Source organism: Oncorhynchus kisutch, linkage group LG24 (assembly GCF_002021735.2).
Source record: "Oncorhynchus kisutch isolate 150728-3 linkage group LG24, Okis_V2, whole genome shotgun sequence".
Taxonomy (NCBI): Eukaryota; Metazoa; Chordata; class Actinopteri; order Salmoniformes; family Salmonidae; genus Oncorhynchus; species Oncorhynchus kisutch.
The window spans coordinates 7,416,140-7,559,420 of record NC_034197.2 but is presented as its reverse complement, the minus strand read 5'-3'; the positions used below and the strand labels follow the sequence as shown (position 1 = coordinate 7,559,420).

General features: G+C 43.1%; 1 protein-coding gene across 11 annotated transcripts; it reads right to left on the bottom strand.

Moving 5' to 3' along the window:
- Positions 1-26,999: 26,999 nt before the first annotated feature.
- scn8aa (sodium channel, voltage gated, type VIII, alpha subunit a) lies at positions 27,000-121,689 on the bottom strand. Of its 11 annotated transcripts, none has more exons than XM_031803797.1 (28): positions 121,432-121,689; positions 115,617-115,949; positions 95,073-95,191; positions 91,981-92,070; positions 91,476-91,604; positions 90,806-90,897; positions 79,594-79,815; positions 79,346-79,409; positions 77,453-77,594; positions 69,966-70,172; positions 69,822-69,833; positions 68,837-69,124; positions 66,027-66,350; positions 63,806-63,941; positions 59,028-59,266; positions 56,664-56,837; positions 55,883-56,239; positions 55,149-55,622; positions 54,932-54,934; positions 53,504-53,624; positions 53,161-53,315; positions 51,646-51,819; positions 41,415-41,537; positions 35,679-35,963; positions 35,111-35,302; positions 34,673-34,777; positions 33,736-34,006; positions 27,000-33,366 (listed from the first exon to the last, which is right to left on the bottom strand). In XM_031803797.1, exons 2-28 carry the CDS (start codon positions 115,890-115,892, stop codon positions 32,216-32,218), a joined length of 5,925 nt encoding a protein of 1,974 aa, XP_031659657.1. In that variant the 5' UTR covers positions 115,893-115,949; positions 121,432-121,689; the 3' UTR covers positions 27,000-32,215. The 11 variants fall into 11 exon arrangements, with proteins under 11 accessions (XP_031659657.1, XP_031659656.1, XP_031659662.1 ...); XM_031803796.1 differs by lacking the exon at positions 90,806-90,897 and adding an exon at positions 90,477-90,568 and having other exon boundaries at positions 121,432-121,688; XM_031803802.1 differs by lacking the exon at positions 90,806-90,897 and adding an exon at positions 90,477-90,568 and having other exon boundaries at positions 66,060-66,350; positions 121,432-121,688.
- Between the last annotated feature and the right edge of the window lie 21,592 nt (positions 121,690-143,281).

The following is a 143,281-nucleotide window of genomic DNA, read 5'->3' as shown; positions in this document are numbered from 1 at the left end:
AGTGTGTGTCGGGATGGGGGGGGGTGGGGAGAGTGTTAACTGTGTGATTAATAATAGTCTAATAATGACATATAGCTGTTTTGTTCCCACATCGTTGTGGTTAGTGGCTGTCCTTCAGCCCGTCATCAAGGATAATTGTTTCCCCAGCTGTTAGAAAATGTATCATTCTTTTTTTAAATTATCATCATGAACACACTTACAAACAACAGACCGAAACATAACCTTGGAAAGGCAGTGAGAGGTTGGGAGTGGGAGAAAGAGTGCTGAAGGTAAAACACAGAACATGTGGGTTTTAATAATAATAATTTGTAATACCATTTTTTATTATACTTCCCATTTTCCTCCAAGAGTAGATGAATATTCTCTTCTCATGAGTTCCCTTCTATATAATGTCACCTTGGTTGGGAGAGCGAGGCAGCAATAACACTTTGATTAGAGAGTGTGGCAGCAATACCACTTTGGTTAGCGAGCGAGGCAGCAATAGCAACTTGGTTGGAGAGCGAGGCAGCAATGGCACCTTGGTTGGAGAGTGAAGCAACAATAGCACCTTGGTTAGAGAGCGAGGCAGCAATGGCACCTGGGTTGGAGAGTGAAGCAACAATGGCACCTTGGTTGGAGAGCGAGGCAGTAATGGCACCTTGGTTAGCGAGCAAGGCAGCAATAGCACCTTGGGTGGAGAGCGAGGCAGCGACCGACAGTGTTCCTTTTCCTGTAGAAGACTGGAGTGAATACATCAGAAAGGAGTACTAACAAACACCAAAGAATACCAAGAATGCATAAGCCAGCTCAAGCTAATCTACCCCTTTATCTAATTGTACCATAGAGCCTATAGGCCTAGTTGATCCTTGCTTTAACATGTGGTTTTCTTCATCCGATCAAGGAATACCAAAGCATACCAAGAATGCATAAGACATCACTTACTAATCTACCCTTTATCCACTTATTACTATTAGTCCATGGAGGCAACAGGCCTATGTCTGGTGATGTATAATAGGATGTGTTCGAGGATCAGAGGAGATCTGTTGTGTTGGTGGAGGTCTGATGGGCACAACAGACAACGCCCAGAAACACTGTCTGTTGTCCCTGCAATCTGGCCACGGTGACGGTGTTAATATACAGTTGAAGTCTGAGGTTTACATACACCTTAGCCAAGTAGATTTAAACTCAGTTTTTCAGAATTCCTGACATTTAATCCAAGTAAAAATTCCCTGTCTTAGGGCATTTAGGATCACCACTTTATTTTAAGAATGTGAAATGTCAGAATTAATAATTATTTCTTTCAGCTTTTATTTCTTTCATCACATTCCCAGTTGGTCAGAAGTTTACATACACTCAATTAGTATTTGGTAGCATTGAAGTCAATGGTTTAACTTGGGTCAAATGTTTCGAGTAGCCTTCCACAAGCATCCCACAATAAATTGGGGGATTTTTGGCCCATTCCTCCTGACAGAGCTGGTGTAACTGAGTCAGGTTCGAAGGCATCCTTGCTTGCACACGCTTTTTCAGTTTTGCCCACAAATGTTCCATAGGTTTGAGGTCAGGGCTTTGTGATGGCCACTCCAACACCTTGACTTTACTTAAGCCATTTTTTCACAACTTTGAAAGTATGCTTGGGGTCATTGTCCATTTGTAAGACCCATTTGCGACCAAGCTTTAACTTCCTGACTGATGTCTTAAGATGTTGCTTCATTTATTTCCACATAATTTTCCTCCCTCATGATTCCATCTATTTTGTGAAGTGCACCAGTCCCTCCTGCAGCAAAGCACCCTCACAACATGATGCTGCCACCCCCGTGGGATGGTGTTCTTTGGCTTGCAAGCCTCCCCCTTTTTCCTCCAAACATAATGACCAAACATTATTTTCCTCCAAACATAATGACCAAACATTATTTTCCTCCAAACATTATGACCAAACAGTTCAATTTTTGTTAAATCAGACCAGAGGACATTTCTCCATTTCTCTTTCTTTGTCCCCATGTGCAGTTGCAAACCGTAGTCTGGCTTTTTTTTGGAGCAGTGGCTTCTTCCTTGCTGAGCGGCCTTTCAGTTTATGTCGATATAGGACTCGTTTTACTGTGGATATAGACACTTTTGTACCTGTTTCCTCCAGCATCTTCACAAGGTCCTTTGCTGTTGTTCTGGGATTGATTTGCACTTTTCGCAACAAAGTACATTCATCTCTAGGAGACAGAACGAACGCGTCTCCTTCCTGAGTGGTATGACGGCTGCGTGGTCCCATGGTGTTTATACTTGGGTACTATTGTTTGTACAGATGAAGGTGGTACCTTCAGGCATTTGGAAATTGCTCCCAAGGATGAACCAGACTTGTGGAGGTCTACAAAAAATAATTTTGAAGTATTGGCTGATTTCTTTTCATGTTCCCATTATGTCAAGAAAGAGGCACTGAGTTTGAAGGTGGGCCTTGAAATACATCCACAGGTACACCTCCAATTGACTCAAATTATGTCAATTAGCCTATCAGAAGCTTCTAAAGCCATGACATGATTTCTGGAATTTTCCAAGCTGTGTAAAGGCACAGTCAACTTGTGATACAGTGAATTATAATTGAAATAATCTGTCTGTAAAACAATTGTTGGAAAAATTACTTGTGTCACGTACAAAGTAGATGCCCTAACCGACTTGCCAAAACTATAATTTGTTAACAAAAAATTGTGGTGTGGTATGTAAAACTTCCGACTTCAACTGTACAGTTGCTAAACTAATTCTAAACTTTTATTAAATAATTTCAAATACTCTATACCTTGGTGCAAAGCGTTATAGTGATAACTACTAGCTAATTTGCCAAGATACTCTTAAATAGCGGCAGGGTAGCCTAGTGGTTAGAGCGTTGGACTAGTAACGTAAAGGTTGCAAGTTCGAATCCCTGAGCTGACAAGGTGCTGACAATCTGTCGTTCTGCCCCTGAACAGGCAGTTAACCCACTGTTCCTAGGCCGTCATTGAAAATAAGAATTTGTTCTTAACTGACTTGCCTAGTTAAATAAAAGGTAAAAAAAGAAGCAGGAAGTCAATCATCTTCCTGTCAGTGTTGTTAATTGGAAGTAATTAGGCGAGTAGAGTTTGTAATGAGATAATAAAAGATGCTAATGATCCACCATCATATTTACTCATAATACTGACAGAGGAGAGGAGATGAGTGGAGGAGGGGGGAGAAGGAGAAGGAGAAGAAGGGAGGACAAGAGAGGGGAGAGGAGAGTCACAATAAGGCCTCACAACAAGCTTACAAAAACTTAAATCACATTGCACATGGACACAATGTGAAGTCTGCCCCCCTCCCCCTTCTCTCTCTCCAACTTTTCCCTATCGCTCTCCTTCTCTCTTTCTCTCTCTCTCCACCTTGCCTCCTGCCTCTCCATTGTCCAGCCCCCCCCCCCACCCCTCTTTCTCCCTCAGTACGTTTCTCCAGCTCAGCGCTTCTTCTTGCCACTCCATTGTCCAGGCCATGCAGCACAACAGCCTTGATACTGACAAGGTTGACATCAGAGGAGAGACCTGACACGGGGTGAGTTAGAGCTGCCAGCTGCTAGCAATCAAGTCTATTTTGAAGTCAGGGATGCAGGGACCCCCAGGGCCAAAGCAGCAACCAGCCCAACCCCTACAGCCCCCACACTACCCCTTTCCCTACAAGTCCCACCGTAGCCTCCACAATCCTTGCCCCCACCATCCTACCCCCCCCCCCCCCCCTTGAGCCCACACTATAGCCTCCACCACTATCATGGCCCCCACCACCCCTATGGCCCGCATTGTAGCTTCCACACTGACAGCCCCCACTCTCTGGCCCTCACTCTGGCTGGTCCACAAGCCCAGAGCCCCCCACCCCATGAGATACTCTACCCTACTCCTACTACCCTGCACAGCTGTATTGGTTCCAGATGTGCAGCCCAGACCAGTCCAGCAATAACAGCAGTGGAGGGCATTTACCTAGGAGCACCCCGAAAATGATTACAGACTAACTGCTAGCGGGGAGGAGAAAGAAATCCCTGCAAGCATCTACCCTAGCCAATACTCTACCCTACCCCTACTACCATGCACATCAAATCTCTGAGAGAAAGAATGGGGCTGAACCATAGGAGAGGCTATTTCAAAATACTATTGAATTCAAAATTGAATGAATAGGATTGCCTCAAACAAATGTCATATTCTCATATTTTATAGCCATCTTGTCCTTGATAGATCAGCAGCGATATTTTCATCCTATTTCACCCAGTAAATTAAAGAAAATATAACCAGAATTTGTAATGCCCTTGTAACATTTATTTAACTAGGCAAATTAGTGACTTGTTCAGAACGACAGATTCATATATTTTTTTACCTTGTTAGCTCAGGGATTCGATCCAACCTTTCGGTTACTGTTCCAACGCTCTAACCACTAGGCTACCTGCTGCCTCAACGTAAGTTATCCTATTTGTATTGGCATGTTGGTTGGCACAGTTTGTCGTCAGACTGAAACCTTGGTAGAGCGTTGGTAGAAACCTCTTGGATGGAATCTTTTGACAGGAAGTAAAAGTCAGTTGATATCATATTTTGGAACAGTACTACTGTTGTTTTGTTTATTTACAGACAAATTGTAGTAATATTTATGAAAATAAGGCCTTTCACTATTTAAGAGATCAGCTACTAACCCAACTTTTACCTCGACCAGAGAAGGCCAACAGTGCCTTCAGAAAGTATTCATACCTCTTGACTTATTCCACATTTTGTTGTGTTACAGCCTGAATTCAAAATGGATGAACCTTCACAGGCAGCTCAACCGGGTGGTTGAACTGCCTGTTTAATTTCATTTTAAATGAAATCAAACATGAATTTGGTTTGGCATATTTTATCATCTCAACCATTGCCATTTAGTAAAATTATTTATCATATCATTCATTATCGGACTCCTGCATTTTTGTTTAACACACATTCAAATATGGTTGAAAACCAGGAAGTGAAGCAAAACCGAACCTCATTAATCACACATTTTCAGACCTAATTGTGTATAAAATGGGAAATTTACAAGCCTGTAAAATGTTGTTCATCTCTAAAACATCCTTTTGGAATTATGAAATTATTCAAATGTTGTTTTATAATTTTAAGAACTCTTGAAAAATATTCTCTACTAGGCAGTTGAGTTGCCCATTAAAGGAATGCAATTTAGTCAAAGCTAGCTATTATGGACAATGGGAGAATATGTTATGGGATTTTATTGTCTGTGCAAATAGACAAATATTTTCATTTTCATATCAGTATTTACCGTCTGCCTGTTATCTTCAATATGTTTCACGATATTATTCATGTCATTTTAGAGTTATTATGAGCATATTAACAGTTAACACATTCATTTACATATATTTCAATATTCTTTTTTATTCACCCCAATTACGATCTCATCACTGCCACTCCCCAACTGGCTCGAGAGGCAAAGGTCAGACCATGCGTCCTCCGGTTTGACCTGCCAAACGGCACACATGCCCGCTTAACCCGGAAGCCAGCCGCACCAATGTGTCGGAGGAAACACCATTCAACTGACGACTGAGGTCAGCCTGCAAGCACCCGGCCGCCCACCACAAGGAGTCGCTAGAGTGTGATGAGTCAAGTAAAGCTCCCCCGGCCAAACCCTCCCCTAACCTGGGCGACGCTTGGCCAATTGTGCACCGCCCTATGGGACTCCCGATCATGGCCAATTGTGGTACGGCCAGGGATGAACCCCGGGTCTGTAGTGACATCTCTAGCACTGCGATGCAGAGCCTTAGACGGCTGCGCCACTCGGGAGGCTGAATATACATACTTTGACACAAATGTATCATATTTTATTCCTATTTGATATCAGTCCTCATTTAACTAGGCCTGTCTTCTATTAAGTAACTGAAGCAGACAATGTTAATTAATATATCTTTTTTTATGATTCATAAAGTCTATGCAAATTCCAATACAAAATTAGTTTACCCTAATTGGGCAACTTAACCAGCTGGTTGAGTTGTTTGCAATGAGTTAGCTATCAAATATTAAGTCATTCAAATAAAAAATATTAATGTATGGCCTATATTAAGGCTAAATACATCTTTCTGGGATTTTTGTTCTGATATTTATTTCTTGCTGTGCCAGTTAAAGGGTTAAATATGTTTGTTTTCACCCATCTACACAATACCACATAATTACAAAGTGAAAACATGTTTTTAGACATTTTGGCAAATTTATTGAAAATAAAATACAGAAATATCAAATTTACATATGGTAAGCATTCACACCCGAGTCAATATATGTTAGAATCAACTTCGGCAGCGATTACAGCTGTGAAGTCTTTCTGGGTAAGTCTTTAAGAGCTTTGCACACCTGGATTGTACAATATTTGGGCATTATTCTTAAAAAAATAAATAAAAATCAAGCAATACTTTTGCGCTAATAACAGGAGCTCTAGCAGTAGAAATTTTGATTTGCCAGTTTCTCAGCTCTAGTGAGCTCCTGCCTAAGTCAAGCACTGGCTGAAAGGGGAATATGTCTCCCAGTGTCTGTTGGAAAGCAGACTGAACCAGGTTTCCTCTTGGATTTTGCCTGTGCTTAGCTCTATGCCATGTCTTTTTATCTAAAAGAAAACTCCCTAGTCCTTGCTGATGACAAGCATACCCATAATATGATGCAGCCACCACCATGCTTGAAAGTACGAAGAGTGGTACTCAGTGATGTGTTGTGTTGGATTTGCCCCAAACATAACGTATTCAGGACATAAAGTGACTTTCTTTGCCACATTTTTGCAGTTTTACGTTAGTGCCTTATCGCAAACAGGATGCATATTTCCTTCTTTTCACTCTGGTGTTTAGGTTAGTATTGTGGAGTAACTACAATGTTGTTGATCCATCCTTATTTCTCTCTTATCACAGCCATTAAACTCTATAACTGTTTTAAAGTCACCGTTGGCCTCATGGTAAAATCCCTGAGCCTTCTTCTCCGGAACTGAGTTTCGAAGGGCGCCTGTATCTTTGTAGCGACAGGGTGCATTGATACACCATCCAGTGTAATTAATAACTTTACCATGCTCAATGTGATATTCAATGTCTGCTTTTTACATTTTTACCCATCTACCAATAGGTGCCCTTCTTTCCGATGCATTGGAAACCTCCCTGGTCTCTGTGATTGAATCTGTGTTTGAAATTCACTGTTCGACTGAGGGACCTTACATATAATTATAAGTATGGGTTACAAAGATGAGGTAGTCATTCAAAAAACATGGTAAACACTTTTATTGCACACCGAGTGAGTCCATGCAACTTATTATGTGACTTGTTAAGCACATTATTACTACAATGGAGTTGAAAACTTATTGACTCCAGACATTTCAGCTTTATATTTAGATTAATTTGTAAAAATGTCTAAAAATATAATTCCACTTTTACATTATGGAGTATTGTGTGTAGGCTAGTGACACAAAATCTCAATTTAATCCATTTTAAATCCAGGCTGTGAATAGTTTCTGAAGGCACTGCAAGTACATTCAGACCATAGCATTGGAGCCTGTAGAGGTACAGTATAAGCCTCGGAGAGTAATACTGCCATCTGTTGGTGAATACTTATAACTACATGCACTGGGAGTAGAGCAGAGGAAAGCAAGCATGGTTGCACTATAATGATGTTCAACACACTCACAAACTCACAAACAAAATCAGTATAGTCTCAGCTGCTGGTGCTGGAGTGGATGAGACCCAGGGGCAAGGGGCTCCAAACAGTGGGAGAGGAAGGGAGGAGGAAGAAGGGGAGGATGAGGTCGTGTTCATTACGGCATGTAACAGAAATCTTATTGATTAAGTCCAAGTAGTCTCTCCTGTTTTCTTCCATTTGGTGCCTAATAAATAGGAACCTGGAGTCTTTGTCTGTTTGTAGTATTTCTCATGCTGTAGGCTATACAGCACACACACCGTGAGAGAGGTGGGTAAACCACAGCCATCTGGCTTGACTCATATCCCAATTACAGCTGAGGAGTGTGTGGCCTTCTGCAGTCCTGCGGTATGTGACAGGGACCAGGCCTGACCTCATACAACCCCTAACCCTTGACCTCTGACATCATCACAGGTCCAATCCTGGGGTCACAGAGAGGAGTCTAATGAATGACAGACATAAAAGATTGTCCCAAAGCAGCTGACAGACCACAGGGTGGCCACACATCTCTGGCTTCTCTATTAGTATGCTATGGATTATTTCAAAGGAATTCTAACTACTGATCCAACTACTGATCAGTTGGACATCAACTGTCAAACATCACCTGTGCCAAATAATGTTGGAAGAATACTGCCACATGTAATGCCCCTAGCAAAGATAAATGTACATGTAAACTGTAATTGGAGTTTTTAGCAATTTATTCAAGTGAGTTGTAGGCTAGTACATAGTCTAAGGCGTACATGCTGGAGGTGAATGCTGGCCATCTATTCAATTGGACTTTTATTAAATGTTAATGTCTGCCAAGAGAAACTGAAATTACATTTAAATGTTTAAACTAGAAGCATTCTAAACCACAGTGTTGGGTGCTCTCCGGGGGGCCTTATTTATCAAGGCCCATTTGACTCATTTCTGGCATAATTTGAGATTCTAGGATTTGCGTGAGCAACAAACCATTAGGATTTACCCTATGTTTTCATTGATAAATCAGAGCCATACTACAATTTAAAAGTAAATGTTGCCTACAAGCCCACACTTCTATACAAAAGACAAATTATTGTGCTGCAGTTTGTTTATCAATACATGATTGTGTTTCTATTTACTGCCTTGGTATAGGCTCGGAGATTGAATAGGCTATGACGTCACATTCCTATCGCACAGAAATAAGTCTACTGTAGCCTACCCGTACTGTCAAATATTTAAAATAGGCTACCGGTGTGCCAATCAACTCTAGGGGGGTTATCAGTAGTTAGTAGACACACTGAATACAACTATCTACTGTCCAGGAGTGTGTATAATCTGGACAGGTATAATAGCCAAGGTTGGTGATTTACTGCCACCTACAGTAATGGAATGTTTGGTCAGGAGTATAATTAGTTGGCTGACACCTCCTGCTGACCTGGATGGGATGATTTGATCCTTCCTTAACCCATAGCAAGTCCCACACAGTTGACGTTGAACAAAGTCCTCATGCCCTTTTTAAAACAGGCTTTGTGGCAAGTGTGTCCTCTATCCTTCTCTATGTATGTCAGCCATCAGACACTTCCTGCCCTGTTCACACCTGCTGTATGAGAGACAGTCATAAGTCGTGATTGACGGAAGACTCTGAACCCTGGACCTGTATGACGAGGTCACCTCAAACAGGTTCTAATAACTTAATCACTTCCACCATAATGAGAGGGGGGGATAGGAAGAGACAGACATAGAGAGACAGAGAGAGAGGGAGAGTCTTTGCACCATGTGGGCCATCATAATGAGAGAGAATGGGAGAGAAAGAGAGAGAGAGTGTTCAGAGAGTGTTAAGACCCCCTTGTGGACCCAACAGTGTGGGAGGAGGTGACCTAGCTGTCACAGAAAGGTATCCTTATAAAGTGACAGGGATGATGACAGCTCTCCAGTGGTTTGTGAGAAGAATCCCTCTTACTCAAAGTGTCTTCGATCTACAGCAGTGTGTGTAGTGTACCCCTCTCTCTCAGATATTGTTTTAGGTAGATTGTTGGCTACAATAGACTTCAGCTCACAGCGGTTCCTCTTGCATGCCACAAGCAACGTAAGGCTGGAGGAAGACTTCCAAGGACCAGCGTCAAAACTCTGCTGCTGCACATTCTAAAGGTCCGTTTTAAAACTCTTCCATTGACCGCATGTTTGTTTGACCAACTGGGTTTGAATTTGGGTCGTCTGCGAGCCACAAGACCACTGTGTTAGCCCGCTGAGATAAATCCTACACGCATTAGCTTGGGGAGCCAACACAAGTCTTCAGGACTCAGGCAAAAGGTACATGAGCTTTACTCATGCTTGTCTCCCTGTTTCTCCAGTGTGGGGACCTGACCTGACCTGACCAGACCCAGACTCAGCGATGTGTGGTGCAGTATGGTGTCTCCTGCTCTTGTTGTTCTGTCCTGGTACTGATGAAATGGTGCTGGAGGACAAAGCCTTAGCCAGCCAATCAAGGTAACACTTTAGGCTACTCTCAATGCGTATCTACCGGTAGTTAGTTTGTTGAGCCATGAAGTTGAAATGATTGAATAATACATTATTCAAGGTTTATCCAGTGTGTAAATTGAAATTCCAATATTGAAATATCCTCATTGTAAAAGTATTCTGTTTAAAAATCTACAAAATTAACTCTATTCAAGTAGTTATTAACATGGAAATCATAAGGAGAATAAATTGTGGCCCCTCATCATTCCTTGTCTCTCCAAGGTGCCATACATATGAGCTGGAGAGAGGACAGAATGGCATCAACAGCTTCAAAAGGCATTCCGACGGAACGTTCACCAATGACTACACCCACTCCCTGGATAAGATCAAGGCTAAAGAATTTGTACAGTGGCTGGCCAGCACCAAACGAGAGAGGTAATGGCACAGACATTTTGTCTAGTAGCACGCCACAGATAGACATTCCAGTCAGGATCAGGGTATTGTAAAGCAGGCAGGCCATTGATGATGTGACTGACCTTATACACTTTGACACCCCTGAGACAAGCAGAACCCGAGCCAAGTCGCTTCATTTTAAGGGGTCCTTATTACATATGTAATTACACTGTAACGAGTCGTGTAACTAATTGTAATAATTCATAGTTACACTGTAATAACATGTTGTCATTGCAGTCTGTAAATACAGGGGTGTAACAACGAATCCTTGTTACCATGCCTGTAACAATTGTTAAAGCTTCCATTAGCATCCCATTGCACCATGTCTCAGCCTGCACAAACCATGTGATAAGTGTTAGCCAATTGAAAACCCACCACCTCAATGGCACAACTCTGCAATAAACAGCCCTGGAGTCTGATGCCCAGGCCCAATGGCAAAAATGGGTTCACAAATTGTTTGCATTAAAAATACTTTAAATTGTTAAATCATTTAATGGTGTATTTGACAATGGGTCAATTACTTTAACCTTCAATTACATTTTTTTTAGACACATTAATAAAAAATGATGATGAAAATAATTTGTGCTTCCCAAATGTTAAGCCTATTAACTAAGCTTGATTGAATAATGGTTTATAAATTCACTTAAAATGGTCATAAGACAAACCCATCATAAGACATGTAACCTTGCAAGGGTGTCATTGTTGAGGAATATTCTCACGTTGGACAGATGAGTTGCAGGCTCATGTCTATCAGAGCCGAGAGGGATAGAGAACATAGAAAGTGAATCTCATTGAAGTTATGTGAGCGATACAGACACGCTTCTCACACAGCCACCCTTGGTCTCACATACAGTCAGTTACAATGTTGCGCAAACCATAAACCCGGGCCGGCCCAACCCCAATCAACACTTAGAATATAGGCCCGGGCTGAAAATCGACTTTTTCACATGATGTTTTTTGTGGGAAGAGGAGAATTAAGCAAGAGGCAACTCGAATGAACTTTGATCGTTTTTATAAAAAAAATTACTTTGCAAAAGAAATGTTCATGCCATGAAAGTTACCGGATCCAGCCATATAGGTTCCGGAACAAAGTAGTCCAAAACGGAGAGGTGCCGGATCTTGTTCCGGCAGGATCCGGCTCAAATTAAGCACTGCGTTATGGGTTTATCCTCTCACTTGGATGGTAAGGAGGTTTAGGTTGTCATAATGGGTAATGTACACATTAATTAAATGTTATTTTATTATTAGAATCTGGTGTGACCCCCATGCACTCTAAAAAAAACTAGGGGTTCAACAAGAGTTCTTCTAAGTCCCTCAAAGTTCTTAGAAGAACCTTAGGGTTATTGGCACTGAAAATGGCCCCCAAAGGGTTCTTCCAAGAACCCCATAGGAGGTGGGGTTCATCGAGGAACCTGCTTAGTTGGTGGGGGTTCCTGCAGGAACCTAACTGCCCAACTGAAACATTTGGATTTGAAAGGACAGCAGGTGCAGGCACTGAAAAATGTAAAGATGTAAAAACAAAAATGTAAAGATCTCCTCAATTTAAGGTAAGGTTTGTCTATGATCTAAATAGATATTGTTTTATGATGATACCATCTATCTTTTCATATTTGTGCAAATCTTTCTAAAACAGAAAATGGATACAATTCAATGGATATCAATCAACAAAGAGGTAAGAATTTGTAGGCTATAAGAATATGTTGAAGGCTAGCTGTATTGTGTGCAGATGACTGAACTGCTCACTTTTGTGTCTGCAGGTATACAGACAAGGAGGCATACAAAGGTATGTCAATTGCTATTGGGGATACCTAGTCAGTTGTACAAGGTGTGGGGGGCTGCCATAATCAACATCAACATCTTCGGCACTGGGGAAAAGTGGGTTAACTTTTATTTTTCATCTTGTCAGCTCCTGGATTCAATCCAGATTCTTTGCGGTTACCGGCCCAACGCTCTAACCACTAGACTACCTGTATGTTATGCAGATCCCATTTACCATCCTCCTCCCTTACCTCTTCAATGGTTTACCATAGGCCTCTACATTATGGACAAGGTATGTGTATGAAAACCATTATCAAAACCATGGTATGAATTCTGTTGTGTGAATGTTTTGTTAATCATCTGTAATTACTGTTTTTGGGATTCACAGACTTCTCCCTTCCTACACCTGGTGATCAGGAAACCTGTTCGATTCACCATGCACTGCAAAATCATTTTGGCATGGATACGGAGAACATCAACATCACTGGATAAGGTATATCCTCTGTTCTCCGTATCCATGCCAAAATGATTTTGCAGGCCAGAGGATATACCCATTGGACTTGGGGCTGCTTTACACTAAAATCGTAATAAACACTGAGAACTAAAATAGTGTGTTATTGTTGTTATTGTTGTTATTGTTATGCGAAAACTAATAGGGGAGGGGGGGTAGTTCAAATATTTACCCCAAAAGTTTCTTCGAGGATCCATTAAAAGGGGTTCTTTAAAGAACCCTTTTAAAGGGTTATTTGATTAACTTATTGGGGTTCCCTCACAGTTTCAATATGAAGAACCCCTAAAGGATACTCCAGGAACCTTTTCTTTTTAGAGTGTATGGTAGACCCAAGTCAGTGAGGTTGACCTATTTCTGCTCTGTTTCTGTACACTCAACTTCACCCAGGTGGTACACTTTTGGTACTAGCAACAATACTGAATGGAGATTTTGAAGAGTCCACATTCTCGGGTAGGTAATTAGAGCCTATTGAGCCTCCAACATTTGTAATCTTGGACACCCAGCGCATCTGTCCACAACAGATTACCACCTTGTGACAGTTATTCGTTGAGAAGAAAATAAACACTAAATTTGTGATTTTTTTTGTAACACACATGGTAACAAGAATTTGTTGTTACACCTCTGTAATTACAGACTGCAATTACCACCAGGCACATGTTGTTATTACAGTGAAACTATGAAATTATGGAACTACAATTAACTATTATACTTGTTAGTGTAATTACACATGTAATTACACTGTAATAATGATCCTTTAAAATGAAGTGTCACCGGGAAGGGTAAGACAAAGGTGAGGCTTCTACAGCCATAGGAAAACTGTTAAATGTGTGTTGTATCGGTATCTACCGGTGTACAGAGGCGACAGATTCAACTTGAACAACCTGAGTTTTCCCAACACAGGAGAGGAGGTACCAAAGTAATCGAATCATATTAAACCATGTCATGGTCAACACCAATGTTTTCATATTTTTAGAATAAAAGTCTTGCTCCGATTTGAAAATACCCGTGTGAACAGAACAATGTTCATTCCAGGGTTAAAATGATTTTTGTTACAATATATATGAACATTTGTGACCTTAGAATTACAAGGATCTCTATGCAAAAATATGATTCTGAGATAATTGATAATACAGTTAAATGTTACATTTCAAATTACAGCTATCAAACAGATCTTTACAATAATGAATATGGTCTGTTTAGTTACATTGCCAAATATGAGCAACAACTTACAAAACAAACCCATCCCTTCCTTGTGAGACAATAGTGGCTACATCTGAAATTTTTATTGGTAGAGAACATTGTACAGAACAAGGCTGTGTTAATAACTCAATTTGTACATAAATGCAGATATAACCTTTCAAGCTCTTGATTTGTGTGAGTATTAAATGTTTTATTTAACCTTTGTTTAACCAGGGAAACCCATTGAGAGGAGGGTCTCATTTCCGATGGTGTTAATCATATCAATACAATACTACAAAATAAATTACGGTTAACTTCAAAAGGGAGCAATAGATATAAATTATATTCGTCAAAATCAGTCCTCCATATCAGTCCTCATTTAGTCAGGTTCCTCAAATTGAGCTTTTGAGACCAGACAATTAAGTTTAAAGTGACCAGGAGGTCATTCCAGGAGCTACTGTAGGGGCAAAGTAACTAAATGCATTCTTCCCCAACTCAGAGACCCACAAAACCTCTAAACCCGCCAGTCTTGAGTTCAAATAAACTTTTATGAGAACAGTCAGCCCTCAAATGCTAGCCACCAAATCAGAGTTGAACAAGCTAGCTAGCTAATATGAGTTAGCAGTCATTTTAGCTGGCCATGTCGTGTTGAAAGCTAGCTATCTAGCTAGCTACCTCATATCAAACCTGTCACCTGGTTTGCTTGGTTAGCTAGCTAATAGCTAATTCCATGGCAAGCAAGGCAGGATTTAAGCTAGCTATCCTGTTATGCTAACAATGACGCGAACCGTTTAGCTACCTAGCTAATGTCATGAGAACAGTTAGCCCTCAAATGCTAGCCACCTGACGTTAGCTAGCAAATCAGAGTTGAACAAGCTAGCTAGCTAATGTGAGTTAGCAGTACTTTTAGCTGGCCAGGTCGTGTTTAAATCTAGCTAACTACATCACATCAAACCTATCATCTGGTTTGCTTGGTTAGCTAGCCAATGCCATGGCAAGCAAGGTAGGAATTAAGGTAAGAATTAAGCTAGCTAGCCTGTAATGCTACCAATAACGCTAACCGTTTAGCTAGCTAATGTCAGCAAGCTAAATACTGTACATAGCTATGAGTCTGGCTGGCACTGGCAGGAGTATGGGGTAACGTTGGTTACATTACATTATTCAACATCTTGCTAGCTAGCTAGCTAGCTTACAACATTAGCGAAGCCAGCTGCAGTCACATTTTGGCTACCTAGCAACATGACATCGTTTATAATTTATGGATGCAGTGGAAATGCAATTTGAGCTAGCCCACCAAGGCCAGCGCAACCTGGGTTGACTTCAAAATGAAAACGTTGCTTAAGAGTTCCAAACCTCTTTGCCAATAACAGCTAGTTTTCATTTTCCACTTCCCACTCAGACCATTCCAAGAGAGTCCTAGCAACATTCTTGCTTGAGAAATTGCTCTTTGCTAAGAAGCTATTTTGTTTCTTTTTGACCATTTTAACTGAAAACAATCACAGTATTTAATTGTTACCCAGAAATGATTTGATATTGAGATAAAAACGACTGCATTGAACCTTTAAAGGACAGCTTTATCATCAATCCAAATGCTGAAATACTTCTGTTTGTCAAAATTGTTAGAAAATATCAACTTTTTTGTTGTTGTTAGAATTGTTGGTTATTACATTGTTATTGAAACAATTAACCTAGAGGGGGTGTGAGATGACCCAGACATCACCAGAAGTACCACAAGGACATTTCCTAGCTCCTTATTACCATATACAGCAACATAAAACAGAACTCTACCACCAAAAAAGAAAAGGCAGTGTCCTGCCATTGGTTTATGCTGTGGTAAATTACATAGAAACCTGGACGTTATTTCTCAACTGTATTACAGGCTATGTGTCACACCTTCCTCCGAAGTCGGTCACTCTCCTCGTTCTGGCGATGTTCGATGGTCGACGTCACCGGTCTTCTAGCCATCGCCGATCCACCTTTCATTTTCCATTGGTTTTGTCTGGTCTTCCCACACACCTGGTGTCAATTCCATGTTGTGTATTTAACCCTCTGTTCCCCCCATGTCCTTGTCCGGTATTGTAAGTGCTTGTGCACGTGATGTCTGGTGTGCGTCGGGTTGTGGACCCATTTATTGATTGTTCTGTTTTCCGGTGGTTTTTATTATTAAACTGCACCGTTGGAAACACAGTTTTTTCTCTCCTGCGTCTGACTTCTCTGCCGCCAGTGCGCACCCCTTACAGAATACCGGACCAAACTTATGGAGTCAGCAGGAGGTATACCCCAGGTATAGGGGTGGAGGAGTGCGTCCGGGAGCACGCAGCAATGCTCCACCATCTTGGCACCGCCATGGACCGCGTTGTCCAGACAATGGACCACTGGGAGAGACAGGGAGTTCTCCCAGCTCCTCTACCAGCACAGCCGGGGTCTCCACTACGCGCCCCATCTTCTCCTGGTCCCAGTGGGATTCGTCTCTCCCTTCCCCAGGAATACAATGGGACGGCTGCGAACTGCCAGGGGCTTGCAGCTGGACTTATACCTGGCAACCGTCCACCCGGCTCATTCGGGCCATGAGAGGGTGTCCGCCTTCGTCTCGTGCCTCACCGGGAAAGCCCTGGAGTGGGCCAACGCCATGTGTAGAGGGGGAGATGCGGCGTTGGACCAGTTTGAGGAGTTCACCTGCAGCTTTCCGGGCAGTTTTCGACCACCCGCCCGAGGTTAGAGCGGCGGGTGAACGCCTATTCCATCTGAGGTAGGGGACGAGGAGCGCCCAGGAGTTCGCCCTGGAGTTTCGGATGCTGGCTGCCAGCGCAGGATGGAACGACAGGGCCCTGATTGACCATTATCGCAGCAGTCTGCGCGAGGACGTCTGTTGGGAGATGGCCTGCAGAGACACTACCCTCACGTTCAACCAGCTGGTGGACCTGTCAGATCGGGGTCTGTTGGTTCCATCCCCCCGCACCCCCTCTCTGATACCCATAGAGCTGGGAGGGGCGGTGCGCAGGGAGACCGGAGGGGGTTCCAGCTCGTGCACCATCTGTGGCCGCAGAGGTCACACTGCCGGTTGGTGCCGGGTTGGTTCCTCTGGGTATCGAGGCAGCAGGCGGGGCGCTCTGGCGTCACCCCAGGTGAGCCGGCACCATTCTCACCCAGAGCCCTCTGTCACACATATGTATGTGTATGTCACTTTTTCTGAGTTTTCCCCGCATTCCCAGCACAAGGCGCTCCTCGATTCAGGTGCGGCTGGGAATTTCATAGATAGATCGTTCGCCCATAGTTTAGGGATCCCCATTGTTCCCGTGGCTGTGCCTTTCCCCGTTCACGCCTTAGTTAGTCAACCATTAGGATCAGGGTTGATCAGGGGGGCCACCGCTCCTCTGGGCATGGTGACGCAGGGGGGTCACAAGGAGAGAATTAGTCTCTTCCTTAACTCTCCTGCGTTTCCCGTGGTGCTAGGCCTACCCTGGTTAGTTTGTCATGACCCCACTGTTTCTTGGCCACAGAAGTCTCTCACGGGGTGGTTGCGAGAGTGCTCGGGGAGGTGTTTAGGGGTTTCTGTTGGTGCTACTTCTCCACCGTGCGCATTCCCCCTGAATATGCCGATTTGGCTCTCGCCTTCTCTAAAAAGAAGGTGACTCAATTACCACCCCATCGACGGGGTGATTGCGCAATAAATCTCCTGGTAGATGCTGCACTTCCCAGGAGTCAAGTGTATCCCCTCTCACAGGCGGAGATGGAGGCTATGGAAACATATGTCTCAGAATCCCTGCGTCAGGGGTACATTCGGTCATCCACTTCACCCGCCTCCTCGAGTTTCTTTTTTTGTGAAGAAGAAGAAGGAGGGAGGTCTGCGCCCGTGTATTGGCTCTCAGGTCTGAACCAGATCACCGTGAGGTATAGTTACCCGCTACCAATCATAGCCACAGCGATTGAGTCAATGCACGGGGGTGCGCTTCTTCACCAAACTAGATCTCAGGAGCGCTTACAACCTGGTGCGTATCCGGGAGGGAGACGAGTGGAAGGTGGCTTTCAGTACCACCTCAGGGCACTATGAGTAACTTGTCATTCCGTACGGGTTGATGAATGCGGCATCCGTCTTCCAGGCCTTTGTAGATTATATTTTCAGGGACCTGCACGGGCAGGGTGTAGTGGTGTATATTGATGACATTCTGATATACTCCACTACACGCACCGAGCATGTGTCCATGGTGCGCAGGGTGCTTGGTCGCCTGTTGGAGCATGACCTGTACGTCAAGGCTGAGAAGTGCCTGTTTTCCAGCCGTCAGTCTCCTTCCTAGGGTACCGCATTTCCACCTCGGGTGAAGATGGAGAGTAACCGCATTTCAGCCATGCGTAATTGGCCGACTCCCACCATGGTAAAGGAGGTGCAGCGGTTCTTAGGGTTTGCCAACTACTACCTGAGGTTTATCTGGGGTTTTGGTCAGGTAGCGGCTCCCATTACCTCACTGCTGAACGGGGGGCCCGGTGCGTTTGCAGTGGTCGGCTGAGGCGGACAGGGCTTTTGGTCACCTGAGGGCTCTGTTTACCTCGACTCCCGTGCTGGCCCATCTGGATCCCTCTTTGGCGTTCATAGTGGAGGTGGACGTATCCAAGGCTGGGATAGGAGCTGTGCTCGCTCAGCGCTCGGGTACGCCACTGAAGCTCCGCCCCTGTGCCTTCTTCTCGAAGAAGCTCAGCCCGGCGGAGCGAAACTATGATGTGGGGGACTGGGAGCTGTTGGCTATCATCAAGGCTTTGAAGGCGTGGAGACATTGGCTTGAGGGGGCTAAATACCCTTTCCTCATCTGGACTGACCACCGCAATCTGGAGTACATCCGGGCAGCGAGGAGATTGAACCCTCGCCAGGCAAGGTGGGCCATGTTTTTCACCCATTTTGTGTTTACCCTTTCCTACAGACCAGGCTCCCAGAACGTGAAGGCAGACGCATTGTCCCAGCTGTATGACACAGAGGAGCGGCCCATGGATCCCACTCCCCGCCTCCTGCCTGGTGGAGCCGGTAGTGTGGGAGCTGGACGCGGACATTGAGCAGGCGTTGCGTGCAGAGCCCGCTCCCGTCCAGTGTCCTGCTGGGCGTCTGTACGTCCTTTCTGCTGTTCGTGACCGGTTGATCTATTGGGCTCACACATCACCCTCCTCTGGTCATCCTGGGATCGGTCGTACAGTGCGCTGTTTGAGCGGGAGGTACTGGTGGCCTACCTTGGCTAAGGACGTGAGGGTTTATGTTCCCTCCTGCTCGGTGTGCGCCCAGTGTAAGGCTCCTAGGCACTTGCCCAGAGGGAAGCTACACCTCTTACCCGTTACACAACTGCCTTGGTCGCACCTGTCGGTGGATTTTCTAACTGATCTCCCCCTCACAGGGTAACACCGCGGTCCTGGTCATTGTGGATATGTTCTCGCAGTCCTGCCCGGTCTCCCTACGGCCCTACAGACTGCAGAGGCCTTGTTTACGCACGTCTTCCGGCACTACGGGGTGCCTGAGGATATAGTGTCTGATCGAGGTCCCCAATTCACGTCTAGGGTCTGGAAGGCGTTCATGGAACGTCTGGGGGTCTCGATCAGCCTTACTTCAGGGTTTCACCCCGAGAGTAATGGGCAGGTTTAGAGAGTAAACCAGTATGTGGGCAGATTTCTGAGGTCCTATTGCCAGGACCGGCCGGAGGAGTGGGCAGCGTTTGTGCCCTGGGCCGAGATGGCACAGAACTCGCTTCGTCACTCCTCCACTAACCTTGGCACCTTGGCATCAGAGTCAGACCGAGGCTCCTGTGGTGGACGACTTGGTTCAGGCATACGGATGAGACATGGGAAGCTGTCCGTGTTCACCTTCAGCGGGTCATGCTGCGCCAAAAGGAGAACGCAGAACGCCACCGCAGTGAGGCACCGGGTGACCTGCCCCTCCGCCTGCCCTGCCGGAAGCTGGGTCCGTGGTTTGTGGGGCCATTTAAAGTCCTGAGGAGAGTGAACGAGGTTTGTTATAGGTTACAGCTTCCACCCGATTACCGTATTAACCCCTCGTCCCATGTGTCTCTCCTCAAGCCGGTGGAGGCTGGTCCGCTCCAGGAGTCTGATGTGCGGGAGGTCCCTCCGCCCCCTCTGGACATCGAGGGGGCCCTGGCGTACTCCGTTCGCTCCATACTGGATTTGAGGCGTCGGCCGAGGTTCCTTCAGTATCTCGTGGAGTGGGAGGGGTACGGTCCGGAGGAAAGGTGCTGGGTTCCAATCGAGGACGTGTTGGACCCTTTAATGCTGCAGGAGTTTCACCGTCTTTGGCCGGATCGCCCTGCGCCTCGCCCTCCAGGTCGTCCCCGAGGCCGGTGTCGACCGCGCGTCAAGGGGGGGGGGTACTGTCACGACTTCCTCCGAAGTCGGTCACTCTCTTTGTTCTGGTGACGTTCGGTGGTCGACGTCACTGGTCTTCTAGCCATCGCCGATCCACCTTTCATTTTCCATTTGTTTTGTCTTGTCTTCCCACACACCTGGTTTCAATTACATGTTGTGTATTTAACCCTCTGTTCCTCCCATGTCCTTGTCCGGTATTGTTTATTGTTAGTGCTTGTGCACGTGATGTCTGGTGTGCGTCGGGTTTTGGACCCATTTATTGATTGTTCTGTTTTCCGGTTTTTATTATTAAACTGCGCCGTTTGAAACAGTTTTTTCGCTCCTGCGTCTGACTTCTCTGCCGCAAGTACGCACCCCTTACACTATGTCATGTATGGTTACCGGCTGTTTTGATTTTCTACAACAAAAGTCCAGGTGATAACATACAAATTCAGTTTGGTATGCAACAGAATGTCAACCTTCTGATCAAAACAGCTTACAATGTATTTTTAGTAAAAGTTGCCATTTTGGTTTTCAAATAGGACCGTAAAAATCCACATCAACCAAAATCAAAGGACAGTTCGGTCAGAGATAGCACACTATACAATGTCAGTCGGTAGAGGATGGCGCTTGCAGTGCCAAGGGTTGTGGGTTTGATTCCCGCTGGGGCCACCCATATGTAAAAAAATAAATTGCATAACTGTAAGTTGCTTTGGATAAATGGCATGTACTATTATTATTTTAAGGGTTTTTATTGGATGATAATAAGGGATGACAAAAAACATGTGCTGCATAATGACATTTACCTTTACTGTGAAGTATTTCATTTTGAGCATGAAATTGTGAACTGAAAATCTGCATTTATGGAAAAAAGCTGATTAATTTCAACAGACTGATACACTCTATATTAGAGGTTGTACAATATGTTTGATATTTTAATGGTGCTTATATTTGTCCCAGCCATTATCAACATTGACCCTGGAAAAATTTGGATTAAGTGCCTTGCTCAAGGGCACATCAACAGATTTTCACCTTGGGGATTCGAACTAGCAACTATTTGGTTACCGGGAAGGCGCCACGCGCTGCCCTTGTTAGTGCATAGTCACGCTCGAGACACAGGGCTGTGACAGAGATGGGGATTTCGCAATTAATCTTTCCTCAATTACTCCTATCGTCTCTCTTCGGCTTTTACTCAGCGGCCGACAGCCTAGTGGATGGGCCGACAGCCCAGCCTAACAGATAGGTCAGTAGTTCAAATCCCTGAACTGACATGGTGAATGATCTGTCATTGTCCCCTTGAGCATGCCATTTAACCCTAAATACTCCAGGGTCGCCATTAACAATGTCAGGGAAAGTTGTGATACTAACTTGTAAAAACAAGCTGGACTTAATCCATATCGCCAAAGACCTGTGTTAAAATTTCAAGTTAATTTCTGGCATATGCAGCATTTACTGTGAATGCAGTCTCTGCGACCACAGGAACACGCCTGCAACTGTTCAGTGCTACAGATTGGACAGCCCCCAATTTATTTTATTTTATTAAACTGTGTTGGAGGAGAGAAGGGGAGGAACATTAGACTTTCTCCTCCAATACGGTTGAGAAGGAGATGAGGGGCAAGGAGATCATGAACGCAAGGAATCATGGAAAGAATAATTGAGATAATACATCATCTGAAATGAGACCCACTGAGAGGGACTGTTGGTAGACTAGCCAATGATGCCAGCCTACTAGTTTCAGTACACTTACATTGCCTAACCAGTAGTGGGCACCCTTGCTCTTCAGATGGCACACCAGTCACCAACAACAGAACCACAGCTTCCCACCACAGACATGTATGTTGACTTGGGAATGTAGCCTAGAAACGCTATGCGTGGGAGTGAGTAACAGCATATGTTTAGCAATCACAGTAAATACACTGCAAACATCAACAGTGTCTTCCCACCACAGTAATTATTGCAGGCTATCATCCATGTTACTCATATGTGCTGGCTGTATCATGTGATAGATATCTATGAGGAATGACTACCGGTAATATAATTGCACTGATGGAAGGAGGGCGAGATGGAAGGAGGGAGCAGGTGGGAGGGAGGGGATGTAGATGCATGAGGGGGGAGGGAGGGGTACAGCGCAGTCTGTGTCTGCCTCTCATTGGAGGGAGAGGCTGCTGGCCACTACTGAAATGGAGAGAGCCCGCTCCCTACTGACATGGAGAGAGCCCCCTCCCGGCTACCCCCCTCCTCTACCCGGGTTCCCCTACACAGCTCCCTGGAGAGAGACAGAGGATGCAGGGAGGACCGGGAGAGAGAGAGGGGGGGTGGGGAGAGAAAGAGAAGGAGAGAGAGAGGAGGCAGTAGGACTAGGGGAGGATAGCGGAGGCAGGGAGAGACAGAAAAGAGAGAGGGGTAGATGAGAAGGCAGGGAGAGAGGGGTAGATGAGAAGGCAGGGAGAGGGGTAGATGAGAAGGCAGGGAGAGACAGAAAAGAGATACGGGTAGATGAGAAGGCAGGGAGAGAGAGGGGTAGATGAGAAGGCAGGGAGAGAGGGGTAGATGAGAAGGCAGGGAGAGACAGAAAAGAGAGGGGTAGATGAGAAGGCGGGGAGAGAGATGGGTAGATGAGAAGGCAGGGATAGAGGGGTAGATGAGAAGGCAGGGAGAGACAGAAAAGGGAGAGGGGTAGATGAGAAGGCGGGGAGAGAGAGGGGTAGATGAGAAGGCATGGAGAGACAGAAGAGAGAGAGGGGTAGATGAGAAGGCAGGGAGAGACAGAAGAGAGAGAGGGGTAGATGAGAAGGCAGAGAGAGACAGAAGTGAGAGAAGGGTAGATGAGAAGGCAGAGAGGAACAGGAGTTGCTAGAAAATGCTGAGAGAAGTCACACATGCTGTTCTCACTGCTGATTTTGGCTTTCACCACCTGGGTGTATTGAAAAAGGCTAATTCCATATTGAATCAATTCTGTGTTAAACGTCTCAAATGGTTAATAGCTAGCACAATACACCTGTCATATAGTATACACATGCTATTCCTGTGTGATACAGGAATTGAAAGATCATAACAAAGCTATACCAATAAACAATAATGGTTGATTATTATAGACGGAAATTGTTAACCAGAATAATGGCCCCCAATTCGTGTCATAAAGAGAGGAATCACATGCTAAGTACTGCAGCTACATGACCATATACACCCCAGTGAGAGGGGAGGAGTGTGGAGAGAGAGCGAGAGGGAGAGAGAAAGAGAGAGAATGAGAGAGAGCGTGAGTGGGAAAGTGAGAAACAGAGAAAGAGACAGGAGAGAGAGCGGTAGGTGTGGCTGTCTATGAAGTAGGTCGGACTGTAAGCCTGCCTGCTCACACTAAACACATGACCATTCCGGGGCTCAGCCTATGCATACAAGCCAACTTCCCCTCCCACCAACACATGGGACAAGAGGACTTTGTTCTGTAGCTCTGGTCCTTCAGGAAGGCTCAGCGTTAGCAAGCTGCACTAACGCCCTGGACCAGCGCTAACTGTACTGTAGCTAGCTAGCAGAGCACTCGCTGAACACCTACCTACCAGCTCACATCCCATCACACCGCCTCCACAAAATAAAAACATTAAATAACATCCCTGACTACACCCTCAGTACATGTCTGTCCTGAGACGAAGAGAGGTAAAAGGGCTGGCCGTTATAATGGTTATTAAGCTCTATGAATGTGATATGTGTTTTTGGCGTGTGTAGCGTGAGCAAGGTGGAGGCAGGGAGGCTAGTAGCTAGCACAGCATATCCCAGTGCCATGGTGATGTCCCAGTGCTCTGGTTGTTGTCTCCCAGTGACTGGGCCATGTGTGTGTGTGTGGGGGGGGGGGCATACTGGGAGTGGGCTGCTGAGTCAGCCTGCTCTGCTGCATTAATTTATCTGCACTGCAGTGCTCCACTCCACTCCACCACTCCCTCCCCCTCCCTCTCTCTCTCTGCCGCTCTCTCTCTCCACCTCACTGCACTCACACAGCCATCCCCGGCAGAGCGAGGGAGAGGCAAAGGAAGAGAAGAGACGGTCAATAGAAAAAAGGACTGGGTCCGACGCGCATAATTGTCTAGATGAATGGATAAGATAGAGAAAAACATTTAATGTAGAAAAAAACTGTGAGACCAAACGAGAGAGAGAGGAGGAGGAGCGGGGGAAGAAGAAGAGAGAAACGCTGGGAGAGAGCTGAGCAGAGCAGGGGAGACCATGTGACTAGAAGAGAGAACCAGGCAGGGTTGAACATTTTGTGACAGTGAAAAAAAGGGAGCGGGAGGGAGGGGACAAGAAGACGGAGCGATGAGAAGGAGAGAAAGAGGGAGGGATGGGACAGGGAGAAGGAGAGAGAAAGGCGAGGAAGGAAATGTGAATGTGTACAGTGCAATATACACATAAAGAGAGTCAGTACCATACACTGTGTGGACGTCAGCAATACAACTCTACCACATCAGATACATACAACTCCATCTCCTCCTAAATGTATTTCCCCTCTTCCTGCTCTTATTTCAGGCGATGACAGAAATTCACACATATGCTGCATCCCAAATGGGAGCCATTTGGTCAATATTGCTGCACTACAAAGGGAATAGGGTGTCATTTGGGACGCCTGATCAAAAGTAGTGCACTATAAAGGGAATAGGGTGCCATTTGGGACGCATACCGGGTCTTAAGGTTAGGGGGGGGTGATAGTGATACTGGACCATTGGGCTATCTACTCTCTGGTTCTTTACAATGAACCACAAAGAGGAGCAGCCGTGTTGCTATACAGATGGACTCACCAACATAATGGTCTTTGGTCTGTCTTATGGCTGTGGGGTGGATGTCGTTAACATGGGGCTTTAAACAAATTCAATACAGCCCTTACATTTCAAAGGATGGCTTTCAACGGCCAGGAACAGCCAGGAAGGACTGTTAGCTGCCATACCACACTTGACTCTATTTCCTGGAGTGTGTTGTGATGCACTAATGACATCCACAGTACTGTAGGAACCAAACAAAACGAGCTAATACACACAGAATGGTGAAAGAGTGCAGGGCAAGGGATTCTAAGTGCTAGGCTAGTAACAACACATGGTAAATGATGACTAAGAGTCAGTAAAAAAAGAACTATAAAAGACTTCCATATTCGAATTTGCATCAAAAGTGTTGCCTACTGTCACTAAAATGAGTGAAGAATCACAATATTGTATAAGTCTATACTGTAGTTACAGTGCCTTTGGAAAGTATTCAGACCCCTTGACTTTTTCCAAATGTTATTCTAAAATGGATTAAATAAGTTTAAAAAATGTACAGAAGTATTCATACACTTTGGTATGAGCCTCGAAATTGAGCTCAGGTACTTCCTGTTTCCATTGATCATCCTGTCAGAGAAAAAGCAAAGCCATATGAGGTCGAAGGAATTGTCCGTAGAGCTCAGAGACAGGATTGTGTCGAGGCACAGATCTGGAGAAGGGTACCAACAAATTTCTGCAGCATTGAGGGTCCCCAAAAACACAGTGCCCTCCGTCATTCTTAAATGGAAGAACTTTGGAACCACCATGACTCTTCCTAGAGCTGGCAGCCTGGCCAAACTGAGCAATTGGGGGAGAAGGGCCTTGGGCAGGCAGGTGACAAAGAACCCAATGGTCACTCTGACAGAGCTCTCAAATTCCTCTGTGGAGATGGGAGAACCTTGCAGTAGGACAACCATCTCTACAGCACTCTACCAATCAGGCCTTTATGATAGAGTGGCCAGACAGAAGCAACTCCCCAGTAAAAGGCACATGACAGCCCACTTGGAGTTTGCCAAAAGGCATCTAAAGACTCTCAGACCATGAAAAACAAGATTCTCTGGTCTGATGAAACCAAAATTGAACTATTTTGCCTGAATACCAAACGTCACATCTGGAGGAAACCTGGCACCAACCCTACGGTGAAGCATTGTGGTGTCAGCATCATGCTGTGGGGATGTTTTTCAGAGGCAGGGAGACTAGTCAGGATCGAGGCAAAGATGAATGGAGCAAACTACAGAGATATCCTGCTCCAGAGTGCTCAGCACCTCAGACTGGGTAAAAGGTTCACCTTCCAACAGGACAACGACCCTAAGCACATAGCCAAGACAACGTAGGAGAGGCTTCGGGACAAGTCTCTGAATATCCTGGAGTGGCCCAGCCAGAGCCCAGACTTGAACCCAATCAAACATCTCTGGAGAGACCTGAAAATAGCTGTGCAGCAATGCTCCCCATCCAACCTGACAGAGTTTGAGAGGATCTGCAGAGAAGAATGGGAGAAACTCCCCAAATACAGCTGTGCCAAGTTTGTAGCGTCATACCCAAGAAGACGTGAAGCTGTAGTCACTGCCAAGGGTCTGAATACTTATGTAAATGTTATATTTCAGTTTTGTTTTTTTATATATACAAATTAGCAAATAAATTCTAAAACGCTGTTTTTGCTGTCTCATTATGGGGTATTGTGTGTATATTGATGAGGGAATTAAAAAAATATATATATTTTGGTATAAGGCTGTAACATAACAAAATGTGGAAAAAGTCAAGGGGTCTGAATACTTTCCGAAGGCACTGCAAGTGGAAATATTTTGAAATCTCAACCAATTGCTTTAATAAATCACAATATTGTAGAAGTCTTCTGTACTGTAGAATACTGATATTCCGAATCTTGATCTATAGTTAAAAATAACCCACAGACAATACAGTTTGTAACTGGAAGGCTGCTTTATTGGTAATAAAAAGGTTCGTGCTCAAATGAAGACAATCTTTCATAAGTTCTTACTAAGAGTCCAAGTGGTTGTGCATCACTACCATCATACTGTATATATCCTGTTTTATATCACGGTGTTCAAATGATAAACAACAGTTTGAAAAGCACTTTTTAATTATTTTTCAGCAAAAAAAGAAAAAAGCCTGTAATAAATCCATGCCAAAAAAAAAGAAAAAAAGAAAACAGAGTCCCGTAATTTAATTAATTCAATATTGATACAAAAATAAATTTCAGATGGAAAGAACAGAAATATAGAAGGCAAGCTGCTTTTTCACAAGCGATAGAAGTGGGTGACACACATAAGCACAAGAAACATAACATTTTGAGTTTGAGCTGTTTTGTTAGGTAACATCACATTGTTGAAGCCTATCTAGAAGGGAAGAAGTGGGGTGTTAGTTTGTTTTCTCGCCTGTAATAGTTGTTAGGATGATCTGATCCTCGGCAGTATAATTTCTGACTCCTTGCGCCGTATGGTACGGACAGACGGTGTCGTGCTGTAGTCTCGAGTCCCCGATATATGTTGTGCTCCATACGTTTCAACTCAACGACCACCCCACCCTCACCTGTTCCCTCCTTACACAGTTTTGAAAATTTAAGTGTGGTATTATCATCTTCCCAAAAATCACAGAAAAAAGCAGAAAAAGGCACATGCCAATGAGTGGAGTTAAACACTAGATTAGAAACAAACCATTCAAAGTAAAAGTGAGAGACGATTGAAGCACAAATGATCAGACATTGAATTGTTGAACTGTAACAGTACTGATGTTGTGTGGCTGTATTTATGTGTGGGTAGTTACTCCTAGTAGGCTTTGTGGCTGTAGGTGTGGATAGATACATTTACATTGACATGTAACGATAGATTGGCCTGCTAGATCTTATGTGTAGATAGATAGATACTAGAGCGTTGGATCTATCTATGGATCTATCCATAGATAGATCTACTACGCCTCGGCTGGGATAGACATACTCCATCTTCACTGGAAGAGGCAGTCACATCCAACCTACTTCATCTTGTTGGGACAAATGACTGATTAGTTAGGTTGGTGAGTGAAAAGTTTGTGTGTTTATTTGGATGTGTGTGTGTGTGTCTATTCTGTGTTTGTGTTCTGTTAAGTGAAGGTGAAAAAGTATGAAACGTTTGCAGGAGAATGTGAGAAATGTGCTGGTAGCATAAACCTCTAATCATATCAGGCTACAATCCATGGCAGCAGCTCCAGTGACATTGTATGAGCTATTCCCCAACACATACAGTAGGGTGCTGGAAACCAACCAGTTTTAGACAGCCACTGAACATGTTGCACATAAATCAAATGTGACAAACAAACAGTGTTCTTTTGTAATATGTATATACATATAGACATATATATGTATACATGTATATATATTTTTGTATTATATAATATCTATATTTCATTCAATTTCCGTCAACAAAGTGAAAAGTGTCTCAAAAAATCCAAAAGGTAACAAATGTGACAAAGGGCATAGCTGGAAGCCATTCTATACTGTTATTGTTTCATTTTACATTATTAGTGGTAACTTTTTAAAACTCCGTATTTACAAAAAACACAACAAAGCATGCCGATAAAATAAAAGAATATAGTACATTATTTATAGTTTCTCTCAAAAAGTTCCTTCCTTTTCAGTGATTGTGCCACCATAGCCTGCACTGTACATATATTTCTTGTTTTTGTTCATTTTTTTTTCTCTCCAAGTAAGTTCAATGATCAATGCATCACTCATCTAAAACATCACATCCAAAATGAACACGGGTTAAAATTGGATGGCATTGTTTGCTCTTATGGTTGTATCGTCAGTGAACGATCAATCGGGAATGTATTTGGTTTTAAGTGTGCAGCAGCCAAACAGACGGACGTTATCTGGAGACATGTCTTCATATTGTAAACAGTCCTCTAGATAGTATTATAATAGACAGGACATGGGGATATCAGGTACGGGTACAGGCAGTGTTCAATCAACACACCACAATGGCTTTAGTGGTGTGTCTGTAGATACCAGGTCGTTGTTCGACCAGGCATCCGTTTGTTTGTTTGTTCGTATAGAGGACCGACCATCACGCCTGTGTAAAAAAAAACAGCAGACACCTTAAAGAGGAAGTGTTAATATTATGTCTCATCTTGTCTAACCTGCCTGTCACTCACAGAGATCTGACTCGTATCGTTGGTCCGGCCTACGCTGGCCTGGCCTGGCCTAGCGCTCGCGCTCTCATCTTGTTTCATCTGAGTCGTAGTAGCTTCAAACTGCCTTTGAAAACGCCTCACGTGTTCTTAAAGGCACGATTCTACTGTGAACCATGAATCAACTTACCATGAGTTGATACGAGTTGATCATACAAGGCCTATCTGATAGTCTGTGAGACTTCTATCTGTGAGAAACTACGGTTGGACGGTTCACGCCACTTTGAGCTTACCCCCAGGCAGATTTTTCATTTATCAAACATACAGCAGGTGACCAATAAAAGAATAGCCTGCTAGCATATGACATGGTGATGCAAGCCTGGGTCCAACATCCATACACTACAAACAGTGTTGAAGCGGTCCCACAAAGCGCAATGATACACTGACAAACATGGGACTTTCAGCACTCACTCCTAAGAAGACAAAATCACTATTCTCCCTGCTGCTCTGGCTCGCCGTCTTGACTTTCTCTGATCATTTTCATTCATGGCAGTCAGTCTAGAAACTGTGGAGGGTCCGGGAGAGGATCTGTCGAGTCTCTCCATTGGTCCATTGTTATACCATCCTCCACCTCCCTAATTAAGCCTATCAAATCAGATCCGTTTTTATTCTCTTACAAACCTTCCATGGCTGACCGTCTTTTAGTCCTACAGCACATCATGCCAGGAGTGACTGAGCACGTCTTGCTGCATCTGCTCTATGTAACCTCTATCTGTCCTCTATGTTACTTCTATAGTATGCATCTTGTGCTGCTTTATAGAAGGCTACGCCACATACATTCTCACTGCTCGAAAATTCGAGCTTTCTTCTGAGAATGATTGCACTGCAAGAAGGACATCAGATTCAGAGAAGGTACATCTATTTACTTCAGAGCTGGCAACTCAAAGTGTCTGGAAAAGGCCATCGATGTACCACTGGGTCACAGTGAACAATATTCTAATAGGGAACTAAACTCAGTGACAAGAGGACAGAAGTGGACGGAACAGATAGGAAAAGAAGAACGAATCTATGGAAGCATCGCTATATCTTTAGTACATTTCAAACAGCTGTTTCAAAATCGGTTACTTCTCCCCCTACAGATGACACTCTCTCTTCTCTGTCCACAGATAGACAAAGCATTGGAGGAGAATTAAACATGTCAACTGACACTTGAGCTCGCTACACACAAATCTGTAAAGGATATGGCTATACAGGATATGGCATCAAACATTGCCTGTTCGTACTGCCACAGCAACAACAACAAGACGGAGTTGGTTGGAGACCACAGGTAAGGGGAGTAGCCGTAGTAAACACAGCTAAGACTGGTAACCATAGTAACACAGGCAAGGGTGGTAACCGTTGGATGTCAAAAGGTAAATCAAGGTATGTTGCTAAGCCCCAGATTTGGTTTCCTTAGAATGGTCTGAAAAGTTGTTTTTTCTAAATCTGTGCATCCTCATCCTGAAGATATACTCTTGGTACAACTCAGCAGCAACTTTCCCTATCCCTCTCAGCACAAACAGAGCAGCAGAAAACCCTTCTAGTTTCTATTTTTCATAAATGTGCCTGAATAAAGCTTTGCCTCTGAGTGCCTCACTACATCCCCTGTTAAAATCCCAACGGGCTTCATAAAAAGATTGGTCTGGCAGTTGAAAAGCAACATTATAGTAAAGGGTAGGTCATACCACTTTATTCCTTCAATATTGTATATATAGATGTATATATATATATATATATATATATATATATATATAAATCATTTTCCAGTTATATTTCTCGTATACATTTTCCAGTGGACGGCCTCAAACGTATGGTCAAGCCATTGTAGTGGTCAGAGAATTCGTGTCTTGTGGACTATGATTACGTCATGCATGATTCCTGATCAAAACATGCCTTCATGCAAGTCATTTCTATGCATTGAACGAGCACAATAATTATTAGTTATCTGAGACTCGGTCGGTCAGAGCGAGTCCCCGCCCTTCTTCAGCCCAAGTCAAAACGCTGACTAATGCCCCCTACCCAGTGTGACAGTGTGAAAGCCCATGTAGAAAATGTATTTTCCATTATGTCAGTATAACAAAGAGAGAGAAGATGAGAAGAGGCAAGTGTGACATGGGGCTAAAACGTTATTTGTTCTGTCTTTCTTTTGCTGCTCAAATAATGTAAAGACGCAAGTATATTCAGCACAAACAAACGAAAAGTAAAAACCCTTTGTCTACTGTTCTGGGGGGTTTTCCCTTCTTTCTCTAATCTCTCATTCTTTGTATTTAAAACTTGCTTAGACGTTGATTATTGTATGCGTTTCCTTGATAACAAGGACAGTACAGGAACTGGATGTTCCAGAGTCCCAGTCAGACTGCGTAGTAGAACAGTTCTAGAGGGTTCTGTAAGTGTTCCGTTCCGTTCCACTCCTGGGGTGCTCCCATAGTGGTGGACCTTTCGCTGCAGGGGCTCGTCCACACAGGGTGGTGGCAGTCAGAGACTATTTGCTCCAATAAATCTCCCTCCATTTTGTTTGCAAGGGTTTCTGTCCCTTTTTTTCCCGACAATACCCAACATATATGTAATATGTAGTATGTCAATGAGAACACACTTTTATTATTATTGAGTTATTATTGATAATTATTTATATTATCATGGTTCTTCCTCACATTATTTCCAAGATATAAAGAAGAAATTCATCATTAGGCAGTAAAATCCTTTTGTGATAATGATGGTGTCCTAACTAAATCCTTATCGTGGGCAACATGTACATCGCCATCGGTGGTTTTCTTCAACCGACCCTAAGTATCCAACGACGAATCTCGATCCTTCATTTTGTATTGTATTTAAGTCCGTAAACAATTGTTTTTTTATATAGTTTTCGTACATTTTTTTTTTTTACTTGCAAATGATCTTTTTATACAGTTGTCTGTTTGTTGGGCTCAGAGTCTGTTCTCGTTGTGTGTCTTAATTTGCTAATGACAGTCACTGAACCCTAACTAACACTTCGATTCACGCTCATCTTTTTGGTTTCTGTCCTTCTCTTTCCTCTCTCCCTCGTTCTCCTCCTGTTTCTCCTTGTCAGGTTTGGTCACGCTGTCGTACGAGGGAAGAGAGGCGGTGGAGGGTGTGCTCTCTTTCTTCTCCTCGTTGTTGGTCCCACCATTCTCCAGCTTGGTCTTGGGCCTGCGCTTGCAGATGAAGCCCCGTTTAAGCAGGTGAGCGCGGTAGGCTTTCTGGATGCACCGTGCGGATACGTCCTCCTGGCGCCGGCGCAGTGTAGAAGTGATGGGCTCGTATGAGACCTTGGACGGGTTAGCCGCCACGAAGCGCTCCTCCATCTGTGTGCGTAGCATGTCCAGCTCCCCACTGTCGCCCAGCACACGCTTGGTGAAGGCAAACAGGATGTCCAGGCAGTGGATGCGGTCGCCGCTGACCATGGGCATGTCCATTGCGATCAGCTCGATGGTGTTGGGTTTGGGAACGCGGAAAGGGTGCTCCAGGGTGTCGGCAAAGTCACCCAGTTTTTGGAAGGTGATGAACTGGGAAGCGGAGGGGTCGAATTTCTCCCAGATTTCATAGAAGGTCTCGAAGTCGTCTTCACTGAGCGGGTCGGCGCTCTCTTCTGTCGCTACACTGAAATTCTCTAAGATGATGGCGATGTACATATTGACTACGACAAGGAAGGAAATAATGATATACATGACAAAGAAAAATATGCCGACTGAGGGGTTGCCGCAGTTGCCTGTAGACGGTGCACCTGGGTTCTCCATGGTTGGGTCACAGTCAGGAGGGTAGTTGAGGATTGGGAGCAAGAGACCATCCCAGCCTGCAGAAGTAGTGATCATGAATAAGCAGATCATGCTGTTCCCGAAGGTCTCAAAGTTATACATATCGTCTATCCCGGCCCCGTGTTTGACGTAGCCAAAGTTGGACATTCCGAAGATGCTGAAGATGAACATGACCAGGAAGAGCAGGAGGCCAATGTTGAACAGGGCTGGAAGTGACATCATCAAGGCGAAGAGTAAAGTCCGTATGCCCTTGGCTCCTTTGATCAGACGCAGGATGCGGCCGATTCGAGCCAATCGGATAACCCTGAAAAGGGTTGGCGAAACGAAGTACTTCTCAATGATGTCAGCCAGGAACATGCCTGTGGAGGGAGAAGGTAGAGACAAGACAGAGCACACAGTCAGCAGAAATGACTCAACCCAGTGTCTACCTTCAAAATGTCTCTTTCCTTCTACGATTTTTGGAATTATAGTTACGTTTCCATCCAATTGGCTCCAGAATTTCATTCGAATATTCTGCAATCCGCATAAAGAAAATATGCCATTTCCCCACCAGCGGATTGTTTCCACAAAAAGGACTTGTTGCGGATAAAAATCAGTGCGTTTTTATGTAGTGCTAACAGAATGTACTTTTTCACTGCGTCCTGGCCAGTAAGTAGTGCACTACATAAGGAAGTGAGTGCCATTCTAGACAGAGCCTCACACTTCTTACACAGCCTCACTCTACTTACCCGCGATGGACAGGATGACCACGACTGTGTCGAACACGTTCCAGCCATTGGTGAAGTAGTAGTGGCGCAGGGCGAAGAGTTTCAGGACGAACTCGATGGTGAAAGCCACGATGAAAATGAAGTTGACCCAATAGAGGATGTTCTCTGTCTCGTCCGACTGGTCGTCTGTCTCCACCATCATGGTGACCATGTTGAGGCAGATCAACATCATAATGGAGATGTCGAAGACTTGCTGGGTCACAAAGTCAAACACCAACCCTTGGATATAGTTCTGTAGAGACAAGGAGACAACAGCAAGACACACACACACACACACACACACACAGAAACGTGCGCATGCAGAGAAAACACACACACAGACAACAACAACAACAACAACAACAACAACGACACACACACACACATTTTGTTAATCGCAGGGAAACACTGTCACAATCGATTGAAATCAATATTTCAGTGTTAGCATCAAATCAGAGTTTATTTGTCACATGCACAGGATACAGCAGGTGTAAAAAGTACAGTGAAATGCTTCCTTGCAAGCTCTTCCTCAACAATGCAGTTATGCATACTAAGTCATATAAAATATAATACATACAAGAATAAAAAAGGACACATGAGAAGAGTTCAAATAATGCAACAAAAAGAAACCCCCACTAAAAACAGCCGAAAACTGCAAAGTTGAGTAGGCGCTAGCAACAAGGCGACAGTCTCTGTCATCTTTCCATATCACTATTCAGTGTTCCGTCAACAATGAAATACTGACAATACTGATTTCATTATTTTGTGGCAGTGTTGTACACCACAAAGGCCTAGCCTTGTCCCATACTGTGTGTTGAGCTGGCTAAACAAATATGGAGTGAAATTACTGCCAACAAACTGTTGGTACCAATATCACTCCATAAAGCCTGGCTAATAAAGGCAGAGAGCAACAGCCAACCTGTGGTCTGGGAATGGGTTTCTGGGGCTTCTTTGAACCCAGTTTCTTCATGGCATTGTAGTACTTCTTCTGTTCCTCTGTCATGAAGATGTCCTGACCTCCAAAGTATAGGGGCACACAAACATTTGGTTACAACCCAAACCTAACCCTAACCAATAATACAGCACTAAGCCATTAGCCAAACGTTGATAACAATACCATTAGCCGCATTACACATTCAGAGCCGTATGCAAACAGTGTAAATAACTACATTAAACTGTGATACTTTCATATGACCAGGTATAATGCTTTATAACATGTTATAAGCATGTTTGAGCCATTATACTTTTTTTTTTTTTTTACAACAGAGCAGTATATAATATGCTATAGGGTTTTAGCAAAAAGAGGAGGACGAGGAGGAGGAAGAGGAGGAAGAGGAAGAGAGAAAATAGGTCTTATCTTTTTTTTCTGTTGGTTGAAGTTGTCAATGATGACACCAATGAAGAGGTTGAGGGTGAAGAAGGATCCGAAGATGATGAAGATGACAAAGTAGATGTACATGTAGAGGTTGTCTTCATAGATGGGCTGGTCCTCCACTCTTCTGGAGTCTATGGCTGCGTACATGATATCCATCCAGCCTTTGAATGTTGCCTTTGGAGGCAAAGAGATCCGATTAACTTAGAATATTCAAAACACAAAAAAAAGTTAAGTCTCGTTTTCATATGAAGGAAAATAAAAATGTCAAACTCAAACCCAAATTTGACGTGTGTCCTGGAGAAGAGCTTGTACATGGTAAGAAATGAGGGCATGTGGAAAACAGTATAAAGAACCAATAAATGGAAAAACGCATAAAGGAGAGGAATAGAGGGAGAGAGAAGAGCCTCAGAGCGCTGTGAAAGAGGATGGAAGGAAGAGAGAAGAGTAGACACAACATGACAAAATAGGTTAAAAACAGTGAATAGACGTGTGTGTGTGGGGGGGGGGGGGGGGTGTAAGAGAGAAAGAGGGGATGAAATGACAATCTCACCACTTGAAGCAGAGCCAGGTATCCAGCACCAACATTGTCAAAGTTGATCTTGACATTCTTCCACCTGACCTCAGTGAAGTTCTGATTAATAAGGGCCAGGCACTGTGTCTTGTTGTTGACCTCGGTGGCAAGAAAGTTATCCTCTGAGGTCTGGTTGAAACAGTAGTAGTACTTGCCCGCAAACAAGTTGACTCCCATGATACTGAAAATCAGCCAAAAGATGAGGCAAACCAGCAACACATTCATAATGGAGGGGATGGCTCCCACCAGGGCGTTGACTACCACCTAGACCCGACCCGACGGAGGAGACAGGAGGATAGAACAGTGTGAGAGACAAAACATACTCCATGATACCTATCAACCCCCATCAGAGCAGCAGCATACTGTCATGGCATCTTATAGCAGAAAGTGGTAGCGGAATTGAATTTGACATGTTTTATTATTGGAGTCACATAACAAATTGTGTTTCAACATTATTATAATATTTGTATCAAGTATAGTATAGTTTACACTATGGTTAAGAATATAGTTAGAGTACAATTTAGAGTATGTTTGTGTATATTGTAGTATAGTAGAGTATCGTATAATGTAATACAGCAGTATAGTATAGTGTAGTACAGTATATTACAGTATAATATAGTATAGTTTAGTAAAATCATAATAATAATATAGTATAACAGCAAAAGAGCAGTATCAGCTCTGTTAGAACGAATAGTCTAGGATCTGTTCAAGCACACCGCTAAGGTTGCCTAAGGAGTCTGCGCACAAACGCCACACCTTCCTTTAGAGTGAGCATTTAACCGTCAAACAAATTGAACTACAAGTGTTTTGCCACACCAGTATGCGGCCTCATCTCTTCCCAAACATTCACCACCCTCCCTCTGTCCCTTTTCATAAAACAGACTCTACACACCCTCCACCCAGACTAACATTATCATTTCAATGCAATGGAAAGCATTCTGATCCATAGGGTGCATCCTAAATAGCACCATATTCCCTATACTGTATAGCGCATTACTATATTACAAAAGTAGTGCACTTTCTGGTTAAAAGTAGTTCACTATATAGGGAATAGGGTGCAATTTGAGGCACAACACATAGACTACGTCCCACTTCCACAACACCCCCCAGACCGGCCTTCCATACACTGATGTGCACTAAGCTCAGCATTCTACACTCTCTCGAACCTAAAAGGGTCATTTGGCTGTCCCCAAAGAAGAACTCTTTGAAGAACCCTTGTTGGTTTGAGGTAGAACCCTTTTGGTTCCAAGTAGAACCCTTCTGGAACCCTTTTTTCTAAGAGGGTAGTGCATAGTGGGGTTTACCACTAGCTCACTAACAGTGTTAGGCAGGCCGACCAGACCAGCAGCTCTCAGGCACACAGCTGAGCTAAGCATGCATGTCATCTGTTTTTAGCAGACAGACTCGTTTTGTGGAGCCATATTCCCTCCTTGCATACAGTCAGGCAGACAGAGAGCAGAACGAGAGCTTCCCGATCAGCATTCTCTCAGCAACGTGCAGGACATTGCAACGATTATTTAAAGCTACAGTCGGGGATTTTGGGAGCTGTTCAACGGTCATGTCAATGATGTATATTTATTGATTTACCCATTGGTTCTTGGAGAAATATTACTTACAAATGCTTTTAGTGCTTAGCGGAAGTGGATGTCTTTATTTTAACCAAAAATATAGGTTAACTCCTCTCTTAGAGGTTAACATGTAAATTATGACATCATAGGTACCCTCTTTCTATATGTTATTGGAAGTGTTAACTACAGGCTTTTGACTGTTCCTCTTGAATGATTATGGCATATGGAGATACTGGCTGCTAACTGGCTGCTATGGCACTGGGGTTGGATAAACACCATATGGCCAGAATGGACGCTTCAGGTAGTTGGGTGCCAACTTCTTTCTGTGTGAGCATCCCAAAAAATATTATAAAAATAGCTTACTGAAATAGCTGAATTAGCTGAAGGCTTGTTCTTGGACCTCCAAATAATACATTCGTAAGAATCTATTGTGAAAAATGAAATAGCTGTGAAGGAAAAGCTACCTTTTGAGAGGAACAATCACGATGCGTAAAGAGTTAGCAGTATGCCGCATCATCTCACTAACATCACACCTCCCACCTTTCCCATAAGAGAACACATATCACTGCACATGCTGAGAGAATGAACTACTTGCTCCTACTGAGGTAGTATAATTGAACTTGTTTTCAAAGATTCAAGGTAATATTAGCCATGCCTTATATAATCAAATTGGCCATGCCTTATATCATATATAATATATATATACCTGTATATATCATATATAATATATATATACCTGTATATATCATATATAATATATATATACCTGTATATATCATATATTATACATCTATTCTCAAAGCAGAGGGAAAATGGCTTTCAAAAGTGCATAAAGTGCATCGGCAATTAGAGTACATGCGTGTTGTTACATGGATGGCATTGTTGTGCAATCTCAAGAACCGCTCAAATCGATAACTAAACAGAGAGAGAAATGTTTTGGATAGAGAGATAAAGAGATAACCGCCCCAAAAATGTTGCTTGTCTTTATGTTACATATCTATCTGACAAGTGGATTTGACACTTGTGTACCTTCTTGACACAAATCAAGACCAGTCAGGAATAGATGGTGCAGAGTTAGAATTCAGTCCCTCTGTTCTAAGAACTCAGACATCCGTTTTTACGGTTCTCAGAACTCAATTCTAAAGGTCCCGTGGTTCTAAGGTCTCCGCGTGATTGGTCTGTAAACTCATGATGTTTCCTGCTAATGTGTCTGCTGCACATTTTTTACATGATGCAGCTGGAAGGTATTTATTTTTTATTTTTTTACATTTAAAGTTAATCATCTAAAAAATGTTTTTTAACTAAACATTGTAAATGCAACCAAAGACTAGAGAGCAAGCTCATTTGAAAATATATAGTTAGACAGGTGTAAGGGTGACTTGGCGACTGTGTCATGCTTGTACAGTACATTGCATTGCTCCAAAAGAAGAAAAAAAATGAGGCTACAAAGCAGCATAATTAAAGATATAGCATTTAACAAGTGACCATAGGCAGTCAGGTAGGTAGGAACAGCCCATTGCATCATTGCATGTTAAGCAGTGCAATATATTCAAATGTAAAGCTGTGTTATGCTGCTCTCTCAGAGCTGTTGACTTGCATTGGCCTCCTCCAATCACAACCTTCCATTGCAACGGCCAGGAAATTCAAGTCAGCAAGAGTTCTCAACATTCTAACTCTCCAGAATCTCTTTTCATTATTATGGTTGTCGGTGTCATCTCTCCATTCTCGTACTCCCCTATCAATTTATTTACTACATTGATTTGTCCATTTTAATTTCAAGTTTTCAAAACAAAATAGCAATTGATGAACATAGACATGGTCTTGAATAGGAGAGTACATAATTTTTTTATTTTTTTATCACTGCCTCAGGTATTGGCCTACTGGGTCACCCTCACCTCCTACCACACACACCCAATGAATGAGATCATTCATAGGGGCAATGCAATGTTTGACTACAACATTCCTTAAAAAATGTACCATGGTTTTTCACTCAAAAATGACATTGGAATTTTGACCAGTCTAGCTGCCATAGAAATTACAACCCTTCTAATTCAATGCTAGTCTCATACCTGAGAAAACTAAACAAACATGACTACCATGTACATTTTTGTGAGGTGGACTCATACGTATAGTAGCCTACATCCATAAAGCCTATCCAGGGCCTAAAAGTTTTGTGATGTCATCAGCTCGTATTTGCAATGTCATCCTCATATTTAGCCACTGGATATTTAATATGAATGGGCACTTCAGTGTGAACAGAAATGTCAGTCAAATTGATGATTAGCTAGCTAACCTCTCCTGTACCGTAGTAACAGTAGTGCATTGCACACGTCTAAGCCACTACACTTGGTCTGTCATTTTTGGGACATTATGAAGAGGAATGGGGGAAATGCTCTGTGACTGTCTAGGGGTTAAGAAAGACGAGTGCTGTCCTAATACGGTCCTTGTAGTTTAATATAATATCGGCCCTGCCTGCCTGCCACCCAACCCAACCCACTCCTCTTATATGAGAAAATATAACATATAAGAGAAAGCTCCAGTGTGCTAAACAATGTTGCCTCCCAGTTTTACTTCCTGTGGGAGTGGAAGGCAACAGGAAGCAGGAAGCTCTATAAGACCTGCAGTATAGTTGCTATGTAATGTATTGTGTCATGACATGGGGATAGTAATGCCTTAGGTGAGATGGCAGCCTATCAGCATATTTCCTAACCTTCTGCCTTAGGGTCAAGAAGAAGACCTAAGATACTGAATCTGGTCTGCATTTACATTAAATCGGCTCTCGGGCCACATCTGGCCAACGGCCCGTGAGTTTCAAGCCCCTGGTCTACATTGAACTAGCTGACATGACTTAACTGACCTCTGCGATTCAGCCATTTAACATCACACAAAGTGATAATCACAATGACACAGGCAGAAGCTTAGAAAATATTCTCTTCTCAGACCCACAACAATGGGAGTGTGGAGTGTATGTGTGGTTCTTTCTCAGTCCCTGATGATGCAGATAGATCCTGGACAAGCAGGAAACAGAGAGGAGCAGACAGACTGAGACCTGCTGCAGGCCCAGCAGATCTACTTGGCAAAGATGGAGTGAGCAGTGGAAGGTTAGGAGGAGAGGTAGGGGCAGAGGTAAGGGGGTGCTGCACAGTGCTGCACTTACATACGAGGCTTCAGGAGAGGGTGAGGGTGGAGAGGGTGGTAAGCTCAAACTAGACGACAACGCAACCAATCCAAGATAGGGAGATAGAAAGGGACTACATGTGATAGAGAGAAAGAGGGACTACGGGTGACAACAACCAGTTGTAACCTGTCTTTACCACCAGGTACCTGGTTCCTACTGGTTGTTCTCTGTGCCAGATAGATGTGTTAAATGATAGGGTGAGTATTGTGGTTGGGGTGAGAGTCGGGGTGGGTTAGGGGAACTGGGGACAGTTGGTGGTAGGGGTGCGGGGGGGGCTTCTCGATTAAAAGCAGAGATTGAGAATCAGGCAAAATGAACAGCCAATTGTTGATTCAAATGTTCCATGAAATGTAGTTTGGCTTTGAAATGTAGTTTGGCTTTGAAATGTAGTTTGGCTTTGTTGACATGTAGTGTTGACTAACATTACTTTTTATCTTATCCCTCGAGCCAATCATTAAAAAATAAAAAATACAAATAACAGTTCATTTTACTCGTTTTTATGTGATGAGGCAGCTTTGTGACGTCCCTCTAGTTCACTCTTTTTTGTTATTTTCTTTCTGTTCATAGCAGTAATACTGAAAATATTAATTAGTATTTATATTTTTTTATTCAATTGAAACCAGGGAAATAGTTCCTGCTGGTAACTGTATAACTTTGTAGCATTACTATTTAACATTACTTTACACTTCCAGCTGCATCATGACGTGTGCGTATATATATCTATATATACATTGTATGTGTAAAGTATGGTACAGGATTTGTGTGCATGAAAAGATGACTTCTTGTCTTGACTATTTTCTTCAAGTTACTATTAAAAAAAATCCCCCAATAAATAAATGTATCATTTTTTGTCATTTAAAAAAAATCGAGTTTGGTTACTTTTTGGAAAATATTTCAGTTCCTAGCATGCTTTAATGAACTGTTGAATGGGCATGCGTAAGGATCAGCTGCTTAGCTTCTGGATCTTACCCTCATCCCTTCAAAACGTGACAAGGCTCTGAGGGGTCTCAAGGCCCTTAGTGTCCTTAGTGATTTAATAGGACCTAGATCCGAGTAGCCCAGTGCATTAGCTACCAGACTGATTATAGACACCTACACACAAACAGAGAAGCAAAAGAGTTCCAAACTGTTAGAAGTAGTGAGAATATTCTCTAAAAGTAGAAGAGAGACTCAGACGAGAGCCCTTGGAGCAATAGGGCTGGCATTGGGTGGAGAGAGTTGCTTGACATACACACATAAATCTATATGTATGTATATACATGTATAATATTGCATTTATATATGTATATACATTGAGAGAGAAGGTCAATGTTTAGTATAGGTTTTATGTGCGTAGTGTTTTAGTAGCAGTAGTAGGTAGGCCGCAGGAGGAGGGGTTTGTTTCTGTAATTTTAGGGCAGTTGGACGAGACTTGACAAACTCCTTTGTACCTGCAAAGAAACTTGTGGTTGAGAGAGAGAGAGAGAAAAAGAGGAGAAAGAGAAATACATAAGACTCAAATGAAGGGAAAAATAGGCCAAAATGTTTTGCCACAGCACACGACTGATTCAGTACAGATACAGACAGGCGAACGAAGGGGACCGGGGAGGAGGAGGAGGAGGAGGAGGAAGAGGGAGGGAGGGAGGGAGGAAAGGAGAGAGGTTACAACCTGTAGAAGTTAATATAAAAACCCAACAGACTTGTGGAACCTTACCCTGGCCCCTCTAACATTGTCTCTCCATGTCTGTCGCGCTCGGCTGAGGCATAATATCCCATATAATTTAAGACAGACAAACTTAACGGAACCTAAGAGAAAGAATACAGGTAAATATGTACATGTACGTCATTTTGATTTGCCAAAAATCTCCTTATCATATTCACACAGCATTATAATCAAATAGGAGCCACATAACAATTCATACAGTTAACCACACACTGACAGTAGTAAAGGTTTGGGATAGAGGGTTAAGGGGAGATTGGACACATTAGTTATTTGGCACTGGATGGCACTTAAAGGACCACTGGAGAGACACTGAGTACAGTAGAGTTACACACAGGAACAGGTAACAACACACAACCTCAAAGAAACGGGTGCTTCTCCCCCACTCTCACACACAATGGCCCAACACCAAATCAACCCCTAAGCTATGCACTTGTGAAGTACTGAAAGGATTTGTCAGGGCTAAGTGAGCTTCAATGCCATACAACTCTCCTTCCGTGGCCTCCAATTGCTCTTAAATGCAAGTAAAACCAAATGCATGCTCTTCAACTGATCGCTGCCCAACACCTGCCCGCCCGCCCAGCATCACTACTCTGGACGGTTGTGACTTAGAATATGTGGACAACTACAAATACCTAGGTGTCTGTTTAGACTGTAAACTCTCCATCCAGACTCACATTAAGCATCTCCAATCCAAAATTAAATCTAGAAATGTCTTCCTATTTCACAACAAAGCATCCTTCACTCATGCTGCCAAACATGCCCCCCGTAAAACTGACCATCCTACCAATCCTCTAGTTCGATGATGTCATCTATAAAATAGCCTCCAACACTCTACTCAACAAACTGGATGCAGTCTATCACAGTGCCATCCGTTTTGTCACCAAAGCCCCATAAACTACCCACCATTGCGACCTGTACGCTCTCGTTGGTTGGCCCTCGCTTCATACTCGTCGCCAAACCCACTGGCTACAGGTTATCTACAAGTCTCTACTAGGTAAAGCCCCGCCTTATCTCAGCTCACTGGTCACCATAGCAGCACCCACTCGTAGCACGCGCACCAGCAGGTATATCTCACTGGTCACCCCCCAAAGCCAATTTGGTCGTCTTTCCTTCAAGTTCTCTGCTGCCCATGACTGGAACGAACTGCAAAAATCTCTGAAGCTGGAGACTCACATCTCCCTCACTAACTTTAAGCACCAGCTGTCAGAGCAGCTCACAGATCACTGCACCTGTACATAGCCCATCTGTAAACAGCCCATCTATCTACCTACCTCATCCCCATACTGTATTTATTTATTTTATTTATTTATCTTGCTCCTTTGCACCCCAGTATCTCTACTTGCACATTCATCTTCTGCCGATCTACCATTCCAGTGTTTAATTGCTATATTGTAATTACTTCGCCACCATGGCCTATTTATTTCCTTAACTTACCTCATTTGCACTCATTGTATATAGTCTTTTTGTTTTCTTTTGTTCTACTGTATTATTGACTGTATTTTTTGTTACTCTGTGTTGTTGTATGTGTCGAATTGCTACGCTTTATCTTGGCCAGGTCGCAGTTGCAAATGAGAACTTGTTCTCAACTAGCCTACCTGGTTAAATAAAGGTGAAATAAAAATAAATAAATAGCTCCACCTTGCTCCCCCACTCTCACACACAGCTGCCACTCAGTCATGGGGCCCGAGTTCTTTAAAAAATAAAAATGTTAATATATTTTAGAATTTTACCCCTTTTTCTCCCCAATTTCGTGGTATCAATTGTTTAGTAGCTACTATCTTGTCTCATCTCTACAACTCCCGTACAGGCTCGGGGGAGACGAAGGTTGAAAATCATGCATCCTCCAATACACAACCCAACCAAGCCGCACTGCTTCTTAACACAGCGCGCATCCAACCCGGAAGCCAGCCGCACCAATGTGTCGGAGGAAACACCGTGCACCTGGCAGGTGTTTAGCCGCACTACGACCGGCCCGCCACAGGAGACGACCGGCCCGCCACAGGAGTCGCTGGTGCGCGATGAGACAAGGATATCCCTACCGGCCAAACTCTCCCTAACCCGGAGGACGCTAGGCCAATTGTACGTCGCTCCACGGACCTCCCGGTCGCGGCCGTTTACGACAGAGCGGGGCGCAAACCCAGAGTCTCTGGTGGCACAGCTGGCGCTGCAGTACAGCGCCCTTAACCACTGCGCCACCCGGGAGGCCCAAGTTCTTTTATTTTGAAATATTAATTTTTTTAAATTCATGAGCGTTAATCAGGTTTTATTTGTACTTGCAAACATGATTTTGGGGGATAACACTAGCCAAAAATAAAGGATTACAGCAGTGACTTTTCTGTAATCAACACAAACAATTCCCCTAAGCTTGACACTTTAAATATTGATTAGTCATCATTCTTCACATTTATCATTCATAGAAAGGCAACATACCGACAGTCAACAAATTAATTGCTTCCATCTCAGAGGTTTTGTAATATAGCTAGATAATAATGCATTGGACTGCTCAGTAAGTGCTTAGCCCAGAGCTGGGCCTCAGACTCTCTAAGCTCTGTTTTAGCCTATGGAAATGGACTAGTAACCTTGGTACTAAGTTCAAGCGTCAGATTAGACACTCGGTGGAAAGGGAGCTTTTGCAGAGTCATCATTAACAGGAGAGTCTGGTGATAAATAGGCAGCAGCACATACTGTATGCACTGTATAGAAGCGAGGGAAGGGTGTTAAGGAATGATGAGGTCACCTCAAGGAGGCAATGTCTGTCATTAGAAGATGAAGGGGAGCTGCTGTGACCAGTAGGCCTGTACAGTAGCCACTTCCTGTTGTATCTCAGACACAATTGGGGTCGGAGTACCATGAGTCTGGAAAGCAGAACCAGTAGGCATATAGTGAAGAGAGGAGAGCAAGGCCAGTTGTGGCAATGGCTTTTTCTGTCAATTTAGGAAGTAAACTGAAATTCCAATGTCAATTTTCATCATTAGTCATTTCCGTTTACTTCCTGAATTGAAATAGAATTGACCCCCCACCCTGACGTGACTAAATGGTACTTCAGTATCTCATTGATTCAACATTACAGATGTCCATCTAATAGTTCATAGAACGGCAAACACAAAAAGTTTGGCCCGATCTCTCACACTGCCATTGTTCAGGTGGTGAGACTGGGAAGAGAGAGAGCACCAGTTCCTTAACAAAGGGAAAACAGTGGTGCACAGTAAAAACATGTGAAGGCACCTCCAACCAGCCAACCAGACCATACTGGTCAAACTCACTGCAAAGAACACAACATCCAAAGCTGACCAGACCAGTCACAGATAGAGGGGGGATTCTAACAAAGGCAAAATCTTTATTTCGATTTTAAGGCCATTGGCGGTACTACAGTCAATGAAAACTGATATACTACGTACAATGGCACTCTGGTCATTCCAGTTGACGGCGATGAAGCTATCGGCATGGAACTCACCACTGGACTCGTGACTCATGATGAGTCATCTCTGGGTTATGTGGTTCAAGGGCTCCTGAGTCTCCAGGACTCCGTATGACCTGTATATTACACACGATTCCATCAGATTCTAGGTGGCTCAATTCTTTTAGTTGAGGACCTCCCATTTGTTAATAATCAGTATAGCTGTATAATAACCCAGCAAGCTGTATGATCATGGCGATGATAAATTGATTGAATTTATTAATCATTTCGAGAGAGAAAAACACACTTCAAGGATAAGTCACTGACTTATTTCCATTGTGCTTCTTTTAAACAGATACACAAAAATTAAATAAAGATTTTGCCTTTATTCTACCGTCACAGTATTTGGGGTATTTGTCACCTTCAGCCTCAGCCTGACCCCTTGGAGTGCCCCTCCCCCTTAGAGATCAAGGGGCCTGCTGTGTGGGTGTGGCAGACCTCAGCGAATCAGCGTCGAGCTCTGCAAGGCAAGGCCAATCACATCTCTGGGCTGTGATCCAATGAGGAACAGTGGAACAGAAACAGAAAGAAAAACAGAAAGACAACGGAAACTAAAATCAAACAGAACAAAAACAACAATGATGAAAATGGCTAAATGTCTTATAAAATAAAAGGATGGATGGATGGATCCAGCCTCATTCCGCTATTACGTAACGACTCCATCCCCAAACTCGACTGGCTACTAGCTTTACTAGAAGGATTTGTTTTGATCTAGATTCTACCTTACAGCACTGTGGTTATATAATTGAAGAGTACTGAGTCCTGCATAAAAACGTTGGTATCCAAAGAAATACTGTACTGTATTATTAAGATAGTGTCATTAAGATAGCGGTGTACTGTAACTGACTGTTTTCTTAACAATGTAAAGCACCTGATTTGATCAAAAATCTATTCTTCAACTTTTGGACCAGATAGTCTAGAGGTAAGTAATGTATGGCTAAACAAAGCAAGGGCCCAGTAAGTTATTCTGTCTTCTCATAGTAATTCTACTGTATCACATTTGCTCTTCACATTTCTAAAATACAAATCAAGAACCAGAGAGGCCAATGAAAATATAACTCAACAGAAATATATCAAAACACAAAAGGAATGTGGAACAGATAAACACGCACACACACACACAGAGTAATTCATGCTCGTATAAACTTAAGCAATGATGGTGTCCCCCTTCTGATGGTGCCCACAGAGAGACATGGTTAACTCCAAACCAAACCACAGACATCACAGTGACAATGACAGACAGTAGAGTCACAGACAGGCCACAAACAGACGGACTACCCAGGACGACCTAGACTCGGTGAGGCACAGCAGCATTTTAAGAGGGACTGACTGCTTGTTTGCCAGTCTGGAGGACCAAACTTACCAACTGGCTGCCACCATCATTACATCATCACCTCAGCACAAGGTCAAAGGTCACTCACAACATTCCTGGGGTAAGAGGAAGCGTAAGACTTTAAGGAGGACAGGAGGGGGGTGGGGGTTGGGTCGAGGGAGGGAGTGGGGATAGGGGGTGGGGGTATGTCACACTTTGTTGTCAAACATTGACAGCTTGGGAGGGAATTGTCGGCCCCCATACCATACGACCATCCCAAGTGCATCTTGGGAAATGTAGGCCACTGTACGGCCGTAGTACAGTACGGCCATCCTCCCAAGTGTTGGTTCACACCGCAACAATGAACACACTGCAGCTCTGTGCATCACAACCCTGTTGGCTCGGGCTGAAGCCGAGGGTTGTGGGTAAAGAAGGGGTTGGGGAGGGGCGTGGTAGAGCCATCAATATACAGAGTTTGGTGAAGTGTTCTGATAGAACCCCATAGTGGCACCAAACTCACCACCTAACTCTATTGTAGTGTATATCAATGGCTCTGGGTCGTGGGTTACATTGGAGTCAGTCAGTCCATAGAGGGGTCACTAACTCTGTGGGGTACATATAGGACTTCAATTAGATTTAGGTAGAATTTGTTCTACCAGAATCAACACTGAAGGTAAGGTGTCTTGTGTTTTACATGATTGTTTTGTAAACTACGGTACGTTTTAGGTTAGTGTTAACTATATTCTACCGCAGTTACTACTATACATAAAACAGCACCATATCTGGAACATGTTTGACATTAACAACGACTGAAAATAGTTAGCAAAAAGACTGTAATTAATTCAAGTTGATTATTCCTTAGGGATTTACTGAGTAACAATGTCATTTTAAAAAGGCATGAAAAGGAAGTAACTGTACTAAAATGAGATCGGTATAACATGCCTTTAACTCTGACAATGGCTGATGCCAATCAATATAGCCTATTGTAAAGTCAAGCATACTGTGACCGTAAAGGCCAAAACACACCATGACTACCAACGGCTAAAAACAGCGGGCGGGCGTCATTTTCTGTTCATTTCGAGTCTACATATTGTATCACCACCGTTCGTTGACACCCAGCAGGTGTTCGCTAACAGAGCACGGCCACCCGCTGCTTTTCGCCGTTTGTCTTTTCGGTGCGTCTCAGCAGTGTTTGTTCGGTGTTTAAGAATAGATGGGTCAACCACGGAAATACATAGAGAATCACAGGATCTCTATGGGGTCAACAGTCACATTCTCATACTGTATCATCTCCAGTGGCGGCTGGTGGCACTTTAAATTGGAGGACGGGCTCACGGTAATGGCTGGAACGGAATGGTATCAAACACGTAATTCCATCAATGTGTTTGATACCATTCCATTCCAGCTATTACTATGAGCCGTCCTTCCCTCACCAGCCTCCACTGATCATATCTAACCTCCAACCATTAGGGGTCAGATAGAACTCCTGTCAGACAGAGATGGCTTGGTCTGGACCACACAAACAGTGTGTCGGCGACTGTTGAGAGGTGGTTAGTTCAAGGACAGAGGTAAGAGTTCAACAACACACAGAAGAGAGCTTCTTCATCTTTCCAATGGCAAGGTAAGAACCAAGGTCATTGGCCAAATCTGACCATCGAAGCAGGATTTCCACACCACAGACACAGTTCAGTCAGGGGATTGGATCATATCTTGGCACCATGACATTACTCAATGCCCCTTGCTGAGGCGTCAACTTTCAAGTCTGAAGGAATTTCTCTGCCTGTTCTATATATATATATATATTACTGTTAAAGCAACCAACCGTGAATTATCATTCCCATAACTAATCAATTCAATGGTCCTGGATTCATTTAGAATGAATTAATCAACTTAGAATTTAATAACGGAATTAAAGAAATTCCACTGTTCCAAAGACTGTCAAGAGTTGTGTCACAGAAGGGGCAGAGAATGACCAATAACACAGAGATATAAAAGACATCCAGTACATTAGACATACAGTAGATTGCACTGTAGACAGGTCAGAGACACAGCAGAGGACACAGTAGAGGACGCATACCCTGTTGTTGCTGAGCATTGCTTGAATATGTTGATCAATAATCTTGGTTATTGATTGGCTGATTGATTCCAATTTGTACTGCTGCTTAGCTACCAGCATTCACATTCCAATATCATTGTCATCAAATTTGAATCATTTTTCTAACCTCTGTTATGTCATAAAACAATAGAATTGGTTTCTATTTGCACATGATGGGGAAACAGAGAGCGCACAATTCCTTGCTTCATTGCACACGAAGGCACATAATAGCCAAACTCACAAACAGAGAATTGCCGTTCATATTCAAGCATTGCAGATTGACAAGAAACCAAGTAAACAGAGAGAGAGAGAGAAATTACTTCATGGAGATGCAAGTGGTGAGAGACATAGATTCACTTAAAATTGATGGACTAACTCCTGGTATAGTAAACACTTCCATGTTCTCTTGGGATATTGGATATTGGATATTGTAAGATTGATGAATCCTACACTTTCTGTTAATGTGAATATCATCATGTCTTCTCACCCATTGCATAACATGAAGTTGCTGTTTGTTTACTACTCTATCTGTCCTCCCAACCCCTACCATACCATACCACACCCTGTTAGACAGAAGCCTATGTTAGGAATCACAGTACCGAATACCTCTATAAGGGATAACTTAAAGTAACTGTCCAGTGAAAATCTCACTTTTAAAAACACATCATCTGTCAACTCATACTCAAATCGAGATGTTAACTCGTCCTATAGTCATATTTGTTGCCAAAGCATAAATTAGAGAAAAAAAACTCAAACTTGTGTCACAAACAGACCGTTTAATTTTTTTCTTCTATTTCCTCATAGAGTATGACATAATGTTTTCGTCTGAGACGTCTCATTGGCTGAACTGGCCAATCAGCTGTTTACTTGTCATAAAAAATATTTCTGTTGTTGGTGTACGCCCACACCATTCTGTTGTTGGTGTACGCCCACACCATTCTGTTGTTGGTGTACGCCCACACCATTCTGTTGTTGGTGTACGCCCACACCATTCTGTTGTTGGTGTATGCCCACACCATTGTGTTGTTGGTGTACGCCCACACCATTCTGTTGTTGGTGTACGCCCACACCATTCTGTTGTTGGTGTACGCCCACACCATTCTGTTGTTGGTGTACGCCCACACCATTGTGTTGTTGGTGTACGCCCACACCATTCTGTTGTTGGTGTACGCCCACACCATTCTGTTGTTGGTGTACGCCCACACCATTCTGTTGTTGGTGTACGCCCACACCATTCTGTTGTTGGTGTACGCCCACACCATTCTGTTGTTGGTGTACGCCCACACCATTGTGTTGTTGGTGTACGCCCACACCATTCTGTTGTTGGTGTACGCCCACACCATTCTGTTGTTGGTGTACGCCCACACCATTCTGTTGTTGGTGTACGCCCACACCATTCTGTTGTTGGTGTACGCCCACACCATTCTGTTGTTGGTGTACGCCCACACCATTGTGTTGTTGGTGTACACCCACACCATTCTGTTGTTGGTGTACGCCCACACCATTCTGTTGTTGGTGTACACCCACACCATTCTGTTGTTGGTGTACACCCACACCATTCTGTTGTTGGTGTACGCCCACACCATTCTGTTGTTGGTGTACGCCCACACCATTCTGTTGTTGGTGTACGCCCACACCATTCTGTTGTTGGTGTACGCCCACACCATTCTGTTGTTGGTGTACGCCCACACCATTCTGTTGTTGGTGTACGCCCACACCATTCTGTTGTTGGTGTACACCCACACCATTCTGTTGTTGGTGTACACCCACACCATTCTGTTGTTGGTGTACACCCACACCATTCTGTTGTTGGTGTACACCCACACCATTCTGTTGTTGGTGTACGCCCACACCATTCTGTTGTTGGTGTACGCCCACACCATTCTGTTGTTGGTGTACGCCCACACCATTCTGTTGTTGGTGTACACCCACACCATTCTGTTGTTGGTGTACGCCCACACCATTCTGTTGTTGGTGTACACCCACACCATTCTGTTGTTGGTGTACGCCCACACCATTCTGTTGTTGGTGTACGCCCACACCATTGTGTTGTTGGTGTACGCCCACACCATTCTGTTGTTGGTGTACACCCACACCATTCTGTTGTTGGTGTACGCCCACACCATTCTGTTGTTGGTGTACGCCCACACCATTCTGTTGTTGGTGTACGCCCACACCATTCTGTTGTTGGTGTACGCCCACACCATTCAAACACAAAAAAAGCTGCTTTTCAAACATACTTAATAAAAAAAGATTTGGAAGGAAAACTATTTCACTCATATTGTAATTAATTATAGATCATATTTCATAGAAATCTGGAAACACTGGACAGCTACTTTAACAGTGTACTGTGTGACTGAAAGCACGCCGTAGGCCCTATATATAATATATGGAATATATCTATTTTTACATAACAATGTGTGTTTTTCACTGTAACTCTACATGACAGGCAGTGTTTTAGAATGTACACAGTATAGTATGTTGCTTCAACAGAGTGCGGTTGCCATAGAAATAAAATTCCTAGAATGGGCCTCCCCATTCAAGTCAACTCTATTTCTAAGGTCCTAGCCTCCTATCCTGCCTATACAAAATGGCTACCAAATCTACCGTAAAGAACCAGAAAATGTTACTTACATCGACAATAAAGAAGTCGAGCCAGCACCAGGCGTTGGTGAAGTACTTGTGGAATCCGTAGGCGACCCACTTGAGCAACATCTCTAGGATAAAGATGTATGTGAACACACTGTCGGCGTATTCCAAGATGGTCCTGATGGTCTTCCTCTGCTGGATGTACACATCCTCAAAAGCCTGGGGGGAGGCACATACACGGTTATCTTCAGCTGAATTGGTGGTTAAAACGAACATGCTCTGGGATTGATTAATTTATTGAAAGATTTGAAATACATAGCCTATCATTTGCCTCAGCCATATAAGTACAACAATGAATATATAACAAATCATGGAGGATTAGAAACACAATAAAGTCAACAGACTATTTACATTAAAAGTGATGAAAATGTACACAGCAACGGTTCTGTTGCTCAATCATGACAAAAAAATATATATTTAAAGTTCCCAGGAAAAATGTAGTATTGATTGCACTATTCCATTCCTGCTGATTTGACGTCATGCCTGAGGACATAGCTCCATTGGCACCAGAAATAGATTCCCCCCGCCTATCCTATCTGATAAATCACACAGTCCATTAGATCCCCTCTCAGATAAATGGTACAGTCCATTAATCACAGAGAGAGTCCATATGTGTCTCAAATGGCAGCCTATTCCCTATGTAGTACACAGCCCCCCCCCACACTCTCCTTAGTACAGTGACTGGCTGTGATGCTCCTGCCTGGCCCCTCCTCCCACCCTTCTTAGTACAGTGACTGGCTGTGATGCTCCTGCCTGGCCCCTCCTCCAACCCTTCTTAGTACAGTGACTGGCTGTGATGCTCCTGCCTGGCCCCTCCTCCCACCCTTCTTAGTACAGTGACTGGCTGAGATGCTCCTGCCTGGCCCACCCGCCCCCCACCCTTCTTAGAACAGTGACTGGCTGAGATGCTCCTGCCAGGCCCATCCCCCCACCCTTCTTAGTACAGTGACTGGCTGAGATGCTCCTGCCTGGCCCCTACCCCCACCCTTCTTAGTACAGTGACTGGCTGAGATGCTCCTGCCCGGCCCATCCCCCCCACCCTTCTTAGTACAGTGACTGGCTGAGATGCTCCTGCCTGGACCCTATCCCCACCCTCCTTAGAACAGTGACTGGCTGAGATGCTCCTGCCCGGCACATCCCCCCCACCCTTCTTAGTACAGTGACTGGCTGAGATGCTCCTACCCGGCCCATCCCCCCCACCCTTTTTAGTACAGTGACTGGCTGTGATGCTTCTGCTTGGACCCTCCCCCCCACCCTTTTCAGTGACTGGGCCTGCTGACTGCACCAGTCCATGTTGTGTCCTATGTCCTCAAAGCCAGGCAGAGAGAAACACAGCCCTTAAATAGACAGCCTTCTCCACTCACACTCCTTTCTGTGCCCGAAATGGCACCCTACACTAATTCTCTAGCGCACAAATCTTGACCAAAGCCTATCTGTCTCACTGTGTGTGTGAACATGCATTTTTTTGTGTGTGTGTTAACGTTCCACACTGTGACTTACCAGGGCCCCACTACTGAGTAGGATCATAAAGATAATGACGGTTTCGAACCAGTTATGCTCCACAATTAGATAGCATGTCTTTCTCAGGAACCACCAATATTTTCCCCACCCGTGAGTGATGGGCACGTCGCAGCATGGATACTTGATAATACACTCTGTACGGAAGGGGACAGGAGCAAACGCACAACATCATACCGTTACTAAAGCATTGAAAAGAATGTATGAATTACGGACTGGGAGGAGCAGGGCAGGGAGGGCAAGGAGTGGTTCAGAGTGGCAGAGCAGGGAGGGGCGGGGCAGGGCACAGAGGGGCGGGACAAGGAAGAGCAAGGTGCAGTCCTACCAGGTGTCCAACAGTTTTCTGGGTCTAGGTACTCTTCCACAGCCTCCACCACCACCGCCTCCACCTCCACATCAGGCTTGATGTCTATGGTGCTGCCCTCCGATGAGCTGGTGTCATCCAGCTACACACACAGACAGAGATGCACACACACACACACACACACACACACACACACACACACACACACATGCACAGAGATACAGACAGACGCAGAGCGAGAGAGGGACAGAGAGCGAGCGACAGAGAGACACACAGACACAAAAACACACACAGAGAGAATGACGGGACAAGGGACAGAGAGACACACATCATCAGCAGCAGGTTGACTGATCAATAGCCCTGTCGGCAGCAATGGATCCTGGGTTATTGGTACACAGAGAGAGACAGACGAGAGAGAGAGAGACATGACAAACGGCGAAGCCTCTCTCACAGCCATTCATACATACTGCTGCGTGCATTGCAGCGGGTCTCACTTCCTGTCTCGATGTATAAATAGCTACCTCCCTGAGGCTTCATATAGGTAGACAGACAGATGACGATATAAAGATTAAAGGATGAAGAAGAAGATGATGTAGACATAGTCCTGGGGCTAAGATACATTCTGGTCGTACACACAATGAGTTGGGTCTACCCATGTCCACATGCTGAGTGTGTGATCTGTCATGCTCGACGTGTTCTAAATGACCTTGAGGAAACACATGGCATGACTAGCAGAGTACCAATGACCTGGTTGTGATTCACCTGGACTTTACATTGCATTAGCGAGCGCTAGATGTTAAACGAGAGCCTCCAATGAGCGATTCAAGTTGCCTTAAAATGCGAAACTACAGACGATGAGGCTTAACTGTAAATATCAAAGCCACAGCAGCCGACTGCAATTCCTAACATTGTGATATGCCACAGATTTAAGACGTACTGTAGCCTACAGGGGTGGAATATCAAATAACCCTCCACTCTAGCCATACTGCTAAATGTATTGGCGACGTTTTAAGAAGAAGAAAAAAAAACAGGTCAGCAGATATCCATTTCATCCATGGCTGTAGCCATTACTATATGAGTGTGTGTATATATGAGTAATGGAGTTACATAAGAGCCTTGGGCAGCGGAAACTAATGTTAAACTGGTGACCACACCCGTGCTTTACCGCCAGGAGACCACAAAACAGCAACCATGATGGAGCAATGCATTACTACAACATTACTACATCACCACAACATTACAATAAGATTACCTCAACATTACCAAAGCATTGATACAACATTACCGCAACACTACAATAAGACTGCCGCAACATTACCAAAGCAGTACCACAACATTACCACAACATTACCACAACATAACCACACCATTTGGCGACCACAACATTACCCCCCCATGCAACATTACTGCATCGCTGCAACATTACAACATAACCACAACGTTACTTACCCCCTGCAAAAACACCACAACGTTACTACAACATAATCTTCAAATGACCTCCTGCGTCATTACCACAACATTACAACAACAACATCATTATCAAGAGACAAACTATGGGTTTATTCCTGGCCATGTGCTACTTTTCATCAGAGCCATATTGAGGTACCAGGTTCTCATGGCGACATGTGCATTAAACATGTGGCTAACTAACTCTCTGTTCACTCACCTCTTTGCTGTTCTCGTTCTCCGACTCGCTACTGAAGTCCTCGGTGTTGAGGTTCTCGAAGTCGGACTCTCCGACCGCGATGGGAACGCACACGGTCAGGTTCGGGTTGTGGATGAAGGACATGTGGTCCTCGTCGATCATGTACTTCCCGACGCTGCTCCCTATACCACTAGTGGTGCCGTTACCATTCTTGGTATAGTCCAGGTCGCGGTTGATATCCACACCACTGTGGTTGGCGATACAGTTCAGTTTCTTGTTGTACATGTCGTCTAAAGGTTTCTGTTCATCCTCCACCGGCGGCTTCTTGGTCAAGCTGAGCACCAACTCTGCCAGCTTGATCTTGAACCAGGCGATGCCCTTCTTGATGCGGATGACGGAGATCTGAAGGTTGTTCATCTCTCCGTCGTCATCTGTTGCGGCTAAGTTGTCTGCGCTGAACGAGGACAGCAGCAAGGCAAGGAAAAGGTTCAACACCTGTAGGGAGGAGAATCAGGCACACACTGGGTCAGACGTGAGGGTGGAACTGGTATGGCCAACGGAGATGTGTGTACACAATGGGACCTGGTATGTGTAGTGCAACGAACCTGCCGTTCATAAGACGGCAAACTGCTCCCAGGGAGTTACGTTTCTTGGGCCGGCGATTACGGTCACCGCCCTCGGTTATGGCGACTGGAGTTTGAGGACCATCAGGAAGGCTAGTATTGTATACAAAGATAAACTCTGGGGGCACTTACCACCAAGTTCCCGATGACCATGACCATCATGAAGACGATGAGACACATGCCCTGTCCGGCCACCTCCATACAGTCCCACATGGTCTCGATCCACTCCCCGCACAGCACCCGGAACACCATCAGGAACGAGTGGAAGAAGTCGTGCATGTGCCAGCGGGGCAGCTTACAGTCCAGGGCGATCTTACACACACAGTCTTTGTAGTTCTTGCCGAACAGCTGCATGCCGACCACGGCAAAGATGAAGACGATGAGCGCTAAGACGAGGGTCAGGTTTCCCAGGGCGCCAACAGAGTTACCGATGATCTTGATCAGCATGTTGAGTGTGGGCCATGACTTGGCCAGTTTAAACACTCTTAGCTGAGGGAGAGGGGCATGGAAGAGAGTGATGGAGAGGGGAGGGAGGAAGAGAGAGAGAGGGGGGAAGAGAGGATGTGAGAATGATGGAAGAAGGGAGAGAGGAAAATACTCATTAGCAGCTGGGGTTTAAGTGATCAATAGTTCTGGTTGCGGAAATGGCTCTTGGGGTATTGGTATGATAATTGATAGAGCAGAAGCAGTCATTATGAAAACTAGCAGTACATAGACTAGTAAGGCAGTATATACAGTAAGTTGTATTGTATACAAGTAAATGTATCACTACAACAGACAGTGCTGTAGTTGAGCAACACCATGTAATCATTCAGCACGTGAATCAATGCACACTGTGGAATTGATATGATTTGTGTACACAACTGACAGACACGTACATTTGGGGGGAGGACGGGGCTAAAAGAGAGATTACCAATCGGAATGATCTGAGCACGGACAGCCCCTCCACGTCAGCCAATGCCAGCTCCACTAACGATAGGGTCACAATGAAGCCATCAAAGCAGTTCCACCCTTCCTGGAAGTAGTAGTAAGGATCCATGGCAACCAGCTTGGCAAACATCTCCACAGCAAAGATCCCTGTGAACACCTGGCAGGGACAAATAGAGGTCAGAGGTCAGTTAGAGTAGCTGCTACGGAAACATTTACCTTCCAAAGTGACAAACAGAGGTCAGACGTACTGTAGGAACTGGTACGATAATTATTTTAAAAAGTTAGCGGTGAGCACTACCTTAGATGGAAATTAAGATTAGCCCACTAGCAAGAGGCTAGCACTTACTTCAATTCAGATTCAAGAACGCTTTCTGGAGTCTCTTTGAATGCATTTCCAATGTCTCCATGGCGTGTGTTTCTCTGTCTAAAGAAGACCCTTGTGTAGGCTGCCTTCACATTCATAATGTGCAAAGCTAGCTCCCTTAGGACAGTGACATTTTCATCACAGGGCAGACATTTGGCTAGCAGAATGTCACCTAAGCTAGTAGAAATTGTGGTTTACTAGCCCGGCTAGTCAGTGCTTAAAATCCTTACTTTCCATTCCTTACAGCTGCTCTGAAGTCAGTAAGGCCACTGTGACACCTCTGTGTTCTGCTAATGAGTCTAATGAATGGCTAAAGGTCACAGTTAATCATGGAGTCAGCTGATGTAACACCCTGGGTGTCCATAGATCAAGGTGTGGCCGGGCAGTGTTTGTGTGCGTGCGCGTGTGTGTGTGTGTGTGTGTATGTGTGTGTGCATGAGAGCATTTGTGTGCGTGAAGATGACTCATGCTTCAAGGTTATACCCAACCCATGAATGAAAATACCTCTAACAGAACACACACACTGCCGATGCTGAATATCACAAATTATTTCACAACAAACACACACTGGTCTAATATGTAAAAGACTGATCTCACAATTTACTGAAAGTGATACATTTTCCAGCTGCTGTAAATTGATCAAACCGCTAATATCAATATCCTAACCATACCACAGAAAGAGAGACTGTGTTCTACTAATATGCTATCCATGCTAACAACATGAACTAGTAGCTTTAGCTAACATGCTAACTAGACAGTAAAATCCTATGTGCATTAGCTCTACTTTTACTGTGTTTCTGTGGAAATTCTAATAGCATCCATGATAACAGCATCAGCTAGTTGCTATAGCTTTAGCTTGCATTAGCTAGTAGGCTTAAGGCCCTAAGCAATATGCTGAAACCGAATGTGCAGCTCAGGAATTTGACTCAGTTCCTGTAGAAATGCTAATTGTAAAAAGGGCCAGGTTGGGATTTCAGAAAGAAAGAGCCGTTCTTCAGGCACCATTTTAGGGGAGCTCATCGATCAGGCAGCATAAAATATTAATGTGGGCCACCCACCAGCCTGGCATGCAGCACAGAGACAGAGCAGGCAGCGAGAAGCAGATTGCTGCATGGGACAAGGAAATAGCAGCACAGAAGAATCATATGATAAGGGGGGGGGGTTGAGAGAAAGGAAAAAGGACAGAGAGAGAGAGAGAGACTCCTACAGTATACAGACCAGCCCCATGTAAGAAATGGGGAGAGAGGAGGGGGGAGAGAAGGAGAGAGGAGAGGAGCAGAGAGGAGAAAGCCACAAGGAAGATGTGTATAGATTCAGGGACACTGTAGGTAGGGGGTCCGGGAACGTTTTCATTTAGCTTTGAATAGCCAATGAAAGAACTGCCAATTATGTGTACCAAAATAACACAGCTCTCTCAGCAGACGACAAGCGAATAGATCTTATAGGAGGAGATGTCATTGTCAACGCACCACGACAAGGACGAGATAATGATCACATGCCAGATTCTGTTCAGTTTTTTAATGAACACACTATCAATGATGGGATATACAATGGAAACAAGACAGAGAGTTGAGAGAGGGAGAGAGAGGCCTGCGGTGGTCACATCGTGGTCTAGCTCGCAGTTAGTGTGGCCGCCCCCAGGTGCACACGTATGAATCTGTCTGACACACACACTCTCCTGTCTTTCCCGTCCCCTCTACTGACTGTCCTATCAAGTGGGTTGAATTATTTGAGCTAAATACTAGAAAGTGTCTAATGTTACCATATACTTTCTAAGTTAATACCATATAAAGTACTAACTTGAAGTACCAGCTTAAAGTACTTTTTAAAGTGGCACTTCACCACTTTTTTAACCTCATATTCATTATCTACAGCGCCATACCAGTGTCTACATGTGAATATGAGGTTAAAAAATGCCCCGTTAAGTACCAGCTTATAACGGCTGTAAAATACCACACACACAAAAAAAAAAGAGATCCTCACCAGATTTCCCACAGACAGCACCTCCTCAAAGTGCGGGGTCATGGGGTAGTGCTCCATGGCCATGAAGAGGGTGTTGAGGACGATACAGATGGTGATGGCCAGGTCCACGAAAGGGTCCATGACGATCAGGTTGACAATCTCCTTGATCTTCAGCCAGATGGGACAACACTCCCAGATGAGGAAGATGTTGGAGAACTTATACCAGCAAGGTGGACAACTACGCTGAGACTCCTCCAGTTCTGAGAAAATTGATTAAGAGACCACGCCAGGAAAGGAATATATCAAAACTCCAAATAATAGAATAGTCTCCAACAGCGCGTATCCTGTCCCTGCCCACCTGGCGCTACAGCCAGGCTTAAGGAAACACTCAAAGTATTTGAAAGAAAACAGAGATACATGTTATAAAATAATGATAATATGTTCTGCTTATGTAGTAATAATATGTATGTCATGCAGTGTGTCTGTAAGTACAAGAATGACAAGCAATAGTTTTAGAACACTTACTCATACAAGGGTTTTTCTTTATTTGTACTATTTTCTACATTGTAGAATAATAGTGAAGACATCAGAACTATGAAATAAGAAATTTACCTTAAACACGGGCACCCTCATAGATATCATCCTAACCAACTTCCCCTCTAAATACACCTCTGCTGTCTTCAACCAAGATCTCAGCGATCACTGCCTCATTGCCTGCATCCGTAATGGGTCAGCGGTCAAACGACCTCCACTCATCACTGTAAAACGCTCCCTGAAACACTTCTGCGAGCAGGCCTTTCTAATCGACCTGGCCGGGGTATCCTGGAAGGATATTGATCTCATCCCGTCAGTAGAGGATGCCTGGATATTTTTTAAAAATGCCTTCCTAACCATCTTAAATAAACATGCCCCATTCAAGAAATTTAGAACCAGGAACAGATATAGCCCTTGGTTCTCCCCAGACCTGACTGCCCTTAACCAACACAAAAACATCCTATGGCGTTCTGCATTAGCATCGAACAGCCCCCGTGATATGCAGCTGTTCAGGGAAGCTAGAAATCATTATACACAGGCAGTTAGAAAAGCCAAGGCTAGCTTTTTCAAGCAGAAATTTGCTTCCTGCAACACTAACTCAAAAAAGTTCTGGGACACTGTAAAGTCCATGGAGAATAAGAACACCTCCTCCCAGCTGCCCACTGCACTGAAGATAGGAAACACTGTCACCACTGATAAATCCACCATAATTGAGAATTTCAATAAGCATTTTTCTACGGCTGGCCATGCTTTCCACCTGGCTACTCCTACCCCGGACAACAGCACTGCACCCCCAACAGCAACTCGCCCAAGCCTTCCCCATTTCTCCTTCTCCCAAATCCATTCAGCTGATGTTCTGAAAGAGCTGCAAAATCTGGACCCCTACAAATCAGCCGGGCTAGACAATCTGGACCCTTTCTTTCTAAAATTATCTGCCGAAATTGTTGCCACCCCTATTACTAGCCTGTTCAACCTCTCTTTCGTGTCGTCTGAGATTCCCAAAGATTGGAAAGCAGCTGCGGTCATCCCCCTCTTCAAAGGGGGGGACACTCTTGACCCAAACTGCTACAGACCTATATCTATCCTACCGTGCCTTTCTAAGGTCTTCGAAAGCCAAGTCAACAAACAGATTACCGACCATTTCGAATCTCACCATACCTTCTCTGCTATGCAATCTGGTTTCAGAGCTGGTCATGGGTGCACCTCAGCCACGCTCAAGGTCCTAAACGATATCTTAACCGCCATCGATAAGAAACATTACTGTGCAGCCGTATTCATTGATCTGGCCAAGGCTTTCGACTCTGTCAATCACCATATCCTCATCGGCAGACTCGACAGCCTTGGTTTCTCAAATGATTGCCTCGCCTGGTTCACCAACTACTTCTCTGATAGAGTTCAGTGTGTCAAGTCGGAGGGTCTGCTGTCCGGACCTCTGGCAGTCTCTATGGGGGTGCCACAGGGTTCAATTCTTGGACCGACTCTCTTCTCTGTATACATCAATGAGGTCGCTCTTGCTGCTGGTGAGTCCCTGATCCACCTCTACGCAGACGACACCATTCTGTATACTTCCGGCCCTTCTTTGGACACTGTGTTAACAACCCTCCAGGCAAGCTTCAATGCCATACAACTCTCCTTCCGTGGCCTCCAATTGCTCTTAAATACAAGTAAAACTAAATGCATGCTCTTCAACCGATCGCTACCTGCACCTACCCGCCTGTCCAACATCACTACTCTGGACGGCTCTGACTTAGAATACGTGGACAACTACAAATACTTAGGTGTCTGGTTAGACTGTAAACTCTCCTTCCAGACCCATATCAAACATCTCCAATCCAAAGTTAAATCTAGAATTGGCTTCCTATTTCGCAACAAAGCATCCTTCACTCATGCTGCCAAACATACCCTTGTAAAACTGACCATCCTACCAATCCTCGACTTTGGCGATGTCATTTACAAAATAGCCTCCAATACCCTACTCAACAAATTGGATGCAGTCTATCACAGTGCAATCCGTTTTATCGCCAAAGCCCCATATACTACCCACCATTGCGACCTGTACGCTCTCGTTGGCTGGCCCTCGCTTCATACTCGTCGCCAAACCCACTGGCTCCATGTCATCTACAAGACCCTGCTAGGTAAAGTCCCCCCTTATCTCAGCTCGCTGGTCACCATAGCATCTCCCACCTGTAGCACACGCTCCAGCAGGTATATCTCTCTAGTCACCCCCAAGACCAATTCTTTCTTTGGCCGCCTCTCCTTCCAGTTCTCTGCTGCCAATGACTGGAACGAACTACAAAAATCTCTGAAACTGGAAACACTTATCTCCCTCACTAGCTTTAAGCACCAACTGTCAGAGCAGCTCACAGATTACTGCACCTGTACATAGCCCACCTAAAATTTAGCCCAAACAACTACCTCTTTCCCAACTGTATTTAATTTTTATTTATTTATTTATTTTGCTCCTTTGCACCCCATTATTTTTTTATTTCTACTTTGCACATTCTTCCATTGCAAAACTACCATTCCAGTATTTTACTTGCTATATTGTATTTACTTTGCCATCATGGCCTTTTTTGCCTTTACCTCCCTTCTCACCTCATTTGCTCACATTGTATATAGACTTGTTTATACTGCATTATTGACTGTATGTTTGTTTTTACTCCATGTGTAACTCTGTGTCGTTTTATCTGTCGAACTGCTTTGCTTTATCTTGGCCAGGTCGCAATTGTAAATGAGAACTTGTTCTCAACTTGCCTACCTGGTTAAATAAAGGTAAAATAAATAAAATAAAATAAATAAAAATATGGAATCATGTAGTAACCAAAAAAGTGTTTAAAAAAATCTAAATAAATGTAATATTTTGAGATTCTTCAAATAGCCACCCTTTGCCTTGATGACAGCTTTGGACACTCTTGGCATTCTCTCAACCAGTTTCATGAGGTAGTCATCTGGAATGCATTTCTATAAACAGGTGTGCCTTGTTAAAAGTTCATTTGTGGAATTTCTTTCCTTCTTAATGTGTTTGAGCCAATCAGTTGTGTTGTGACAAGGTAGGGGGGTATACAGAAGATAGCCCTATTTGACAAAAGACCAAGTACATATTATGGCAAGAACAGCTCAAATAAACAAAGAGAAATGACAGTCCATCATTACTTTAAGACATGAAGGTAAGTCAATACGGAAAATTTGGACATTAGACCGGTGGAAATTTGTCATTTGGTCGGGAGTCCAAGTTGGAGATTTTTGGTTCCAACAGCAGTGTCTTTGTGAGACGCGGTGTGGGTGAACGGATGATGTTCGCATGTGTATTTCCCACCGCAAAGCATGGAGGAGGAGGTGTGATGGTGTGGGGGTGATTTACTGGTGACACTGTCTGTGATTTATTTAGAATTCAAGGCTCACTTAACCAGCATGGATACAAAAGCATTCTGCAGGACTGTCATCTGGTAGGACTATAATTTGTTTTTCAACAGGACAAAGACCCAACACACCTTCAGGTTGCGAAAGGGATATTTGACCAAGAAGGAGAGTGATGGAGTGCTGCATCAGATGACCTGGCCTCCACAATCACCCGACCTCAACCTAACTGAGATGGTTTTGGGATGAGTCGAACCGCAGAGTGAAGGAAAAGCAGCCAACAAGTGCTCAGCATATGTGGGAACTCCTTCAAGACTGTTGTAAAAGCATTCCAGGTGAAGCTGGTTGAGAGAATGTCAAGAGTGTGCAAAGCTGTCATCAAGGCAAAGGGTGGCTAATTTGAAGAATCTCACATTTATTTTGATTTAACACTTTTTCGGTTTCTACGTGATTCCATACCTGTTATTTCATAGTTTTGATGTCTTCACCAATATTCTACAATATAGAAAATAGTACAAATAAAGACAAACCCTTCAGTGAGTAGGTGTTCTAAAATGTTTGACCGGTAGTGTATATAGATATAGATATAGGAGATGTTGAACTGTTCGTCCAACGAGAGAGAAGGGCACCTCAGTTGAATCCCATTTGGGGATCAATAAAGTCTTAACGTAAACATCTTATCTTAAATCAATTAGAAAAAGAAATAGCGAAATAGAAAGAACTGTTTGTCCAAAAAAAAGGGCATCTAAGGTTTAGACTAAGAAAATATGGGAAGTATGATCTGCCTTTCTTCGACATCAGATTTGAAACTTGTTGGTTTACACTGTCAGCTGAAAACAATAGAGCATGGAAATAGCTAGTTAGTTAGTGTCGGGAAATTAATAGTATGAATAGTATAGGGACAGTACCCTCCACTAGTGTGTTGGTGATGACGCTCATGACACTGTTGGCCCGCTCTTTCCTTCCGAAGGAGGTATTGAGCTGGTCCACAGACACCATCAGGGAACCAGACAGCTTCTTCTTCACCTCAACCTCAGTAGTGGGCTGCCAGGAGGAAGAAGAAGAATCAAGCACTGATGGTAGTCAAACCATGAACACCATCCCACAGCGCCATCGCTGGCCAGGGAGGGATGTGCTCTTGTAACAAGACTGGATTGGAAGGAGGGGTTAGGCCCATATTGGAGGTTGGTCATTCTTTGGTTGGCACAGCGGATAGTACTGTATTTGTCTTGTTTGTTGCTAGATGTTGAGAATATGTTGTGTCTAGAAACATGCAGGTCATACGCAGCCAGTGTGGGAGCAGTGGTATGGGGATATTTGACAGCTACATAATACTTGAATAAGAATGTAACATTCTGATATTGAGCAGGGAAGTGTTTTGTATTTGTGTGTGTAGGTATTAACGTTGTGACTTACCTATTCTCTGAAACGTGTCAAATAGGTTCCAACCACCATTACATCACACCCATTCTAACTAAATGTCCCCCTGCCTAAATGTTCCAATGCTGCCACTTTGACCATGTCCGAATACCTGTACTTTTGCGTTCTCAATAGTAGGCTGATTGAGTATAAGAAAATTGAACGTTTTAATGTCTGTGACATTTTGAAAAGGTCATATGGTTTAAATGCCAGGATGTCATACTAATTTCACCTTTTATATCTAGTAGAATTCGCTGCAACACTATTGAGGGAGAAAAGCGCCTTTTCAGACCCACGTGTGTTTGACAACAGCTGATAATCAGATAAGAGGACGCGCTATACCCAAATGAAGGAGTGGCGGGAAACGACGCAATTGCGCATTAGACGACGCCTTCTCAGTATGGGGTGAGCCTAGTATGTTGATATTGGTTGCTTACTGCATACATTTATACTAGACAGTACGTTCTAAATAGTATGTAGTATGATTAGTGCACAGTATGCTGTTTTATTAGGTAGTAGGGCAAGAAAGATTTCAGACACAGCCTTTTTTCTACTTTCCAAGCATTATCCTGTCCCTAACCCCATCCACACTCAGAATTCCACACTATCTGATAGTAATCCATTTTCTATTTGACCCTGAAATATCACCTTCAAGTCCTGTAACAAATCCTGTAGCATTTGAGGAGAACATAGAGGGAAGAGTAGTCTGGTTACTGTAGGAGAACACTAGGAGAACACAGGGGCAACACTATTCGGATTGCGGTCGTTCCAGTCGTCATGCATTGAGCATGCACCAAGTCAAAGAGTAGGAGAGGATAGGATAGACATAATAGCCACTAGTTTGGTTGTTATCATGCTGGCTAGTTCAAAACATTGTACAAGACCTGGTAGAAGGGCAGGTCAAACTACCATGCTGCTTACTAGCAAGAGAGAAAGATTGGTTTGTTTTTTCTTCGTTTTGTTTGTTTTGGTTTGCTCACTGTTGATTGTTTGAAAAGGAAGGAAATATTTCCTCTATTTTAAAGAGGGTTTTTACTTACAATGACTGTTATATGTGGTTGTTTATACCTATCTTAGTTGAATGCACTGACTGTACGTCGCTCTAAGATAAGACAGTTTGCTAAATGACTCAAATGTTAAAGGGATAGTTAAAGATTTTGGCAATTAAGCCCTTTTTTCTACTTACACAGAGTCAGATGAACTCATGGATACCATTATGTCTCTGTGTGCAGTCTGAAGGAAGTTGAAGGTAGTTTCTGGAGCCATTATTAACTAGCATGAGTGCAATGACTGGAAGTCTACAGGAGCAAGGGCCTTGTTGCCAAAATCTCGAACTATCCCTTTAATGTCAATGCAATGTAACACCGTTTGGAGTGAGAAAATGAAAACGTTGAGATATAAAACAACAGTATGCTGGAAGTCACTGAAAACCCCAGTTATAAAGTAACAATAAGAACATGTTTTTCTGATAAAGTAAACTAAAGTTTCTCTATTTTGCTTCTTTTGGGTTGGGGGGGGCAGCATATCATACAGGAGACACTAGGAGCAGGGGAGGAGGGCGAGCGCAGATAGCGCAGACATACGGGCTTGCAAAGAAAAAAGTTGAGAAGAGAGACAGAGAGAATAAGAAAGTGAGGGAAGAGAGAAAGTTGAGAAAGAGGGGGCCATGCCTAGACGAGACGGGTCTGAGTTACTCATTGACTTCCTTACACTGTCGTCAGCAGATGCCTTATCTATTTTCACCTCAGGCAGAAGGCGTCCGCCGGTCCCCGGACTGATCAGCGACACCACGCCGTTGCAGTCCACCGTTGAGTTCCTCTTCCCGCCGCCATGGTGGTAGCCCGTGTAGCTGCTCCGTCGGTACGGGCTGAACAGGGAGTCCCGCCTCTCCTCGCACTCCTCCACAGTGCTATGCTCGTCATCGGCGAACTCGTTCTCGGAGCCCACGTCCTTGCCGCGGCCCTTGAAGCTGAAGATGCTGCTCTTGCTGTTGTGCCTCGACAGGAACGGCGAGCCTGGGATACTGAGGAGGGACTGCAAGGGGACAAGAAGACAATGAGATGAGGAGAGAAGAGGAAACGAGAGGAGAGAGATTGATGTAGCTGTGTAAAACTCCTGACACAAAGCATACAAAAGAGCACTGAAGGTCGTGGGTTGAATCCCCACAACCACCTTTCCTACTATCTGTCCTCCTGCCTTACGTCTTTATCTGTTTTAGTACTGTCTACATCAGGGATCTCCGTCCCGTAGGTTCTCTCTCCAGCCCTAATCCAGTGCACCTGATTGTAATAATTAGCTGGTTGATAAGTTGAATCAGGTTAGTTTACAACTGGGGTTGGGAGTGAAAACCTACAGGAAGTAGTTGTCCAGGAACAGGGTTGGAGAGCCCTGGTCTAAATGTAGCTTCAAAAACATGAAAGGAAGGTGGAATTCCTATTGAACTACATGTGGAATTATAGGATCCCTATGAGAAGTCCAATCTCCTTGAGAGAAGAAAAGAGACGAAGGGGGTTGTTTTGAGTCATTGATTGTGCCATTACTTGGGACAATCCTCGTTGTCATCAATTCTGGGGTCAAAATGAAAGGCAACATCTGTGTGTGTGTGTGTGTCACTTAGGGAAATGCTGATGGAGAGTGATCAAGTGACCTACTAAACTCAGGGAAATGCATCATAATAAAAATAATATATTGGACTTATATTTTCAATGATCCAATTGTCAAAACTAAACAAAAAACAGAGATCCAAACAAGACAACGGCAGACTAACAACAGGAAGAAACAGAAAATGTAACAAAGAGAAGAAGGGGGAGGGGCTTAAAGAAGGGAAAAGAATGTGATGTGTCGCACTTGGGAACGGCAAGGTGGCCTGCTGTGGTGGAACGGAGTGAGCGAGTAGGGTGCTAGGGGAGAAGAAGGTCAGAGAGGTAGGGGGGGGGGGGGGGGGGGGGGGGGGCAAGGTGATGAAGGGCTTTGTAGGTCAGAAGGAGGATATTGTAGTAAATGCGTTAGGAGACAGGGAGCCAGTGGAGTTCACAGAGGATGGGGGTGATGTGCTGCCAGGACTTAAGTGTGCGTGAGGAGTTGGGCTGTAGAGTTCTGAACCATTTGGAGCTTACGGAGGGAGCTTGAGTTGATGTTGGAGAGTAGTGAGTTGCAGTAGTTGAGACAGGAGGTGATGAATGTGTGAAGGAGGGTTTCAGCTGCAGGACGGAAGGTTTGAAGAATGAGGATTTGACAGTTTGTTGGATGTAGTGGTCGAAGGAGAGGGTGGAGTCCAGGAGGACGCCAAGGTTGCGTGCACGGGGGGGGGGGACCAATGGTGTCATCGATGGTGAGAGTAAGGTTGCCAACTTTGCAGAGTGTGGTTTTGGTGCCTATGAGAAGGAGGTTTTGCCACTGTTTAGCTTGAGGAAGTTGTGTTGCATCCAGGTTTTTAATGTGGCAGGATTCAATGCGGGTCAGAGGTGCGCTGAGGAGGGATTTGGTGCTCAGGTAGATCTGGGTGTCATCGGCGTAGCAGTGGACGTCGAGATTGAAGTGGCGGAGGATCTGACCAAGGAGGAGGATGTAGATGATGAAGAGTAGGGAACCCAGCATAGAGCCCTGGTGAACACCATGTGTGTCAGCAGCGTAGTCAGAGGTATGACCATTGAGGGAGATGTAGTGGGTCGGTTGGTAAGGTATGATTGTAGCCAGTAAAGCGCAGTGCCCTCATACCCAGACCCTCAAGTCTGGTGAGCAGGACTTGATGATGGTCCACCGTGTCGTATAATAAAATAATTAGGTGACTGACATCCTACCCCAGCAAGGTCAAACACAGGACAGTCAGACAGGAGAAACACACAGCTGAACCCAACGCTGCATGGGAAAAGATTCACTTCCTGCTTCTACTTTGTGTTTTTCTTCTATGGGTACACTCAATATTGCTGCCAGTCCACGCAAAGTCGGAACATTGACTTGAATGGGATTCTCCATTCTAGTTATTCTATGGAAATATGAGCTGTATGCATACCACTGTTCTCACTGTGAACCTGGACCTGTACTGTATCTGTAAGCCTGCTTGAGTACTCATCTGGTTAGCGGGTCTATTCTCTAATACTGATGATGACGATGACCAAGATCTCAGACAAAACATAGTTCTAACACCCATAGAATTCACATGAACGCATGAATGCATACTGCCCTGTGTTGTTGAACAGATACAGTAACAGTACCCTATGAAAGATGCCAGAGCAAAACAACACTGTGTGACTGCGCTTCTCTCACTGAAACATTCATGTACTCACTGTTAATAATTCAAGCCTTGAATGCATGCTACTGTATCTTTAGCTACAACAAATATACGCACAGTACTGTATATGTTATGATGCTATAAACTGGTTATAACCTTTAGCTACAACCAATATACTTCACACTGTAGTAGGAGCCTTAAACAGATACATTACAAAGCTCTAAATAGTGAAAAATTATCTATGCCCCAGAATACATTGCACCGTGACCTTCAACCTTCGTCATCTCACCTGGTTCATGATGGAAGACTTTCGACCCAACCGGTTGTCAGGGAAACGGAAGCGGCTCCTCTTGCTGCCGTCGTCTGACTCGGATTTGACGAACTTCTCGCAGTCCCCTTTCTCCTCCCTCTGTGACTGCTCTTTCTGGCGCCACTTCTTCTTGCGGTTGCGCCGCTCCTTGGCGCTCTTGGAACTGAGCTTGGACATCTCTGACGAGCTACAGGACAGGTTCCCCCCACCGTCGTCCTCCGCTACGTCCTCCGACACCGTGCCTGCCGACGTCGCCATGGCGTTGGCCTATCGCAGACCGCAACACCAGGACAGAGAGAGTGAAAAAAACACCTGTGTGTCCAGCCCTCCTGAAGCCTAATTTATACACTGTGCAAATACGCAATGCATTTAGCTAGCTACTCAAAATGGCAATCCTGCATAGTTCCATCAAGATACAAATTGCGGGGCTGCAGCTGCACTTGACTTACTTCACTTGGGGCTGTGGAAGTGTGCATCTTTTTGCTAAGCAAGTACGCAGAACGGCCATTTTGCGCAGCTAGGCTTCAGAGACATGGCTGTACAGCTTATATCAGGCTAAACAGACTTAAACTAAGCATATGTGACAGACAGGGTTCGAACCCCGGTTTGCTGTGAGCCAGAAGAGTGCATTAGCCCGCTAAGCCAAAGCCTAGGCATTGGCTCAGGAAGCCCATGCAGATCTTCAGGTCTCAGGCAAGGTTACTCACCTCCGTCACAAACACAGTGAGGTATAGGAGCACGGTAACGAACACGGCTCCACTGCTTATATTAGGCACAACAGATTTAAACCAAAGAGACAGTCAAGGATAGGAGTAAAGTAAGCAGAGACAGTGGCAATAGAAAGACAAGCACATACAGTATACACAGAAAGCTGCTGAGAGACAGACAGACGGTCAGACAGAACTGACAGACAGAACAGACAGACAGACAGACAGACAGAACAGACAGACAGACAGACACTGACCTGTGTGGCCTCCTGCAGAGCCAGTGACAACAGAGACAGAGAAACAAACACAAATGACCAAACACATATGCACTATATCCGGAAAAGGGTGCCATTTCGCAACCTCATAGACATGCTGAGACACAAAGACACTGTGATACTGACCTGTGCAGCCTCTTGCTGGTTCTTGATCTGCTCCAGCATGGCTTTGAACTCAGCCTCTTTTTGCTCGGCCTCCTCCATGGTGGCCTGGTTCTGCTCCTCATAGGCCATGGCCACCACAGCCAGGATCAGATTGACCAGGTAGAAGGACCCCACGAAGATCACCAACACAAAGAAGATCATGTAGGTCTTCCCTGCTGCCCGCAGGGTCTGGGAGGGGAGAGAGAAGACAACAGAGGGTCAGATACACTGATATTCGACCTATAACCACTGACCTCTAAACCAAACAACATCCCTTCCCTGCCATCCTCAGGGTCTGGAAGAGAACAGAGAGTACAGCAGAGCATCAGACACTTGTCACTCATCCAGTCCTCCAGAATAGGCTGTCACTTTGTCCCCCCCCCCCCCGTACTCAGATCTGGTTCATTCCACTGCTAACATATGACAGGGCTGTGAGGTTCATATTGAGGTAGAGTTAGAGGGTAGAGGTCAGAGGTTATGTATCAGTTACTGAGTAGTCGTGAAGATATCCAGGCTGTGTGGAAATGTAGAATCTACTGTAACACTTCCTCACTTTAAACACAATCAATTATATTTAGATTCCCTTCTGCATACTAGAGCGTGATGCTGATTCGAATTCACTGTCATGTACATTATGTATGCTGATAATCAATGATTTATAACTGATTTGAAACTAGGAAGTAGGAATTATTCTTGGGTGTGCCAGCACCAGAAGCACTTCCATGCACTGACTGCATTTCGCTAGGTTCCCAGTGTGTGTGTGTGTGTGTGTATTAGTTTCCCAGCATGGGCACAACTCCCCAATATCTGCATTTTGACCTAGATTTCCAAGCAGTGCAGTGGAAACACACTCTAACTGAAGCCCAATGATTTCAGTGAATTGGGATGCTATCCCCAGCGGAGAGAGGATTAGAGGCTCAAGCAGAAGCACAGACTCCAACATACCTTTAAAAGCAGCCTTTAAAAATAGCCCGTCGCTTAAATGGTTCATAGTACTATTCATAATTCCATGTATATATTACATGATCCATGTCATGTACTAGTTTTCTACTGTATAAATGCAGAGGCAATATTTCAGTCTACTAGAAAAAAAGTAGTCCACTTAGGGAATAGGTTGCCATTTTGGATGCACATTTAGTTCCCCTTTCAAAAGAGGGAGTAAAGTATGGTCTGCACTAGGGCCCTTCAAAAGAGGGTGTATGGTCTGTAGGGAGCAGAGTTGAGGCAGAGAGAGAGGACTTCCTGGGTTCTGGCAGAAGCAATCCCCTACCCCATCAATTATGGATGCGGTTTACATGTAGTGCTGGTAAGAATATTCAACACAACACACTGCGACACTCCCCAGCAAGACAGGGTAGGAGCACAAACTGCCAAAAGGACAGGAACTCTACTGTCCTCCTGTTCCACACATAGACTTCCCCCTGACATTAGGACAGCAGAGTCCATAAAATAACTGGCTCACCAAGACCGTGATATGCGGTTGTCTCTCAAAGCTATCTTAACATTTTACGTTTCAAAAACATTTTGAAATGTTTTACCTTAAGATGACTGCACTCACTGTAAGTCGCTCTGGATAAGTGCGTCTGCTAAATGACCACAATGTAAATGTACTGCAGACCAAATATTCTACACACACACACACACCTGAGCATACTCTGGATACAGTGCATAGGATTGGCTGCAATCTTAAAACCTGGTCATTTTTGAGCGGGTAGTTAATGCATGCATAATCTAAATGCTAGATTGAACCATAATGGTCTGACAATCTGATACAATGGGAAATCATTTGAGATCATTTCAGATTTTCCTCCTTTCGAAAACCAGCACATATTGTACTGTAGTATCTTGATTTAAAACAGGAGAGCACAAATATCCTTCTGGAATACAGATGAACGCAAACGGTGACTTGAGTCTCCATATTACAAAGCTCAGATGAGCGAACACTGGCACATGCACAACAGTTGATTTGGAGATCTGATCAAAAAACGGGTCTCTTCTGAGCTAAGAGAGAAGAAGCCATGTAACCTGCATCCCAAACGGCACCCAATTCCCTATATAGTGCACTACTTTAACCATAGCCCTATGGGCCCTGGTCAAAAGTGGCTCGCTATATAGGGAACAAGGTGCCATTTGGGATGCAGACGTAGTCTCCTTGATTTCCCATACTGTAATCCCCAGGTCCTCATCCTTTCCTTCTCCTCCCTCTGACCACTCCTGCCCTCTCTGCTCCGTACGACAAAGCCTAAGCGTCTCTTTCCACCATTCTAGAGAGCCTGTCTGGCTGAGGAGCTGCATCCCATATGGCACCCTAAATATGTAGTGCACTATGGAATAAGGAGCCACAGTGTGGAAATTAGGCTGTAAAACAGGCAGCATGAGTCGAGCCAGGGGCCACAGTATGGAGATTAGGCTGTAAAGAAGGCAGTATGAGTCGAGCCAGGAGCCACAGTGTGAAGATTAGGCTGTAAAACAGGCAGCATGAGTCGAGCCAGGAGCCACAGTATGGAGATTAGGCTGTAAAACTGGCAGTATGAGTCGACACAGGGGCCAGAGTATGGAGATTAGGCTGTAAAACAGGCAGCATGAGTCGAGCCAGGAGCCACAGTATGTAGATTAAATTGCTGAACTGTAAAATAGGATAAAAATTGAGCTAAGAGCCATAGTATGAATATGAGAACGCTGAGCTGCAAGACAGCATGAGTCGATCCAAGAGCCAGCATATGGAGGTGAAGCTGCTAGGCTGAAAGCCTGTGCGAGTTGAGCCCGGAGAACACAGTATTTATATTGGACTGGAGGATGGGGAGTTTTTGGGTCATACAGTAGCAGGTGGAAGGTGGGAGGGATATCTTTCTCTTGACAGGAATCCAGTGTTCTCTACTAGCGGTTGTCCTTGCATGTGTCTGAAATGGCATTCAATACCTATATGTAGTGCACTACTATTGGCCAGTTGCATATTCCACTCTCCTTGAGACACCATCAGACACAAAAATCCCAAGAAAATATATGGCCAAAAGTAGTGCAATAGGGAATAGGGTGCCATTTTCCATGTATCTCAGGTATAAGAAAATACTATCCTCCCTTCCCCCAGGCGTTATTGCTATACTGTGCTGTAATCTATACTGTAATGGGGGGGGGGGGGGGGGGTGTAAAGATGTAATGTAATGTATAATATCACCCAAAGTTAAGCAAATCGGACAGATGAATATGTGGACAACACATTTTGCATTTGACTCAAAAGTGAAAACCAAACCAATATATAATTTGGTAAAGGATGACCATGTAAAACAACAAGCCTGTCTCACCAGCATAGAGACACAATATCATAGATATACACTACCGTTCAAAAGTTTGGGGTCACTTATAAAACTCCTTGTTTTCCATGAAAACATACATGAAATTAATTGTAAAATGAATAGGAAATATAGTCAAGACGATGACAAGGTTATAAATAATGATTTTTAATGGAAATAATAATTGTGTCCTTCAAACTTTGCTTTCGTCAAAGATTCCTCCATTTGCAGCAATTACAGTCTTGCAGACCTTTGGCATTCTAGTTGTCAATTTGTTGAGGTAATCTGAAGAGATTTCACCCCATGCTTCTTGAAGCACGTCCCACAAGTTGGATTGGCTTGATGGGCACTTCTTACGTACCATGGGCCTCTGTACGGTCAAGCTGCTCCCACAACAGCTCAATAGGGTTGAGATCCAGTGACTGCACTGGCCACTCCATTATAGACAGAATACCAGCTAACTGCTTTTTCCCTAAATAGTTCTTGCATAGTTTGGAGCTGTGCTTTGGGTCATTGTCCTGTTGTAGGAGGAAATTGGCTCCAATTAAGTGCAGTCCACAGGGTATGGCATGGCGTTGCAAAATGGAGTGATAGCCTTCCTTCTTCAAGATCCCTTTTACCCTGTACAAATCTCCCACTTTACCAACACCAAAGCACCACCAGACCATCACATTGCCTCCACCATGCTTGACAGATGGCGTCAAGCACTCCTCCAGCATAATTTCATTTTTTCTGCATCTCACAAATATTCTTAATTGTTTTGTTTTTTATTTTTTTATTTTACCTTTATTTAACCAGGTAGGCTAGTTGAGAACAAGTTCTCATTTGCAACTGCGACCTGGCCAAGATAAAGCATAGCAGTGTGAACAGACAACACAGAGTTACACATGGAGTAAACAATTAACAAGTCAATAACACAGTAGAAAAAAAAGGGGGAGTCTATACACAATGTGTGCAAAAGGCATGAGGAGGTAGGCGAATAATTACAATTTTGCAGATTAACACTGGAGTGATAAATGATCAGATGGTCATGTACAGGTAGAGATATTGGTGTGCAAAAGAGCAGAAAAGTAAATAAATAAAAACAGTATGGGGATGAGGTAGGTGAAAATGGGTGGGCTATTTACCAATAGACTATGTACAGCTGCAGCGATCGGTTAGCTGCTCAGATAGCTGATGTTTGAAGTTGGTGAGGGAGATAAAAGTCTCCAACTTCAGCGATTTTTGCAATTCGTTCCAGTCACAGGCAGCAGAAAACTGGAACGAAAGGCGGCCAAATGAGGTGTTGGCTTTAGGGATGATCAGTGAGATACACCTACTGGAGCGCGTGCTACGGATGGGTGTTGCCATCGTGACCAGTGAACTGAGATAAGGCGGAGCTTTACCTAGCATGGACTTGTAGATGACCTGGAGCCAGTGGGTCTGGCGACGAATATGTAGCGAGGGCCAGCCGACTAGAGCATACAAGTCGCAGTGGTGGGTGGTATAAGGTGCTTTAGTGACAAAACGGATGGCACTGTGATAGACTGCATCCAGTTTGCTGAGTAGAGTGTTGGAAGCCATTTTGTAGACACAGCCGAAGTCGAGGATCGGTAGGATAGTCAGTTTTACTAGGGTAAGCTTGGCGGCGTGAGTGAAGGAGGCTTTGTTGCGGAATAGAAAGCCGACTCTTGATTTGATTTTCGATTGGAGATGTTTGATATGAGTCTGGAAGGAGAGTTTGCAGTCTAGCCAGACACCTAGGTACTTATAGATGTCCACATATTCAAGGTCGGAACCATCCAGGGTGGTGATGCTAGTCGGGCATGCGGGTGCAGGCAGCGATCGGTTGAAAAGCATGCATTTGGTTTTACTAGCGTTTAAGAGCAGTTGGAGGCCACGGAAGGAGTGTTGTATGGCATTGAAGCTCGTTTGGAGGTTAGATAGCACAGTGTCCAATGACGGGCCGAAAGTATATAGAATGGTGTCGTCTGCGTAGAGGTGGATCAGGGAATCGCCGTCCGCAAGAGCAACATCATTGATATATACAGAGAAAAGAGTCGGCCCGAGAATTTAACCCTGTGGCACCCCCATAGAGACTGCCAGAGGACCGGACAGCATGCCCTCCGATTTGACACACTGAACTCTGTCTGCAAAGTAATTGGTGAACCAGGCAAGGCAGTCAACCGAAAAACCGAGGCTACTGAGTCTGCCGATAAGAATATGGTGATTGACAGAGTCGAAAGCCTTGGCCAGGTCGATGAAGACGGCTGCACAGTACTGTCTTTTATCGATGGCGGTTATGATATCGTTTAGTACCTTGAGTGTGGCTGAGGTGCACCCGTGACCGGCTCGGAAACCAGATTGCACAGCGGAGAAGGTACGGTGGGATTCGAGATGGTCAGTGACCTGTTTGTTGACTTGGCTTTCGAAGACCTTAGATAGGTAGGGCAGGATGGATATAGGTCTGTAACAGTTTGGGTCCAGGGTGTCTCCCCCTTTGAAGAGGGGGATGACTGCGGCAGCTTTCCAATCCTTGGGGATCTCAGACGATATGAACAGGCTGGTAATAGGGGTTGCGACAATGGCGGCGGATAGTTTCAGAAATAGAGGGTCCAGATTGTCAAGCCCAGCTGATTTGTACGGGTCCAGGTTTTGCAGCTCTTTCAGAACATCTGCTATCTGGATTTGGGTAAAGGAGAACCTGGAGAGGCTTGGGCGAGGAGCTGCGGGGGGGGCGGAGCTGTTGGCCGAGGTTGGAGTAGCCAGGCGGAAGGCATGGCCAGCCGTAGAGAAATGCTTGTTGAAGTTTTCGATAATCATGGATTTATCGGTGGTGACCGTGTTACCTAGCCTCAGTGCAGTGGGCAGCTGGGATGAGGTGCTCTTGTTCTCCATGGACTTCACAGTGTCCCAGAACTTTTTGGAGTTGGCGCTACAGGATGCAAACTTCTGCCTGAAGATGCTGGCCTTAGCTTTCCTGACTGACTGCGTGTATTGGTTCCTGACTTCCCTGAACAGTTGCATATCACGGGGACTATTCGATGCTATTGCAGTCCGCCACAGGATGTTTTTGTGCTGGTCGAGGGCAGTCAGGTCTGGAGTGAACCAAGGGCTGTATCTGTTCTTAGTTCTGCATTTTTTGAACGGAGCATGCTTATCTAAAATGGTGTGGAAGTTGTGATGCGAACACCTCAAACTTAGATTTGTCTGTCCATAACTTTTTTCCAATCTTCCTCTGTCCAGTGTCTGTTTTCTTTTGCAAATTTAAATATTTTATTGGCTTGTCTGAGATATGGCTTTTTCTTTGCAACTCTGCCTAGAAGGCCAGCATCCCGGAGTCGCCTCTTCACTGTTGACGTTGAGATGTTGGTGTTTTGCGGGTACTATTTAATGAAGCTGCCAGTTGAGGACTTCTGAGGCGTCTGTTTCTCAAACTAGACACTAATGTACTTGTCCTTTTGCTCAGTTGTGCACCGGGGCCTCCCACTCCTCTTTCTATTCTGGTTAGAGACAGTTTGCGCTGTTCTGTGAAGGGAGTAGTTCATAGCGTTGTACGAGATCTTCCGTTTCTCGCATGGAATAGCCTTCATTTCTCAGAACAAGAATAGACTGATGAGTTTCAGAAGAAAAATCTTTGTTTCTGACCATTTTGAGCCTGTAATCGAACCCACAAATACTGATGCTCCAGATACTTAACTAGTCTAAAGAAGGCCGTTTTATTGCTTCTGTAATCAGAACAACAGTTTTCAGCTGTGCTAACATAATTGCAAAAGAGTTTCCTAATGATCCATTAGCCTTTTAAAATGATAAACTTGGATTAGCTAACACAACGTGCCATTGGAACACAGGAGTGATGGTTGCTGATAATGGGCCTCTGTACGCCTATGTAGATATTCAATAAAAAATCAGCCGTTTCCAGCTACAGTAGTCATTTACAACATTAACAATGTCTACACTGTATTTCTGATCAATTTGATGTTATTTTAATGGGCAAAAAAATAGCTTTTCTTTAAAAAACAAGGACATTTCTAAGTGACCCCAAACTTTTCAACGGTAGTGTATACTGTATATAATACTGTATATCATACTGTTTACCCTATATCATACTGTATGTCCTACTGTATATCATACTGCATAATGTTTATAATACTGTATACCATACTGTTTATCATAATTTATACTGTATATCATACTCACCAGCATGTAGAGGTTCTCCCAGAAGTCCTGTGTCATGAGTCTGAAGAGAGCCAGGAAAGCCCATCCAAAGCTATCGAAGCTGGTGTAACCGTAGTTTGGATTCCTCCCAGCTTTCATGCATGTGTAGCCCTCGGGGCAGCGGCTGGGGGGAGAGGAGAGAGGGCCACACAGCCATTCAATGACTCATTAAACTGTATACAGTGCATTTGGAAAGTAATCATACCCCTTCGCTTTTTCCACATTTTGTTATGTCCCAGCCTTATTTTAAAATGGATTCAATCACCCCCCCCCCTCATCAATCTCCAAACAATGTCCCATCATTAAAAATCTAAAACTGTATTTTAGAAATTTTTGCAAATGTATTAAAAATAAGAAACTGAAATATGACATTTACATAAGTATTCAGACCCTTTAGTCAGTATGTTGTTGAAGCAACTTTGGCAGTGATTACAGACTTGAGTCTTAGTGGGTATGACGCTACAAGCGTGGCACAACTGGATTTGGAGAGTTTCTCCCATTCTTCCCTGCAGATCCTCTCAAGCTCTGTGAGTTTGGATGGGGAGCGTTGCTGCACAGCTATTTTCAGGACTCCCCAGAGATGTTCAAGTCCGGACTCTCGCTGGGAGGACATTCAGAGACTTGTCCCAAAGCCACTCCTGTGTTGTCTTGGCTGTGTGCTTAGGGTTGTTGTCCTGTTGGAAGGTGAACCTTCGCCCTAGTCTGAGGTCCTGAGCACTCTGGAGCAGGTTTTCATCAAGATCTCTCTGTATTTTGCGCCGTTCATCTTTGCCTCGATCCTGACTAGTCTCCCAGTCCCTGCCGCTGAAAATATCCTCACATCATGATGCTGCAACCACCATGCTTCACCGTAGGGATGGTGCAGGTTTCCTCTAAACGTGACGTTTAGCATTTAGGCCAAAGAGTTTAATCTTGGTTAAATCAGACCAGATAATCTTGTCCCTCATGGTCAGAGTCTTTAGTGGGCCAAGTGGGCTGTCAAGTGCCTTTTACTGAGGAGTGGCTACTGTCTGGTCACTACCATAAAGGCCTGATTGGTGGAGTACTGCAGAGATGGTTGTCCTTCTGGAAGGTTCTCCCATCTCCACAGAGGAACTCTAGAGCTCTGTCAAAGTGACCAAAGTGACCTTGGTCACCTCCCGGACCAATGCCCTTCTCCACCGTATGCTCAGTTTGACTGGGCGGACAGCTCTAGGAAGAGTCTCGTTGGTTCCAAACTTCTTCCATTTAAGAATGATGGAGGCCACTGTGTTCTTGGGGACCTTCAATGCTGCAGACATTTTTTGGTACCAGTCCCCAGATCTGTGCCTCGACACAAACCTGTCTCGGACAATTCCCTTGACCTCATAGCTTGGTTTTTGCTCTTACATGCACGGTCAACTGTTGGACCCAAGCAACTGATTTTACCACAGGTGGACTCCAGTCAAGTTGCAGAAACATCTCAAGGACGATCAATGGGAACGGAATGCACCTGAGCTCAATTTTAAGTCTCATAGCAAAGGGTCTAAATACTTATGTAAATAAGGTGTTTACGCTTATGGGGTATTGTGTGTAGATTGATCAGGATTTTTTATTTATTTCATCCATTTTAGAATAAGGCAGTAACGTAACAAAACGTGGAAAATGTGAAGGGGTCTGAATTCTTTCAAAATGTACTGTACATACAAAAACATCATGGTTGCCGTATCGTACAGTTGTCTGGTTTAATAAAAGGATAAGAGAAGAGTGGGTCTGAAGAGGAGAAGGACAGACAGACAGACAGACAGACAGACAGACAGACAGACAGACAGACAGACAGACAGACAGACAGACAGACAGACAGACAGACAGACAGACAGACAGACAGACAGACAGACAGACAGAGTAGGTACTCACCCAGAATCTGAACTGTTGCCACATAAAAGGGCATCCAATTGTCCAGGCAGGAAGTAGAAATTGGCTGGTGAAAGAAACACACACACACACACACACACACAGAACAGCATCAAAAAAACATCTCTCTCTAGCTATGTAGAGGGATATAGGACAAAGGTTTCCAGAGAATTGAAACCTTTTGCTATGGTGTGCCACTGTGCGCTACAGAACACAACCCTGGTGTGTTTGACTGTGACTAGGCTACTTACTGTCGTTATTGATGTATTCATTCCAGTCGAAGCCTTTGCTGCCGTTGGCCAAGTAGTTCTCGGTGGAGTTGATTGGCCAAATCACGCATTTTTGCCGTAGGTTGCCCATGAAGAGCTGTAGTCCAATCAGAGCGAAGACACTGAGACAGAAGACCGTGAGGATCATAACGTCTGACAATTTCTTCACAGATTGGATTAGAGCACCGACAATGGTCTTCAGGCCTGGAGAGGGAGAAACACACACACACGCAAAGACGAACGAACAGACAAACGTACGCACACACGCACAAACCAAGAGGTGATGCAGAAGGTGTGTATACTTGAAGTGTCTAGAATTCCCAAACAAGGTGACTGCGATTTTTTAAAGATGCTATAGCTACAGTACTGTACTGTACTATCCTGTCTGTTTTAAGGCCTTCATCAGACAGTATTCAACTAACAGTATATTGTTTGAAGGGAATGGATTGTTCTGAGCAGCCTTTATAATACGCATATTAAAACCTAATGCCTGAGCTGGGTATTTAATCACATACAATACGAATGTAAATGTTATCAGTATAATACACAGTTTGTATTTTAGCATTAAGGCCTGGGGGGGTGTGGTATATGGCCAATATACCATGGCTAAGGGCTGTTCTTAAGCACAACGCAGAGTGCCTGGACACAGCCCTTAGCCGTGGTACATTGGCCATATATCACAAACCCCCGAGGTGCCTTATTACTATTATAAATGGGTTACCAATGTAGTTACAGCAGTAAAAATGTTTTGTCATACCCCTGGTATACAGTCTGATATACCACGGATGTCTGCCAATCAGCATTCAGGGCTCAAACCACCCAGTTTAAAATATGTTATATGTTATGTAAAGAGCATTCGGAAAGTGTTCAGACCCCTTCCCTTTTTCCACATTTTGGTTACAGCCTTATTTACGTCACAGCCTTATTCTGAATCTACACACAATAGCCTATAATGACAAAGCGAAAAAGGTGTTTTAGGAAGTTTTGCAAATGTATTAAAAATAAAAAAACTGAAATATCTTAATTACATAAATATTCAGACCCTTTGTTATGAGACTCAAAATTGAGCTCAGGTGCATCCTGTTTCCATTGATCATCCTTGAGATGTTTCTATAACTTGATTGGAGTCCACCTGTGGTGAATTCAGTTGATTGGACATGATTTGGAAAGGCACACACCTGTCTATATAAGGTCCCACAGTTGACAGTGCATGTTGCAAGAGCAAAAACCAAGCTATGAGGTCGAAGGAATTGTCCGTAGGGCTCCGAGAAAGGATTGTGTCGAGGCACAGATCTGAGGAAGGGTACCAAAAAATGTCTGCAGCATTGAAGGTCCCCAAGAACACAGTGGCCTCCATCATTCTTAAATGGAAGAAGTTTGGAACCGCCAATACTCGTCCTAGAGCTGGCTGCCTGGCCAAACTGAGCAATCAGGGGGAGAAGGGCATTGGTCAGGGAGGTGACCAAGACACAAATGCTCTGACAGAGCTCCAGAGTTCCTCTGTGGAGATGGGAGAACCTTCCAGAAGGACATCCATCTATGCAGCACTCCATCAATCAGGCCTTTATGGTAGAGTGACCAGACAGAAGCCACTCCTCAGTAAAAGTCTCGACACCCCGCTTGGAGTATGCCAAAAGGCACCTAAAAGACTCTCAGACCATGAGAAACAAGATTCTCTGGTCTGATGAAACCAAGATTTAACTATTTGGCCTTAATGCCAAGTGTCACATCTGGAGGAAACCTGGCACCATCCTTACGGTGAAGCATGGTGGTGGCAGCATCATGCTGTGAGGATGTTTTTCAGCTGCACGGACTGGGAGTCAGGATCGAGGGAAAGATGAACGGAGGAAAGTACAGAGAGCCTTGATGAAAACCTGCTCCAGAGTGCTCAGAACCTCAGACTGGGGCGAAGGTTCACTTTCCAACAGGACAACGACCCTAAGCACATAGCTAAGACAACGCAGGAGTGGCTTCGGGACAAGTCTCTGAATGTCCTTGAGTGGCCCAGCCAGAGCCTGGACTTGAACACGATCGAACATCTCTGGAGAGACCTGAAAATAAATGTGAAGCGACATTCCCCATCCAACCTGAGCTTGAGAGGATCTGCAGAGAAGACTGGGAGAAACTCCCCAAATACAGCTGTGCCAAGCCTGTAGCGTCATACCCAAGAAGACTCGAGGCTGTAATTGCTGCCAAAGGTGCTTCAACATATTAGTGAGTAAAGGAGCAGAATACTTATGTAAATGTGCACTCAGCTTTTAATTTTACATTTGCAAAAATGTCTAAAAAACTGTTTCTTGCTTTATCATTATGGGGTATTGTTCGTAGATTGATGAGGGTAAAAAACAATTTAATCCATTTTAGAATAAGGCTGTAAAGGTAAATGTGGAAAAAGTCAAGGGGTCTGAATACTTTCCCGAATGCACTTCGTAAACTGATTATACAAAACATTAAGAACACCTGTTCTTTCCATGTCATAGACTGACCAGGTGAATCCAGGTGAAAGCTATGATCCCTTATTGATGTCATTTCTTAAATCCACTTCAATCAGTGTAGATGAAGGGGAGGAGACAGGTTAAATAATTATGTTTAAGCCCTGAGACAACTGACACATGCATTGTGTATGTGTGCCATTCAGAGGGTGGATGGGCAAGACAAAAAATATAAGTGCTTTTCAACGGGGTATTGTAGTAGGTGCCAGGCACACAAGTTTGTGTCAAGAATTGCAACGCTGCTGGGTTTTTCACGCTCAAGTTTCCCCTATGTATCAAGAATGCTCCACCATTCAGCCAACTTGACACAAATGTAGGAAGCATTGGAGAGAACATGGGCCAACATCCCTGTGGAATGCTTTTGCCACTTTGTAGAGTCTATACCCCCAACAAATTTAGGCTGTTCTGAGGGACAAAGGTTTTGTTGGGGGGGGGGGGGGGTCAACTCAATATTAGGAAGGTGTTCCTAATATTTGTTATACTCAGTGTATATCAGAAAGGTAAAATTGTCTTTAAGAAGGTGGGCTGAAAAACTGACATTTGATTAAATCTTGGCAAATAGAATACTGAAAGTAGTTTCATTAACATAATCACAGAAATCCCATTTAAATTTACATTTCATTGGTTAAAGACAGTCAAACTTTAGACACATTTCAACAACTGAACACATACAACACATTTTTAAATACAAAACGAACAAGAAATATTAAATAGCCATCCCCCTCTGTTCTGAGCTTCAGTATTGAGACACTCAATGGCTTTATACAGTTAGTCAGAGAAAAATATGACAGAGATAATATATCACTATTGAACCAAGAAGAGATATCACTATTGAACCAGGAAGAGACCTATAGTATCTTGCCTTTCAAAAGATTTGCACTTCTAGCCAGCAGGGCCAATGGTGGATTACACCTGAACTAGAGGGGGAGGACGAAACAGAACAGTGAAAATCCATAAGAAAGAAAGGAAGCACAGCAGCACAACAAGGGGGCCATGATAAGAGGACAGAGGCACAAGCAGGCAGGAATCGAAACCAACCACATGCAGGTCATTTAAACTCCAAGGCTGAACAGAAACAATTCAATGCCATTGCCACTCTGTGGCCTTTCCTTTCTTCTTTTCTTGTATTTTATTGTCGTTAGGTTGAAGCACAGACTCTTACCCCTTCTTAGCCCAACCCTACTACAGCCAGACTCTTTCTCCAAACCTACAGCGCTTTACTGAAGACAGAATCATATTATTTTACCTTAAGGACAGGCATCATCCTCAGGCAGAACTCACAGTGGCTGAAGCAATGGGTCCATAAAGTGCAGGAGGATTCCAAACATTTCTGGAAACGGAATGTCTCTTACTCTTGAAACCAGAAAGTCCCCTCAAACATGGAACCGAAACCCCTGAGGGGCTTCTGTTGACTCTTTACTTTAGGGGTACTTAAACCTTTTCAGCTCGAGACGCAAATGTGAAATTGAACATCGGTGACCCAAATTGTCATCCAACAACCCAAATTAAGAACAAAATAGGGTGTGATTATAGATGTATTCTCATAACTCGCGACTCACCTCTCAACATACCCAGGGCCCATTTTTGGTTTAGACCAAGCCTGCACTAGTGGTACAACAGGCTTTGCCTCTCATTCTATAATATGCTCCCATCTTATGGTGTGTTCAAGACAGCTCGGAACTCAGAACTCGGAACAAGGAAATCTCAGAACTCTGACATCAGTGCATTCAATAGAACTGGGAACTCTGAAAAAAACGAGCTCAGACTGTGATTTTTTTTTTGAACTGTCATTCAACTTGGAATTACAAATCGGAAACTCTGGCATCTTCCTAGAGTCACGACCTCTCTGACATGAAGAGATCACTTGACGACACAATTTTTCATAGTTTTTTCCAGATTCCCCAGTTGTCTTGAATGCACCAAAAAATGAAACCACTACGATGCCGACTAGTGGCAAAAAAATTGACCACTAATAAGGCGTCATGTACCTAAACAATATATCGTTGACATAATAAGAAACAATTTTTGCTATATTCTCAGTGACGCTCCTGCGTGAATTTACTTCATTACATAATAAAATCTATTTATTCTTAATGGCCTTGCCCGAATACCCATACTTGCGGTCTAAATATTAAGCATGCGAATATGCGAATATAATGTTTTTTAGTATATAAAGTTTAAAAGAAAATGCTATGCTTTAAATGCCAGGAGGTCATAATCTTTTCGGCTTTTCATGCTATTGAGGAAGAGAATTGTCTTTTCATACCCACGTGTATTTGACAACAGCTGATAGTCATCTGATAATCAGATAAGAGGACACGCTATACCAAAATTATGGAATGGTGGAAAACAACATTAGATGATGCATTCTAAGAACGAACGTGGGCTATCTAACCCCCTGCCTATAATTCTCACAGAAACCACTTTATGTCACCAATTTTACTTGGGACACTTTCCCTGGCTGCCAAACCTCTTGCTCAACTAATAATCTCATATTTTTCCTCGAAACAAAAACTAAAAGTCATTCCAGCAAAACAATTTTGAGGTAAATGTATTTCATATTTAATAATTTAAGAAAAACTAATCTATAATCTAAATAAGTTATATATATATACCATTAGGGGAGCCTAAACATTTATAATTTACTTATTTAATAAAGCAGTACAATTTAAGGTGAGTATGATTGGAGCAATCAAATGTAAGTATATGGTACATACATTTTTTGGGACATTATTTGGTGCAGAAATGAAAGGAGGCACCTTACACCCAAAGCCTCATCATAGTGAGGATATATACAGTGCCTTCGGAAAGTGTTCAGACCTATTGACTTTTCCAACATTTTGTTACGTTACAGCCTTATTCTAAAATGGATGAAATAAAAAAAAAGATCCTCAGCAATCTACACACAAAACCTCATAATGACAAAGCGAAAACATTTTTTAACATTTTATTGACATAAGTATTCAGATCCTTTGCTATGAGACTCGAAATTGCGCTCAGGTGCATCCTGTTAACATTGATCATCCTTGAGATGTTTCTACAACTTGATTGTAGTCCACCTGTGGTAAATTAAATTGATTGGACATGATTTGGAAAGGCACACACCTGTCAGTTGACATTGCATGCCAGAGCAAAAAACCAAGCCATGAGGTCAAAGGAATTGTCCGTAGAGCACCGAGACAGGTTTGTGTCGAGGCACAGATCTGGACGGAACACTTATGTAAATGTCATATTTTTTTATAAATGAGCAAAATGTCTAAAAAACTGTTTTTGCTTTGTCATTATGGGGTATTGTGTGTAGACTGATGAGAGGAAAAAAACATTTAATACATTTTAGAATAAGGCTGTAGCCTAAACAAAATGTGGAAAAAAGTCAAGAGGTCTGTATATGGCACTGTATAGTAACGAGTGATGCCATTTTGTTTCAATATTTGATTAAAATAAGATACCAACACTGTACAGGGGTTACCATGAATTTAGCAGTAAATTGGTATTTCATATTACATGGTATCAAAGCAAGTACTGTGTAATGACAGTATTTTACTGTAATTACAAGGGATTGGTGCAAGCGGGTAGGCTGCTAAATCAAGTGTTTACTAACATTACAGCATATTAATGAATATTTGGTGTTTCAACTGCACTTCTAGAGGCCTTAACAAAGGCTTCCAAACTTGCAGCGACTACAGGGAAAACAACCCAAAAGGACATGGCAAAATGCTCAACCATTTAAGGTTTAAGACGCTGCCACTCCAATCTGTCCACTGTAAATATTTAATTGATGGGGCACTGTAACCACATACGAATTAAATTGGTACAGCATTCTCACTTAATGGTGCAACAAATATAGCCTCTTACAAGGCACGACACAAAATATGTTAATGCATCAGTAACAACACTAGCGGTCAAAAGGTTTTTGGCACTGTAAAAATACGGTACTGTACTGTATTCTGTGGGGTAAAATTACAGAACCATTCAAAATACAGCAATTATTTCCCAGGCCACAACATTTTCCCACAATGCACCATAATTTCCAGTATTCTGCAATAAAACGTATTTTACTGTTGATAATACAAAATATTACCGTATAATTTAGGAGTTAACTACAAAAAAATATAATTTAGGAGTTAACTACAAAAAAATATATAAATAAAATATAATTCAATACACTAATTTGAACTCAACAGAGGGGGAAAACACTGCTTTTCTAAAAATGTATATTTTATGAAGCAACAAAATCTGTGTTAACAGTAGCCACTTATTTGCCTTCATAGTTTGTTTGCCTAAGCATACCCATCATCACATACTTAATTCTTACCAAATGTTGCTTTTTCGAGCATGCACCACAAGCTATCTATGAGTCTAGTATGTTGATATTTCTTTTTACTGCATACATTTTTACTACACAGTACTTTCTAAAAAAGTATGTAGTATGATTAGCACACATTAAGTCGTTTTAGTAAGTGGTAGGCGAAACTTCGGACACGGCCATTGACTATTATCCAAACAGCGTTTACTTTAAATTAATCTGAGATAAATATTTGTTTATTTTTGTCACCTCACTGCTTCAACATCACCTGAGTTGGCAATACAACAGATTCCCCCAAAAATGTTCCATCAAAATAAGAGAAAACAGCAGATACTCTTTTCTGTGAGAAGAACAATAACCCAGTGAGTAAACAGGTTAAAATTACATCATTACAACCGGAAACAGGTCATCATGATGTCATTTCAGCATGAAGTTATCATTAGGTAATTTCAACCAGTTTTGCCCAGCTTTGTGTGCTGAGGATAAAGAACCACATTTGACCATCCTTCATATATCATATCATATACAGTACCAGTCAAAAGTTCAGACACACACACTCATTCAAGGGTTTTTCTTTATTTTTACTATTTTCTACATTGTAGAATAATAGCGTAGACATCACAACTATGAAACAACACATTTGGAATCATGTAGTAACCAAAAAAGTGTTAAACAAATCTAAATATATTTTAGATTCTTCAAAGTAGCCACCCTTTGCTTTGATGACAGCTTTGCACACTCTTGGCATTCTCTCAACCAGTCTTGAAGGAGTTCCCACATATGCTTAGCACTTGTTGGCTGCTTTTCCTTCACTCTGCGGTCCAACTCATCCCAAACCATCTCAATTGGGTTGAGGTCGGGTGATTGTGGAGGCCAGGTCATCTGATGCAGCACTCCATCACCTGCCTTCTTTGTCAAATAGCCTTTACACAGCCTGGAGGTGTGTTGGGTCATTGTCCTGTTGAAAAACAAATGATAGTCCCACTAAGCGCAAACCAGATGTGATGCCTTATCGGTGCAGAACGCTGTGCTAGCCATGCTGGTTAAGTGTGCCTTGAATTCTAAATAAATCACTGACAGTGTCACCAGCAAAGCACCCCCAAACCATCACACCTCCTCCTCCATGCTTCACTGTGGGAACCACACATGCAGAGCTCATCCGTTAACCTACTCTGCATCTCACAAAACACGGCAGTTGGAACCAAAAATCTCAAATTTGGACTCCAGACCAATTGACAGATTTCCACCAGTCTAATGTCCATTGCTCGTGTTTCTTGGCCCAAGTAAGTATGTTGTTATTATTGGTGTCCTTTAGTAGTGGTTTCTTTGCAGCAATTCAACCATGAAGGCCTGATTCACACAGTCTCCCCTAAACGGTTGATGTTGAGATGTGTCTGTTACTTGAACTCCGTGAATAATTTATTTGGGCTGCAATCTGAGGTGCAGTTAACTCTAATGAACTTATCCTCTGCAGCAGAGGTAACTCTGTGTCTTCCTTTCCTATGTCGGTCCTCATGAGAGGCAGATTCATCATAGCACTTGATGGTTTTTGCACTTGAACAAACTTTCAAAGTTCTTGACATTTTCAAGATTGACTGACCTTCATGTCTTAAAGTAATGATGGAATGTCATTTCTCTTTGCATATTTGAGCTGTTCTTGCCATAATATGGACTTGGTCTTTTACCAAATAGGGCTATCTTCTGTATACCTCCCCTAACTTGTCACAACACAACTTTTCCTTAAGAAGGAAAGAAATCCCACAACTTAACTTTTAACAAGGCACAGCTGTTAATTGAAATGCATTCCAGGTGACTACCTCATGAAGCTGGTTGAGAGAATGCCAAGAGTGTGCAAAGCTGTCATCAAGGCAAAGGGTGGCTACTTTGAAGAACCTCATTTGTTTAACACTTTTTTGGTTACTACATGATTCCATTTGTGCTATTTCATAGTTTTGATGTCTTCACTATTATTCTACAAACGTAAAAATAGTAAAAATAAAGAAAAACCCTTGAATGAGTGTGTGTCCAAACTTTTGACTGGTACTGTATGTACTGTAGGTACCGTATAAGTTGACTCAATTAAAGGTTAGTGGGTCATTCAGTCCCCCCATCAGCATTCTACAACGCTTTAGAATATCAGCAGAAAATATGCTCGTGTTCTACTTTCTTGTCAAGTATTATTTAAAAAAATGTATCATCATAATAAACAAAACAGCAACCAAAAACTGGAAAAACAAACGATTTCAATGCCATTTTGATATCAGCCAAGCTTCTTGGTAGGCTAATACTGGAAAGCAAGTGACTAAAAAGCATCATGCAGCATAAAATATGTCCACAAACTAGGCTTGGCAGTCTTCATCAATAATAGATATATTCACAGCCATATATATAGAGAGTTCACAGCCATATATATAGAGAGTTCACAGCCATATATATATAGAGAGTTCACAGCCATATATATAGAGAGTTCACAGCCATATATATAGAGAGTTCACAGCCATATGTTCCGAGACGCCACTTTTTCCTCCATAGCGATTATTAAGTGATTATTAATTCTTCCATTTGTGCTGTTTATTTTTTAAATGTATCTTTGTTTTGTGTATTTTGCCCTTTTTTCTCCACAATTTCGTGATATCCAATTGCGATCTTATCTTGCAACTCCCCAAACGGGCTGGGGAGAGGCGAAGGTTGAGTCATGCGTCCTCCGAAACATGACCTGCCAAACCGCACTACTTAACACCCGCCCAACCCGGAAGTCAGCCGCACCAATATGTCGGAGGAAACACCGTTCAACTGACGACCGAAGTCAGCCTGCAGGCACCCTGCCCGTCACAAGGAGTCGCTAGACCGCGATGAGCCAAGTAAAGCCCTCCCCTAACCCGGGCAACGCTGGGCCAATTGTACGCCGCCCTACTGGACTCTCGGTTACAGCTGGTTGTGACACAGCCCGGAATTGAACATGGGTCTGTAGTGACGCCTTAGACCACTGCGCCACTTGGGAGGCTGTTTATTTCGGATAGTTTTCAAAACCCATTAAGACGTGAAAGCAGATATGCAATTTGTTGAAGATACAACATGTTATCCAGAATGCTAATCACTAAGAAAGTCTGTTCAATTCGCAGGCTCTGTTTTGCTTGTTTACAGTGGGTCATTTCATAGGTCATTTGTCGGAGGTGCTCTCGTATTGTTACATCAACACCAACAATTCAAGAGTACAGTTCTATATGGAGGCTAACATGAGGCCGTTCTAAAACCTGGTCTAACTCTCTATATATATATTTCTGGATATATTCTGTGGGCTGTCGCTAAGAGCTATGTCAGCTCTCAACTTGACGTCAACATACTCTAGCTTTCTTCTTCAAGTCGGATACATAGAGTAAAATTCGGAAATTTCCATCCTTTGTAATAAATAATGTAAATGGATTTTTGTTAATTGAATATTTTCTTCCAAGCCAATTATCAAGTTATTTTTATATTATATGAATAATTATCTTCATCTTCCGAAAAAACCTGGAGGCTTTATCCAATGGTGAAAGTACTATGGATGAGCTTTACTGTAGCTGATGAGCTCAACTGTCTTCGACAAAGTGTATAGTACAGCGAATTAGTAAAGGTTGGTTAACTATAAGCTATTCCTTATGTTAAGCTAAAGAAAAATGTATCCCATATATAATCAACATATATATTTGACTTTGTCTCTGGTTGTATTCTAGTGATATGCTATCGAACTGGTACTGTCAGTGTCCTTTTCTTTATAATAGCCATTAGCAGCGGCTTACAGCAATTTCTGAGGAGAACCACAGCTGCCTTGGAAACTAGAGCCTTATTTAGGATGAGAGTTTTAGTAGAAGAGAGTGCAGACACGTTGGAGGGCCCTGGAGTAGACTGCAAAGCCTATCAAAAATGTATTAGTACCATTTTTGATAATTTTGGAAAAAAAATAAATAAAAATGATTATTATTTCCAAATCTTTTTTTTGTTGCTTACAAATTATAATAATAGTGAGTATAAGAAAAGTAAAAGGGTGAGATATAAGTATCAGCCTTAGTGTTTAAACTGAATCTCACCTGGTATGACAGAGATAGTTTTCAATGCTCGGAGAACTCTGAATGTTCTCAGCGCAGAGACATTGCCCAGGTCCACAAACTCTGTTATATATCTGTAAACAGGGGAAGGATCACACACAAACAAACACCAATGACAAAACCACACGCAAGAGCACCACAACACCACCACGCACGCTACGCACGCACCGAACCAGGAAGTAACCACGACGCCACTCACAGAGCCTGTCCACTGAAGGGGAGGAAAGGAAAAAGGAAAGAAAAAACACAACCCACAATACACCTAACACTGACCCAATGGACCAAACCCCCATTCCCCCATCCTGTCTTACCTGGAATTACAGAAATAGTTTTCAATGCCCTCAACACTCTGAACGTGCGCAGAGCTGAGACATTGCCTAGGTTTACAAACTCTGTTATATACCTGCAGAATCAAATCAAAGTTACAAACTCTTGTTATTTACACACAGATACAATCACAAATGTAGTGGTTCAACAGAAGCACTTCTTGATGTTTAAGATATTCAAAGCCCAAGTCGCTGAACTAGTTCTACGTATCATCAAAAACATGGTAGTACATAGTTATAAATAGTTAGTGTTATAGTTAGTTTGTAAAAAATGTCATGTATTAGTAACTATACATCTATATACATTATATCATGTCAAATTCAACATGGTGAGAGCAAATTGAGATAGAAAAATGGAGATTGAGAGAGAGAGAGAGAGAGAGAGAGAGAGAGAGAGAGAGAGAGAGAGAGAGAGAGAGAGAGAGAGAGAAAATGGGGGAGAGATAAGGAAGTATACAGGAACAGTCAGGAACCTTTCTGTAAACACCTGATTGAACCACTCTTTCCCAAAGTAAAGAGAAAGAAAGAAAGAAAGAAAGACTGGACAGTAAAAATAACTTGAGATGTATTTATGCTCTACTCAATGATCTCACACAGTAATAATGCTAAGTATTTCTTATAAGAAGGAACAGGTAGGTATGAGTCTGATACTTACGCCATAGAAATGACCATGAAATCCAGCCAGTTCCATGGATCCCTTAGGAATGTAAACCCATCTATACAGAATCCTCGAGCGACAATTTTTACAAGAGATTCAAACGTATAAATCCCTGTGAACGTGTACCTGGAAGACAGAAGCATGATCAGAATGAGAAATTTATCAAATCCATGAACAACAAAGAGTTTTTATTTGTTGAAATGATGCACTGGTAAAACACTAAGGCATCGTCTGAATACCCAAATTGCGTTCTAAATAGACCGTTTTATAGTATGTTGGAAATGAGTATGGCCTAATTGGCAGGATTTAATTTTATTACACGGTATGTAGTTTTAGTAAGTAGTAGGCGAGAAAGATTTGAGACACAACCTACGACTCTTGAGCACGGTTAGTAATACACCAATGATAAAATTTAACTGATGTTGGTTGAGACATGCATAATAAACTTGTTCTAGTATTTACTATGTACTTGTGTAGATAAATATAATAAATGTGTACTTACTCTACTTGTTTGGACCACTCAGGAGGATCACTAAAAGTCATGAATATACAGTTGGTCAAAATAGTACACATAATGATCATGCTGAAAAGAGTGAGGAAATGAATTAAGGAAAAGTCCAGAGATTCACAGTGGAAAACAAACCCAAAAATGTCATCCAAAACAGTTTACTATCTATCACATTACGTTTGATGGTCATTTTCCATTCAGTTCATGCAGATTATGTACACTCTTTTCACTCTCTCTCATAGGAGATATGGATGACTCGACAGAAGTGGTGCAAATTGCAGTCCCAACCCCAAAAAAACAATTGCCTCCAAACTTAGGACATTTATTTACATCATGATACAAGTACTGTATGTTCTAATTCAACCAAAGGCTATTACAAACATATTGTTAAATTCAAATAGAACAAAGTCATTGTTTATGCACCAATTTATATTGAGCGGTGGCTGTGCATGGCTCTCTATTACTTCTTCACTATGTTTCGGTAGCGACAAATTTAGTGGAGCGGTAAGGAATTCAGGTAAATATTTCAAATATACAATACAAGCAAAGTGTGTGAGTAGTATAAATTATATATTGCTGAAAGTTTGGGAAAAATAGGATCCAAATGGTATTATTTTTTGCACCCCTTCTGTAGAATGACCCATATCCTACAACTGTAGTACTACTGAACCATGCTACTGCATACTATAAATACAGATTTAGGATCTTAATCTGATCACCCTGTTGCAGGAGAACTTTCCTGCAATGCAGGATATTTAAAACGTGTATGTGACGATTAAAAAGGCTTCTGACGTTTGTCATTTCCATTTTGAAAATTCAGACTTGATTTTTTCTTATGAAAAATGTATCGACCCCTACAAAAAAAATGTCCATTAATTATAATTTCCTGTTGCTGCAGGATAATGTTCCTGCTGTAGCAAACTGGCTCAAATTAAGATCCTACATTTGTAGAACTATTCATACATCTGCAAAAGGCAAGAATGAACACATCAAATCTAGCTAAAAGTATATCCTAATGGACTTTTCATAGTAGATGAACTTAACACTAACTGAAATACTAGTACAATGGGTTAAGTGTGTCCACAGGTCAAATATAGGTTCCCCCTAAAACCATTATTTCCCATAAATGATTGATCTAATGTATAGGTGGTGGGAGTGGACAGCCCCCTATTCCCTTTATAGACCCCTGTGGGCCCTGGTCAAACATAGTGCACTATAATGGTGCCATTTGGGATGTAACCATGAACCATACTGCACTCTACATTTCAAGACTAACAAGGCTTCACCACAGGAAAAAAACGTGGTAGTGTGAAGGAAACTCCAATGTCAGCAGTAGAGCAATCAGGGATGTATTTCAATATCCTAAAGTGACTTCCTCTCCTCTACGTCTCATTTCCTTTATCTACACTGATCTCAAAACAGACCATGTGAAAATCAAAACGGAGTCTATCTAGCACTGAATTACATCGCACCTGTCTAGTGGTTTAATGACAAAGAGAAGAGAAGCGACCAGTAGGAGACAAGGAGAGGACACATCTTTAGACTATTGAGATGCAACCCTGATGTGTCAGCAGACCCACATGGCAGGCTGTGATTGGTGCTGAGTGGGAAGTCCAATCTCGGAAGTGATTGACATCACGATCAAACTTATCAAGACAGGATTAACCTTGAAGTAGTAGGCCTTATAGTACCAACAATTACAAGGATTTCAATAACTAAGACTCATCAGGCCCGTATTCACAAAATGTCTCACAGTATGAGTGCTGATCTAAGATCAGGTCCTCCCTGTCCATATATTTGTATTCATTATAACTTAAAACTGATTCGAGATCAGCACTCCTAGTCTGAGAAGGTTTATGACTTTGAGGCCTGAATTTGTGTGACTGTTAAAATAGCAGCAACCCCCATATTAATTTCACTCTCAAATCTCAAAGAAATACTTCAAAACAGATTGTCTGTGGTATTCGAGCACAATCTCTTGTGGGTGCATGGATGGACTGTGGGTCAAATACACATTTTGTAACTGGATATGTCTATACATCTACCTGTCGAGTCTGTAGCGATATATAATGTCTATAAGTCAGTGCCCAGGTCAGGATCACGAATGAGGATCAGTTTCAGTGTTATTTTCATCATCTTAATAGATCAATGGATGTAGGATGTATGGACTAAGCCATCTGACCTACTCTTATATTGGTAGACAATAGCTATCCCTTCTTTTAACATCTAAAGACGGGATGTGACATCATTATTAGTCAGAGTTCCCTCCCCTTCTCCATGGCTGAGAGTCATCCTGAGGAAATAATACATTATAAGTGGGTAATTTATCATAACAAGTCTTAATACACTATAACTGAATAATACTGGATTAATAGCTGCATTCTTATCGAAGTCACTCTTACACTAGCCCTACACTCCTCCCCTCTCCCAATTTAACAATCTGCTCTGATCAGTTCCGTAAGCGTAAGCATAGGTATGTCTACGTTACCTAAGGTTTCTGTGGAAATCATTGGGTGCTAGCCTGGGTTAATAGATACTAGAAGTCTCCCAAAAAAAGGGAAATAAGAAAAAGTAATCCCTCTTTCTTTTTTAGAAGACTTTAGAAGCCCCTCTACAAGGGGGCTTAGTAAGAGGGTTTATGGTTGTCAGGTTAAGGATTGATTAAATGTAAAACCATACATGTACTCTTTCCAAGATTAAGGATCATCTACTTTGGCATTTACCCATTCTCATTGGTGGTTTAATCTTCAATTTAAAGAGCATATCCATGTATTTTTCCCCACTGTGGTTTAACAGTCTTGCCCTTGCTGATATCTGCAGCTTTCAGACTCTATAAGCGCTAACTGTGCATCCAAAAACTTCACCCTGGCTTATTCCATATAGTGCACTATAAAGCGAATAGGGTGCCATTTTGAACATCAACCCATGACATGATACAGTCTATACTACCAACACTGAAGCAGCAGCCATATGAACAGTAATAGCAGCATGCAGCAGAAACAGAAGGAGCGACATCAACGTGAATACTCTAAAACGAACAGGAAAGACTGTTGTCTCTCCTGGTAGGACACCATTTGAAAGGATATGAATGTATCAAAATTTTTATAGCTATTCGCCTGAAAAGATTAAAAGGACTTATGATGTACAAGGCAGGGTTGGCACTAAAGCGGAAGATTGTCTTCCCTCTGTTTAGCACTATGAATGTCTGTGGAGAGAAAGAAACAACGAGAAAGGGATCAAGAGAAACAGAGAAGTGAAATATTGAAGTAGTCATTTAAGGCATGCACACCCAAAAATAGCTAGAGGTGGTTCATCCATCCATATGTGCTCACAAAAATGTCAGATAAAACATAAGTCTACAACATACATCATACCAAACTTTTATGTATAATATAGACATTCATCTATTATTTCAACAGAAAATTCCCAATACCAGTATTCTATTCTACCAGAATATATACTGTTGGTTTTGTGTAAAAAAAAAAATCACCTTTCACTAACAAAAAGCAGAAATCTATCATTTTCTAATTCTCCACTTTATCTTACATCAGATCAACATAGGTAAACTACAGGTTTGAAATACTGTACTATGCAACATCCTGAAAATGCCCACCAAGCAAACTCGATGCAGGGCAGAGGCAGCCTCTAATCTCTGAGTTTTACACATCAGCCCCTCTCACCCAATCATAACGGGAAATGTGCAGTGTGTAGAGAAATGTCCTGTCGTAATGTTTCAGCTCCTGCCTCTACATTGTGTCCTGCCCTGCCTGCCGTTGATGGCTGTAGTGGTTTTGAAAGGAGTGGAAGCAAGCAGAGGGACCGACGGAGGAGGAAGGGGCTGGCCAACCTCTTTCAGCAGATAACCTCATAATTGTTTCAATAAAACATGACAATTTGCATGAAACTTTAATGAGACCCTGTGTGCATTTTCAAAAGTGATATGTACCCATGTGCTTTTAACAAGACAAGGCTTCCCTGCATTACGCCTTGCCGAGCATAGACCACGGACCAGTGTTTTATCCCAAAGACAGAAGAGAGGAGATGAGAGGAGAGTGTCCCAGCCCCATTGGGAGACCTCAAACTGGGCTCCCCATCTAGTCTTTCACAGAGAGGAGACGAGAGGAGAGAAAGAAAGAGAGAGAGAGAGGCCATATACCGCGAGCACACTATATCATCCTCAGCTGACATGCTCTAACATGCAATTTTGTATACATCCTGTACAGTTATGTATGAAATATTGTACAGTTATTATAGATAAGTGCTATGGGGAATAATACTGTACAAGACACAGGATGGAAATCATATGACTTGACTTGTTTCAGTCACATGGCTAGCATACCTTAATTTGATTGCAATTCAAATCAGAGCCTGATGTAAGTAAGGCAGGGTTGAGTGATGTTGAGTAAGTCATTAAGTACAGTACAGTGCTAACTACAGCACAGTGCTAACTCCTGGAGCTGTACTGTATGTACAGTATCAGTCAAAAGTTTGGACACACATACTCATTCAAGGGTTTTTCTTTATTTTTACTATTTTTTCTACATTGTAGAATAATAGTGAAGACATCAAAACTATGAAATAACACATATGGAATCATGTAGTAACCAAAAAAGTGTTCATCAAATCAAAATATATTTTAGATTCTTCAAAGTAGCCTCACTTTGCCTTGATGACAGCTTTGCACACTCTTGGCATTCTCTCAACCAGCTTCACCTGGAATGCTTTTCCAACCGTCTTGAAGGAGTTCCCACATATGCTGAGCACTTGTTGGCTGCTTTTCCTTCACTCTGCAGTACAACTCATCCCAAACCATCTCAATTGGGTTGAGGTCGGGTGAAAACCTTGAATGAGGTGTGTCCAAACTTTTGTGTATATATACTTTTGACTGGTACTGTATATATATATATATATATATGGGTCAGGATAGCGGGGCAGTGGCATTAATGCTGTCATATATTCTGAACATTACAAGCCAACCACACAGGTCCAGCTGTAGTGTGATACACTTGGACATGTACCAATTGCCATTTAGATATGCCAAGAATACCAATATGACATTACATTGGAAAGAAGCAGTTGCTTGTGCACACACACACACACACAAGTTGTGCTACATATGCACTTACATGTAAGGAGAGACACATTTATGAACAAACACAATACACATATGCACACAAACACACACACAGACATCACACCACCAACACACAGTCTCACACAGACACACCCGCATGCAAGATACCTTTTTGTAACGCATGACTAAACTGCTGCAAAGCTACTGAAAATTTTATAATCCAGAGGAACAGGGAGAGAGACAGGCAGACCAAAAGGCTCTGGGCAGGCTAGAAGCAACTGCAGCAGCAGTAGTAGCAGTAGACTCGGTAGAGAGAGAGAGAGGGGAGGGGGGGGGGGGCAGAGGGAAGGAAGGAGAGTGGTGAAGGAGCGGTAAGGAAAGTCAGAGTGGTGAGAGAGAGAGAGAGAAAGCAGTAGCTCAAACGATGTAGCTCCAGGGTTAGTGCTATCTGGAATCCTTTGCGATGTCCCTACCCTAAACCTTAACCCCTACCCTAACCTTAAGCATAACTCTTAGCTAACCCTAATATCCTCGACCCTTATCGTTTTAAATGTCAACTTTAATGGGCTAACGTCAGAATTGGGACGTCCCAAGGATTCCTGATAGCATTGACCGTAGCTCCAGCCACCAGGCACTAGGCAGAGCAGAAGAGGGTTGTTTGCAGTAGCAGCAGCAGCAGGATATGCATCCGAAGGACAGCAGTGGCCATTTAACCTCTTAAACTAGCCGGGCTAGTTGCTTAGTGCTTACATCCTCAATTCAACTCTTCATCAATCAATCCATCCATCCACTACCCAGCCACCACACCCCTATGTCATTCACTCTCTCAGTTTCCATATGTCAAGCATCCTCTTTCTGCTTTTTTAATTCACCTAATTCCATTGTGGTCCTCTCTATGCAACATGGACTCAGAGGTAGACGTAACATAGTAAACATAAATTTGGGACTCTCTAATTAGTATGATATGTTACATTTCATATGGTATGTATTAATTTGTGGATGTCCATCATCCATTTCGTATGATATGTTACGAATTACATTTCATATGATATCTTACAACTTCCAAATTCATACAATATGTTACAAATTTGCAGAACAGCTGATATGTTACAAATGGCAATTTGTTGTGGCTAACATTAGCTAGGTGGCACCGCTAACGTTAGCTAGGTGGCTAATGTTTGCTAGGCTAGGGGTTAGGGTTATGGGTTAAGGTTAGGGTTAAGGTTAAAGGGTTAGGGGAAGTGTTAGTTAATATGTTAAGTAGTTGCAAAGTAGTTAAAAAGTAGTAAAAAGTTGCAACGTTGATAATTAGCTAAAATGCTAAAGTTGTTTGTGATGCACTGTGTGTGTAACTAGCTCCGCCGCCTTTTTTTGTGAAGACGCCCAAATAATAATTTCTAGTTGAAGGAACATATGAGACAAGTTGAGAAAATACACAATTTTACATTGACAACATTTTGGTAGGTGGCATTGCAAATGGCAGAGTCTCCGAAGTTTTAAAGTTTTTTATATTCGTATTTGTGGCCAAAGCATAAATTGGACAAAAAAACAATTGGTCTTCTGACCAATCACATCAAATCTTTTACGGAGCTGATCTGATTGGTCAAAAGACCAGTTAGTGGGGGGGAAAAAAATCTGAATTGGGCTGCCTGTGTGGCCAAAACAGACCGCTTCAAAAATGCTATTGCCTCAGAGAATGATATCATCCTCCGTCAATCAGCAGTCTACACACATTCATATTTTTAATGACTGGTATACACCCACACCATTCTGTTTTTGGGGTACGCCCACACCATCAAAACGCAGAAAAGCTGTGGTATTTCATAGAAATCTGGAAACAATGGACAGTCACTTTAAAGCTACAGTCATTTCCAACAATTGCCATGGGGCTATAAAGAAAATGTGGAGTTTTAAAGCTAAATTCCTGCAATTCTGTCATGGCTTATGCCATGTTCATATGCTATCTGAGCGACTCAAACATAATAACTAAATCAATTGGGGGGTGATATGCCATGATATTTTTTAGAATTTTAGATTCTCCCTGACTATCTAGTTTCTATTTTGGTGATTGTTAATTTTCAAAGATAATGTTATTTTACAAAATATAGCTTTTCTACATACTTTATATCTGTTTTTTAAGTTAACACTTAAATGTTTTAACATCCGCCGCTGATAAATAAACATAGGGGAAACACTGATTGCATAGCACATGGTTACATCTGTGTCGTTGTTGTTTCAAGTCCGATGCGCTCAGAAATGTTGTTACATTTGTATAATTTGAGGGGAGCGCATAACAAGCAAAGTTATTTGTAGAATTTTACTTTGCCTATGAGAACCATTAGCACAGGCAAGTCTGATTAGGCTTAGCTGTACCACAGCCTCAGTGGTTGCACCTTTACAATGCAGGAAACCACTTGTCTCTAGCTCAAACCATTAAAAATGAATGACCTATTTTACCTGAGCTATAAAAATAAATTCTAGCATGGATTCGCGGGACGCTCTAAAAGGGTTACTCACACATTATCACAATGAATAAGGAATTATGAAAATAGTTTAAATAAATCTATTAATCTATTAAAAAAAAAACATTTGTCACAGAAAATAGATGATTGTAAGTCATTATAACTTCATGAGGAATCATGAAGGTATATATTAGCTAAAGAAGACAAACAATTCTGCATATTTTTTCGTCATGAAGTTTATTTACGAAAATCACTATTTTACAAGCTATCTTGCTAGCTAACATTAGCCAGCTACATATACATTTAGTTTGCTATATGGGTGTTTGACATTTGTATGAATTGTAATTCATTTTTTAGGTACTCCTGAGCAAACCAGCAAACCATCTTGTGAAACACAGTGGATGTAAAGAATGTAGCTAAAGCATTTAATGTTACTGCAAATTGAATAAAACAATTTTGTAAGCTTGCCTTGCTGTTCATAAAAAAGTCTGAATTTCTATCGCTAACATTAGAGATTGAAGATATCTGTCAAGCAATGCAGCTGAAGTAATGTCAACTAGCTAACTATTTTTGCTTATTGTGAAGTGGAGGATAAAAAATATGCCAATGGATGCATAGCAATGTAGCCAATATGTGTAGAGACCCTAAAATGTTTGTTATAAATAAACTCAGCAACTTCAGGACGCTGCCTTTCAAAGATAATTTGTTAAATAATCCAAATACACAGATCTTCATTGTAAAGGGTTTAAACACTGTTTCCCATGCTTGTTCAATGAACCAAAAACATGCACCTGTGGGAACGATCGCTAAGACACTAACAGCTTACAGATGGTAGGCAATTAAGGTCACAGTTATGAAAACTTAGGACACTAAAGAGGCCTTTCTACTGACTCTGAAAAACACCAAAAGAAAGATGCCCAGGGTCCCTGCTCACCTGCGTGAACGTGCCTTAGGCATGCTGCAAGGAGGCATGAGGACTGCAGATGTGACCAGGGCAGTAAATTAAAATGTCCATACTGTGAGACGCCTAAGACAGCGCTACAAGAAGACAGGATGGACAGTTGATCGTCCTCACAGTGGCAGACCACGTGTAACAACACTTGCACAGGATCGGTACATCCGAACACCACACCTGCGGGACAGGTACAGGATGGCAACAACAACTGTCCGAGTTACACCAGGAATGAATAATCCCTCCATCAGTGCCCAGACTGTCCACAATAGGCTGAGAGAGGCTGCACTGAAGGCTTGTAGGCCTGTTGTAATGCAGGTCCTCACCAGACGTCAACCTCAACAATGTCACCTATGGGCACAAACCCATCATTACTGGACCAGACAGGACTGACAAAAATTGGTCTTCACTGGCGTGATGGTCGGATTCACGTTTATCCTCAAAGGAATGAGCGTTACACCGAGGCCTGTACAATGGAGCGAGATCAATTTGGAGGTGGAGGGTCCGTTATGGTCTGGGGCGGTGTGTCACAGCATCATCGGACTCAGCTTGTTGTCATTGCAGGCAATCTCAATGCTCTGCATTACAGGGAAGACATCCTCCTCCCTCATGTGGTACCCTTCCTGCAGGCTCATCCTGACATGACCCTCCAGCATGACAATGCCACCAGCCATACTGCTCATTCTGTGCATGATTTCCTGCAAGACAGGAATGTCAGTGTTCTGCCATGGCCAGCGACGAGCCCGGATCTCAATCCCATTGAGCATGTCTGGGACCTGTTGGATCGGAGGGTGAGGGCTAGGGCCATTTCCCCCAGAAATGTCCGGGAACTTGCAGGTGCCTTGGTGGAAGAGTGGAGTAACATCTCACAGCAAGAACTGGCAAATCTGGTGCAGTCCATGAGGAGGAGATGCACTGCAGTACTTAATGCAGCTGATGGCCACACCAGATAGTGACTGTTTTGATTTTGACCCCCCCCCCCGGGACACATTATTCCATTTCTGTTAGTCACATGTCTGTGGAACTTGTTCAGTTTATGTCTCAGTTGTTGAATCTTGTTATGTTCATATAAATATTTACACATGTTAAGTTTGCTGAAAATAAACGCAGTTGACAGTGAGAGAATTTTTTTTTTTTATGAGTTTATTAGTTCAGAACAGTGGTTTTAATTTTTTATTGGTTCCACTGGTTAATCATTAATTCCCAAGAAATGGCAGAAAATGAGTGAAAGGAATGCGACTGTTACATGTCAAACTGCTATTTTGGAATGTCCTGATTCAGTACTACTCTACTTTGAACAAGCAGCCTCCACTCTTCTGGGGAGGCTTTCCAGGAAATGTTGGAATATTAGTGAGGTCGGGCACTGATTGATATTGGCTCGCAGTCTACATTCCAATTCCTCCCAAAGGTGTTCAATATAGTTGAGGTCAGGGCTCTGTGCAGGCCAGTCAAGTTCTTCCACACCGATCTCAACAAACCATTTCTGTATGGACCTTTGTGCACAGGGCCATTGTGATGATGAAACAGTAACGGGTCTTCCCAAACTGTTGCCACAAAGTTGGAAGCACAGAAGATTCTAGAATGTCATTGTATGCTGTAGCGTTAAGATTTCCCTTCACTGGAACTAAAGGACCTAGCCCGAACCATGAAAAATAGCCCCAGACCATTATTCCTCCTCCAACCACCAAACTTTACAGTTCGCACTATGCATTGAGGCAGGTAGCTTTCTCCTGGCATCGGCCAAACCCAGATTTGTTCGTTGGACTGCCAGATGGTGAAGCGTGATTCATCACTTCAGAGAACACGTTTCCACTGTTCCAGAGTTCAATGGCGGCGAACTTTACACCATTCTAGCCGATGCTTGGCATTGCGCATAGTGATCTTGTGTGCAGCTGTTCGGCCATGGATACCAATTTCATGAAGCTCCCAACGAACAGTTAATGTGCTGACCTTGCTTCCAGAGGCAGTTTGGAACTCGGTAGTGATTGTTGCAATTGAGAACAGATGATTTTTACATGCTACGCACTTCAGGACTCAGCAGTCCTGTTCTGTGAGCTTGTGTGGCCTTGCCATTGTTGGTCCTAGAGGTTTCCACTTCACAATAACAGCACTTACAGTTGACTCAATCAGCTCTAGCAGGGCAGAAATTTGATAAACTTACTTGTTGGAAAGGTGGCATTATATGACGATGCCAAGTTGAAAGTCACTGAGCTCTGAAGTTAGGCCATTTTACTGCAAAAGTTTTCCTATGGAGATTGCATGGCTGTGTGCTCGATATTATACACCTGTCAGAAAGGGTGTGGCTGAAATAGCCGAATCCACAGATTTGAAGGGGTGTCCACATACTTTTGTATATATAGTATATGTTGCCCATATGGTTAGTATGCATTTTGCATGACAAATATAAGGAAAGCTGTTACTGCCGCCAGTATAGGCATTGTGAAAAACACAAGGCACGTCGACAATTAATTGCGTGGTAGGCTATCCTAGCCGCTTCGGCTGTTCGCGAGTGAGTATTGTAGCGATGTCCTAATCCATAGCGTTATTTATCTCTCCCTACCACTAGTTGCTCCGTTTTCGAGGGACACAAAAACAAATGAGGGGGAGGGGTGAGGGGAGAGTTATTGGGATTGAGTCTAAGTGTACCTCAAAGGTTCCTCACAGCGAAATACATTTCAATAACATTGGCTTGGCTGCATCTAAGAGAGAGTGATGCCACTCTTTCACGCATCCTTGCACACGTCTTCCATTTCCCCCCGCCTTCCTTTCCAGCCTCCCTCCCATTAAACTGGGCTGGTAGTGACAAAATTCCACACCCGGGCACAAGCTAGTCTCGCATTACCACACTGCATTGTCTCGTTCATCACTCGGCTGTTGAGAACGGACGTGGGGAAATCGAGGCTAAACACAATCTAGCTAGCACAGCCTGGCCAATCCCCAACTCAACCCAGGACAGTATAGCATGGGCCAGCCCTAGCCCTAGCCCCAGCCCAACACAACCCAGCCCGCATCCAGGTTGGCTGACCTGGTGTTCTGACAAACAGACCTACACACCTAGAGGTGTGCGATACCCTTGAATGAAGATTCTCATCTGCGCCCCAAATGGCATCCTATTCCCTATATGTGCCCTGGTAAAAGTAGTGCACTATAAAGGGGATAGGGTGCCATTTGGGAGTGGGAACACACGCATCAGTATTCTCAGAGAGTCAGAACAGCGTCCCAGTATAGCCCAGCCCCAGCCCCCCACACAGAAGACTGAGGCTGAGTTAGAGTGCTGCATCATCAACCATCAGCCAGCCAGACTGTTCGTTGGCCCGGCCCTTTCCTCTCTCTCCCAGTCTCAGTCTTGACACACTCTAACAGAGCCAGTACTGTGTCAGGGGAGGGGAGACAGACCAGCTTTCTCCACATTATATTCTCCTCACATCCGTCCATCCATCCTCCGTACACAGGCTGTTGGTGTGTTTCCTTCATTTGCTTATTATTCCCCAAAGCAATAACATGGTCTCTCATGACTACTAGCAATAACATGGTGTTCTCCCATCATGGCTGTAGTATTCTCGCGAGCCATACGCGACTCTCCAGCTGCGGAAACTGTAGATAGGCTACAGAGATGGAAGAATCTTAGCCCAGGGAGGATGACTTCCCTTTCATTAGCCCCTTCAAGCAGTAACTGTTTTCACATCATGGCTGTACAGGGATGCTATAATCTTAGCCAAGGAGGATCCATTCCCTTTGGCAGTAGCACAAGACTTGATGCTGGCCATAATCAGATTCCCCTGTTAGCTGAAAGCTGAGAGGGGTGTTGATAAAAGGCTGGGAGGGAGAGTGGTTGTAAAACAGAGGTTATGTCTAAAATAGCAACCTATCCCGTATATATTACACTACGTTCGACCAGGGCCCATAGGGATCTGGTCAAATGTAGTGCACTTTGTAGGGAAAAGGTGGCATTTCAGACATAACCTAAAACAGAGACGAAAAATATAGATCTCGTTCCTCCCTGCATTCATGTGAGAGAGAGACAAGAACAGAGTGGCTGGGCGGTGGATTATAAACTGGCTCGCCTTCCCTCTACTGGCCCTGTCTGTTTTTCACATTTCATCAGAACACAATTTCTGTCTTGTGCACTGAACTTGTTTGTTACATAACTGTCAGCAGTACTAGATAGAGAGAGGGAGGTAAGTGAAACACACATATACTAGAGCACGCGGGCTCTTTAGAATATAATTTAACATAATTCTACATCATCCAATACAATAACTTCCATAGAAGTTAGCTATAGATGGGCTCTAAAAGTGTGACCATTTTGGTCGCAAACGCTCCTAAAGATTTAGCTGTAAGACCTAGAATATTTATTTGGGAGAACGATATATTACTTTTTCTTTAAACAAACGTTTTGCTGGGTAGTTGGCGTTAGCTAGCTAGCGCTAGTCGGCTGTACCTGCGCCAAATATCTGGTATTTCTCCTTCGCGATAATCTTCTTTTTAAATGGTGAGCCAACATGTTGTCAGCACTTTTGTTACCCTGATTGATCAAAACGCGTTTTCTCATGGTTCTCTATTGTCCTTCTGCAGCAGATAAGCGATTCGAGCAATTTAGTGAGCAATTTGTTTGGAACATCGAATCACAATAAAATGGCAGTATCGTCTAGCAATATGTATAGAATCGTGAGAATTGCAACATATTGGCACATAAGTATGAAGATAATCATTTGTATCATGATGTCCCTGGAAATTCCCAGCCCTAATTAGTAGAGAGAATTATGATCTATAATAGTCAGGAGCCATTTTACATTTACATCGACATACAGTGCCTTGCGAAAGTATTCGGCCCCCTTGAACTTTGCGACCTTTTGCCACATTTCAGGCTTCAAACATAAAGATATAAAACTGTATTTTTTTGTGAAGAATCAACAACAAGTGGGACACAATCATGAAGTGGAACGACATTTATTGGATATTTCAAACTTTTTTAACAAATCAAAAACTGAAAAATTGGGCGTGCAAAATTATTCAGCCCCTTTACTTTCAGTGCAGCAAACTCTCTCCAGAAGTTCAGTGAGGATCTCTGAATGATCCAATGTTGACCTAAATGACTAATGATGATAAATACAATCCACCTGTGTGTAATCAAGTCTCCGTATAAATGCACCTGCACTGTGATAGTCTCAGAGGTCCGTTAAAAGCGCAGAGAGCATCATGAAGAACAAGGAACACACCAGGCAGGTCCGAGATACTGTTGTGAAGAAGTTTAAAGCCGGATTTGGATACACAAAGATTTCCCAAGCTTTAAACATCCCAAGGAGCACTGTGCAAGCGATAATATTGAAATGGAAGGAGTATCAGACCACTGCAAATCTACCAAGACCTGGCCGTCCCTCTAAACTTTCAGCTCATACAAGGAGAAGACTGATCAGAGATGCAGCCAAGAGGCCCATGATCACTCTGGATGAACTGCAGAGATCTACAGCTGAGGTGGGAGACTCTGTCCATAGGACAACAATCAGTCGTATATTGCACAAATCTGGCCTTTATGGAAAGAGTGGCAAGAAGAAAGCCATTTCTTAAAGATATCCATAAAAAGTGTTGTTTAAAGTTTGCCACAAGCCACCTGGGAGACACACCAAACATGTGGAAGAAGGTGCTCTGGTCAGATGAAACCAAAATTGAACTTTTTGGCAACAATGCAAAACGTTATGTTTGGCGTAAAAGCAACACAGCTCATCACCCTGAACACACCATCCCCACTGTCAAACATGGTGGTGGCAGCATCATGGTTTGGGCCTGCTTTTCTTCAGCAGGGACAGGGAAGATGGTTAAAATTGATGGGAAGATGGATGGAGCCAAATACAGGACCATTCTGGAAGAAAACCTGATGGAGTCTGCAAAAGACCTGAGACTGGGACGGAGATTTGTCTTCCAACAAGACAATGATCCAAAACATAAAGCAAAATCTACAATGGAATGGTTCAAAAATAAACATATTAGAATATATATTAGAATGGCCAAGTCAAAGTCCAGACCTGAATCCAATCGAGAATCTGTGGAAAGAACTGAAAACTGCTGTTCAAAAATGCTCTCCATCCAACCTCACTGAGATCGAGCTGTTTTGCAAGGAGGAATGGGAAAACATTTCAGTCTCTCGATGTGCAAAACTGATAGAGACATACCCCAAGCGACTTACAGCTGTAATCGCAGCAAAAGGTAGCGCTACAAAGTATTAACTTAAGGGGGCTGAATAATTTTGCACGCCCAATTTTTCCGTTTTTGATTTGTTAAAAAAGTTTGAAATATCCAATAAATGTCGTTCCACTTCATGATTGTGTCCCACTTGTTGTTGATTCTTCACAAAAAAATACAGTTTTATATCTTTATGTTTGAAGCCTGAAATGTGGCAAAAGGTCGCAAAGTTCAAGGGGGCCGAATACTTTTGCAAGGCACTGTAGTTAAGACTGACGAAGGAGGGAAGTGGACAGCACTTCAACCAACATGGGACAAGGTGCAGACAAAAATCATAACATCAGAAGGTGCGACTCTCGCTCTTGTGACCTCGCCTCCATTGATTTGTACAGTTTTTCTCCATTTTCATTTAGGTAGTGTAGAAGATATCCATGATGAGAGAGGAGGATGGGACACCCTTGTCTCTTTTACAGCTACACTCTTAGAAATATCTAGCCTATATCAACATGCATGATGACAAAAACCATTTTCAAGGCCACGCTTACACTTGGAGCGGCAGGTAGCCTAGTGGTTAGAGTGTTGGACTAGTAACCAGAAGGTTGCAAGATCGAATCCCCAAGCTGACAAGGTAAAAATCTGTCGTTCTGCCCCTGAACAAGGCAGTTGTTCAGGCCGCCATTGAAATTAAGAATTTATTCTTAACTGACATGCCTAGTTAAATAAAGGTCAAATAAAAAACACACCAACAATGCAACATAATGCATCACAATGCATCACTCTTCACAAAAAACACACTGTCCACACTGCTTGTTTAAGTCAGCTAGCTAATGCATTTCTGCTGGTTTGCGTTGCCTTATTTCTTCTGCAGGAATACATTTTTGAACAATTAGAAAAGTCTGTCATCTGGAACGTCAGTGTTTCAACGAACAGTGTCTGCCATTAACCTTTTCCCAGTAGCCCTCTAAGCCATTGGGGAGAGGGAGGGAGAGTGAGGTGGACACAGAGAAGAGGGAAGAGGAGAGATGGGGGAGACAAGCAGGTACAACAACTGAACCTCAACAACTAGAGTATTCTAGAGTAATCTGCACTCAAGCACACTAAAACTTTAATGCCTTGGGGACAGGGCATTGTACAGAATAATAATAATAAAACATATACTGTATGTAGCTTTCAGGGGTTCACCAAACCCACGATTCAGTAGGTAATGTGGTTTTGAGGTCCCATTTCGGTACAGCAGGAAAATGAAATGCAATTCAAAATGTTCAGCATTCACAATTTCCATGACATTTACTGTTGTGACCAGGTTGTTATGTTGGGCCTCTCAAGTTGCCACTCTGATTCTGCGTTAATAACCATGTGGGAGATGCCAGTTGTGAAGTTGTAAATACGAGTTGGATACATTCATGGAGAAACCATTTCCTTGGTAGGTGACGTCAGAGGTCACCATGTGGGAGAAGTGGGTGCTCGGGATGATAGACGAGTTTCCCACTAGTAATCACCAGTTTTAGAGCCGTTCAAGTGGATTTTTACCAATCATTTATGGTAAATTCCCACTTCCCACTTGGTTTCGAATGCACCATGATCGTGTCTGTAGAACGGTACATCTCCCACTCTGGGGTAATGGGAATGGCTGTCACTGTTAAGTACGCACAGGGTGCTTTGGCCAATTCATTGAAAACCTATGCTTTGGTTTGTGGGTACTACCTGTTTGCTGGGTACTACCATGCACAAAGTAGATGTCCTAACCCACTTGCCAAAAGTATAGTTTGTTAACAAGAAAATAGTGTAGTGGTTGAAAAAACTCGTTTTAATGACTCCAACCTAAGCGTATGTAAACTTCCGACTTCAACTGTATATATTATTTTCTAGGCTGACCTATTATTGAGGCCCTTGAGTTTTTCTGCATTTATTCGGCTTCAGTGCGGACCGAACCAAGAACCGTGTACCGAACAGTTCGATACGAATACGTGTACCGTTACACCCCTAGTAGCTACTGTGCACAGACCAATCACGAGCCAAAAAGCAACTCCTGTACCACCAGTTTACACGATGCCATGATCATTTGTGTCATGGGTTTATAATATCTGGAATTGAATAATAATATATACAAAGTGGGTCTTACAGTAAATGTGTCGGCTACAGTATATCATGTGACTGAACAACCCCTTTATGTGGTTTAATTAAATATCTCAACTGGACAACGTGTCAGTATTTTGATATAAAAATAATTTCTTAAATATGCATAAAATATCTATACTGACAGCAAACTGTCAAAACCACCAAAGCCATCGATGACAGGAATCCTGTCCTCTAAACCAACTGAATAAGGTTAAAACTCATTGACAATGCCGAACCTGCACAGAAGCTGACTCATTCTACACAGGACAGGACCTGAGTCATGTTGCTTACTATGTTTGCTTACCTTCGGGAAAATATTCAGACCCCTTGACTTCTTCCACATTTTGTTACATTACATCCTTATTCTAAAATGTATTCAATAGTTATTTCCCCCTCAATCTACACACAATACCCCATAATGACAAAGCAAAAACAGGTTATTAGAAATTTTTGCAAAAAATAAAATAAATGGAAATAGACATAAGTATTCAGACCGTTTACTCAGTACTTTGTTGAAGCACCTTTGGCAGCGATTACAGACTTGAGTCTTGGGTATAATGCTATAATCTTGGCACATCTGTATTTGGTGAGTTTCTTCCATTCTTCTCTGCAGATCCTGTCGAGCTCTGTCAGGTTGGATGGGGAGCGTTGCTGCACAGCTATTTTCAGGTCTCTTCAGAGATGTTCGATCAGGTTCAAGTCCGGGCTCTGGCTGGTGCACTGAAGGACATTCAGAGACTTGTCCTGAAATCACTCCTGCGTTGTCTTGGCTGTGTGCTTAGGGTCATCATCCTGTTGGAAGGTGTACATTTGCCCAGTCTGAGGTCCTGAGAACTCTGGAGCAGGTTTTCATCAAGGATCTTTCTGTACATTGCTCCGTTCATACTTTCCTCAATCCTGACTAGTCTTCCTGTCACTGAAAAACATTCCAAAGCCTGATGCTGCCGCCACTATGCTTCACTGTAGAGATGGTACCAGGTTTCCTCCAGACTAGACACTTGGCATTCAGGCAAAACAGTTTAATCTTGGTTTCATCAGATCAGAGATCTTGTTTCTCATGGTCTGAGAGTCTTTAGGTGCCTTTTGGCAAACTCCAAATGGGCATTCATGTGCCTTTTACTGAGGAGTGGCTTCCGTCTGGTCACTCTACCGTAAAGGCCTGATTGGTGGAGTGTTGGTTGGTGGTTCTCCCATCTCCACAGAGGAACTTTGGAACTCTATCAGAGTGACCATCGGGTTCTTGGTCACCTTCCTGACCAAGGCCCTTCTCCCCTGATTGCTCAGTTTGGCCAGGTGGTTCCAAACTTCATCCATTTAATAATGATGGATGCCACTGTGTTCTTGGGGACCTTCAATGCTGCTGAAATGCTTTGGTACCCTTCCCCAGATCTGTGCCTCAACACAGTCCTGTCTCGGAGCTCTATGGACAATTCCTTCGACCTCATGGCTTGGTTTTTGCTCTGACATGCACTGTCAACTGTGCGACCTTATATAGACAGGTGTGTTCCAAATCATGTCCAATCAATTGAATTTACCACAGGGATGATCAATGGAAACAGGATGCACTTAAGCTCAATTTCGAGTCTCACGGCTGCTAGAATCTTGACTAGAACCAAAAAATGTGATCATATTGCTCCAGTGTACTCCAGTACTCCACTGTACTCCAGTGCTAGCCTCTCTACACTGGCTTCCTGTTAAGGCTAGGGCTGATTTCAAGGTTTTACTGCTAATCTACAAAGCATTACATGGGCTTGCTCCTACCCATCTTTCTGATTTTTGTCCTGCCGTACATGCCTACACGTACAATACAGTCACAAGACGCAGGCCTCCTTACTTGTCCCTAGAATTTCTAAGCAGACAGCTGGAGGCAGGGCTTTCTCCTATAGAGCTCAATTTTTATGGAATGGTCTGCCTATCTATGTGAGAGACAAAGACTCGGTCTCGACCTTTAAAACTCATCTCTTCAGTAGGTCCTATGATTGAGTGTAGTCTGGCCCAGGAGTGTTTAAAAATATATATTTCACCTTTTATTTAACCAGGTAGGCTAGTTGAGAACAAGTTCTCATTTGCAACTGCGACCTGGCCAAGATAAAGCAAAGCAGTGTGACACAGACAACAACACATTTACATATGGAATAAACAATAAACAAGCCAATGACACAGTAGAAAAAATAATCTATATACGGTGTGTGCAAAAGGCATGAGGAGGTAGGCAATAAATAGGCCATAGGAGCAAATAATTACAATTTAGCAGATGAACACTGGAGTGATAAATGAGCAGATGATGATGTGCAAGTAGAGATACTGGTGTGCAAAAGAGCAGAAAAGTAAATAAAACAAAAACAGTATGGGGATGAGGTAGGTAGATTGGTTGGGCTATTTACAGATGGACTATGTACAGCTGCAGCGATCGGTTAGCTGCTCAGAAAGTTGATGTTTAAAGTTGGTGTGGGAAATAAAAAGTCTCCAACTTCAGCGATTTTTGCAATTCGTTCCAGTCACTGGCAGCAGAGAACTGTAAGGAAAGGCAGCCAAATGAGGTGTTGGCTTTGGGGATGATTAGTGAGATATACCTGCTGGAACGTGTGCTACGGGTGGGTGTTGTTATCGTGACCAGTGAACTGAGATAAGGCGGAGCTTTACCTAGCATAAACTTATAGATAACCCGGAGCCAGTGGGTCTGGCGATGAATATGTAGCGAGGGCCTGCCGACTAGAGCATACAGGTCACAGTTATGGGTGGTATAAGGTGATTTGGTAACAAAACAGATGGCACTGTGATATACTGCATCCAGTTTGCTGAGTAGAGTGTTGGAAGCTATTTTGTAGATGACATCGCCGAAGTCAAGGATCGGTAGGATAGTCAGTTTTACAAGTGTAAGTTTGGCGGCGTGAGTGAAGGAGGCTTTGTTGCGAAATAGAAAGCGAAATAGAAAGCCGATTGTAGATTTGATTTTGGATTGGAGATGTTTAATATGAGTCTGGAAGGAAAGTTTACAGTCTAGCCAGACACCTAGGTACTTATAGATGTCCACATATTCTAGGCAACTGTTGAAAAGCATGCATTTGGTTTTACTAGCGTTTAAGAGCAGTTGGAGGCCACGGAAGGAGTGTTGTATGGCATTGAAGCTCGTTTGGAGGTTAGTTAGCAGTGTCCAAGGAAGGGCCAGAAGTATACAGAATGGTGTCGTCTGCATAGAGGTGGGTCAGGGAATTGCGCGCAGCAAGAGCGACATCATTGATATATATAGAGAAAAGAGTCAGCCCGATAATTGAACCTTGTGGTACCCCCGTAGAGACTGCCAGAGGTCCGGACAACATGCCCTCCGATTTGACACACTGAACTCTGTCTGCAAAGTAGTTGGTGAATCAGGCGAGGCAGTCATTAGAAAAATCAAGGCTATTGAGTCTGCCGATAAGAATACGGTGATTGACAAGAGTCGAAAGCCTTTGCCAGGTCGATGAAGACGGCTGCACAGTACTATCTTTTATTGATGGCGGTTATGATATCGTTTAGTACCTTGAACGTGGCTGAGGTGCACCCGTGACCGGCTCGGAAGCCAGATTGCACAGCGGAGAAGGTACGGTGGGGTTCGAAATGGTCAGTGATCTGTTTATTAACTTGGCTTTCGAAGACTTTAGATAGGCAGAGCAGGATGGATATAGGTCTGTAACAGTTTGGGTCTAGGGTGTCACCCCCTTTGAAGAGGGGGATGACTGCGGCAGCTTTCCAATCTTTAGGGATCTCGGACGATACCAAAGAGAGGTTGAACAGGCTGGTAATAGGGGTTGCAACAATGGCGGCAGATCATTTTAGAAAGAGAGGGTCCAGATTGTCTAGCCCAGCTGATTTGTACGGGTCCAGGTTTTGTAGCTCTTTCAGAACATCTGCTGTCTGGATTTAGGTGAAGGAGAAGCTGGGGAGGCTTGGGCGAGTAGCTGCGGGGGAGGCGGAGCTGTTGGCTGGGGTTGGAGTAGCCAGGAGGAAGGCATGGCCAGCCGTTGAGAAATGCTTCTTGACATTTTCAATTGTCATGGATTTATCAGTGGTGACCGTGTTACCTAGCCTCAGTGCAGTGGGAAGCTGGGAGGAGGAGTTCTTGTTCTCCATGGACTTTACAGTGTCCCAAAACTTTTTGGAGTTAGAGCTACAGGATGCAAATTTCTGCTTGAAAAAGCTAGCTTTTGCTTTCTTGACTGACTGCGTATATTGGTTCCTGACTTCCCTGAACAGTTGCATATCGTGGGGACTATTCGATGCTATTGCAGTCCGCCACGGGATGTTTTTGTGCTGGTCAAGGTCATTCAGATCTGGAGTAAACCAAGGGCTATATCTGTTCTTGGTTCTGAATTTCTTGAACGGGGCATGCTTATCTAAGATGGTGAGGAAATTACTTTTAAAGAATGACCAGGCATCCTCGACTGACGGGATGAGGTCAATATCCTTCCAGGATACCCGTAGCCAAGTGATCATAGGGTCCAGGGCGCAGCAATAGATGGAACCGGGAAGCCGCGGAGTAGTCGCTACTACGCTAGCACGCGGGCGACACGGCGTTTAAAGTTAGTAGCCCGGGGCTAGATGACACATCTGCTCCGATGTCCGACGGAGGCCGGTTGAAGGCACAGCGGATGGAGTATTCGTCGGCAGACCTGTCTTGGTGGTGCGACGGGGCGCCGTGTCGACTAAGGATCCAAGCCAGATGGCGAAAGAGGTATTGTAGTTGTAGTAATTTAGTTTTCTATCCGGGAGATATGCCTGGCTCACGGCTAACTGGTGCTAGCTTCGGGGCAGGGGCGTTAGCCACTATAGCCACTCGGTAGCAGCGGTGATCCGGTGCCAAGGTCCAGAGCTTGCGGCAAGGATCCGGTGGAGTAGTGTGTTATAGCCGTGTTTGGGTGGAGTCTGGGTGAACAACTGAGTAGGCTGGGAAGTGGGCCTCAGGGATAGCTTCGGTACTGGGTAACTCGGTGGGTGCTAGCTAGTTGTGAAGATCAGGAGAATGGTCCAGGGATTATGGCAGGAATCTGGCGTTGTAGTGGAGAGACAGTCCGTTACTGGTAGGCTGGCGAGTATTATCCAAGCTAAAAAAAGGGCTGGTACCTGTGCAGAAGGTAAAGGCCGCTATAGCAGTGGCTAACAATGACTAAATAGCTTGTAGCTAATTAGCTGGTTAGCTTCTGATGGCTAGATGGTTCTTGCTATAAGGTCTAGAAATGAAAAATAATAGCGGTTCCGTATCACATTGGGTGAGGCAGGTTACCGGAAGGTATAATTGAACTAAAATGGAGAAGAGATTGAAAATGAAATTTAAATCTATACAAAAAAGATGAAAAAATACAAAAGTACACGAGAGGACGAACAAAACACGTCTGCACTGCTACGCCATCTTGGATGTAGTGTGAAGGTGAACGGAAAGGCACTGGAGCAACGAACCTCCCTTGCTGTCTCTGCCTGGCCGGTTCCCCTCTCTCCACTGGGATTCTCTGCCTCAAACCCTATTTCGGGGGCTGAGTCACTGGCACTCTTCCATGCTGTCCCTAGGAGGGGTGCGTCACTTGAGTGGGTTGAGTCACTGACGTGATCTTCCTGTCCGGGTTGGCCCCCCCCCCCCCCCCCCTTGGGTTCGTGCCGTGGGGGAGATCTTCGTGGGCTATACTCTGCCTTGTCTCAAGTTGAAGATATCCCTCTAGTGTTTTGGAGGCTGTGCTTTGGCAAAGTGGGTGGAGTTATATCCTGCCTGTTTGGCCCTGTCCGGGGGTATCGTCGGACTGGGCCATAGTGTCTCCCGACCCCTCCTGTCTCAGCCTCCAGTATTTATACTGCAACATTTGTGTAGGGGGGCTAGGGTCAGTCTGTTATATCTGGAGAATTTCTCCTGTCTTATCCGGTGTCCTGTGTGAATTTAGGTATGCTCTTTCTAATTCTCTCTCTCTTTCTCTCTAATTCTCTCTTTTTCTCTCTCGCGCTCTCTTTCTCTCGGAGGACCTGAGCCCTAGGACCATGCCTCAGGACAACCTGGCCTAATGACTCCTTGCTATCCCCAGTCCACCTGGTCGTGCTGCTGCTACAGTTCCAACTGTTCTGCCTGCGGCTCTGGAACCCTGACCTGTTCACCAGACGTGCTACCTTGTCCCAGACCTGCTGTTTTAAACTCTCTAGAGACAGCAGGTGCGGTAGAGATATTCTGAATAATCGGCTATGAAAAGCCAACTGACATTTACTCCTGAGGTGCTGACCTGTTGCACCCTCTACAACCACTGTGATTATTATTATCTGACCGTGCTGGTCATATTTGAACATCTTGGCCATGTATTGTTATAATCTCCACCCGGCACAGCCAGAAGAGGACTGGCCATCCAACATAGCCTGGTTCCTCTCTATGTTTCTTCCTAGGTTCCAGCCTTTTCTAGGGAGTTTTTCCTAACCACCGTGCTTCTACACCTGCATTGCTTGCTGTTTGGGGTTTTAGGCTGGATTTCTGTACAGCACTTTGTGACATCAGCTGATGTAAGAAGGGCTTTATAAATACATTTGATTGATTGATAGCAAAAGGTCTGAATACTTATGTAAATAAGGTATGTTTTTTATACATTTGCTAAAATGTCATTAATTTCATTAATTTCATTATGGGGTGTTGTGTTGATGAGAGACAAAACAATTTAATTAATTTTAGAATAAGGCTGTAACATAACAAACTGTGGAAAAAGTCAAGGGGTCTGAATACTTTCAGAAGGCACTGTATCTTTGATGTAAGGTGTTGAGAAAAAGCAAGGGCAAGAAGGGATGTGTGTGTGTGTGCGTGTGATAGAGAAGGGGATACGGAGGAGGTGTGTTTCTCACTTACTTTCTGAGCCTGGTAAAAGGGGTCCAAATCCTCCAGTGGTGTCGCCACCATTCCACTAGGGATGTCGCCATAGATGAAGGGCAGATTCCGCCCAGCCTCCAGGTCACTGTTGGGCTTGGGTTTGTTGTCATCGTCGTCGTCACGGTGACTGCTGTCCTGCTTGGGCGGCGGTTTGTTCTTCTCCTCGTTGATCCGGAGCTCGATGTTAGCCAATGATTCCGCGGTAAAATACTTGAAGCTGTCAGGTCCTGGTGGTGCCATAAGGGGTGCAGCCATGTTTTCATCCTGCAGCTACTTGGTCGTCAAGTATTGTACCATCCACTGTAACCAGCTCTGGGGGGCCAAAGAGAGAGAGTAGAGAGGAGGAGAAAGAAGAACAATTGAGCCAAGGGAGGAGTTGAGGCCCTTGAGTTTTTGATGAATTGATCTTGAAAATAAAAGGCATAAAATATTAAATGGTTTGAATAATTTTTTTGCATTTTTTTGTAAATGTAATACATGAATTATCATAACAGCAAGATGTATCTGTATGAACTGGAAGTATTATCATTATTATTACTGAGTGTAACTCTTTTTGTGCATGCACTATGTGCCCTGGTGAAAAGTAGTGCACTATTTAGGGGATAGAGTGCCATTTTGGGTGCAGTTACTCTCTCCCTGTTTGTCTACAGTAAGGAAGAGCCTCGGAGCATGAGAAGGTATTTCTAGTTCTGTCACAGCAGAGCCATCACAGAAATGGACCAGTACAGTCTAGTCTTGACAGAAGAAGAAAATAACGGAATGTGTGTCCCAAATGTGTCCCTATTACCTATATAGTGCACTACTTTTGACCAGAATTCTATGGGCCTTAGTCCAAAGTATTGCACTATGTAGGGAATATGGTACTATTTGGTACGGGCCCCCAGACACTAACACTGAATGAGAGATAAGGGTTTTAATGTGAGATCATCAAACTAAAAATACCAACGAAAACATCAAATAATGATGCTGCTATTTTCGAAACACACTACAGATGTAGAAAGAAGGAACAAATATGAGTCAATGGCTTTCATCTATGATAGATATGACAAGTAGGCTTGATCATTGGTTGCATCTCAAATGGCACCCTAGTCACTACATATTTTACATAGCCCAATGGACCCTGGTCAAAAGATGTCCACTATACAGGAAGCAGGGTGCCATTTGTGAGGAAGCCATTAAGTGCTGTAGGTGACACCCTGTGTTTTATTAAAATATATATTTATTAAAAGATAAGTATTTTGGGGGGAGAAACTACTCAATAGCGTTTTACTCAGATTGATATATTATTTGTGCTCATTATCAATTGAAGATACTAATTGTATAATTTTTAAAAGGTGTGGTTGATTCAGGCGTGTTGAAAGCAGAGATGTGTCAACTTACTGAAAGGATTATGAATATTCAAAGGATATTATTACGATGATGAAAGGATTTGATGGGTAGCGTCTTGGAGGAGGAGCTTCATCCTGACTACCAACCCAGTATAAAACACTAATATTGTCTACATATGGCAAGCATATAATTAGAATACTTGCCATTTCATTTTATGACATTTTTAAGTTTCTCACTGTCACAATCCATGCTAACCATGCTTGGCCCAATGTAGAAAACGCAATAATATTATGGTAATAGTATAGTAGTAGTATAGAAATGTGTCATGTCATGAATCTCTGTGCCAATACAGGAAATAAGAGACCCATCTGGCAACAGACCCAGCAGACCACAACAGACTAATGGGATGTGTAACTGTAAGGAAATACCTTCCACTGACCTGTATTTCCTGCTGATTCAGAGAATACACAGACACACTATAGTACAACAGAATCTGTTTTACAACAGCAGCACAATGCATAGCCTATCATTCATAGGCTTCCCCTCGTAAAAGAGGTTTCTTACCTTTTGGGTCTTTCCCGGTTTGATTAAAGGTAAAAAATGTTTTACAATGTTTTGCCTCATAAGTGCATTCATAGGGTCATGTTTCCTAGTTTGACAATATAGACACTTACTTGACAGAGCTAAAGATGCTACATGAGATGGCTACATGAGATGCTACATGAGATTCTACATGAGATGACAAATGAGATGCTGCATGAGATTCTACATGAGATGCTACATGAGATGGCTACATGAGATGCTACATGATCATGGGATGACATCATGCTTTTAGGGCTATACTGTATTCGTAGTTTTGCCTGCAGCCAAAATGTCACCCTATTCCCTTTACATAGTGCCCTACTTTTGACTAGTACCCATAGGGCTCTTTTCAAAAGTAGTCCAGTGCCTATAAGAATCTGGTCAAAAGTAGTCCAGTGTTATAGGAATCTGGTCAAAAGTAGTCCATTGTTATAGGAATCTGGTCAAAAGTGGTCCAGCGCTTAATGGAATCTGGTCAAAAGTAGTCCAGTGCGTACAGGAATCTAGTCAAAAGTAGTCCAGCGCTTATAGGAATCTGGTCAAAAGTAGTCCAGTGCCTATAGGAATCTGGTCAAAAGTAGTCCAGTGCTTATAGGAATCTGGTCAAAAGTAGTCCAGTGCTTATAGGAATCTGGTCAAAAGTAGTCCAGTGCCTATAGGAATCTGGTCAAAAGTAGTCCAGCGCTTAATGGAATCTGGACAAAAGTAGTCCAGTGCCTATAGGAATCTGGTCAAAAGTAGTCCAGCGCTTAATGGAATCTGGACAAAAGTAGTCCAGTGCTTACAGGAATCTGGTCAAAAGTAGTGCAGAGAATAGGGTACCATTTGGGACATGTGACTCTTAAGAGAAAAGGATGAAGATACTAAGACAGTGGTCAGGGGGATGAATGAGCCAGCAGCAGCAGTCCCTCCCTTGCCTGAGAGCACACATTGAGAGCCTACACACACACGCACGCATGCGCACACACACAGAGAGAGAGAGAGCCTAATCAGAGCAAAACTCTGACACACTGTCACTACACAGCTTAATCCCACTAATAAAATACCGGAACTTTCACTTACATTGGCACTGTCTTACACAAGCTTGCTTACGGGTTCCCAAAACAGTATAACTATACCTTTGCTTTGAATTTCCTTAAGAAAGTATCAAAACAGCCCCAATTCAGTTGCAATTCAGTATATCTATTTCCCACATCATACCTCACATAATAGGATACTGTACCGTACATGACATTAGTACAGAATCATGTCGGGGCATCACATCTGTCAAAAGACCATTTCAAAGTGTCTCTAGGAGGGTACTTCTGTCCATATAGCAAAATCATGCTGTCCAGATTACAGGTATGTTAAACACATATCAGAACAAATCGCACATTTTACAAATGGTACAGTCTATAGCCTACACATTCTGTATAGGTTTATATCTAACCTCTGAATCAGATCTCTCATCAGACCCAGAAGGTCGAAGGAGGATGAGGCCCAGGCCTACATCCAAAATGGGCCTATCATTCATCATTTAGAAACCTGTAAATATCGAAACTTCCTGCTAACATATTGCAATGAATAACGTTGTATAAATCTCACGATTTCAAATTGAAAGATTCGATTCAACAAACGACAAAAATGTCAGGGTTTGTTCTCATGCTGAATGCTCGTCCACTGTAGAGATTGTATAATTGTGTTGTTTGCATTCACACAATATAACTAACTACAGGGATTGACAACATAACTAACCTTACAGCTCATGAAACACTTAGAAAATGCTAAAATCTCATACTGCAGCCGAAAATCGGAGATAAGAGAAGGAAAACTGCATTCCAATCCCTCATCTCACGCTTCTCACGGGCGCTGTCCATTTCAGCACCACAAGATCGAGCAAGGAAAGGGACTAGCGGCTGAAATATCAGGTTACAAAATAGCCGTTGTAATGCGATATCAACTTCGTCACTCGTTTTTATGTTATTGCTTTACACTCAAAAGGGATATAGATGACAGGACAAACAAGACAACAAGATTTGGGGATGCATGCAGGCCATGAGCCTATAGACATAGGCTACAGGGTAATGGCTTACTAACAAGGATATGGGCTGCAGGTGTGGTATAATCCGATAATTAAATATGTCACGTTGATAAAACAAACACTTAACTCATCAAGCGAGATCAAAAAGCACATGATGGTTGTTTAGGCTACAGCGTTTACTTACCGACTTAAATGTTACACACTGGCTGGTGTAAAATAAGGCTATGCATCAGCATAATGTGATAGCAACCATCCCTCATTCTATTCTTACTTGGACCCAATGGGACATACGAAATTAACAGTTTTTCAGTCATTTTGTTTCATCCAGTAGCGGTGCACCAGCATGTTTTATGTAACCATTTCAGACAGAGAGCACCATGCAGCTTTTCCCGTTAACGACCGTGTCTCACAGGTAAACCGGTGGCCAAATGTCCTTAGGCTACCTAAAAAGCCCTTACATAATGACCACCCCCTTTCATTTTCCAAACATACCCTAGGCTACAAATTCGGCGTCATGGTATGATGGCAATCTATATTCTGTAAAGAAGCAGGCAGGTCTCTGTGGGTTGTTGCACCACCTGCCATTATTCCTGGTAGTCGATGGCCCTATCAATTTCAGTTTATACTATTGTTTACTATATTATAAACTCAATGACACCAATCTCCCTGGCAAAGACATGCACACTAGGCCACTGTATCGTTGTTATCTAATCTAATTTTCACAGGCGCAATAGGCGAGCTATTGCTGAATGGTGTGTTTGTTCTGATGTATAAACATTAATATCAATCATTCTATCGTTGCCAATCGAATTACAAAGTCGGTTTGTAGGCTTTACATAATAAGGCATGATAAGCATCGTGCAGAGATATTGCGATGCACACGTTTAGCAGCAGCCTACCCAAAATTGCGGCCCATCAGAGCCTAGGAAACACTGCGAAATGCTGCAGTGGGTGGTTTCTATGTTATGCTCAGGTTTTTCCACGGAGAAAAAGTCCCATCTCGAACACATAGTCCTACCTTGTCGCCATCAACATCATAGACTCAATAAAAAAATATTGTTCTCCATCATTTTCTCCAATAATTCAGTGTTTCTAGGATATTCTGAGCGTTTAACACGCTGCCTAGTCCTAAAATAGGCTCCTTGAAGGAAGGAGATACAGTATGTAGGCTACCACACCCGTAAAGCCATGTCGACCACCAGGTCGATACCAGGGTATGTGTATGCAACGAAATTACAATGGTAATAAGATTCTTGCTTTGATTATATATTTTTTTAGATGAAAGGTGGATGAAAAAGAGGTGTGAAGGATAGCGGCACCGTTTGAAAGGCTCTGGTACCAACACCCCCCCCCCCCCCCCTACATGTTAGAATAGGCTAGAATAGATGGATGATTTTTTTTAATGCATGGTGGAGGAGAGAATTAGGCTATCACATTAGGCTACTGGTTCTAATCGCCATACATTGGCCCATATTTGCTGCGTGGCATAACTATCCACGAAAATAAATACAAATTTAAGCATATCATTCATTTTCGTTTGATAATCATACATTTAGATTTTTACAAAATGTAATCGTTTAGTTTTTTAAGCAGTCAAAATCGGGGACATCGTCACCTCATAATTTTTCCTATTTATCTGAACAATATTATGGTTAGCTCTGTGAAGGAAATTAGCAATATATCGATTAAGCTTAAATATAACGGGAATCTGGTTTAGGCTCTGGCAGGCAGCCTATTCAAGCAACAAAAAAATGCTGGTCAGAGAGCGGCTCTGCGACATTTTTATAAGGCTATTGACAGACTATAACCAACCGATTCGTCAAAACATGCAACCGTTTTAGAAAAAGCTAAGAATTCACCTACTTTATAAGCGTTACAAGGAACCCAGAAAGGCGTTGTTGGAGTGCAGATGTCGAAAAGATTCGGGAGAAACTGCGGTTGTCGCCATATTGTTGCTGCTATCTTCCCTCTCAGTACTTGCAGCTACCCTGGCTGCATAATTGATGACTCTCAGCAGAAATGTAAGGGAGTGTCGCCAAGTGCCTTTCACTGAAGAAATCAGTGACCACCACCATTCATCTTCGCTTAAAAATAGGCCTATGATAAACAGGTGAATTGTTATCTAACATTTGCTCAAATACCTCCACGAGATGTGAAATCGTAAAAAAAAAAGACTAGCCTATAAGACGTTCAACATAGGCACGGCAACTGAATGAGCCAAGCCATATCAGCTGAACATGGTGTGGACCACTTTTTACAGTCTTGTAAGATTTCTGATGGATAATACGCGGCTAACATGGTACATGGTGGGCAAAGTAATGAGTTGTTGGTATAGACCTACAGGAATATTTTACTAAAATGATTACATGAGAAACTTGAAATTGGGCCTAAAATTCGTTGCAAATAAGGATATGCAAAATCAGAAATTAGATTGTAGGCTATGGTAGGATAAACCTATAACATTGTTCAAGGGTATCAACATTATCCCCGTTTTTTACAAGCCTAGTAGGTTATTGACTCAAGTGACCTCTGCCTGCAGTACTAATTGAAGAGTGACCAAACGTGGAATTACGTCACAATGTCGACACTTTGAAACAATCAATGAAGGAATCAATGAATGAACCCCCGATTGGATCCACCTGTCAGTTTAGTCCATCTAGCCTACATTTCCTCACTCAAATAATGGACTTTGGGGCATTTGGAATCTTTCTATGTGCCCTGTATATAAGTGTATTGTTGTCTGAAGTTTCAGCACCGGGAAGTAAGTCGTAGACTTGTTCGCAACGAGTAGGCTAGGGTTTGCACTTGGAGCCGGCGCTAAATGATGCTTGAACGTGGCCTGAATGTGTCTCAAAGTTGCCAATACATTCCGAGGCGATGACGCGAACGCTGATTCTATTTAACTGACACATGGGAGATCTTCCCCATTTCTAATATAAATCAAAACTTGAACTGAAAATAAATGTACATGCTAAACGTCCAATATTCGGTGTTGTTAATGATCGCATGCTGACAGCGGCGGTTGGCAGACGCTCCAGGAGGGTCACGTGTTGTTGGAGGGCGTGATGCACCTGTGGTGCTTGGCCTTGGCAGGCCAGCGTGCAGGTGAAGTCGTGGCACCTCTGTGGCGGGACTATCCTCAACAACCTCTGGGTGCTCACTGCTTCACAGTCGTTCCGTGAGTAATTTACAGGCCTGCAAGAATAGGCAGTATACCGTTTAGTATATATTTTTATTAGATCAATCCTAGCCTGAATGCCAGTCTGATTGCGCTATCATTGCCAACTCCTTGTCACTCATTGTCACGCCATGTGTTTGGCTGGACAACGACAGCAATGTAGTTGGCAAGAGCACACATATATATTGGTATAGGCTAGAGGAATTACTGTAAAGCAGATAAATCCAAAAAAAGTCATAAAGGTATAATTACTTGAGATAGGTCATTGACAGTGCCACTGATACATGCAGGCTTGGCTACACCTTTCAGATTACTACTTTGTTAATTGTTTAGGCCAAATAAGACAATGCTATAACACTTTGAAATGACATTAGTGACCGACACACACATGCGGCCATTTTTCCTAGTCATTGCTCCAATGTAAAAAATCTGCGATCAAATTTCTGCTAAATTCAGTCATTTTTGTTCTTCACCCCAACTCTCTTTTCTGCTGCACCTAGACCCCATAGGATGTCCAGTCTACGCATGTTGGCAAAACTCAATGTGCTAACAGCGCTATGTTACAGAGGTCCGAACTCATGAGTTTGACCACCCCAGCTTCTCCAGTGACCTACCTCTTCTCCGTCTCTGCTCTCCACTGGAGTACACTGACTTTGTCCAGCCTGTCTGTACAGTGGAAGACGAGATGGAGGAATTCAATTTAAACCTCAACCTGTGTTTTGTCAGTAGCTGGGGCAGCACTTATTTCAAAGGATTGTGTGGGATCTATTAGGAAATTACAATACAGTGCAATATTATCTTTATTAATCAAACTGTTCCATCGGAAGCTGGTCTCCTGCACTGCTCTCAACCCCCCGTATAACACAAAGACACCCATTTGAGAGAACGACAGGATCAGCCACAGTTCAGTGCCCCTGGGTGGAGAGCAGTTTAGGGGTTAAGAGCCTTAGCCTGGGTACCAAACTGTTTGTGCCATCATGACAAGGAGTTGACATGATAGCACAACCAGATCTGGGACCAGACTATAAGAGCCTTGCTCAAGGGCACAACAGTGCTGAATGTTGAATTTAGCAGTAGATGAATACAGCATGTGTGTCTGGTCTCTCTTTAGAAAAGCCGATGGGCATACTGCAGGAAGTTGAGGAGAAGCTGATTGAGAGAAATACTTGTAATCGGATAGACTGGTACAACAGTTACATCAGGAATGGTATGATCTGTGCTGGCTCTGAGACTGGGGGGGTTGACACATGTCAGGTGAGATGGCCATCATGTGAATGTGTCCAAAATGGCACCCTATTCCCTTTATAGTGCACTCCTTTTGACCAGAGCAAATGGGAAATAGGGTGCGATTTGGCACATAAACCATTTTGAACTTTTTTTAAATAATCGCTCCCTGTGCTTACCCCATGCATTATACCTGTCTCATAACTAAGGCGTTATATGTCTGCTTATGGTGCATTATAAAAAGGGGTTAATTTATTCATTTTTTTCCCTTCATGAATTCATTATGAGAATAAAGTTGTGTTCTCCATTACAGTGCCTTCGGAAAGTAGTCAGACCACTTGACTTTGTCCACATTTTGTTACATTACCGTCTTATTCTAAAAGTGATTAAATAAAAAAATGTACACACAATACTCCATAATGAAAAGCAAAAACAGGTTTATAGAATTTGTTTCAAATTTATAAAACATAGAAAACAGAAATACATTATTTACATAAGTATTCAGACCGTTTGCTATGAGACTCGAAATTTAGCTCAGGTGCATTTTGTTTCCAACATCCTTGAGATGTTTCTATAACTTGATTGGAGTCCACCTGTGGTAAATGCAGTTGATTGGACATGATTTGGAAAGGCACACACTTGTCTATATAAGGTCCCACAGTTGACAGTGCATGTCAGAGCAAAAACCAAGCCACGAGGTGGAAGGAATTGTCCGTAGAGCTCCGAGACAGGATTGTCTCGAGGCACAGATCTGGGGATGGGTACCAAAAAATGTCTGCACCATTGAAGGTCCCCAAGAAAACAGTGGCCTCCATCATTCTTAAATGTAAGAAGTTTGGAACCACCAAGACTCTTCCTAGAGCTGGCCGTCCGGCCAAACTGAGCAATCGGGGAGAAGGGCCTTGGTCAGGGAGCTCCAGAGTTCAGCACTCCAACAATCAGGCCTTTATGGTAGAGTGGCCAGGTGGAATCCACTCCTCAGTAAAAGGCACATGACAGCCTGCTTGGAGATTGACAAAAGGAACATACAGGACTCTCAGACCATGAGAAACAAGATTCTCTGCACTGATGAAACCAAGATTGAACTCTTTGGCCTAAATGCCAAGCATCACGTCTGGAGGAAACCTGGCACCATCCCAACAGTGAAGCATGGTGGTGGCAGCATCATGCTGTGCGGATGTTTTTCCGCGCATGGACTGGGAGACTAGTCAGGATTGAGGAAAAGATGAACGGAGCAAAGCACAGAAAGATCCTTGATGAAAACCTGCTCCAGAGCTCTCAGGACCTCAGACTTGGCACACCTTGGCATACAGGTGTGTCAAGTTGTGGCGTCATACCCAAGAAGACTTGAGGCTGTAATCGCTGTCAAAGGTGCTTCAACAAAGTACTGACTAAAGGGTCTGAATACTTACGTAAATGTGATATATATATTTATATAATTTAGCAAAACATTTTAGAAACCTGTATTTGCCTTGTCATTATGGGGTACTGTGTGTAAATTGAGGAGGGAAAAAAACACATTTTAATCCATTTTAGAATAAGGCTGTAATGTAACAAAATGACGAAAAAGTCAAGAGGTCTGAATACTTTCCTATTGCACTGTATAGGGGATACAACAATCCCACCCCTGCAGATTTAGGTCACGAAGAGACAGACTCATTAGATCATTTGTTTTGGTACTGCCTATATGTAGCTTTTTTTTGGTCACAGGATACTGAATAAAATATAAATGCAATATGTAACAATTACAAAGATTTTACTGAGTTGAAGTTCATATAAGGAAATCAGTCATCAGTCATCAGCCAATCCGAATGAGTTTTTCCCCACAAAAGGGCTTTATTACAAATAGAAATACTCCTCAGTTTCATCAGCTGCCCGGGTGTATGGTCTCAGACGATCCTTAGGTGAAGAAGCCGGATGTGGAGGTCCTAGGCTGGCGTGGTTACATATGGTCTGCGGTTGTGAGGCCGGTTGGACGTACTGTCAAATTCTTTCAAACAAAGTTGGAGGCAGGCTTATGGTAGAGAAATGAACATTAAATTATCTGGCAACAGCTCTGGTGGACATTCCTGCAGTCAGCATTCCAATTGCAAGCTCACTCAAAACTTGAAACGTCTGTTGCATTGTGTTGTGAAACAAAACTGCAGATTTTAGAGTGCCCTTTTCTTTTCCCCAGCACAAGGTGCACCTGTGTGATGATCATGATTTTTTATCTTATTCTTGATATGCCATACCTGTCAGGTGAATGGATTATTTTGGCAAAGGAGAAATGCTATAATTATCAAGGCTCGGGCTAAGACCCAGATGCAGACACAGGAGGCGGATAGTACGAGTCTCAGAGTTCATTATAGTACATTTCAGGTCTTTCCAGAGATGTTCGATTGGGTTAAAGTCTGGGCTCTGGCTGGGCCACTCAAGGACATTCAGAGACTTGTCCTGAAGCCTCTCCTGCGTTGTCTTGGCTGTGTGCTTTGGGTCGTTGTCCTGTTGGAAGGTGAACCTTCACTCCAGCCTTTTCAGTCAGTTATGAATACCAGGCCTGGTATCCCAGATTTGTTCTACTGTTCCCAGTACTTGTCTTATATTATTTCCAATGTATCGTCCATGTAAAAAAAACTATCTGATTAGGCTGAATAATATCCGACAATGCGTTTTGAATTTTATGCGCTTGGTATTTTGCTAGAATTTTTGCATCACAACACCGAAGTGTAAGGGGCCTCCAATTTATTGAATGGACTGGATCTATATATTGTTTCAGTAATTGTGAAATCAGACCTTTTTGTTGAGTATGACACTTTTTTTAGGAGTGGTTAAAACATGCTAATAACGGTCCTATGAGTACATCCAAAAAGGTTTGATGTACCTTAACTGGTAGGCCATCCAGCCCTGGAGTTTCCCCGTGTTTAAAAGGCTTTCATTTCATCAAGAAGTTTCTCCTCTGTAATTTGGCCTTCACATGAGTCTTTCTGTACAGCTGTTAATTATTCATAGAAAAAAACATCTGTACAATTAACTATGGTTAGTGGAGATGGAGAAGACGGAAACGAAAACATATGCTGAAAGTACTTTGCTTCCTCTTTCAAAAGGTAGTTTGGTGAATGATGGGTGACTAGCATTTCTATGTTGACGGTTCAAAAATAATTTGGTGCATTATCCCCCATATTCCATCCAGTTCACTTTATTTTTTACAATATATTACACCTGATCTTTCTTGAATAAGTTCCTCCAGTTCTTTTTGTTTTTCCTCGTGCTTATTCTGTGCCTCTATGGTACCGTTTTAATTGCTATCTACCTGTACTGTTAGTCCCTCTATTATGAACTCAATTGACCTAAATTGATTTTGTTTTCAATATGAGTATAGATTTTCGTGGCCTCTTAAAAGCACATTTAAAAGTGTCTCATGTAATAAATGGATGTGCTGTACCTATGTTTTGTTGGAAAAAGTCAGCTATAAGTTATTGTCCTAGTTTTTTATTTTTTAAGTAATCCAAAAGGCTTTGATTACATTTCCAATATCATTGCCCAAGTGGAAATTCTTTAAGAGTAATGTATATGCCAATTATCTGATGGTCCGACTGCATTCTGTTCCCTATCAACACTTTTTAAACTTTTGGTGCCAACGAGAATGACATAAGAAAGTAGTCAAGACGACTAGCATGATTGATCCTCCGCCATGTACTGTATATCTCACAAGGTCAGGATATTTAAGCATCCATATATCCACTAGTTCCAATATATCCATGATATTCGTGATTTCCTTAAGTGCATGAGGTAATAGTTTGTAGTGTGTTTTCCTTTGCGGTCCATTAAGGTATTTAAAACTGTATTATAATCTCCCATCATAATAATAGGGTCTTGTATTGCGTGTAGGCTTGATAAATTAATATACACTACCGGTCAAAAGTTTTAGAACACCTACTCATTCAAGGGTTTTTCTTTATCTTTACTATTTTCTACATTGAAGAATAATAGTGAAGACATAAACTATGAAATAACACATATGGAATCATGTAGTAACCAAAAAAGTGTTCAACAAATAAAGATATATTTGTGATTCTTCAAATAGCCATCCTTTGCCTTCAAAGGGGCGGCAGAGTGTTGGACTAGTAACCAAAAGGTTGCAAGTTCAAATCCCCGAGCCTACAAGGTACAAATCTGTCGTTCTGCCCCTGAACAGGCAGTTAACCCACTGTTCCTAGGCCGTCATTGAAAATAAGAATTTGTTCTTAACTGACTTGCCTAGTTAAATAAAGGTTACATTTTTTTCACAAACACATGTTTAGCAGATGTTAATGCGAGTGTAGCGAAATGTTTATGCTTCTACTTCCGATAATGCAGTAATAACCAACGAGTACTCTAACCTAACCATTTCACAAGAATGACCTTATATACACAAGTGTAAAGGAATGAATAAGACACATATGGAATCATGTAGTAACCAAAAAAGTGTTCAACAAATAAAGATATATTTGAGATTCTTCAAAATAGCCATCCTTTGCCTTCAAATCAAATAAAATGTTATTTGTCACATACACATGGTTGGCAGATGTTAATGCGAGTGTAGCGAAATGCTTGTGCTTCTAGTTCCGATAATGCAGTAATAACCAACGAGTAATCTAACCTAACCATTTCACAAGAATGACCTTATACACACAAGTGTAAAGAAATGAATAAGACACATATGGAATCATGTAGTAACCAAAAAAGTGTTCAACAAATAAAGATATATTTGAGATTCTTCAAAATAGCCATCCTTTGCCTTCAAATCAAATAAAAGTTTATTTGTCACATACACATGGTTGGCAGATGTTAATGCGAGTGTAGCGAAATGCTTGTGCTTCTAGTTCCGATAATGCAGTAATAACCAACGAGTAATCTAACCTAACCATTTCACAAGAATGACCTTATACACACAAGTGTAAAGGAATGAATAAGACACATATGAAATCATGTAGTAACCAAAAAAGTGTTCAACAAATAAAGATATATTTGAGATTCTTCAAAATAGCCATCCTTTGCCTTCAAATCAAATCAAATTTTATTTGTCACATACACATGGTTGGCAGATGTTAATGTGAGTGTAGCGAAATGCTTGTGCTTCTAGTTCCGACAATGCAGTAATAACCAACGAGTAATCTAACCTAACAATTTCACAACAATTACCTTATACACACAAGTGTAAAGGAATGAATAAGACTATGTACATCAAAAAAAATATGAATGAGTGATGGTATAGAATGGCATAGGCAAGATGCAGTGGATGGTATAGAGTACAGTATATACATATGAGATGAGTAATGTAGGGTATGTAAACATATACAAGTGGCATTGTTTAAAGTGGCTAGTGATACATTACATCAAGATGGCAAGATGCAGTAGATGGTATAGAGTACAGTATATACATATGAGATGAGTAATGTAGGGTATATAAACATTATATGAAGTGGCATTGTTTAAAGTGGCTAGTGATACATTTATTACACCATTATAAAAGTGGCTGGAGTAGAGTCCGTATGTTGGCAGCAGCCACTCAATGTTAGTGATGGCTGTTTAACAGTCTGATGACCTTGAGATAGAAGCTGTTTTTCAGTCTCTCGGTCCCTGCTTTGATGCACCTGTACTGACCTCGACTTCTGGATGATAGCAGGGTGAACAGGCAGTGGCTTGGGTGGTTGTTGTCCTTGATGAACCTTCCTGTGACATCGGGTGGTGTAGGTGTCCTGGAGGGCAGGTAGTTTTCCCCCGGTGATGCGTTGTGCAGACTTCACTACCCTCTGGAGAGCCTTACGGTTATGTGCAGAGCAGTTGCTGTACCAGGCGGTGATACACCCCGACAGGATGCTCTCGATTGTACATCTGTAAAGGTTGGTGAGTGTTTTTGGTGACAAGCCAAATTTCTTCAGCCTCCTGAGGTTCAAGAGGCGCTGCTGCGCCCTTATTCACCATGCTGTCTGTGTGGGTGGACCAATTCAGTTTGTCCGTGATGTGTACGCCGAGGAACTTAAAACTTACTACCCTCTCCACTACTGTCCTGTCTGTGGATAGGGGTGGGTGCTCCCTCTGCTGTTTCCTGAATTCCACGATCATCTCCTTTGTTTTGTTGACGTTGAGTGTGAGGTTATTTTCCTGACACCACACTCCGAGGGCCCTCACCTCCTCCCTGTAGGCCGTCTCGTTGTTGTTGGTAATCAAGCCTACCACTGTAGGGTCGTCTGCAAACTTGATGATTGAGTTGGAGGTGTGCATGGCCACGCAGACGTGGGTGAACAGGGAGTACAGGAGAGGGCTGAGAACGCATCCTTGTGGGGCCCCAGTGTTGAGGATCAACGGGGTGGAGATGTTGTTACCTACCCTCAACACCTGGGGGCAGCCCGTCAGTAAGTCCAGGACCCAGTTGCACAGGGCGGGTCGAGACCCAGGGTCTCGAGGTTGATGACGAGTTTGGAGGGTGTTAAATGCTGAGCTGTAGTCGATGAACAGCATTCTCACATAGGTATTCCTCTTGTCCAGATGGGTTAGGGCAGTGTGCAGTGTGATTGCGATTGCGTAGTCTGTGGACCTATTGAGGCGGTAAGCAAATTGGAGTGGGTCTAGGGTGTCAGGTAGGGTGGAGGTGATATGGTCCTTAACTAGTCTCTCAAAGCACTTCATGATGACGGAAGTGAGTGCTACGGGGCGGTAGTCATTTAGCTCAGTTACCTTAGCTTTCTTTGGAACAGGAACAATGGTGGCCCTCTTGAAGCATGTGGGGACAGCAGACTGGGATAAGGATTGATTGAAAATGTCCATAAACACACCAGCCAGCTGGTCTGCTCATGCTCTGAGGAGGTGGCTGGGGATGCCGTCTGGGCCTGCAGCCTTGCGAGTGTTGACACCTTTAAATGTTTTTCTCACGTCGGCTGCAGTGAAGGAGAGTCCACAGGTTTTGGTAGCGGGCCGTGTCAGCAGCACTGTATTGTCCTCAAAGCGAGCAAAGAAGTTGTTTAGTCTGTCTGGGAGCAAGACATCCTGGTCCGCGACAGGGCTGGTTTTCCTTTTATAGTCCGTGATTGACTGTAGACCCTGCCACATACCTCTTGTGTCTGAGCCGTGAAATTGCGACTCTACTTTGTCTCTATACTGACACTTAGCTTGTTTGATTGCCTTGCGGAGGGAATAGCTACACTTCGGTCATGTTTCCGGTCACCTTGCCCTGATTAAAAGCAGTGTTTCGCGCGAATGCTGCCATCAATCCATGGTTTCTGGTTTGGGAATGTTTTAATAGACGCTGTGGGTACGACATCGCCGATGCACTTGCTAATAAACCCGCTCACCGAATCAGCGTATTCATCAATGTTGTTCGCCGAAATGCAGAAGATATCCCAGTCCACGTGATCGAGCTTCCTGTTTTAGTTTCTGTCTATTGGCTGGAAGCAACAAAATGGAGTTGTGGTCAGCTTTTCCGAAAGGATGGCGAGGGAGGGCCTTATATGCATCGCGGAAGTTAGAGTAACAATGATCTAGGGTTTTGCCAGCCCTGGTAGCGCAATCGATATGGTGATAGAATTTAGGGAGCCTTGTTTTCAGATTAGCCTTGTTAAAATCCCCAGCTACAATAAATGCAGCCTCAGGATATGTGGTTTCCAGTTTACATAGAGTCAAATGAAGTTCATTCAGGGCCATCGATGTGTCTGCTTGGGGGAGGGGGGTTATATGCGACTGTGATTATAATCAAAGAGGATTCTCTAGGTAGATAATGCTGTCGGCATTTGATTGTGAGGAATTCTAAGTCATGTGAACAGAAGAACTTGAGTTCCTGTATGTTGTTAGGATCACACCACGTCTCGTTAATCATAAGGCATACACCCCTGCCCTTCTTCTTTACAGAAAGATGCTTGTTTCTGTCGGCGCGATGCGTGAAGAAACCAGCTGGCTGTACCGACTCCGATAGCGTGTCTTGAGTGAGCCATGTTTCCGTGAAACAAAGAACGTTACCGTCTCTGATGTCTCTCTGGAAGGCTACCCTTGCACGGATTTCATCTACCTTGATGGTTTTTCCCACTAAGCCCAAACCAGATGGGGTGGTGTATCGCTGCAGAATGGTGTGGTAGCCATGGTGGTTAAAGTGTGCCTTGAATTCTAAATAAATCACACCAGCAAAGCACCCCCACACCATAACACCTCCTCCTCCATGCTTTGTGGTGGGAAATACACATGCGGAGATCATCCGTTCACCCACACCGTGTATCACAAAGACATGGCGGTTGGAACCAAAAATCTCCAATTTGGACTCATCAGACCAAAGGACCGATTTCCACTGGTCTAATGTCCATTGCTTATGTTTCTTGGCCCAAGCAAGTCTCTTCTTATTATTGGTGTCCTTTAGTAGTGGTTTCTTTGCAGCAATTCGACCATGAAGGCCTGATTCACAGTTGATGAACAGTTGATGTTGAGATGTGTGAAGCATTTATTTGGGTTGCAATTTCTGAGGCTGGTAACTCTAATGAAATGTTCTTATGCAGCAGAGGTAACTCTGGGTCTTCCTTTCCTGTGGTGATCCTCATGAGAGCCAGTTTCATCATAGCACTTGATGGTTTTTGCGACTGCACTTGAAGAAACTTTCAAAGTTCTTGAAATGTTCCGTATTGACTGACCTTCATGACTTAAAGTAATGATGGACTGTCATTTCTCTTTGCTTATTTGAGCTGTTCTTGTCATAATATGGACTTGGTCTTTTAGCAAATAGGGCTATCTTCTGTATACCCCCTGTATACCCCTCACAACACTAATTGGGTCAAATGCATTAAGAAAATAAATTCCACAAATAAAGTTTTAAGAAGGCACACCTGTTAATTTAAATGCATTCCAGGTGACTACCTCATGAAGCTGGTTGAGATAATGCCAAGATTGTGCAAAGCTTTTTTGGTAACTACATGATTCAATATATGTTATTTCATAGTTTTGATGTCTTCACTATTATTCTACAATGTGGAAAATAGTAAAAATAAAGAAACTCTTGAATGAGTAGGTGTTCTAAAACTTTTGACCGATAGTGTATACGAAGAACTATCAATAGAAAACAGGTATCTGTGTTGATGGCTAGCTCTTGAACAACAGTGTCCCAACGAGAGAGTACATTTTCTATGCCAGGTGAAATCTTGCATCATTATTATTATCATTGTTATGGATGTATCTAAATAAATGTCACTAGATAACAGCTTAAACAAATGCAAATGAAGCTACATTGTTGTTCTTCTGCACTGTTTGAAGTGACTAAGTTAGCCGTAGTTGGGCTAGCTAGCAAGAAAGGGTTAAGAACGTTGTCAGCCAATATGGCAATGGAACATTTCAAACGAATGACTGGGATGCATCCGTAGATACAGAACAAAAAGACAACGACTGGGTCGCGTCTCTGGCAACCGAACCGATTGAACGAACAACCAGCCGGGTTAGGTGTCACGGTCTGACCATCGTTCGTATGTGTTTTCCTTGTTTTAGTCTTGGTCAGGATGTGAGCTGGGTGGGCATTCTATGTTGTGTGTCTGGTTTGTCTATTTCTATGTTTGGCCTGATATGGTTCTCAATCAGAGGCAGGTGTTAGTCATTGTCTCTGATTGGGAACCATATTTAGGTAGCCTGTTTTGTGTTGGGTTTTGTGGGTGATTGTTCCTGTCTCTGTGTTTGCACCAGATAGGACTGTTTTGAGTTTTCACATTTCTTGTTTTGTTAGTTATTTCATGTATAGTTGTCTTTATTAAAAACATGAATAACCACCACGCTGCATTTTGGTCCGCTTCTCTTTCACCAGAAGAAAACCATTACATTAGGAAGCAACACTAGATTTGTGTTGAGACTATATCTTGTAGGATGAAATAGTATGAGTAAATTAATCAAAATAACGTGTTTAATGAAAATAGGTCCATCATTATTTGAATATGTTGGTAACCCGATGTATAAAAGTGGTAATGCCCTCAATTCTGGTGTTTGGAGGATATATTGGCACGGTTTCCCGGCCCTCGACCACTTCTTGGCCCTAACAACACCCGTGCCAATATATCCTCCAAACACCGGCTTCTCGGGCATTATCACTTAAATATGTAACGTTAGCCTAGATGTAGCCTAGACGTAGCCTAGATGTAGCCTAGTAGGCTCACGTTAACTAGTGTCATGACTGTCCTGTGAGGATCCAAATAGATCAGATCAGCTTTGGAATAAATAACTTCAACCAGACCCAAAGGAGAGAACTGGTGGGGGTTAACACCTCACGCCCTGTTGTAAATCAAGGACAGAACATTCAGCATCTCCCTTTCCAATGTTCACCAGAGGAATGTGCCTTTGTTTTAAGAAGACTTCCCCTGCCGAAACTCTAACACGTTCTGAAGCAAATACTAGCACAATATTTCTAACTTAGGATGTGGGGAATGGTCAGAGGCGATCCAAAGAACACTAATGACGTTTTGGTTATTTTGTGGTGTCATTAAAAATGTTATAAAGGAAATACTGTAACTTGGATAGTATATACCCACTCTTTGTGTGAAGTGTCCATCCTATACGTTGTGCATGAAATATGAAAAATGATGAGTGTTTTTGTTAAGAGAGGGAAATGAATTTTGGAGCCATAAGAGATAATAGTTTTACATAACTTTGCACAGTGACAAGTCATGCCCGTGAGTGAGGTCAGAGAGCGTGTGAGCCTGACGGAACTGCCCTTTTGAACAAACTGCATAAAATTACGAGTTAAGAATGAACCTATCAGACCAGAGAGACATAGAGCTGCAGCTCACTTTTAAAGTAGTTTGAACTCAATCTCAACACGAGGTAGAGATGATAAAGTCACCTCCCGGACAATCACTGGTACGGCTGATTAGCTGTCCTAAATAAAGTATCTTCAAAAGTGAATTTAAGTGGGATCATTCTACTACTCTTTTCAAACCATCGTATTCTCATCACCCCACTGGGAATCATCAACACAGCTGGCTAGCCTATCTTCAAAGAAGCTTCAGGAGCGAATGGAAGGAAAATCAATTCTGTAGTTCTGTTCAGGACTACACGACAAGTCACCGGATACCGGACGACTGCAGAGGAGAACAGTAGAAGACAGGTGGTGACCCCTTTTGGACAATCACAGCCTTACAAGCGTGCCATGAAAATGCCCAACCCCTTTCCAAGGCGGCCTGGTTCAGAGAGATACACAGCAAACCAAGGCATTTTCACGTAAATACATTCATGATTTCTTCCAAGCAGGTGGGGGTTGGTGTGTAAAGCATAGGAGTGCTATAAGTGAGAGTAGTATCTAAAATGTACCAACATTAAGTGTCTCTGTCCTTCTCTCTCCATGTCTTTTGTACCAAGCAGCCATATTGTTGTCAGTCCACTTATAACGGTTGTCGTCTGGAGAAAGAGAGGAGGACCAAAGCGCAGCGTAGTAAGTGTTCATATTTTTTATAAAACAACTGAACACTGAAAAAAAACGACAAACGAACAGTCCTGTAACTAAAATGGTGAAAACAGGTTACCTAAGTATGATTCTTTTTGTATCTTTATGCTTGTTTTCAGTGTATTAAACTAAGCATATATAGCATTGTTGATTTGATAATGTTTAAGTTCAAATGGTCCTGGAATGCAACAGTGCTCCTGTTGTCTTTGTGCTGATTTGCCGTAACTACATGGTTCTAAATAAGTAACTCGTTTTTTTTGTAAAATGATGAAAACATGAACTTGCTTCACTATGCTGCAGGTCATGTAACTGCTTGTTACGTGCAATATTTGATTTGTGGACTTCATTGGACAGATGTTGCTCTCCAGCTTTGTGATGAAGCAAACGCATAGTTGAATTTATTCCACTACTGTGTGACTGTCGTCTTTTTGTTGTCAGGGCCTTATTGAAGGCCTATATCATGGTGGCGTATGAACGATTGGGTTATACAGAGCAAACAAGGTAAATATCGCAACGTGTTGTAATATGGCTTTACTGGCTTGGCTTCCCCAGTGATTTTACCCACGTACCGCTACTGATTGTGGATGTTAGGCCTCATCCATAGCTCAATTTTTTTATTTGTGTGGTAACATTTTCCCAGCAGCCCCATCTCAATCAGCTTCATGTAGGCCAGGGATGGGCAACTGGTGGCCCGCGAGAAGGCCCTTGGATTGGTGGCCCACGAGAAGGCCCTTGGATCAATTTCTACCCCCCCCCCCAAAAAATATATGCCTATATATGTGAAAAAGTATGTGAACCCTTTGGAAATACCTGGATTTCTGCATAAATTGGTCCCCAAAAAATCTGATCTGATCTTCATCCAGGTCACAACAATAGACAAACACAGTCTGCTTAAACGAATAACAATTATACGTTTTCATGTCTTTATTGAACACACCGTGTAAACATTCACAGTGCAGGGTGGGAAAAGTATGTGAACCATTGGATTTAATAAATGGTTGACCCTCTTTTGGCAGCAATAACCTCAACCAAACGTTTTCTGTAGTTGCTGATCAGACCTGCAAAATGGTCAGGAGGAATTTTGGACCATTCCTCTTTACAAACCTGTTTCAGTTCAGCATTATTCTTGGGATGTCTTGCGTGAACTACTCTCTTGAGGTTATGCCACAGCATCTCAATCGGGTTGAGGTCAGAACTCTGACTGGGCCACTCCAGAATGTGTATTTTCTTCTGTTCAAGCCATTCTGTTGTTGATTTCCTATCTTGTTGTCCTGTTGCATCATCTAACTTCTGTTGAGCTGCAATAGGCGGACAGAAAGCCTAACATTCTCATGCAAAATATCTTGATTAACTTGGGAATTCATTTTTCCGTTGATGATTACAAGCTGTCCAGACCCTGAGGCAGCAAAGCAGCCCCAAACCATGATGCTCCCTCCACCATACTTTACAGTTGGGATGAGGTTTTGATGTTGGTGTGCTGCGCCTTTTTTCTCTCCACACACAGTGTTCCAAACTTATTCCAAACAACTCAACTGTAGTTTCATCTGTCCACAGAATATTTTGCGAGTAGTGCTGTGGAACATCCAGGTGCACTTTTGCAAACTTCAGACGTGCAGCAATGTTTTTTTTGGACAGCAGTGGCTTCTTCCATGGTGTCCTCCCATGAACACCATTCTTGTTTGGTGTTTTACGTATCATAGACTCATCAACGGAGATGTTAGCTTGTTCCAGAGATTTCCATAAGTCTTTAGCTGACACTCTAGGATTCTTCTTAACCTCATTGAGCATTCTGCACTGTGCTCTTGCAGTCATCTTTGCAGGATGGCCACTCGTAGGGAGAGTAGCAACAGTGCTGAACTTTCTCCAGTTATAGACAATTCGTCTTACTGTAGACTGTTGAACATCAAGGCTTTTAGAGATACATTAAAGCTGGAAAGGATTACAAAAGTAAGTCAACAATTCTTAATCTTAGGTCTTCTGAGATCTCTTTCATTCGAGGCATGGTTCACATCAGGCAATGCTTCTTGTGAATAGCAAACTCAAATTTTGTTAGTGTTTTTTATATGGCAAGGCAGCTCCAATATATCCAATCTAGTCTCATTGATTGCACTCCAGGTTAGCTGACTCCTGATTCCAATTTGCTTTTGGAGAAGTCATTAGCCTAGGCCATTAGCCTTAGCCACATACTTTTTAGAATCTACACTGTGAATGTTTAAAATGTATTTTTTTTTACTATACTGAATACAGTATAGTGTTATTAGTTTAAGCACACTATGTTTGTCTATTGTGACTTAGATGAAAATCAGATCAAATTTGATGACCAATTTTTGCAGAAATCCAGGTAATTCCAAAGGGTTCACATAGCGGCAAGAGAAAGTATATTTTTTGTTGTTGTTTGGAACTCAGTCAGGGTCTCAACTTACTGTTTCGAGTGAGAATAGTATAATACAAAATGATTTGATTGTGCATCAGCAGTTATTCTCTTTTTATGTCAGTCACTGATATCAGTCAGTCAATTAGCCATGTCATCGAACATTTTTTAGATTGCCAAGTTAGTTTAGTGGCCAGCTATCTAAACTTGTTATCATGATCGATTTTACTCAGATATCATATTAAAAACTGCAAACCCTCTCCACTCTATGGTAAAATGTGTAGAATTGAAAGAAATGAAAACAGCTATTTTTCCTATCCGCCCCATGGCAGATAAAAAAATAAAAATAAAAAATAAATGGCAAATGTGTAGAATTGCAACAGACTTGCTTTAACACTACAACATACAGTTGAAGTTGGAAGTTTACATACACTTATGTTGGAGTCATTAAAACTCGTTTTTCAACCACTCCCCAAATTTCTTGTTAACAAACTATAGTTTTGGCAAGTCGGTTAGGACATCTACTTTGTGCATGACACAAGTAATTTTTTCAACAATTGTTTACAGTCAGATTAGTTTTACCTAGCATGGACTTGTAGATGACCTGGAGCCAGTGGGTCTGGCGATGAATATGTAGCGAGGGCCAGCCGACTAGAGCATACAAGTCGCAGTGGTGGGTGGTATAAGGTGCTTTAGTGACAAAACGGATGGCACTGTGATAAACTGCATCCAGTTTGCTGAGTAGAGTGTTGGAAGCAATTTTGTAGATGACATCGCCGAAGTCAAGGATCGGTAGGATAGTCAGTTTTACTAGGGTAAGTTTGGCGGCGTGAGTGAAGGAGGCTTTGTTGCGGAATAGAAAGCCGATTCTTGATTTGATTTTCGATTGGAGATGTTTGATATGAGTCTGGAAGGAGAGTTTACAGTCTAGCCAGACACCTAGGTACTTATAGATGTCCACATATTCAAGGTCGGAACCATCCAGGGTGGTGATGCTGGTCAGGCGTGCGGGTGCAGGCAGCGAACGGTTGAAAAGCATGCATTTGGTTTTACTAGCGTTTAAGAGCAGTTGGAGGCCACGGAAGGAGTGTTGTATGGCATTGAAGCTCGTTTGGAGGTTAGATAGCACAGTGTCCAAGGACGGGCCGGAAGTATATAGAATGGTGTCGTCTGCGTAGAGGTGGATCAGGGAATCGCCCGCAGCAAGAGCAACATCATTGATATATACAGAGAAAAAAGTCGGCCCTCTGATTGAACCCTGTGGCACCCCCATAGAGACTGCCAGAGGACCGGACAGCATGCCCTCCGATTTGACACACTGAACTCTGTCTGCAAAGTAATTGGTGAACCAGGCAAGGCAGTCATCCGAAAAACCGAGGCTACTGAGTCTGCCGATAAGAATATGGTGATTGACAGAGTCGAAGGCCTTGGCAAGGTCGATGAAGACGGCTGCACAGTACTGTCTTTTATCGATGGCGGTTATGATATCGTTTAGTACCTTGAGCGTGGCTGAGGTGCACCCGTGACCGGCTCGGAAACCAGATTGCACAGCGGAGAAGGTACGGTGGGATTCGAGATGGTCAGTGACCTGTTTGTTGTCTTGGCTTTCGAAGACCTTAGATAGGCAGGGCAGGATGGATATAGGTCTGTAACAGTTTGGGTCCAGGGTGTCTCCCCCTTTGAAGAGGGGGATGACTGCGGCAGCTTTCCAATCCTTGGGGATCTCAGACGATATGAAAGAGAGGTTGAACAGGCTGGTAATAGGGGTTGCGACAATGGCGGCGGATAGTTTCAGAAATAGAGGATCCAGATTGTCAAGCCCAGCTGATTTGTACGGGTCCAGGTTTTGCAGCTCTTTCAGTTTGGGTAAAGGAGAACCTGGAGAGGCTTGGACGAGTAGCTGCGGGGGGGGGGGCGGAGCTGTTGGCCGAGGTTGGAGTAACTAGGCGGAAGGCATGACCAGCTGTTGAGAAATGCTTGTTGAAGTTTTCGATAATCATGGATTTATCGGTGGTGACCGTGTTACCTAGCCTCAGTGCAGTGGGCAGCTGGGAGGAGGTGCTCTTGTTCTCCATGGACTTCACAGTGTCCCAGAACTTTTTGGAGTTGGAGCTACAGGATGCAAACTTCTGCCTGAAGAAGCTGGCCTTAGCTTTCCTGACTGACTGCGTGTATTGGTTCCTGACTTCCCTGAACAGTTGCATATCGCGGGGACTATTCGATGCTATTGCAGTCCGCCACAGGATGTTTTTGTGCTGGTCGAGGGCAGTCAGGTCTGGAGTGAACCAAGGGCTGTATCTGTTCTTAGTTCTGCATTTTTTGAACGGAGCATGCTTATCTAAAATGGTGAGGAAGTTACTTTTAAAGAATGACCAGGCATCCTCAACTGACGGGATGAGGTCAATGTCCTTCCAGGATACCCGGGCCAGGTCGATTAGAAAGGCCTGCTCACAGAAGTGTTTTAGGGAGCGTTTGACAGTGATGAGGGGTGGTCGTTTGACTGCGGCTCCGTAGCGGATACAGGCAATGAGGCAGTGATCGCTGAGATCCTGGTTGAAGACAGCGGAGGTGTATTTGGAGGGCCAGTTGGTCAGGATGACGTCTATGAGGGTGCCCTTGTTTACAGATTTAAGGTTGTACCTGGTGGGTTCCTTGATGATTTGTGTGAGATTGAGGGCATCTAGCTTACTATGGTTTGCAACTGCACATGGGGACAAAGATTGTACTTTTTGGAGAAATGTCCACTGGTCTGATGAAAGAAAAATAGAACTGTTTGGCCATAATGACCATTGTTATGTTTGGAGGAAAAAGGGGGAGGCTTGCAAGCCAAAGAACACCATCCCAACAGTGAAGCACGGGGGTGGCAGCATCATGTTGTGGGGATGCTTTGCTGCAGGAGGGACTGGTGCACTTCACAAAATAGATGGCATCAGGAGGATGGAAAATTATGAGGATATATTGGAAGCAACATCTCAAGACATCAGTCAGGAAGTTAAAGCTTGGTTGCAAATGGGTCTTCCAAATGGACAATGACCACAAGCACACTTCCAAAGTTGTGGAACAATGGCTTAAGGACTACGAAGTCAAGGTATTGGAGTGGCCATCACAAAGCCCTGACCTCAATCCTGTAGAAAATTTGTGGGCAGAACTGAAGAGGTGTGTGCGAGCAAGGAGGCCTACAACCCTGACTCAATTACACCAGCTCTCCAGGAGGAATGGGCCAAAATTCACCCAACTTATTGTGGGAAGCTTGTGGAAGGCTATCCGAAACATTTGACCCAAGTTAAACAATTTAAAAGGTAATGCTACCATATACTAATTGAGTGTACAGTGCCATGCGAAAGTGTTCGGCCCCCTTGAACTTTGCGACCTTTTGCCACATTTCAGGCTTCAAACATAAAGATATAAAACTGTATTTTTTTGTGAAGAATCAACAACAAGTGGGACACAATCATGAAGTGGAACTTTTTTAACAAATCAAAAACTGAAAAATTGGGCGTGCAAAATTATTCAGCCCCCTTAAGTTAATACTTTGTAGCGCCACCTTTTGCTGCGATTACAGCTGTAAGTCGCTTGGGGTATGTCTCTATCAGTTTTGCACATCGAGAGACTGAAATTCTTTCCCATTCCTCCTTGCAAAACAGCTCGAGCTCAGTGAGGTTGGATGGAGAGCATTTGTGAACAGCAGTTTTCAGTTCTTTCCACAGATTCTCGATTGGATTCAGGTCTGGACTTTGACTTGGCCATTCTAACACCTGGATATGTTTCTTTTTGAACCATTTCATTGTAGATTTTGCTTTATGTTTTGGATCATTGTCTTGTTGGAAGACAAATCTCCGTCCCAGTCTCAGGTCTTTTGCAGACTCCATCAGGTTTTCTTCCAGAATGGTCCTGTATTTGGCTCCATCCATCTTCCCATCAATTTTAACCATCTTCCCTGTCCCTGCTGAAGAAAAGCAGGCCCAAACCATGATGCTGCCACCACCATGTTTGACAGTGGGGGTGGTGTGTTCAGGGTGATGAGCTGTGTTGCTTTTACGCCACGTTTTGCATTGTGCCAAAAAGTTCAATTTTGGTTTCATCTGACCAGAGCACCTTCTTCCACATGTTTGGTGTGTCTCCCAGGTGGCTTGTGGCAATCTTTAAACAACACTTTTTATGGATATCTTTGAGAAATGGCTTTCTTCTTGCCACTCTTCCATAAAGGCCAGATTTGTGCAATATACGACTGATTGTTGTCCTATGGACAGAGTCTCCCACCTCAGCTGTAGATCTCTGTAGTTCATCCAGAGTGATCATGGGCCTCTTGGCTGCATCTCTGATCAGTCTTCTCCTTGTATGAGCTGAAATTTTAGAGGGACGGCCAGGTCTTGGTAGATTTGCAGTGGTCTGATACTCCTTCCATTTCAATATTATCGCTTGCACAGTGCTCCTTGGGATGTTTAAAGCTTGGGAAATCTTTTTGTATCCAAATCTGGCTTTAAACTTCTTCACAACAGTATCTCGGACCTGCCTGGTGTGTTCCTTGTTCTTCATGATGCTCTCTGCGCTTTTAACGGACCTCTGAGACTATCACAGTGCAGGTGCATTTATACGGAGACTTGATTACACACAGGTGGATTGTATTTATCATCATTAGTCATTTAGGTCAACATTGGATCATTCAGAGATCCTCACTGAACTTCTGGAGAGTTTGCTGCACTGAAAGTAAAGGGGCTGAATAATTTTGCACGCCCAATTTTTCAGTTTTTGATTTGTTAAAAAGTTTGAAATATCCAATAAATGTCGTTCCACTTCATGATTGTGTCCCACTTGTTGATTCTTCACAAAAAAATACAGTTTTATATCTTTATGTTTGAAGCCTGTAATGTGGCAAAAGGTCGCAAAGTTCAAGGGGGCCGAATACTTTCGCAAGGTTCATGTAACTTCTGACCCACTGGGAATGTGATGAAAGAAATAAAAGCTGAAATAAATCTATTATTCTGACATTTCACATTCTTAAAATAAAGTGGTGAACCTAACTGACCTAAGAGTTGAGTTTAAATGTATTTGGCTAAGGTGTATGTAAACTTCCGACTCAACTGTAGATGTGGGTATGCAGACCTGCGAGCAACTGCGGGCCCTCATGAGGAGTTGATTGTTTGTGGCCCCCACCCCATCAAAGTTGCCCATCCCTTTTGTAGTCCTTCCAAATCAAAATGGAAGGGTTGTCTGCCATTAAGCTGAAGCACAAACTCAGCATTATGGTTCTTGTCTTCCTTTTTAGTAAATTGTGGAAAGAGACCAGACACCATCAACGATGATGCCACCTGACCATGGTGATTATGGTGGTGGTCGGTTTGTTAGTGGCACTCCAATGCCTTGTTTAAAACTGGGAAGTCTCCGACTTCAGTGTGTTCAAAACAACTGGGAACTCTGGAATACCAAGTCAGAAACACTTATCTTTCTAGAGCTACGACGTTCTGATCTGAAGCTCACTGACATTGTGATTTGACCAAGTTTTTTTCAGAGTTCCCAGTTGTCT

Coding starts and splice junctions, on each gene's coding strand:
- scn8aa (XM_031803797.1), bottom strand. CDS start 115,892: ATGGCTGCACCCCTTATGGCACCACCAGGACCTGACAGCTTCAAGTAT. Junction 63,942..66,026: donor AGGCATCTGCTGACGACAGT/GTAAGGAAGTCA, acceptor TCCTCCTGGCAG/CCCACTACTGAGGTTGAGGT. Junction 35,964..41,414: donor CACGTTTTGAAGGGATGAGG/GTAAGATCCAGA, acceptor GGTCGGGTCTAG/GTGGTAGTCAACGCCCTGGT.